At 47.2% G+C, this 144,179-nt stretch overlaps 1 protein-coding gene across 7 annotated transcripts; it reads right to left on the bottom strand.

The window, feature by feature from the left end:
* Window positions 1-27,259: 27,259 nt before the first annotated feature.
* LOC119452894 (collagen alpha-1(IV) chain-like) lies at window positions 27,260-108,276 on the bottom strand. Of its 7 annotated transcripts, none has more exons than XM_049667362.1 (6): window positions 107,951-108,276; window positions 45,431-45,523; window positions 41,408-41,735; window positions 35,820-37,312; window positions 33,354-35,774; window positions 27,260-30,278 (listed from the first exon to the last, which is right to left on the bottom strand). In XM_049667362.1, exons 2-6 carry the CDS (start codon window positions 45,510-45,512, stop codon window positions 28,096-28,098), a joined length of 6,507 nt encoding a protein of 2,168 aa, XP_049523319.1. In that variant the 5' UTR covers window positions 45,513-45,523; window positions 107,951-108,276; the 3' UTR covers window positions 27,260-28,095. The 7 variants fall into 7 exon arrangements, with proteins under 7 accessions (XP_049523319.1, XP_049523321.1, XP_049523324.1 ...); XM_049667364.1 differs by having other exon boundaries at window positions 35,865-37,312; XM_049667367.1 differs by having other exon boundaries at window positions 33,354-35,729; window positions 35,865-37,312.
* Window positions 108,277-144,179: the final 35,903 nt, after the last annotated feature.

Raw genomic sequence — 144,179 nt, 5'->3', positions numbered from 1 at the left:
CGGTGCATACATCACTCCCCATGCTAATGCACGTGCTCACGAGTTACGCGATGAATAAACGGTTTTGCGGAAATTGGCTTTTGTAGAAAAAAGGTAAGCCTATAGTCCAGTACAATTTCGGCCCAGCCAAGACAAGACAATTCTGAAAAAGCACTGGTTTGGTGCATACATCACTGCCCATGCTAATGCACGTGCTCACGAGTTAAGCGATGAATAAACGGTTTTGCCGAAATTGGCTTTTGTACAGAAAAGGTAAGCCTATAGTCCAGTACATTTTCGGCCCCGCCAAGACAATTCTGAAAAAGCACTGGTTCGGTGCATACATCACTCCCCATGCTAATGCACGTGCTCACGAGTTACGCGATGAATAAACGGTTTTGCGGAAATTGCCTTTTGTACAAAAAAGGTAAGCCTATAGTCCAGTACAATTTCGGCCCAGCCAAGACATGACAATTCTGAAAAAGCACTGGTTCGGTGCATACATCACTCCCCATGCTAATGCACGTGCTCACGAGTTACGCGATGAATAAACGGTTTTGCGGAAATTGGCTTTTGTAGAAAAAAGGTAAGCCTATAGTCCAGTACAATTTCGGCCCAGCCAAGACAAGACAATTCTGAAAAAGCACTGGTTTGGTGCATACATCACTGCCCATGCTAATGCACGTGCTCACGAGTTAAGCGATGAATAAACGGTTTTGCCGAAATTGGCTTTTGTACAGAAAAGGTAAGCCTATAGTCCAGTACATTTTCGGCCCCGCCAAGACAATTCTGAAAAAGCACTGGTTCGGTGCATACATCACTCCCCATGCTAATGCACGTGCTCACGAGTTACGCGATGAATAAACGGTTTTGCGGAAATTGCCTTTTGTACAAAAAAGGTAAGCCTATAGTCCAGTACAATTTCGGCCCAGCCAAGACATGACAATTCTGAAAAAGCACTGGTTCGGTGCATACATCACTCCCCATGCTAATGCACGTGCTCACGAGTTACGCGATGAATAAACGGTTTTGCGGAAATTGGCTTTTGTAGAAAAAAGGTAAGCCTATAGTCCAGTACATTTTCGGCCCAGTCAAGACAAGACAATTCTGAAAAAGCACTGGTTCAGTGCATACATCACTCCCCATGCTAATGCACGTGCTCACGAGTTACGCGATGAATAAACGATTTTGCGGAAATTGCATTTTGTACAAAAAAGGTAAGCCTATAGTCCAGTACAATTTCGGCCCAGCCAAGACATGACAATTCTGAAAAAGCACTGGTTCGGTGCATACATCCCCATGCTAATGCACGTGCTCACGAGTTATGCGATGAATAAACGGTTTTGCGGAAATTGGCTTTTGTAGAAAAAAGGTAAGCCTATAGTCCAGTACATTTTCGGCCCAGTCAAGACGAGACAATTATGAATAAGCACTGGTTCGGTGCATACATCACTCCCCATGCTAATGCACGTGCTCACGAATTACGCGATGAATAAACAGTTTTCGGCAAATTTCTTTTGTAGAAAAAAGGTAAGCCTATAGTCCAGTACATTTTCGGCCCAGCCAAGACAAGACAATTCTGAAAAAGCACTGGTTCGGTGCATACATCACTCCCCATGCTAATGCACGTGCTCACGAGTTACGCGATGAATAAACGGTTTTGTGGAAATTGCCATTTGTACAAAAAAGGTAAGCCTATAGGCCAGTACAATTTCGGCCCAGCCAGGACAATTCTGAAAAAGCACTGGTTTGGTGCATACATCACTCCCCATGCTAACGCACGTGCTCACGAGTTACGCGATGAATAAACGGTTTTGCGGAAATTGCCATTTGTACAATAGTCCAGTACAATTTCGGCCCAGCCAAGACAAGACAATTCTGAAAAAGCACCGGTTCGGTGCATACATCACTCCCCATGCTAATGCACGTGCTCACGAGTTACGCGATGAATAAACGGTTTTGCGGAAATTGGCTTTTGTAGAAAAAAGGTAAGCTTATAGTCCAGTACAATTTCGGCCCAGCCAAGACAAGACAATTCTGAAAAAGCACTGGTTCGGTGCATACATCACTCCCCATGCTGGTGCACGTGCTCACGAGTTACGCGATGAATAAACGGTTTTGCGGAAATTGGCTTTTGTAGAAAAAAGGTAAGCCTATAGTCCAGTACATTTTCGGCCCAGTCAAGACAAGACAATTTTGAAAAAGGACTGGTTTGGTGCATACATCACTCCCCATGCTAATGCACGTGCTCACGAGTTACGCGATGAATAAACGGTTTTGCGGAAATTGCCTTTTGTACAAAAAAGGTAAGCCTATACACCTTTTCACTGTAGCCTTCCTGGACGCCGCCATAGCGCCAGATAGCTCACCGCTAGCGACATCTTGCGGCGGACCCATCTTGGGCTGTTTGCTCTCCGGTCTTTCCGTCGATACGCGTACATTCGTCTCATCGTACGTCCTCAAGTTCTCGTGTTCGTTTTGTGTAAGCTTTGCGGAGACGTTAGTTCGGTTTGTTTGTCAACCTCTGAGCTTACCTCACTAACAGGACGGTCGGCATCGAGTGCTTTGCAAGTTGTGGTGTCTGTGCATGAGTGGTGCGCGCTCCACGGCCGCGGTTACGTTCCGATGGCCGGTGTTTCGTCTAAGGAGCCCGTGGACTTGGGAGGTAAGTTCACTCAACATGTTTCTGATTTCATTCACCGCGTTAATGTTCACAACAACGCTATAGTGACAATTCTCACAGCGAGCACGATGAAGTAGCACTTTTTGCTCGTCAAATGCCACTACAACGCTGCCGTGCCGCTGTCGGAAAATTGTTCACCTAGCTGCAGTAAATGTGGCACCGCACTAGCGCTGCACTTGAAAGCTATCGCTCGCAGTTTCTTCGTGCCAGCAGTTCGCTGTAGCGGTACTGAATTGACGTCGTGCTTGTCCTGTATTTCAACGTGGTAAATGTCGGTGGTCCGTTGAAGCTAATCGAGAAACCTCGCTATTGACTCGTCGCGATATGCTGTCGCATGAGGCCGATATGCGCCTACATATTTTTTGTTGACATCAAAAATGATTAATTGCGTGGGCGCCAACAATCTGGGTCGAACTACTTAAGCTCAGTCATCACCACCTAGACTTTCCTGGGTGGTGTTGGCTCGGTGCCAAGGGAAGGCATGCGACTGCCTGCAGTCTCGATTGACGGATCGTGAATGCATAGATCCGGATGGAGCAAAATCGCTGTCGGTGTGTCCGTGCGAGAATTATGCAGTAATTGATGGCATATTGTGGACTTATCGTTGTGAGCAGCCGTAGTATCTTAGAAGGCTTAGAAGGTAGGCTGTCGCGCTGCTGAGATCGTACACGCGGGTTCAATTATCGGCCACGCCTACCGCAAGTTGAAGTGGGCGAAATGCGAGAACACACGCGTATCCACAGTTTGGTGGTTAAAATTAATCTGGTGTTCCCCACTAGGTTGTGCCACATATCATGGTTTTCTCGAATACAATCTCATAATTACATCAGGTGTCATTGCTCTCCTTGACTTAATTATTTTCCACTTTCGGTAAAAAATAATTTATTCACGCTAATTGTTACCCATCCGAGGAAACCAATAACCCTTTAGCTAACTTTTTTTTAGGCGGCCGCAGTTATGACCATCCTTGCATGGTGAAGAGATGGCTGGACGACATGCGAGAGTGGCCTGCTGTGAGAGCCCCCGACATAATTTTTTACTTGTTGAATTCCAAGGCATGCGACCTGCAGGCTGTGAAGAATTACAGGTCGCTGGAATCCTACAACTATCTCCAGAGCGGTTGGGTCGGCAAGTTGTTGGTCCACCGCATTGACCAGGCGAATCATCGGCACGGGGTTTAGATCGGTGCGCTTGCCGTCAACAAAATGCGCAGAACATACACGTGATGAAGGCAACAGCACAAAATCTTTTCTGTTGACTGCGGCGACCCACTGTCTTTTAAAATCGGCGTCAGCGGGAAACCGATGCAGCAAATCCACGTTGCATCCGCACACCTCTTGCAACGCGTTGTGCGTGCCGCAGAGCTCTTTTCTTGCAGCGTTCCTCTTCTTCTGGTTATAACTGCAGCCGTAAACAACGCAGTGATGCCCTGTTGATAGACTGTTCTTGAACGACATTTCAATGTTTCACAAAAACAGCAAAACAGCGCACGCATTGAAGAGCCACCACATAACGTGAACGGGGAACACGCTCCAGCAACAGCCCAGAGGAAGGAGGCGTTGCCCACAAGCCTGCTACTCTCGTCACCAGGCGGCAAAAATCGGCTTGCGGCTCGCTCGTTCGAGAGTGCCGCTGGAAAAGTGTATAGTCCAGTACATTTTCGGCCCAGTAAAGACAAGACAATTCTGAAAAAGCACTGGTTCGGTGCATACATCACTCCCCATGCTAATGCAGGTGCTCACGAATTACGCGATGAATAAACGGTTTTCGGGAAATTTCTTTTGTAGAAAAAAGGTAAGCCTATAGTCCAGTACATTTTCGGCCCAGTCAAGACAAGACAATTCTGAAAAAGCACAGGTTTGGTGCATACATCACTCCCCATGCTAATGCACGTGCTCACGAGTTACGCGATGAATAAACGGTTTTGCGGAAATTGGGTTTCGTAGAAAAAAGGTAAGCCTATAGTCCAGTACAATTTCGGCCCAGCCAAGACAAGACAATTCGGAAAAAGCACTGGTTCGGTGCATTCATCACTCCTCATGCTAATGCACGTGCTCACGAGTTACGCGATGAATAAACGGTTTTGCGGAAATTGGCTTTTGTAGAAAAAAGGTAAGCCTATAGTCCAGTACAATTTCGGCCCAGCCAAGACAAGACAATTCGGAAAAAGCACTGGTTCGGTGCATACATCACTCCTCATGCTAATGCACGTGCTCACGAGTTACGCGATGAATAAACGGTTTTGCGGAAATTGGCTTTTGTAGAAAAAAGGTAAGCCTATAGTCCAGTACATTTTCGGCCCAGTCAAGACAAGACAATTTTGAAAAAGGACTGGTTTGGTGCATACATCACTCCCCATGCTAATGCACGTGCTCACGAGTTACGCGATGAATAAACGGTTTTGCGGAAATTGCCTTTTGTACAAAAAAGGTAAGCCTATAGTCCAGTACATTTTCGGCCCAGTAAAGACAAGACAATTCTGAAAAAGCACTGGTTCGGTGCATACATCACTCCCCATGCTAATGCAGGTGCTCACGAATTACGCGATGAATAAACGGTTTTCGGGAAATTTCTTTTGTAGAAAAAAGGTAAGCCTATAGTCCAGTACATTTTCGGCCCAGTCAAGACAAGACAATTCTGAAAAAGCACAGGTTTGGTGCATACATCACTCCCCATGCTAATGCACGTGCTCACGAGTTACGCGATGAATAAACGGTTTTGCGGAAATTGGCTTTCGTAGAAAAAAGGTAAGCCTATAGTCCAGTACAATTTCGGCCCAGCCAAGACAAGACAATTCGGAAAAGCACTGGTTCGGTGCATTCATCACTCCTCATGCTAATGCACGTGCTCACGAGTTACGCGATGAATAAACGGTTTTGCGGAAATTGGCTTTTGTAGAAAAAAGGTAAGCCTATAGTCCAGTACAATTTCGGCCCAGCCAAGACAAGACAATTCGGAAAAAGCACTGGTTCGGTGCATACATCACTCCTCATGCTAATGCACGTGCTCACGAGTTACGCGATGAATAAACGGTTTTGCGGAAATTGCCATTTGTACAAAAAAGGTAAGCCTATAGTCCAGTACAATTTCGGCCCAGCCAGGACAATTCTGAAAAAGCACTGGTTTGGTGCATACATCACTCCCCATGCTAACGCACGTGCTCACGAGTTACGCGATGAATAAACGGTTTTGCGGAAATTGCCATTGATACAAAAAAGGTAAGCCTATAGTCCAGTACAATTTCGGCCCAGCCAAGACAAGACAATTCTGAAAAAGCACCGGTTCGGTGCATACATCACTCCCCATGCTAATGCACGTGCTCACGAGTTACGCGATGAATAAACGGTTTTGCGGAAATTGGCTTTTGTAGAAAAAAGGTAAGCCTATAGTCCAGTACAATTTCGGCCCAGCCAAGACAATTCTGAAAAGCACTGGTTCGGTGCATGCATCACTCCCCATGCTAGTGCACGTGCTCACGAGTTGCGCGATGAATAAACGGTTTTGCGGAAATTGGCTTTTGTAGAAAAAAGGTAAGCCTATAGTCCAGTACATTTTCGGCCCAGTCAAGACAAGACAATTCTGAAAAAGGACTGGTTTGGTGCATACATCACTCCCCATGCTAATGCACGTGCTCACGAATTACGCGATGAATAAACGGTTTTCGGGAAATTTCTTTTGTAGAAAAAAGGTAAGCCTATAGTCCAGTACATTTTCGGCCCAGTCAAGACAAGACAATTCTGAAAAAGCACTGGTTCGGTGCATACATCACTCCCCATGCTAATGCACGTGCTCACGAGTTACGCGATGAATAAACGGTTTTGCGGAAATTGGCTTTTGTAGAAAAAAGGTAAGCCTTATAGTCCAGTACAATTTCGGCCCAGCCAAGACAAGACAATTCTGAAAAAGCACTGGTTCGGTGCATACATCACTCCCCATGCTAATGCACGTGCTCACGAGTTACGCGATGAATAAACGGTTTTGCGGAAATTGGTTTTTGTAGAAAAAGGGTAAGCCTATAGTCCAGTACAATTTCGGCCCAGCCAAGACAAGACAATTCTGAAAAAGCACTGGTTCGGTGCATACATCACTCCCCATGCTAATGCACATGCTCACGAGTTACGCGATGAATAAACGGTTTTGCGCAAATTGCCATTTGTAAAAAAAGGTAAGCCTATAGTCCAGTACAATTTCGGCCCAGCCAAGACAAGACAATTCGGAAAAAGCACTGGTTCGGTGCATACATTACTCCCCATGCTAGTGCACGTGCTCACGAGTTACCCGATGAATAAATGGTTTTGCGGAAATTGGCTTTTGTAGAAAAAAGGTAAGCCTATAGTCCAGTACAATTTCGGCCCAACCAAGACAAGGCAATTCTGAAAAAGCACTGGTTCGGTGCATACATCACTCCCCATGCTAATGCACGTGCTCGCGAGTTACGCGATAAATAAACGGTTTTGCGGAAATGGGCTTTTGTACAAAAAAGGTAAGCCTATAGTCCAGTACAATTTCGGCCCAGCCAAGACAAGACAATTCGGAAAAAGCACTGGTTCGGTGCATACATCACCCCCCATGCTAGTGCACGTGCTCACGAGTTACGCGATGAATAAATGGTTTTGCGGAAATTGGCTTTTGTAGAAAAAAGGTAAGCCTATAGTCCAGTACAATTTCGGCCCAGCCAAGACAAGACAATTCAGAAAAAGCACTGGTTTGGTGCATACAACACTCCCCATGCTAATGCACGTGCTCTCGAGTTAAGCGATGAATAAACTGTTTTGCGGAAATTGCCTTTTGTACAAAAAAGGTAAGCCTATAGTCCAGTACAATTTCGGCCCAGCCAAGACAAGACAATTCTGAAAAAGCACTGGTTTGGTGCATACATCACTGCCCATGCTAATGCACGTGCTCACGAGTTAAGCGATGAATAAACGGTTTTGCGGAAAGTGGCTTTTGTAGAAAAAGTAAGCCTATAGTCCAGTATAATTTCGGCCCAGCCAAGACATGACAATTCTGAAAAAGCACTGGTTCGGTGCATACATCACTCCCCATGCTAATACACGTGCTCGCGAGTTACGCGATGAATAAACGGTTTTGCGTAAATTGCCATTTGTACAAAAAAGGTAAGCCTATAGTCCAGTACAATTTCGGCCCAGACAAGACAAGACAATTCTGAAAAGCACTGGTTCGGTGCATACATCACTCCCCATGCTAATACACGTGCTCTCGAGTTAAGCGATGAATAAACGGTTTTGCGGAAAGTGGCTTTTGTAGAAAAAAATGTCACAGTTTCGCCCTAAGGGCGAAGCAATGAATGCGATAGCAACACAGCAATGTCATTCGAAGTAAGGTGAGCGGCTTTGGTAGTAATATGAATTGTAGTAAACATGAGCTGATTAAGTAAGCAGGTGTGCTGCGGCGTAAGTAGACCGACATGAAGAGAGACTCGATGACCACGAGAAGGCGCGTGTGAAACGGTGGTGTTGATGAGAAACGCTTCCCGTGGGCAGCGCGTGTGAAGGGACACACCTGTAGCGCTGCACTGCCGATCCGGGCAGCATTGCATGTGTAGCGTGCGTTGGATAATGTGGCCCGACTATTACTAACTGAATGAACAAGTGTGGTGTGAGCGCGCACTACAAACATGAATAGATCACACTGAATGACTGCAGACAACAACTATCAAAACGCTGGCAGCAAGCGCATACGCCGCAGCGGGCGAAGGTACGTGCGGTCTATCGCCTCAACGGAAACTGAGCGGCGAATGCACAGCGCATACAATGGTCAGAGCCGTGTGGAGATAAGACACGGTGCGGGCGAGCGACGAGCGCGGTTGTTGGCAGAGTAGAAGTGACCCCCCCGCTCCCTCCGGCTCTGGCTTCCCGCTTCCTTGCTTGCTCGTGGGAGATTGAGTGGAAAGTTCCCCTTGCGCCCGGTTGCAAGATAGGCCTTTGGTGCCGGAGCGCAGCGTCGCCCCGCCTCCCTCCCTCTCTCCGCCCCTCCCTTCCATACCCCAACGGCCTTTCGCGTGCCGGTCGCGTTTGCTTTCCGCCGTGCGTTCGCTCTCCGTGATAGCGCGCGTCCCCCGCACGCTTCCGCTCGGGCATACGGCGCACGGCGAAGATTTTATCTATACGGAACCTCACGGCGACGGCGACGCCGACGGCATAAATCCGGTTGAAGTGTCCATATAATTGCTATCGCAATAAAATAAAAAAGTTGTCGCAGTTTCACCTTAAAGGCGAAGCATCAATTGCGATAGCAAATTTGTAGAGAGCTATACGGAGTAATGATAGTAGCTTAATCAGCTGTATAAACTTGGACATGCAGCAGCACCGGCAACACGCAGAACTGTTGTCGACGCCGTCGGCGTTTTGACCCCGTTCGCACAAAATGCGTGCGGCGTTGGTGACTGTTGCCGGAGCCTCTGATATAAATAGGCACTTGGTGCCGCAGCTAAACGTCGCCCCCTCCCCCCCCCTCCCCCCGGATATCGCGCGTCGGAAGAGGGCGCGTTTGCTCTACATATATGGTGATTGTAAAGGAGGAAAGAGACAGAGACGCCTACTTTTGCAGCTCTTACGGGAGCATGGCGCAGAACGCGTGTTTGTTCTCCGCCGTGCGTTCACACCCCGTGAAAGCGCGCGTCCCTCGCGCCCTTTCACTCGCACATACAGCGTTCGGCGGCGCGCGGCGACGATTTCATCTCCATTGACGTCATACGGAACCTCACGGCGACGGCGACGGCAGAAATCTGCTTTGGAGTGTCCATATAATTGCTATCGCAATAAAAGGTAAGCATATATAGTCCAGTACATTTTCGGCCCAGTCAAGATAATTCTGAAAAAGCACTGGTTCGGTGCATACATCACTCCCCATGCTTATGCACGTGCTCACGAGTTACGCGATGAATAAACGGTTTTGCGGAAATTCCCTTTTGTACAAAAAAGGTAAGCCTATAGTCCTGCACAATTTCGGCCCGGCCAAGAGAAGAGAATTCTGAAAAGCACTGGTTCGGTGCATACATCACTCCTCATGCTAATGCACGTGCTCACGAGTTACGCGATGAATAAACGGTTTTGCGGAAATGGGCTTTTGTACAAAAAAGGTAAGCCTATAGTCCAGTAGAATTTCGGCCCAGCCAAGACAAGACAATTCTGAAAAAGCACTGGTTTGGTGCATACATCACTGCCCATGCTAATGCACGTGCTCACGAGTTAAGCGATGAATAAACGGTTTTGCGGAAAGTGGCTTTTGTAGAAAAAAGGTAAGCCTATAGTCCAGTACAATTTTGGCCCAGCCAAGACAAGACAATTCTGAAAAAGCACTGGTTCAGTGCATACATCACTCCCCATGCTAATGCACGTGCTCGCGAGTTACGCGATGAAAAATTGTCACAGTTTCGCCCTAAGGGCGAAGCAATGAATGCGATAGCAACACAGCAATCTCATACGAAGTAAGGTGAGCGGCTTTGGTAGCAACAACACGCAGAACTGTTGTCGACGCCATCGGCGTTTTGCCCGCGTTAGCTCTAAATGCGTGCGGCGTTGGTGACTGTTGCTGGAGCCTCTCATATAAATAGGCACTTGGTGCCGCAGCTAAACGTCGCGTCCCTTCCTTCCCCCTCCCCGACGGCCTCTCGCGCGTCTGAAGAAGGCGCGTTTGCTCTACATATATGGTGATTGTAAAGGAGAAACTAGACGCCTAATTCTGCAGCCCTTAAGCGAGCACGGCGCAGAACGCGCGTTTGTTCTCCGCCGTGCGTTCACTCCCCGTGAAAGACGCGCCCCTCGCGCCCTTTCACTCGCACATACAGCGTTCGGCGCGCGGCGACGATTTCATCTCCAAATGACGTCATACGGAACCTCACGGCGACGGCGACGGCGACGGCGACGCCGACGGCGACGGCGACGCCGACGGCAGAAATCTGCTTTTGAGTGTCCATATAATTGCTATCGCAATAATAAACGGTTTTGCGGAAATTGGCTTTTGTAGAAAAAGGGTAAGCCTATAGTCCAGTACAATTTCGGCCCAGCCAAGACAAGACAATTCGGAAAAAGCACGTGTTCGGTTCATGCATCACTCCTCATGCTAATGCACGTGCTCACGAGTTACGCGATGAATAAACGGTTTTGCGGAAATGGGCTTTTGTACAAAAAAGGTAAGCCTATAGTCCAGTACAATTTCGGCCCAGCCAAGACAATTCTGAAAAAGCACTGGTTTGGTGCATACATCACTGCCCATGCTAATGCACGTGCTCACGAGTTACGCGATGAATAAACGGTTTTGCGGAAATTGGCTTTTGTAGAAAAAGGGTAAGCCTATAGTCCAGTACAATTTCGGCCCAGCCAAGACAAGACAATTCGAAAAAAGCACTGGTTCGGTGCATACATCACTCCCCATGCTTATGCACGTGCTCACGAGTTACGCGATGAATAAACGGTTTTGCGGAAATTCCCTTTTGTACAAAAAAGGTAAGCCTATAGTCCTGCACAATTTCGGCCCGGCCAAGAGAAGAGAATTCTGAAAAGCACTGGTTCGGTGCATACATCACTCCTCATGCTAATGCACGTGCTCACGAGTTACGCGATGAATAAACGGTTTTGCGGAAATGGGCTTTTGTACAAAAAAGGTAAGCCTATAGTCCAGTAGAATTTCGGCCCAGCCAAGACAAGACAATTCTGAAAAAGCACTGGTTTGGTGCATACATCACTGCCCATGCTAATGCACGTGCTCACGAGTTAAGCGATGAATAAACGGTTTTGCGGAAAGTGGCTTTTGTAGAAAAAAGGTAAGCCTATAGTCCAGTACAATTTTGGCCCAGCCAAGACAAGACAATTCTGAAAAAGCACTGGTTCAGTGCATACATCACTCCCCATGCTAATGCACGTGCTCGCGAGTTACGCGATGAAAAATTGTCACAGTTTCGCCCTAAGGGCGAAGCAATGAATGCGATAGCAACACAGCAATCTCATACGAAGTAAGGTGAGCGGCTTTGGTAGCAACAACACGCAGAACTGTTGTCGACGCCATCGGCGTTTTGCCCGCGTTAGCTCTAAATGCGTGCGGCGTTGGTGACTGTTGCTGGAGCCTCTCATATAAATAGGCACTTGGTGCCGCAGCTAAACGTCGCGTCCCTTCCTTCCCCCTCCCCGACGGCCTCTCGCGCGTCTGAAGAAGGCGCGTTTGCTCTACATATATGGTGATTGTAAAGGAGAAACGAGACGCCTAATTCTGCAGCCCTTAAGCGAGCACGGCGCAGAACGCGCGTTTGTTCTCCGCCGTGCGTTCACTCCCCGTGAAAGACGCGCCCCTCGCGCCCTTTCACTCGCACATACAGCGTTCGGCGCGCGGCGACGATTTCATCTCCAAATGACGTCATACGGAACCTCACGGCGACGGCGACGGCGACGGCGACGCCGACGGCAGAAATCTGCTTTTGAGTGTCCATATAATTGCTATCGCAATAATAAACGGTTTTGCGGAAATTGGCTTTTGTAGAAAAAGGGTAAGCCTATAGTCCAGTACAATTTCGGCCCAGCCAAGACAAGACAATTCGGAAAAAGCACGTGTTCGGTTCATGCATCACTCCTCATGCTAATGCACGTGCTCACGAGTTACGCGATGAATAAACGGTTTTGCGGAAATGGGCTTTTGTACAAAAAAGGTAAGCCTATAGTCCAGTACAATTTCGGCCCAGCCAAGACAATTCTGAAAAAGCACTGGTTTGGTGCATACATCACTGCCCATGCTAATGCACGTGCTCACGAGTTACGCGATGAATAAACGGTTTTGCGGAAATTGGCTTTTGTAGAAAAAGGGTAAGCCTATAGTCCAGTACAATTTCGGCCCAGCCAAGACAAGACAATTCGAAAAAAGTACTGGTTCGGTGCATACATCACTCCTCATGCTAATGCACGTGCTCACGAGTTACGCGATGAATAAACGGTTTTACGGAAATTGGCTTTTGTAGAAAAAAGGTAAGCCTATAGTCCAGTACAATTTCGGCCCAGCCAAGACAATTCTGAAAAAGCACTGGTTCAGTGCATACATCACTCCCCATGCTAATGCACGTGCTCACGAGTTACGCGATGAATAAACGGTTTTGCGGAAATTGGCTTTTGTAGAAAAAGGGTAAGCCTATAGTCCAGTACAATTTCGGCCCAGCCAAGACAAGACAATTCAGAAAAAGCACTGGTTTGGTGCATACAACACTCCCCATGCTAATGCACGTGCTCTCGAGTTAAGCGATGCATAAACTGTTTTGCGGAAATTGCCTTTTGTACAAAAAAGGTAAGCCTATAATCCAGTACAATTTCGGCCCAGCCAAGACAAGACAATTCTGAAAAAGCACTGGTTTGGTGCATACATCACTGCCCATGCTAATGCACGTGCTCACGAGTTAAGCGATGAATAAACGGTTTTGCGGAAAGTGGCTTTTGTAGGGGGTGGTGGTGGTGGTGATGATGTTGAAGCAGGCGGGGTTAGCCTGGCATACATAGCCGGCAATTGTTCCGCCTGATCCTCCTTCGAGTTGATATCAGGGGTGTGTCACCAAGTGTCTATGAGCCCCGTGTCTCGCAGGAAGGCCAGCAGCAGTCGTTGCGCTCTCTTCCTGGTTGTCGCAGGTCCTCCGGGGAAAACGACGTCTTCAAATGTCCTGTGCGTAAGACCGCTCTTTTGTAGGCTGTCGATCATCGCTTTTCTTTCTTTGTCAAACTGCGGGCATATCCAAATGTAATGTTCGATGTCGCCAATGTCACCACAGAAAGCACAGAATGGGGAAGCGCGAAGCCCAGTCTTGAATAACCAAGCTGTGGTGTACGCAGAGTCGGTCCTGATGCGGTATAAAAGCGTCGCTTCTTCGCGGGTAAATCCATGAGTCACGCAGGCTTCGTGGGGATTCTTGTGGATCTCCCTAAAGTGAAGGCGGATTACACCCTTAGAGTTCTGAAGAGCTTTTGGAGCTTTCACTTTTGGGACACATGTCAGCGCTAGGCGTGCAAGGGCGTCAGCTTTCTCGTTTCCATCAATTCCTACGTGTGATGGTATCCACTGGAATCTTATATTAAATCCTTTGCTTGTTAGATCGTTAATCAGTGCCAGAGATTGCCTTGTAAATTTCTCTAGAGGTAGGCCACGATGCAATCTCTGTAACGCTGACTTGGAATCCGTCAGCACCACGACATCTCGTGCAGAGAAGGCCCGTAGTTTCCGCAAAGCCGCGGTGATTGCGGCGCTTTCTACTGTTGTAGAGGAAACTACGCGATCCAGTCGGCCAGACCATGACACATCAAGGGATGGTATGCAGAATGCCGCTGCACAGCTATCTGTTTGTGCGCACACCGAGCCGTCTGTGTAAACTTGTAAGTGGCGTTGAAATGCTGTGCTCAAGTGTTCCAGCACAATAAACTTTGCTTCTGCAGATGAAATGGTGCGTTTCTCCGGTAGGTGGGGTACACTGAGGCTGCAGGTAACGTCCGAAAAAGACCATGGCGGGTCAAGGCGACTGCGTTTAGGCCATTCCAATCCTAAACATTGGAAAGTGTTCAGCGCCGCATGGAAATGTGAGCGAGTTCTTGCTCTTAGCCGCCGGAGAAGCGCCGTGCCTGCGCGGGACTCGCCCAGCCCTAATAGCTGCGTCAACAATGCCTGAGATGCCAAGAGACGGAGTGGAAGAGATTCTGCCTCATTAGTGACTTTCTTGTTTGAAGCCGTCTGTGGAACTCCCATCGCCAAGCGAAGTCCCTTTCTGTGCACAGCCTCCAAGCGCTCGAATTGACTCGATGACGGGGATATCAGAGGGAGCTGATAGAGAATGCGGCTTGTTATCAGTGCCGCATTCAGTTTAAGCATGGACATAGGATTGTTTCCCCAACGTACACCTGCCAATCGACGAAGTGCGTTGACTCTTTGCACTGATGCAGCCACAACACTTTCGACCGCACGACGCCATAGTAGCTTGCTGTCGATGGTGACGCCCAGGAATCGAACATGAGTTGCACGAAGAATTGAATGCCCTCTGATATTCAGCGTCAGGCGTGTTGACTTGCGTCTCACTCCCGGGAAAAGCATGAAGGCAGATTTTTCCGCTGATAAAGATAGGCCAAGCATCGATAAGTGGCGTTCGATGGCGGAGATTGCGCCCTGGGCGATCCGGGCCAACCGTTTGTGTTGGTACCCCGAGATCCAAATGCAGATATCATCTGCGTAGATGGACATTTTAACTGCCGTCCGACCTACTTTCAGTGCATCTGGAAGGCTGGCCATGGCAACGTTAAAAAGCAAGAGAGATAGGACGCTTCCTTGTGGGACACCGAGGGAAATTCGTCGCTTATCACTCATTATACTTCCGAGCTTAACTTGGGCATGCCGATCTCTGAGAAATTCATGGATGAATCGAAGAGCATTTCCTGAGACGCCCATGTTTTGGAGTCCGTTGATGATGCCTGTATGAAGCACGCAGTCGTATGCCTTGGCAACGTCCATAAAGATGGCGAGTGTGGAAAGGCCGTCCGCGCGATGGTGCTCGATATGGCTTATTAAATCCAAGACACTGTCCTGGGCACTCAACCGTGGACGAAAGCCGGTCATGCACGATGGCAGTCTATTTCCTTGCTCAAGATACCATGTTAACCTCGCACATACTAGTCTTTCCATCAACTTTGATACGCATGATGTTAGCGATACTGGCCGATATGAGGCGAGGTTCGCAGGATCCTTTCCGGACTTGAGTACTGGCACCACCCATGCTATCTTCCACGTTTCTGGGATCTCTCCCGTGCTCCAGACGTGATTAAATATGTCCAGAAGGGCTCGTCTTCGTTCGTACGGCAGATTTGTCAGCATCTGATTGCTGATCGAATCGGGACCCACAGCACAGCGTCTTCTTAATTTGCTGAGCGCCATATCCAACTCACGGAAAGTGAATGGCGTATCCATGGTATGGAATGCTTGAGACAACAGAGGGTTCGATACTCCTGCTGATCTGCCAGATGTGAATCCATCTGCAAAGTCTTCTGCAAGGGTTTGCAAATCTTTTCCTTGCTTCAAAGCAAGTGCTTCAAATGGCCTGTGCGGGCGAATCTTTCCGGATAGGCTATTCATTACTCCCCATATTCTTGTCATGGGAGTAAACGCCGATAAGCTCTCACAGAAAGCAGCCCACTGAACTCGTCTTAACCTTTTTGTGTGACGACGGATGACAGCGTTTATCCTGTTGTATTCAGTTTTTGCACAGGGATTTCCCGTTTTTCTCATTAGTTTCCGCTCCGCTCTCCTACGCGCTGCGCAGAGGTTCTTTAGTTTCAAATCAGGAGTAGGAAAATGATCTGGAAGTTTCAACATTGAGGTAGCCACTCTCTTGCTCCGCAGCATATCTGCGAATAGCTCACCAGGGGATTCATCCAACGCTTCTCTGTATGTGTCCCAGCGTGTCACAGCACAGAATTGTCGACCAGCAGTGTGAAATCCGGTGATGTTGGTGAAGATCGGAAAATGGTCGCTGCCCATCCTGTCTGGGGCCGTTGTCGACGATACGTAAAGGTCTGTAGAATGGATCACGAGGTCTATGGCACTCCATGAATCTGGTGGTCTGAAGAAAGTTGGTTTACCATCGTTCGCGATACATAAGTCAGCAGCATCCGCGGCTGCGACAAGTTCCTTGCCTCGGAAATCTGCAATCTTATCTCCCCAAAGCGAATGATGTGCGTTAAAATCGCCACAGATTATTCTAGGAGAGGGGCAACGAATGCATAGGTCCTTTATAAACGCCTCCATAGAGACCTTCCTGCGTGGACTTATATACACCGACACCACACTGAGTTTTCGGTTTCCTAGGCACACTTGCACAGCGGTGACTTCCAAGTAGGTAGAACAAAGGTCCTGCACTGGTAAGGCGACGTGAGGTATTTCTCGCCTGATGTATATCATCGCACTTCCATTAGCAAATGACGGTATACTCGGATTTCCATGTCTGATGTACCCTGGGATCGTCCTTCCATTAGGGAGACCAGCCTCCGAGAGGGCTAGAATTGGTATAGGTATGTCTCGAAGGAAAAGGCTGAGTTCACACAGACGCTGTTGAATACCGGCGCAGTTCCATTGCATTATTAAGGGCACTTTTGGGCGACGGAATGGACCAAGTGGGCGAGAAATTGCCATTATGCTACTGAGGGTATGTGGAAGTAGAGCAGAGTATTACTGACTCAAGAGCCAGCACTGCTTCCAGCATATCCTTCGTTGAGCTCGCAGGCATCTTCGCGACGTGGGAACGTAGTGCCGTGAACAGAGCGCGTATCACATGCTGGCAGTTTTCCAGCTGACTGCTTCCAAGTGGTGCTTGAGGTCGGTTCACTGCGGCCGCATAGGTGCGCTTTTCGGACTCTTTAGGAACAGGTTTCTCAGCGGCGGTGACCGTTTGCGTTGGCTCAATAACTTCGTTTATCGGTGTGAGACGCGGGAAATCAGAAGCGTAGTCTCTTTCCAAAGCAGTTAGTTGTGGCGCGCTGAGTGTCTTCTTCGTGTTCGATGGTGCGCTTGCATTCTTTGGACCCAAAACAAACATCTTATTCCTTCGTTGAGCAGCTGTCCGCGCAGGACATCGACCGTAGCTAGCAGGATGGTCGCCGCCGCAGTTTGCACACACAGAGTTTTCTTTGCTTGCACACGTCTTAAAATCATGAGGTCCCCCACAGCGCTTGCACCTCTGTTCCCCACGACAGTACTTGGCGATATGTCCGAAGCGCTGGCACTTAAAACAGCGTGGTGGTGTCTCCACGTAGTCGACAAGCTCGTGTCTGGTGAAACCAAGGTTGATCTTCTCGGGGCGTTCAGAATTTGGAGCAAATGTGAGAACCACCGAGTTAGTGCGCCTTGACTCCCATTCAGATGACGAGGTGTGGACCCGACGGATGATTCTTTTTGCATGAAATACTCCCTGAGGTCTCAGGAAGGTGAGCAGCTCCTCATCCGAGTACCATTTTGGGACTCCTCTAACAATGCACGTGTTTTTCATATAACTGTGCGGGACACGGGAAGATATGGCTATGCCACCGATATTCTTGGTCTCTAGAAGGATGTTGGCTTGTCCTTCTGTCTCCACATCTAAGAGCAAAGCTCCCTGTGCTGTGAAGCGGCTCTTCACTGGTGCTCCACCGAGAATCTTACTTTTTCTGGCTTTTGTAGAAAAAGTAAGCCTATAGTCCAGTATAATTTCGGCCCAGCCAAGACATGACAATTCTGAAAAAGCACTGGTTCGGTGCATACATCACTCCCCATGCTAATACACGTGCACACGAGTTACGCGATGAATAAAGGGTTTTGCGTAAATTGCCATTTGTACAAAAAAGGTAAGCCTATAGTCCAGTACATTTTCGGCCCAGTCAAGACAATTCTGAAAAAGCACTGGTTCGGTGCATACATCACTCCCCATGCTAATGCACGTGCTCACGAGTTACGCGATGAATAAACGGTTTTGCGGAAATTCCCTTTTGTACAAAAAAGGTAAGCCTATAGTCCTGCACAATTTCGGCCCGGCCAAGAGAAGAGAATTCTGAAAAGCACTGGTTCGGTGCATACATCACTCCTCATGCTAATGCACGTGCTCACGAGTTACGCGATGAATAAACGGTTTTGCGGAAATGGGCTTTTGTACAAAAAAGGTAAGCCTATAGTCCAGTAGAATTTCGGCCCAGCCAAGACAAGACAATTCTGAAAAAGCACTGGTTTGGTGCATACATCACTGCCCATGCTAATGCACGTGCTCACGAGTTAAGCGATGAATAAACGGTTTTGCGGAAAGTGGCTTTTGTAGAAAAAAGGTAAGCCTATAGTCCAGTACAATTTTGGCCCAGCCAAGACAAGACAATTCTGAAAAAGCACTGGTTCAGTGCATACATCACTCCCCATGCTAATGCACGTGCTCACGAGTTACGCGATGAATAAACGGTTTTGCGGAAATTGGCTTTTGTAGAAAAAGGGTAAGCCTATAGTCCAGTACAATTTCGGCCCAGCCAAGACAAGACAATTCAGAAAAAGCACTGGTTTGGTGCATACATCACTCCCCATGCTAATGCACGTGCTCTCGAGTTAAGCGATGAATAAACGGTTTTGCGGAAATTGCCTTTTGTACAAAAAAGGTAAGCCTATAGTCCAGTACAATTTCGGCCCAGCCAAGACAAGACAATTCTGAAAAAGCACTGGTTTGGTGCATACATCACTGCCCATGCTAATGCACGTGCTCACGAGTTACGCGATGAATAAACGGTTTTGCGGAAAGTGGCTTTTGTAGAAAAAGTAAGCCTATAGTCCAGTATAATTTCGGCCCAGCCAAGACATGACAATTCTGAAAAAGCACTGGTTCGGTGCATACATCACTCCCCATGCTAATACACGTGCTCACGAGTTACGCGATGAATAAACGGTTTTGCGTAAATTGCCATTTGTACAAAAAAGGTAAGCCTATAGTCCAGTACAATTTCGGCCCAGCCAAGACAAGACAATTCTGAAAAGCACTGGTTCGGTGCATACATCACTCCCCATGCTAATACACGTGCTCTCGAGTTAAGCGATGAATAAACGGTTTTGCGGAAAGTGGCTTTTGTAGAAAAAATGTCACAGTTTCGCCCTAAGGGCGAAGCAATGAATGCGATAGCAACACAGCAATGTCATTCGAAGTAAGGTGAGCGGCTTTGGTAGTAATATGAATTGTAGTAAACATGAGCTGATTAAGTAAGCAGGTGTGCTGCGGCGTAAGTAGACCGACATGAAGAGAGACTCGATGACCACGAGAAGGCGCGTGTGAAACGGTGGTGTTGATGAGAAACGCTTCCCGTGGGCAGCGCGTGTGAAGGGACACACCTGTAGCGCTGCACTGCCGATCCGGGCAGCATTGCATGTGTAGCGTGCGTTGGATAATGTGGCCCGACTATTACTAACTGAATGAACAAGTGTGGTGTGAGCGCGCACTACAAACATGAATAGATCACACTGAATGACTGCAGACAACAACTATCAAAACGCTGGCAGCAAGCGCATACGCCGCAGCGGGCGAAGGTACGTGCGGTCTATCGCCTCAACGGAAACTGAGCGGCGAATGCACAGCGCATACAATGGTCAGAGCCGTGTGGAGATAAGACACGGTGCGGGCGAGCGACGAGCGCGGTTGTTGGCAGAGTAGAAGTGACCCCCCCGCTCCCTCCGGCTCTGGCTTCCCGCTTCCTTGCTTGCTCGTGGGAGATTGAGTGGAAAGTTCCCCTTGCGCCCGGTTGCAAGATAGGCCTTTGGTGCCGGAGCGCAGCGTCGCCCCGCCTCCCTCCCTCTCTCCGCCCCTCCCTTCCATACCCCAACGGCCTTTCGCGTGCCGGTCGCGTTTGCTTTCCGCCGTGCGTTCGCTCTCCGTGATAGCGCGCGTCCCCCGCACGCTTCCGCTCGGGCATACGGCGCACGGCGAAGATTTTATCTATACGGAACCTCACGGCGACGGCGACGCCGACGGCATAAATCCGGTTGAAGTGTCCATATAATTGCTATCGCAATAAAATAAAAAGTTGTCGCAGTTTCACCTTAAAGGCGAAGCATCAATTGCGATAGCAAATTTGTAGAGAGCTATACGGAGTAATGATAGTAGCTTAATCAGCTGTATAAACTTGGACATGCAGCAGCACCGGCAACACGCAGAACTGTTGTCGACGCCGTCGGCGTTTTGACCCCGTTCGCACAAAATGCGTGCGGCGTTGGTGACTGTTGCCGGAGCCTCTGATATAAATAGGCACTTGGTGCCGCAGCTAAACGTCGCCCCCTCCCCCCCCCCTCCCCCCGGATATCGCGCGTCGGAAGAGGGCGCGTTTGCTCTACATATATGGTGATTGTAAAGGAGGAAAGAGACAGAGACGCCTACTTTTGCAGCTCTTACGGGAGCATGGCGCAGAACGCGTGTTTGTTCTCCGCCGTGCGTTCACACCCCGTGAAAGCGCGCGTCCCTCGCGCCCTTTCACTCGCACATACAGCGTTCGGCGGCGCGCGGCGACGATTTCATCTCCATTGACGTCATTCGGAACCTCACGGCGACGGCGACGGCAGAAATCTGCTTTGGAGTGTCCATATAATTGCTATCGCAATAAAAGGTAAGCATATATAGTCCAGTACATTTTCGGCCCAGTCAAGATAATTCTGAAAAAGCACTGGTTCGGTGCATACATCACTCCCCATGCTAATGCACGTGCTCACGAGTTACGCGATGAATAAACGGTTTTGCGGAAATTCCCTTTTGTACAAAAAAGGTAAGCCTATAGTCCTGCACAATTTCGGCCCGGCCAAGAGAAGAGAATTCTGAAAAGCACTGGTTCGGTGCATACATCATTCCCCATGCTAATGCACGTGCTCACGAGTTACTCGATGAATAAACGGTTTTGCAGAAATCGGCTTTTGTAGAAAAAAGGTAAGCCTATAGTCCAGTAAAATTTCGGACCTGCCAAGGCAAGACAACTCTGGAAAAGCACTGGTTAGGTGCATACATCACTCCCCATGCTAATGCACGTACTCACGAGTTACTCGATGAATAAACGGTTTTGCGGAAGTTGGCTTTTGTAGAAAAAAGGTAAGCCTATAGTCCAGTACAACTTCGGCCCAGCCAAGACAAAAGAATTCTGGAAAGTACTGGTTAGGCGCATACGTCACTCCCCATGCTAATGCACGTGCTCACGAGTTACGCGATGAATAAACGGTTTTGCGGAAATTGGCTTTTGTAGAAAAAAAGTAAGCCTATAGTCCAGTACAATTTCGGCCCAGCCAAGACAAGACAATTCTGGAAATGCACTGGTTTAGTGCATACATCACTCCCCATGCTAATGCACGTGCTCACGAGTTACGCGATGATTAAATGGTTTTGCGGAAATTGCATTTTGTACAAAAAAGGTAAGCCTATAGTCCAGTAAAATTTCGGACCTGCCAAGGCAAGACAACTCTGGAAAAGCACTGGTTAGGCGCATACATCGTTCCCCACGTGCTCACGAGTTACGCGATGAATAAACGGTCTTGCGGATTTGCCTTTTGTACAAAAAAGGTAGTGCAGTATAAAGTCGGCCCAGCCAAGACAATTTTGAAAAAGCACTGGTTCGGTGCATACATCACTTCCCATGCTAATGCACGTGCTCACGAGTTACGCGATGAGTAAACGGTTTTGCGGGAATTGCCTTTTCTGCAAAAATGTAAGCCTATTGTCCAGTACGAAGTCGGCCCAGACAAGACAATTCTGAAAAAAAAAAGCACTGGTTCGGTGCATACATCACTCGTGATGCTAATGCACGCTCGGCTTGCCGGTCCCTACGTGGGACTAGCCGGGTGGCGCGGGGTGTCCCCTGCGTCTTCTCTGGACCTCAATAAAGTTATTTCACTCACTCACTAATGCACGTGCTGGCGTCGAGTTTCGCAATTAATAAACGGTTTTTCTTAAATTGCCTTCCCTGAAAAAAAGGTAAGCCTTTAGTCCAGTACAATGTTGGCCTAGACAATGCAATTCTGAAAAATCGCGATTTATGTCTACCTTACTGCGGCCTTAAATGTTAATCTTCCATTTCGCTTCTTTCAAAGTGTGAACGCAGTAGCAGTGATCCAGCGAAATGCGTTGACATTACAGTGGCGTGAATATAATGGGCACCCTTCATCACTACTTCTGTGCATTAGCTCGATCACTCATCACTACCTCTGAGCATTAGCTCGATCGGCTTATCACTTTGAGCACACTAAAGTAAGTGAAAATTGAGAGCTCGAAAGAGCGTCGAAGCAGTGCCACTATAGAGAGCGAGCCACTCGAATACCGAGCGGAGTCGTGTTCGCAGACTCTATTGAATTGCTGTGTCAAAGCATACCTTCATATACGACGTGGCGGCGTCCGAAGGCCCTGTTGTGTGTGTTTCCATCGCTTCGAATGTTGCTACTCCAGCCCACAAAAAAGAGACCTTCTTTCACCCCCGAGAATGTGTCCAGTGGCACAACATTTGTCGTCGCTTGAAGCGAATGGTTTTGGGATTGGCTTGAATTCAAAATTCAAAATTTGCGCCATATCTATTGCTCTAAGTAAGAGCGTGCATGAAGTTTCGATGCTAACACAACGTGGGCAGACGGGTCATTGCGCGTGCCACTGTTGACCAGTCCCTTACAGGCTGGTCCAAGCGTACCTCCTGTCCCTCCATAGCCAAATAAATGTTTTCGCCACCACCACTCTACATGTTAATGCACGTGCTGACGATGATTCAAGCGATGATTAATGGACTCGTGTAGATTGGCTTCCCCCCCCCCCCCCCCCAAAAAAAAAAAAAAAAGAGGCGCAGAAATAGTCCAATACAATGGTAGCGCAGCCAGATCCAATCCCTTATGTGTGCCAAATTGTGGAAATTTTCATCGTAACACGCGGGCACGCTTCTTCGGCGCTCCCCCGTTCTGGGTAGGTATGTGCTTTAATAAGGACAATGTCATCAATGCTTGGTAATTATATCACAGAGATTGTTATGGGCAGGATGTGAACCGCCCGTTTCTTTGCCAATCCCCGTTTGGGCTGATGTGCCTTGGCATGAAAATAACCTTGATCGCCACGCGGACACGTTCCTTGGCCAACTGTGGGTACGTTATGGAAGTCATCGTCATAATCATCGTCATAATTGTGGAAGCCATCGTCATACTCAATACATGGCGATCACCTGAAAGAGATAGTTGGTTTTGGCATGAGTGAAGTATACGTGTGATATTGGCCAAATTCTTTGTAATCAAAGGTGACCCTGAAGTGACGAATAACCTGAGCATTCGTAAATATCGGCGAAACAATAAGCTATATGTAGTCCAATTAGGAAAACAACGTATCAAATGGCACGTCTCCTTCGCGGGGTGTCATCAAATAGCGCATGGTGTGCTGGTTGAAATAAAAGTATTTCTCAAGAGTGCTTCGAAACACATCCCAAAAGAATATTTCATCTTCACACTTATGAAGCAACGCTCTATAGTATCAGGTACATCACAAATGCATCACAAAAATCTCCTTTCAGCGGGACTGTTGGCCTTTCCTGATAAGTTGCCTGTCGTTGCCACTATTTTAAGTGTGAAGCTTCTTGTAGCTTTTCTTTGTTGCATGGTGTGCATATCGTGCATATCGTGCATATCGTATAGGTCACTTCTAAGCTATCCATATGTGATGTGCTGGCTACAGCTGGCAGGTTTCTCGCATATGGTGATATACATGATGCAATAAAGACCACGCAAGGAAAACAAAGTGATTTTGGCTAAGTGATTAGAGCATCGGGTTGCTGCGCTAGGGGGCTGAGGTTCGAATCCAGTTGCGGGATGTCCTAGCTCTTTTCCTTCTTCTTAAGAGGAAGCTTTACCTTGGGACCAACTCCGACGCCGCCTATTCAAACACATGTAAACGCAGAAACGCTTTTCTGAGATAACCCCTGGACCGATTTCAATTAAATTTGTTGCATTTGAGAGAGAAAGTTGAAGTCCAGTCACTGTTGGAAGTCGAATTTCGATTTAGGGCCTGAATTTCTTTTTAACAGGATTTTCCAAAATTTGTAAGTCTGAAAAAAAAATAGAAGCACGAAGTTTACAAATTCGTAGCTCTGCACCAGGAACAGATATCGCAGTTTTGTAAACTGCGTCCGTTACAGCATCCAAAGCGGACAAAGTTGATGTATCATTTTATATCTTACGTGAATTTGTTACAACGTTTACAAGGGCTTTGCACAAGTGCTACTCACATATTAGTGATAAATTTGAAAGTCATGTGTAATACATCTAATGTTACCGCTTTAGATGTACATTAAATGCAATTTACATACTTGTTATGTTTATTTCGTTGCTGAGTTACACAGTAATAGTTTTGTCTTCTGAAAATTTAAACATTTTAAACAATTTTTATTAAACCAATGATGCCCTAAATCAAAATTCTGTACAAACAGGCACTAGACTTTAACTTTTTCTTTTAAATGCAACAAACCTCATCAAATTTGGTGCAGTGGTTGCGGAGAAAAACGATTTCTCCTTTTCCATGCATTTAGGTAGGAGCCCCTGAGCTAAAGCTTCCCCTTAAGAGTGAATAGGAATCTACTCAGCGAGAACCCGACCAGTGGCCGACCGACCGACCGACCCAGGCATGGGGTGGCAGGCGGAGAAATCTTCGCTTTAAAGCTGTTGTGCAACAAGCCTGCTACTAGCAAAGAGAGCAGGCATCTGGCAGCACCCTCTGCGATGAAAACCGGCATGCGAGTCCTACCGCGTAACTTGAATCGAATTGTCTTTAGTACAAAAAAAAGAGAGAGAGAGAGAGAGAGAGAGAGAGAAACAGCACGAAAAGACGGAGACGGGCAGCAGGCACTCATGTTCATGCTCACGTCTAGTCACGTGAATCGGAACTCCCTCACGTTTATACTAACGCCTACTCACGCTCACCGGAACTCACTCACGTTCATGCTCACACCCTTCGTGACTTACACTCACGCTTTTGAAACGAGTATGAGCGGGTGTAATCACTCATGAGTGATTATGCCGATATTCCTGGTATGAAGCGCCTTCACAGTCGCGTATGCCTTGCGATCTTTGTGTCTTGTAATCAGACTCACCCCACATGTGCGCTCAAAGGAAGACTTAACCGAAATTGTTATGTATTTTACGAGTAACATTGAAGATTTCTTCACAAATTGTATGACTAATAAGGCTGTCTTTGGACAGCCCATTTGTTTTAGGTAAAGCACTATTGCGATATGTTTTTATAGCGGAGTTCACTTATGGGCCTGATGACCTTTTCTGTTTTTTTTTTTTGCTTCCAAAATTTTCAGTTATTATATTTCACGTCAAAAAATGAAATTCTATATAGATATTCTGGGTTTCCTTTGTAGTTATTGCTACGATTGGGTGGATGTCTAATTTTCCCATAGATAAATATTCTGCTCCAAAAAAAAAGCTGTCGATTTTCGGTTTCAATTTCAAATCCAACTAATCTTATGAAAATTAGTGGGCGTCCCGTATATTTAGCTTGAGCTGCCGAGGTGACACTCTCCCCAGTTTCTTCAGGAATCGTCGAGCGAGTGAAAAAGGCCATATTTCCCGCAATAAATAGACCTATAATGAAATAACAGACACCGGTGTTTCGACGAACAGGTGTTCGCACTTTATTCAGTCAGTCGCTTGTAAGCCACCACGCCTCCCTGTAAGATAAGCATTGTAGAAGATACTGGTCCTTGTAAAAAAAATGGTGCTTATTCCTCTAAATGGTTTATTCTTGGCCATAGATCTCTGCCCGTTTCTTACCAGGTGCCTGTTCTCAAAAATCATGGCGTTTATGGCAGTTTCTCACAACAATTTTCTTTCTTTTCGTTGATATGTTAGCACAAGCTATTCGAGAAGATGTGCTACGTATAGGGAGAAAAAAACGACAAATAATTTTGAACTTCAGAAAGTTAAAAGCCTGCGGTAACCTCAGCAGGCAACTTTGGCTCAACAGCAGATAGTAATACCCCTTTTTTTTTTATTGGAAACAGTCACAAGCAAGCGAGGGCTACAAAATAAATACTAAGTAAGCAGACCTCGACGTCGCAGAAAGGTATACTGCGGTGCGAGGCTCATGCCTTACTTGCAGTCTTTGTTTCGATATGCTTCGGAAGACAAGAATTACCTTGAAGACAAACATCATCCAGAGATTCCTATTTTGTACCTCGAAGATAGTGTACGTCAATATGAGGAAGCACTGTCTGCGTATGAGCCAGAAGAACAGGAGATGTACCGAAAGATTTCTTAAAGTACAATAGCGGTAAGCTGCAATAGCTGCATGGTGAGGAATATTTGCAGAGACAGTGAAAATAACGCCGCTTTTTTATTGATTCTGAGTACTCTGAGACTCAGTAATTACAATCGTGCCCCATGCTTTATAGAAAAAAGGTTAGCGCAAAGTGTATACGACACGTCATTCTTGCTTCGATGCTAAACGTCTGTCCTTCCAATTAAATATATCACACGCAATATATTCGCGGAATGCACTACTTTTCAAGAAAATGAATGAATCAATTCATTTTGGTGCTAAATTCTCATCTGTTCTGAATGAAATTTGTCACGGAAAGTCACATTTAACATATAAGGTCGATTGCAGAGCTCACCCTCATTTTGAACAGACCATAAAAAATGTGGCGTCTTAATTTGAAGGCCACTTCTTTGCTAACAGCACCGCCTTTTCTAACCAGAAATGTGAGCATAAAAAAAATGTGAATGCTAAATCTAAGCAACTTTCATCATTTGCTCAGAACGAGTGTGAGAAAAAAAACAATCAAGGCGCATAGAATTGTGCAAGCACGCCATTCTCGTTGGCCGCAATGGCGGTTAAGCACGTTGAAGCTACCGCCTCGAAGACTAGCTCTTATAAACCTGAAAACACTCTACGTTGCGTAACAGAGCAGAGAAGCTGGTGTCTTCTGCAGACAAGATATATGTAACGAAGCACAGAGAAGGGAGACACTCATCCACAGAAAGCAGTTTGTTTTTAAGTCGAAGACGATGTCCAGTCTAAAAAAGAGAAAAAGGCCATCCAGCCCAAAATCAATGACAAGCAAGGAAGCAACAAAGTGGCATGAAATATTCCTTTAATGTCAGACAATGATAAGCCTAACCATTCGACAAACCCCTGTTCCGCTTGTCATCAGAACGATGAGCCGATGGACACGTCGCACTCTCGACGGACATGTCAACGTCATCCGAGGCTGGGCTGGCGTCCAATACTGCTACTGTTCCTTTTATAGCCGTTCTTAAATAGTGAGAGACCATAAGGGAACCACGTGCTGAGAACCTACTCACGACACAAGAAAAAAAAAAAAAAACAGAGAATGCGTATTTGCTTTGCGTGTTGTCCTGGAATGCCCCCAGAGTATCTACACGTGTTTTTTGTCTTCTTTCTGTCCGTGGAATGCATTACACAGCAAATGTAGTGATACAGCCGGCAAGCAAAGTGGCGTCGCAAACAGCGCGGGTGACGGAGCTATGTGGCCACGCATGGTTATGCGGGAAAGATAGCCAAGAGCGCATATGGCGAGCGCGTCCACATTGCCGTGATGGGGCTGCCATTACTTTCCCGTTGACGACACCGAACTTCTGGCGGTTCTAAAGCGCAGCGGAGGAAGGCGTTTGTGGCACGCGGCTTTCCTTCCATTTTCCTCTCTCCACACCAGCTTTGTGCTTTTAATAGAACCAGGTGATTAAGTATGACCCGAGCAGCCGTGGTGCCAAAAGGGACCTGTCGACAAATGAGAGTGAGAAGTAGGAATGGCAATGGGTGAGGAACACTGTGATGGAAGACTGGGCACTTTAAGCTTTAAGAGGAAACGGCTAGCACTTCGCGAATCGCCAAGTGTTCGGCTACCCTTGCATATCTTGCACCTGCGCACGTGTTCTAAATGTCCTATTAATCAGTCCCACAAGAAACCAGGTCCAGCCACTATGGCGGACTGCATAAAGTCCGGAGGAAGACGGGCCATCATGTCTGGTGATGGCGTCTTGTCGCACTTGAAGTTCTTCCTCTTTCGGCGACAGAAGCCGATCTTGGTGTCGAAGTAATACTTGTCGGGGCACTTGAACAGCTCGGCCTTCTCGGATTTCCCGCCAGTGCAGCGGTAGAAATGGACGCAGTCACCGTCGAATGCGAAGTTGCCGTCCTTGTCGCACAGGATGAGGTCGTCGAGCTTTTTGGCCTGGCGACTGGAAGGCGTCGTCGTGGGCTCCATCGTGCTGGCCGCTGGAGTTGTCGGCGCTTCGGTCGTGGCGGCCGGAGTGGTCGCGGCCGTCGTCGGTGCCATCGTGGTCTCCGGGGTCGTGGCTTCAGGTGACGTCATCGCTTCAGAGGGTGTTGTTGCTTCGGACGGCGTCGTCGCCTCGGAAGGTGTTGTTGCTTCGGACGGCGTCGTGGCCTCGGAAGGTGTTGTAGCTTCCGAGGGCGTCGTGACTTCAGGTGTCATTTCATATCGTGGAGCAGTCGTCTTGTCGCAAGGCGCTGTGGTTGCTTCAATTGGTTCTGGTCGAGGCGGGGGCTGTGGCTGCGGTTGCGGCTGAGGCTGTGGTTGTGGCTGCGGTTGTGGCTGCGGTTGCGGCTGAGGCTGTGGTTGAGGCTGCGGTTGAGGCGGTGGCTGTGGTTGGGGCTGGTCATCACATGGTGGGGCGTCGTGAGGCCAGTTGCAAACACTGTATCGCTCATCGAACACGAGTCCCGCAGGGCAGTCAAAGTGGACAGCTTTCAACTTTCCATCCTGGTAGGGGTCTACGCACCGGTAGAATTTGTGGCAGTCCGCAGGATCCCGTATGAACCCCTCCCTGCTGCATACCGAAGAGTCGGCTGGTCGGGGCGGAGGCATGGGGTGTGACGGAGGTGGTCGTGGCGGCGGCTGTTGAGGTGGCCCAGGCTGCGGCTGTTGCGGTGGGCTGGGCTGCTGTGGCGGGGAGGGTCCAGGAGATGGTGCGCAGCTGCCGGCGGCACTTGGGTCTGAAGAGCCATCGCAGGCCGGTGCATCGTGGGGCCAGTTGCAGACGCTGTAACGCTCGTCGAACACGAGACCCTCGGGACAGTCAAAGTTAAACACTACGTATGTGGCGTTCTGGTAGAAGTCCACACACCGGTAGAATTTGGTACAATCACTTGGGTTACGGAAGAAGCCGGTCCTGCTGCACTGTGGCCTGCAGCTCTCTCCTTGCGGTGGCTGGCTTGGCGGCTGGCTTGGTGGCTGGCTCGGCGGTTGGCTCGGCGGTTGGCTCGGCGGTTGGCTCGGCGGTTGGCTCGGCGGTTGGCTCGGCGGTTGGCTCGGCGGTTGGCTCGGCGGTTGGCTCGGCGGTTGGCTCGGCGGTTGGCTCGGCGGTTGGCTCGGCGGTTGGCTCGGTGGTTGGCTCGGTGGTTGGCTCGGTGGTTGGCTCGGTGGTTGGCTCGGTGGTTGGCTCGGTGGTTGGCTCGGTGGTTGGCTCGGTGGTTGGCTTGGTGGTTGGCTGGGAGGTTGGCTTGGCGGTTGGCTCGGAGGTTGGCTCGGAGGTTGGCTTGGCGGTTGGCTCGGAGGTTGGCTCGGAGGTTGGCTCGGAGGTTGGCTCGGAGGTTGGCTCGGAGGTTGGCTTGGTGGCTGGCTTGGCGGTCGGATGGGTGGTTGGCTTGGTGGCTGACTAGGTGGCTGGATTGGTGGTTGGCTCGGTGGCTGGCTTGGAGGGTGGCTAGGTGGTTGGCTGGGTGGCCGACTAGGCGGACGACTGGGTGGTTGGCCTGGTGGCCTGCTTGGTGGTACAGGTGCAGCACCTACAGTAGGCCCCTGTCCTTGTCCACCATCACACGGAGGCGCATCCTGTGGCCAGTTGCACACACTAATCCTCTCGTCAAAGACCAAACCCGCTGGGCAGTTGAATTCGTAGACAACAAAACCTCCTCCACTTTCAGACTGGTCGACGCACCGGTAGAATCGATGACAATCTTGAGGATTCCTGAAGAATCCAGCATCGGGGCATGAGAGACCCGATGCTTCGGGGGTCGTGGGCTCTCTAGGCGACGTCACGTCAGTGGCGGGTGGCGCGGGACCTGGCCCTTGCGGACCACCACCTGGAGGACCTTGTGGTGGCTGAGGACCTACAGCATAATCAAAGAAAAGTTGAGGTGAAGCGCGACCGAATTAAAAGGCCACACTTAAAGGTAAACATTGGTGACATGAAATTTGGAAGAGAAGTTTCTAATCACCAAAAGTGTAATTGCGGTTCGGTTATGAGGTCTAATTGTCCTACGACACACGATTCATTGCTCTTTGCAGGGGAAAATTCATGGAGGCTTTTGTAAACTATACCTATCGTCAACTTGCATTTTTGTAGCTTTTGAAAAAAAAAACACAGTCTGAAGAGCGGCTATAGTTTCGCCTTTTAAATCATACCCATTAAATAAAAACGTTTTACACGTGGTTCATGAATTTATATCATGACATTGGCAGAGCGTTTGAGAGAATAAGAACAAAATTCATTTATTTGCGTTATCCTCCTTTGAAGAGTTGTGGCTGTGCCCCTGACTTCGACAAATGTGCTTTGTCGGGTGACAGTCATAATCAGCTTGCACGTGAGATTAAAGAAATAGAAGTCATAGGAAGATTTAGAGTGATGTATGTGAGCTTGCGTCTATATCTCTGTCATGCAAGGAATGTGCATTTATGGGTCTGCCCGCACATGTCACATAAGCAGTGTTGTTTGTTTCGTTCACTTTGTATAAAACCAATTCAATAACGTCATGTAATAAACAGTTGGAAGTTAAGCACCTTGTGTCTCCTGTTTCTTGTTTTTATTTTTCCTCCATACGTTCTGAGTTACGCTAATCTCAAGAATATGTCAGGTACAAATCGGCTTCATCTCCTATATTGCTGAGTGATTGTTTTCACTGTGCCGATGTGTAATTTTGCTTGACCTATAAGGGCGATATTTATGTAGAATTATCTACAAAGACAAGGCAAATAATTCGAAACTCGTAGGTGCGTTCTGAAGACTAATTACCACTCTTTTTAAAGCCTTTCTTTCCTCTTTCCTCCCCTTCTTCCTATCTTCCATTTCTACATTTCTGTCTCGTCCTTTCTAAAGAGTAGGCAGGCATTGTGCCCCTTCCGGTGGCAGTTGCCAGTTTGCTCTTCGCTTTCCCTTTACTGTTAAATGTATGTATGTTTTCAAATCAAATAATAATAACATTAACACAGATAAAAGCAATCACCTTCCTAACAAACCATGAGAGCAAGGCTTCGAAATAGTTTGTATAAGCATAAAATCACACAATATTTCAGGAGCGTCGCAGATGGACACGTCTATTTGGCTGCTATATCTATAGCTTAGTCTGTTAGGTCATAACGCGTCGTAACTTGTTACAATATCTGGCATAATCACTTTTGCTCCTGGCTTTATCATGCACTGATTGCTTCCTCAATATTTAAAAAAAACCTGAGGACAAGTCCTCTAGTAATATGGTTAACGTTTACTTACGCGAGTGAAATAAAAGCTTTGTCTCGCGTCTACGTCAGTGACAAGCCGTTGTATTTATCTGAGATTGTCTCGAGCACTCTCCACCCCTTCATTAGCACGTGCACATCGAGAAACTGGCGATATGTTGGAAATTGATATGCTTCAATTGCAAATAGCTTGGTCTGATATTACTGCATAATAGTGAAAATTATTACTTGCATACTTAAGAGCACTTAGTTCACTATTATAATACATGCTAAATATAGAAATGTTTTTGTGAGGCAACCACTGGACGGTTTGAACGAAATTTGTCTTATTTGAATGATAAAGTTAAATCCCAGTGATGCTAGGAATCGAAATGGTGATTTAGTGCCTCAGAATTCCTGCAAAATTTGTCGGAAATCAGTAAGCTGGAGAAAAAAAATAGAAGCACGAAGGTTACAAATTTGTAACTCTGCGCAAGTAATACAGCTATCCGCAGTTCTGCAAGCTTAGTCTGTTAGAGCATCTCAAACGCTATCATGTGCGCCAAAATTTAACGCTCCAAAGAATTTGCAGAAAACTAAGGACGCAATCCACCATCATTTTCAGGTGCTCCGCAAATCTTCCCATGAAGCCTGTGTGCTCGAGGGACTTAGTACGACGATACCCTGCTGTATCGCATTAGACCCAACTCCGCTTGCACACAGGCTTGGTTGTTTAAGACAAGACGATCTGCTTCAACGCTTTGTGCTTTATTTGGCGAGATCGGTTAAGTGGGAACACTTTATCTGGTTATACCCGCAGTTTGACAAGGAGCGAAAGGCGTTGCAGTACAGTCTGAAAAAGAAAGGCCTTACACACGCGAGCTATGAAGATTTAGTGTTCCCTGAAAGGTCTGCAGTAATCAGGAAGAGAATGCTACGACTGTTTATGCCTTTCTTCGAGACATGGAGTTGGGCACAGTCTGGTGAGACAGATTTCCTAAAAATGTACGAAATGCTCAGGCGGGACGATTGCTGGCTTAGCATGCTAGGCTAATCCCTCCTGCTACTACACCAGCTCTATCACTACCATTTCAAGCTGACAAATTTGGTATATTAGTTAACAGCTTACGTGAAGTCTTTACAAAGATTACGACGGTTTTGCAAAAGAGTGCCTGGTCCCAATTTAGCGGTATGTTTCAGAGCGGTGTATAATACATAGATTTTGCCCCCTTTATATTTATCATTCGGTGCTGTTTACAGATTCTTTTCGGTTGAGAGAATCTTTTCTCACTGCTGAGTTAGAGTAGTAAATCGATACTTGAGTTTTTCTTCTTTAAAATTATCAATTTTCAAGGAATTCTAATATAATTTGGGGTATAAGTTGAAAATTTACGTCCTACATGCAGGTACGGTTATTAAGCCTTTTCTTTTAAATGCAAGAAACCTCCTTAAAATGATTGCAGTGGTTGCAATCATTTTAAGAAAAACGATTTCTTCGTTCGTGTGTCTTTGGAAGCTTATTCAGCAAATGGAAGCAAATGCTTTGGAAGCAAATGCTTTAACGTATGCAGTACATTCAACAGCAACAAGCCTGATTTTCACTAAAAAGCGAAACGATTTCCTTAGTGTCAATCACGGGCCACTCAGTAAAACAAGATTTCTCTTCATATTCACTTTTTTGGGGGGTTGAGTTCCTGTGTGCGTTTCCTCGTATATTCGCATACGAACCTCAACAAGAAATGTAAATATACCTGGTGGTGCTGGTTGTCCTTGAGGTGGCTGGCCCTGTCCTGGTTGGCCCTGTCCTGGTTGACCTGGTTCTGGTTGGCCTTGTCCTGGCTGGCCCTGTCCTGGTTGTGAACCGGGCGTCTGATCGCAAGGCGCGGCTTGGTCAGGCCAATTGCATACGCTGTATCTTTCGTCGAAGACAGTTCCCTCGGGACAATCGAAGCGATATACTACATAATTTCGGCCTGTCATGTAAAAGTCGACGCAGCGGTAAAACTTTGTGCAGTCACTCGGATCCCTGAAGAAGCCTGTTCGGGGGCAGCTATAACCCGATGGCTGTCCATTGGGATCTCTCACGTTGGGCGTGCCTCCAGGAAAAGAACCAGGCTGTGGAGGGGCTTGCGTCGGGCCGCCTTCGCCGGTACCTGGCGTGCCAGCGCCAGCGCTACCAGTACCTGTCGGCATCGGTTCAGGTGAAGGTGGCATGGTAGGAATGCTTCCTGGTGAAGTTGGCATTGTGCCAGTTGCGCCTGTCTCAGTGCTTACAGAAGGAGTTGTTCCTGTGCTATCTGTTGGAGTGCCAGCAGTTCCTGTTGGAGTAGCTCCTGTGCCTGTTGGAGTGCCTGCTGTTCCTGCTGGCGTAGTTCCTGTACTGTCGGTAGGAGTACCTGCTGTTCCTGTTGGAGTAGTCCCTGTGCTCTCGGTGGGAGTGCTGCCAGCACCCGGTGTAGTAGGAGTGCTTTCTGTCATGGGGCCTGTAGTTCCCGGAGGGGTGGTGCCTGTTGGCACACCTGGTGTTTGAGGTCTGCTTGGTGGCGATGCAGGCGGTGGGGTCTGCGGAGGTCTGGGAGGACGCGGCGTGGGCTGTCCGGGACTGGGCTGTCCGGGACTGGGCTGTCCGGGACTGGGCTGTCCGGGACTGGGCTGTCCGGGACTGGGCTGTCCGGGACTGGGCTGTCCGGGACTAGGCTGTCCGGGACTAGGCTGTCCGGGACTGGGATGTCCGGGACTAGGCTGAGGCCTTCCACCTCCACCAGGCGCAGGCATGCCGAGCGGTGGCCTTTCGTCGCAAGGAGGCGCGGCATCAGCCCAGTTGCAAGTGCTGTACCGTTCATCAAACACAAGGCCTTCAGGACAGTTAAATTCGTATGCCACAAAACCGTTGCCAGTGTCAACACAGCGGTAGAACCGATGGCAGTTGTAAGGATGACGGAAGAAGCCTTCTTGCGGACATGGAAGCCTGCTCGGTCCTCCTGTCTGGCTTGGGCCAGGTGGGCCTTGTCCTGGCTGGCCCGGTTGTCCTTGTCCCGGTTGTGCTGGTCCTGGCTGGCCTGGTGGTCCTTGCCCTGGTCGCGGTGGTGGTTGTCCTTGCCCTGGTGGCGGTGGTGGTGGTTGTCCTTGTCCTGGTGGCGGTGGTGGCCCTGGTCTCCCTGGCTGTCCCGGTTGCCCTTGACCCGGCCGCCCTGGTCTTGGCTGGCCTGGCAGTCGGTCCGGTCGACCAGGTTGTCCTGGCTGACCTGGTTGCCCCTGTCCTGGTTGCATTGGACCTTGCTGGCCTGGTTGACCCTGTCCTGGTTGTCCTGGAGCTCCAGGTTGTCCTGGTCCCACAGGAGGACCACCTGGCTGACTAGGTGCAGGTGGTGCTTGGCCTACAGGTGGGGGTGCTGCGCCGTCACAAGGTGGCGCATCGGATGGCCAGTTGCATGTGCTGTAACGTTCATCGAATACAAGTCCCTCTGGACAATTAAATTCATAGATCACAAAATTGCCTTGGCTATTACCGCTCACGCAGCGATAAAATCGGTAGCAGCTTTGAGGATGTCTGAAGAAACCTTCCTGTGGGCACGATGGTCTTTGTTCGCGGCCGCTCTCGTCTCCCGATGGATGACTTGGACTGGAGCCACTGGGCTGCCCTCCTTGTCCGGGTAGTGGACCTTGTCCTGGGCTGCCTCCCTGTCCTGGCTGACTTGGTCGTCCTCCAGGTTGCGCTGGCACTGGCTGACCCGGCAGAGGAGGTTGCCCTGGTTGTCCGGGACCACCTGGCTGTCCAGGATGACCTGGCCTTCCTCCCTGTCCTGGTTGAACTGGTAGACCTCCTTGTCCTGGCTGCCCTGGAGTGCCTGGTTGACTAGGTGTACCGCCTTGTCCTGGTTGACCTGGCCTACCAGGCTGACCGGGTATGCCACCTTGTCCTGGACTTCCTGACTGCCCAGGCGTGCCTTCTTGGGGAGGCAGCCCTGGCCTACCTGGCTGACCCGGTGTTCCCCCTGTTCCTGGTCGTCCCGGACTACCTGGCTGACCCGGTGTACCTGTTCCTGGGCTTCCTGGTCTTCCTGGCTGTCCTGGAGTACCACCCGTCCCTGGTGTTCCTGGACTACCTGGCCGTCCTGGAGTACCATCTGTCCCCGGTGTTCCTGGACTGCCTGGCTGTCCCGGTGTACCATCTGTCCCTGGTGTTCCTGGCCTGCCTGGCCGTCCCGGTGTACCACCCACTCCTGGTGTTCCTGGCCTGCCTGGCCGTCCCGGTGTACCACCCGTCCCCGGTGTTCCTGGACTGCCTGGTCGTCCCGGTGTACCAACCGTCCCCGGTGTTCCTGGCCTGCCTGGCCGTCCTGGTGTACCACCTGTTCCTGGTCGTCCTGGACTACCTGGCTGACCCGGTCTACCACCCGTTCCCGGTTGTCCTGGCCTTCCTGGCTGACCTGGTGTGCCTCCCTGGCCTGGCCGACCTCCTTGTCCTGGCTGACCCGGTCTACCGCCCGTTCCCGGTTGTCCTGGCCTTCCTGGCTGACCTGGTGTGCCTCCCTGGCCTGGCCGACCTCCTTGTCCTGGCGATCCCCCTTGCCCTTGACCACCTTGCTCGGGTTGTGCGATTTGGGCCGAGTGGCTTTCTTCGCAGGGCGGTGCTTGATAAGGCCAGTTACATACGCTGTACCTCTCGTCGAAGACTAGTCCCTCGGGACAGTTGAATTCGTAGACGGCAAAGCCGCTTCCGCCTTCGCGCCTCACGCACCGATAAAACCTGTAGCAATTTTGAGGGTTACGGTAGAAACCTTCCCTGGGACATGGTAAGTTTTGATTTGAAGGAGTTCCTTGTCCGGATGCTGGACCACCTTGTTGCCCCGTGGTAGTTTGATTGTCGCACGGTCGTGTGTCGCCTGGTCTCGTGTCACCGGGTCTAATGTCACCAGGCCTTGTGTCACCAGGTCTTGTGTCACCAGGTCTTGTGTCACCTGGTAGCGGTCCGCCTCCTCCGCTGCCTCCTGGCTGCTGGCTACCTTCAGTGCCCTGCTGTGGCCACCCCTGTGGTTGTTGCGGGAACGTTCCCCCGGGTCGACCCCCTCCAGTACCCTGTTGCGGCCATCCCTGGGGTTGTTCAGGGAATGTTGGCTGTTGGGAGGGGCCAGGCGCTGCGTTCTTGCACCGCCCTTCTACGGCGTACGGGTAATTACACGTGCTCTGCGCTTCGTCCCACACTAGGGATTCTCCGCAGCTGAAGACGTACACAACAAAGGAGTCAGCGCCACCCGAAACACACCTGTAGAACTTGTTGCAATCATCCGGGTGTCCGAAGAAACCTTCCCTGGTACAACGAGGTTCTTCCTGGCTGCCTCCTTGACTATTCCACGAACCTTGTGGCTGGCGTTGTGTGTGACCGTGATTAACTGGCTCCTGACCCTGGACTTGGGACCAAGCGCTGCTCTCCTGCTGACCCTGTTCAATGTTCTGGTGAGTGTCTCCCCATTGACCGTCCCCGGGAACAGCTACGGCCTGTGACCAGCTCGAAGAGTCTGAAGCAGGGTTACTCTGGCTCCAGCTACTGCTGTTGTTAGGCTGCCGTTGATTCGCGACACACTCCGATTCACTGAGTTCGGCGTAGTTGCAGGTTCCGGTGGCTTGGTCGTAGACGAGCGTTTCAGGGCAATTGAACTCGTAGATGCTGTAGAACGAGTCCTGCTCGTACCGCACGCATCGGTAGAACCTGCAAGAACGATGACAGTAAATAAATACGGCAGGATGAAAAAATAACACACGCACGAATATTCGGTCTTAAGAAAAAACATTGCTTTTTGTTTTACTTATTTTCCTGATTATACTCGTTCTAAACAATATGCATACAGTAAAATATTACGTAAAATTGGTGGCTAAATCATGGCAGGCCAATCGTAAAAGAACAAGGCTCCCGTGCGTGATCTGAAACGACTTAGTATATATATTTTTAAACTTTCGTTGTCGGTGTCCGTTTTAATTGTTGTCATGCATATTCCCGACCAGACGGGTTTCCGTCCAACTTTTGACTTCACTGAAGTTCAATATTTATTCTGCGCGGTTGCTTTCTAGACAGCACAACATTTTCGGACACAGTTAGCGGTGTTTAAAGTTCACCCCTCCCCCCCCCCTTTTCTTCTCGAGTGAACAATGAACAAGTCTTTCTTCACAAGAGCAGATTCTTGGGCATTGCAGGAGTGCAGAGATGCTTCGCTACGCCTGTGTTGGCGCGTTCTAATTTACGTGCCAAAGAAATTTTTCCGCGTAGGCAAGGGTATAGCGGATGCCTGTAAAATGACGCTGTTTCGCCCGAAAGGTGAAGCATCAATTGCGATACCAAATTAGTAGAGAGCTCTACGGAGTAATGATAGTAGATTTATCGGCTGCATAAACTTGGACACATTCGCTTACCAATTGAATTAACAAGCGTGGTGTCAGCGCGCACAAGCAAACATCGATAGATTACATTCGATGACCGCAGACAACCACTGTCAAAACGCTGGCGTGAGCAAGCGCGGCGGCCGCAGCGAGCGAAGGTTCGTGTGGTCTATCGCTTCAACGGAAACTGAACGGCCGAAATCACAGCGAATACAAAGGTCAGAGTCGTGTGGAGATCCCTTTCAAGATACGGTGCGCGCGACAGCCCGTACCAGCGCAAAAAGTGCGCAGTTGTTGGCATAGTAGAAGCCGCCCCCCCCCTCCCTCCCGCGCTGCTTTCCCGCTTTCCTCCTTTCGCGTGGGAGATTGAGTCACCAGTTGCCCTTGCGCCCGGTTGCAAGATACGCATTTGGTGCCGCAGCACAGCGTCACCCCCCCCTTCATCCCTCCCTCCCTTCCTGCCATATGCGCGCTTTCACTCGCACACACGGCGCGCGGCGACGATTTTATCGCCCTTGGATTTTATACGGAACCTCACGGTGACGACGACGGCGACGGCAAAAATCCGCTTGAAGTGTCTATATAATTGAATAAAAAATGCGCTTAGACCTGCCGCGGTGGCTTAGCGGCTAAGGTGATGCGTTGCTAAGCAGGAGGTCACGGGATCAAATCCCGGCCGCGGCAGCCGCATTTCGGTGGGGGCCAAATGCAAACACACCCGAGACGCGTGCATTGGGGGCACGTTAAAGATCCCCTGGTGGTCAAAATTATTCGGAGTTCCCCACTATGGCATTCCTCATTATCGAATCGTGGTTTGGGCACGTAAAACCCCAGGATTAATTTATTCATTTAAAAAAGGTGCTTCCCACAGTTTATTCAAATTTTCTTTTTAATGCAAGAAACGTCAGCAAATTTGGCGCATTGGATGCCGAGGAAGACTAGTTCTGTGTCACCACGTCTTTAGATAACAGATCCCGAGCTAAATCTTCCTCTTAACGACGGAGCGAATACGTCAAGTGGCCATGAAGTCGCTGAATTCGAACTAGTCAATTTCACAAGAACGAAGGATTGAAACGAGTGGTGCCCAACAGAAACCACTTTAGAGTGTGACGCTAATTTTCAGCGAATCACTAACGAAGCTCTCAAAGACGTTCTGATACACCTTCTGACCTTTGCTTCAACAAGTCGACTGGATAAAACTTGTGTTTCTTTGTTGCCGATCACACCTTATGGGCGTCATTCTTTTCTCACATGTTGCGCACACTGTGGTCTTAATTTATCCTTGGACCAAGAAATAAAACACCTTTCCAATATTGTAGCGCGGCGTATTGCGGCGACGAACAGCTAATTTCTACTCCAGCCTGGGGTCGGTCTTCAGCGCCCCCGCGTCTGTTGCGGCGAAGGACAGCAAACGCGGCGATAGAACAGGCAGTAAAGGTGCTAGAGTTTCAGCGGGGCCGCGGTTGCTCGCACTAGCCGCCATCCAGCAAGGGTACGACAGCTTGGGGTCCTAATTCACAAAGCTTTTTGGGAATATGGCCTCCAATTGAGTCATTAGCAGGGCACCCTCACTAAAAATTGACAGTCACTTATAAGTATCCTTATGTGATTTGAATGCAAAAGCATTATGACTTCTCTAATTAATTGGTCACAACCATGATACGTGACGTCATACATTGTCGCGTGTCCTTCACAACTCTACCTTAATCCACCTTAATCCACTTGCTCTAATTTGTGCCAACCTTAATTCACCATAATCCGCCTCATTCTACTTTAGTCCACCTTGACCCAGTTTATACCACCTTAATCCACCTTGGTCTCATCTGTACCAACCTTAAACCACCCTAATCCACTTGAGTCCACCTTAATCCACCTTGCTCTAATTTGTGCCAACCTTAATTCACCATAATCCGCCTCATTCTACTTTAGTCCACCTTGACCCAGTTTATACCACCTTAATCCACTTTATTCCAACTTGCTCTAATTTGTACCAACCTTGTTCCACCTTAACCCATTTAATTCACTTTAATCCACCTTGATCTAATTGTACCGACCTTACTCCACCTTAATGCACGCTGATGATTTTTGGTCGCACTCGTTGAGGACAACGCAGGCTTTTCTAAAAGCCTCATGGGGCATATAATGCTTTCGCATTAATATCTTCGCTGGAGCGAACAATTCTAGCTTAAAAGCTTTTTGCGGATACGGGCCCAGATCAGTCATCTCTTCGACGCCCCCCGCGGTGTACCAAATGCCACGTCTTCCACGAATCCCCTGCTGTATGATTGATGAATGAAAATTTTACACCTCCGGTCAAGCCGTAACACGTGCCGTGCTTACGAGTATTCTAAGAGTTTCACCGATTGCTTCAGAGCTTTCTCAAGAAGTACGCAAGAAAAACGAGATGGCTATCTCGTTTTTCGAGCACGGACTCAAATTGTTCCTGTTTGATGGACTCGGGAGCGGGTACACTGTAACGCTGACCATGTCCAACGTCTTGCATAAGTAGTGAAAAGAGTTGAAGCTAAAAAAAGACGCGTACACAGGAACAGTGGACGGGTACAAGTTCTCTTTAGCACTAATTTTTCTCGCCAGTTATGTAAGACCAACTAATCCAACAAGTTTGTCCTTCATACAGGTGTTTCACGTAACTTGGGCCAAACTTAAAATGTGCAAATGCTACGTATTCGGACAGAACCAAGGTAATGTTGTTTGCCGTCGCTGGGAGATGTGTGCGTGTGAAAACTTTTATTTACAAAAGTCCTGAGGCTTGACTACATCAAGCTAGGCGGGCCGCACCCACGGTCGCTGGGAGATAACCAGATTACTTTTCGCATTCCGCCTAATTAGATAATTAGATAAAAAGTGCCTCGAGCGGCCAGTCGCGCGCCAATTTTGCGTCTATCCGCAGGCTTATTTCACGCTCGACAAAAACACTTTTATGCAGCACGTATTGAGCAACAGAAAGCTGTATCGGGAATTTCTCATGTTGCTCTACATTCATGTTGCCCTACATTCATGTTGCTCTAATTTTCGCATTGACAATTTTCTTCTAATTACATTAATTAATTAATTAATTAATTAATTAATTAATTAATTAATTAAGAATAATGATGTCATTCAGGGGAATGCAAAAAAAGTAATCTTAGTATCTGCAAGCGACGGCAAACATTACCTTGGTTGTGCCCAGCTACGTGGAATTTGCATATTTTTAAAAGTTTGGCCCATGTTAAGTGAAACACCCAGTATGTACGTACAAGGTCGCTTCCTCTGACCCCGTACAATAAGTTACACTTTTCGCTTTAATAATTAATCCGGCGTAAAAGTATGCTCCTCCTCTTTTTGAGCGAGGCATACTGCGCCACGTGCGTAGGCTAATCAAACTCGACGCCGGCACGTTTCTGCTCCGGTGTCACCCTGGTGCCCCCACCTGTTGCAGTCGTAGGGGTGCGCGTGAAAGCCGTCCCGTCGGCAGGGCAGCTGCTGGCCGTCCCTGAAGCTAGACCGAACGGGAGCCCTGAACGGGTGCATGGAGCTATGCGGCACGTAGGCCGGTCCCCGGGACACCTGGTTGAAGCACGGGTCGTCGTAGTGCGGCTCCACGCACATCCGGTGGTACTCGTCGAACGACGTCCCGTCGGGGCAGCCGAACGTGTAGAGGGTGAAGACGCCCGGCCGGTTCCGCACCGGGGCGCACCGGTAGAAGCGGCCGCAGTGGTTCGGGTCCCGGTAGAAGCCCTCCTGGTAGCATGGGAAGCCTGCGTTGGCGACAACACGGCGACACTGTCGTTATTTGCACGAGAGAGAGAGAGAGAGAGAAATAATAAATGTCTCTATTTGGTTTCAGAACCAAACTATGTTTGGTTGAGAAGCTAACCTAACCTAACGTAACATAGCCTAACCTAACCTAACCTACCTAACCTAACTGCAGACGCTGCGGCCGCTGAGTGGCCATAGGAACAGTGAAAGGTGTCACTAGTGATTTTTTAGGGCACTGCATGGGACAGAAGTGGAAACGCGAAACGAGCCGCGAAGGCCTTGTTATACTTACGCCAATCAATCTTAAGTACATTATTTGATATTTTGTTAGTCATTTGGGCTTGAGGTCCCGGGCTCGATTCCGGCAGCGGCGGCCGCATTTCAATGACGGTGGTCTCATTTCCCATGTACCGTGCCTTGGGAGCACGTTAACCCTTTCGGACGCTAACTGCTTCGGTTAATTTAAAACTTACCTTAACCGCATTTCTTGCGTTTTCATAATCATAAAAAGTGTACTGCTGCAAAATAGATTACCAATTTTCGATCCTTTAGTATGTTTTGTCATGTTTAGAGAATGTGGACTCCACGCAAAAACCCATGCAGGAACATCAGACATGAGAACATCAACTATTTCATGTCTATCAGGCTTGAAAAACACTTAACCATTCAATCGAAAATTGTGCCTGGTGCGTGACATTGTGAAAAATAATGACAGAAGTGAACCCGCTGCATAAAGGGTTAAAGAACCTCAAGTGGTCAAAATTAACCCGCAGTCTCCCCTCTACGGCGTGCCTCATAATCACATGGAGTTTTGGCAAGTAAATCCCCACACTATATATTTTTTAAATGTTCCTTGACGTACAGAGGAAAGTAAATCGTGGAACAGGTCATTCTATGCGATGACGTCACAGGGACGCGCGCGACGTTTCGTTCCGTGTAGCAGGCGGTGTTCCTTCTGACTGGAGAGAGAGGGGTAACGTGAGCTCGAAGCGGCGACAGGCCGTGACACTATGACAGAGGCGGCACCGTGAAAGGCACAGGAAAGATGACGCGCACGCACGCGCATCAGCCGCCCGGTATAGAAAGCGCTCGACGCCGGTAAGTCTCGCGTTTAGTGCGCCGACGTCGTCGTCGTCGGCCCAAGGTTGCGCCTCCTCGGGACAGCGAACGCGAGTCGAGTGTAGTCGCGGAACTGTCCGACGTGTATAGCGACGACGTGTAGGCGACGATGCCGCCTGAGAAAAGTATAAAGAAGAAAGAAAAAGGCAGCATACTTGCGCGGCCTAAGCTGTTTCTTTCGAGCAGTTGCAGTAAGAAGTTACGTAGCCTGTCTAATTACATCACATACTTTAAAACGTTGCCCATGTATGACTGGTCCGTTTGAAACCTTGCCATCATATAACGTTTCGTAGCAGTTGAGGAATTTTTACAAAGGCAGTAATTCATCTATAAAAATTTTCCTTCGCCAGATCAGCGTCTACGGGAACTGCAAGTATAAGGCTAATCAAGCATGCGAAGTGTATGGTTAGTGCATGGATTCGCCTTAACTTCGTCTCTGTGGCTTGAAATTGCTTTGTGACTTTAAAATTTTATAATTTGCAAGAAAATCGTTGCGTTTTAAATGCAACAATTCGTTCCGATTGTGAATGTGCCCAGAGATTCGTTACCTTCGTGCGTGTGGAAAATTCCAACTAAATAATGAGAGTTCGAAAGAAATAAGTCGTAGTGAGTAACGCCGCAAGAACTGCTGAAGCCACAAGCATAGAGGTTTGACATGTCCAGGAATTTAGGACATTGCCTCTTCCGCTATCTGTCGAACTTCACCGCAATGTACAAGCGTAATTCAATGGGCAACAGTTTCAAAATATGACACTTCAAAAGGCCATCCGAATTAAAAAAAAAAACTTTCAGTAATCAGCGTCGAGAGGGTACTTCCTTCTAATAACATGCGTATTTACGGCACTTAGTCGTAACTTCCCCGCTGCGTTATAGCAGTGTTTTGATTAGGATGGTCAGAACGCCCGGTGCACTACTCTGGTGTATTGCGGTGAAGTTCGACAGATGGCCGAAGGCGGGGCAATGCAAATTCCGTGTACTCGTTCTCGTGGTTGATCAACGATTGCAGCGCCAGATTTCCCCCTAGTAATTTTTTAGGAAGCAATGCGAAACACCGCGGTGAAACACCACGGAAGGGACGATGACTGCGCGCAGCCATTGAAGAAAGAGCAGCGCCCGGCGCGCTATAATCGGCCCCGGCGAGCCCCTTAACGGTGCCGCTGGCGTCATTATTATGCAACGGACAGCATCGCTTGTCGACGTCGTCGACGCATAGTTGGGCGTGTTGCGCTCGCTTGACCTCCTAGCACCGCGCGGGATGAGAGAGTGAGCCACTTTGGCGTGACCTCCAGAGTGATGTCGTCGTGTATCATCAACTCGTAAGCGATGGGGTTTGACGTGGTTTCGCACCCCTATAAGGCACGTTACGGAGCTGGCTTTGAAGACGAGCCAACATGTGTTGCGAGGATACGTGGTTTGGGGGCGTAGTCGGCAAAAAACGCCACGTTTTCAAAGCCGGCCTTCGTGACGAGCCAAGTTTTGACGTGAGGCGGTTTGGGAAGGCAGACCACGTTCTTTGATTACATACGTGTAGGCATGATTGTGCAATTCTGTTGACTGTGATCACGTGCTCAAGAATGTGTAGTCATTGGCTTGCGCGTTAATTAGGGCCGCTTAATAATCTCATCGGTAGTGAGACAGGTGGCTGCAGTGAACAGTCATTACATGCTTCTCGCCCAATCGCCCGGTCCAGACTTTCTTTCGATCATCTTTTACAGGTCCAGGAATTTCGGACATTACTCCTTCGGCTATCTGTCGAACTTCAACGCAATGAACCAGCGTAACTCAATGGGCAGCAACTTAAAAAAATTACATTTCAAAAGATCGGCTGAATTTCAATTTCGACAACATTCAGTTAGCGAAGTCGGGAGGTCACTCCCTTCTAATAACATAAGCATTTAGAGCACTTAGACGCAATTGCGTATGCTATTAGAAAAAAGTAAATTCTCGAAGTTGCTAACTGAAAATTGTCGAAATTCGGCAGATCTTTGGAAACATCCTTCTTCCTATGTGCTGCCCATTGAGCTACGCTGGTGCATTGTAGCGATGTTCGACAGATAGCCGAAGGGGCAACTCCGAGTTAAATTTTGTGCGATCAGACATCTCGGAGGTGCATACGACACACGGAAGGCCTCAGATGAGAGTCTCCGTGAACCAGTTCGAGCACCAAGTTCAACTTGCTCTCGCAAGTAATACTTTGCGTGCGTGTGAAAATTATACCGGAAGGCTTTGTGAGGATCCGCGGGCAGAGTAACTTATTCCTCGTGGTAAGCCGAAACCAGGGAGGGAGTTTAAATCGCTTAAACGGAATGCTGCGCATGAAGGAAGCGTGGCCGTGAGCGTTGTTGCTGGTGTTGTAAACGGACCCGAATACCGTTGAGCTTGGTTATTCGAAGAGGCGGACATTAGAAGCACCAGCAATCAAAACACATATTCAACTGATTAACAAAAATTGACTAATGAACTTCTTAGTTAATTACTTTACGACACATATTGCAATTTACGAAATGCGGCCGGTGAGTTTTAAAAGACGCATCCACTTGAAATGAATTTCCAGGATCCGTGCGATCTAACTCACCCTGCGATCTTGCGCTGGCTAAGGAAACCACAAGGACTGCGGCGGCAAGCAGCGCCCCCTGCGTCGGCCGCTGTAGCCGCATCGTGCAGCAGCCTGCGAGGAACAAGAGAGGGCGTTAGTGGGCACCGACATCGCGCGCACTCTAGGTTGCCTGCACAACGGGGTTGAAAAATGGGTACTACGAAGAGAGAGACCGAAGAAAGGGGAAAGGCAGGGAGGTTAACCAGAGGGGAAGGTTCGGTTTGCTACCCTAGGCTGGGGAGAGGGAGGTAAAGTGACAGCAAAGTAGAGATAGGGAAAGAAAGGGAGCGCAGATGCACAATCACAGTTGGACACTGTCACCGCAAACACTCACAGCACAGCACAAGCTCGTGATTGACCCTATAGTGAAACCTTCAATGACGAAACACACTCAAGCGCTGACTTCTAACTAAATTTTATTGCGTCGAGCCATGGGAAAGAGAAGGCTAAGAACCGCAAGAAACCGCAGAAGCGCAGAAGATTAAGAGCTAATAACAAAAGTGAAATCAAATCCAAACGACTATGCAAGGCAGTTTTTTTTTATTCAGAATAAATATAAGTGCTTAAGTCACCCACTAATTAATCTCAATGAAATTGAATATCTAGATGAAACTTTTCCTTAGCCGCTCGCCAGGTGAACGTGTCAGACGGTGTGATGTTCGCGCCCCGGAACTTTCCGTGTTTGCTTTGAGTTAATTTAACTTTCGTCATTATCTTTGTGTCGCACACGCTTTCGTGATCCCTTGGCGTTATTTTCCGCTTTTCCTAGTAACGTATAAAACCATCTACTGTCAGAAAAAATTTAGTTACAAGTCAGTGCTTATCCGTTTACCTAGTTTCGTCGTTGTTTAGGCTTGTTTCACATATTCTGGAACAGTACTGAGGATGCTGTTGGCCAAACAAAGGTCACCGAAAGGTCACGGAAAGGTCACGGAAAGGTCACCGATAGGTCACCGCCAACATAGACACCTAAGGCTTTCGCCTTAATAACCACAATTTAGGCTCTCGAGTGTTCCTTCCTGCGTTGCACACCAAGAAGCATTGAAAACGAGCAGGGCTAGCAGCGCAGGCATTATGTTGCAATGCTGAGTTTGAGAGCTCATTATGCCCAGTTCTAACCTTGTGCCATCGGCGTTAATTGAAGCGCGAGCAGGAGCACTCTGCTTAGGACGTCCGCTACGTGCACTTACATGGCAGCGCGAGGAGAAATAACTCTGTAGGCAGTTCCTGAGCATGTTGTAGTTCGAAACATATGTTTTGGAGCCCAAATAAAGCCACTGGTACGAATTCATGCAAATGTGGAAACGATACCGTTTAATAAACGATCGTCATTGTACAGGGTGTATATGGGTGGTAAAGAGAGAGAGAAGAGAGAGGAAGGAAGGAAGGAAGGATAGAAAGGTAGGGACGTCAACCAGACAAGAGTACGGTTTGCTACCCTACACTGGCGGTAAAGAAAAGAGGGGATAGAAAGAGGGAGAGAGCGTGCACGCAGGAAGATGCACAGGAGGATCATAAATGGTCACTCGGGCCGGTGCACTTCAAGAACGGCACTATAGTGTGAGAACAGCCTATTGCGGCAGCGACGAATACTGAAACCATGGCTCGGCCACGCTCCGAGTATTTTTTGGCTCAGAAAATTGTCCGGAGTCCAGCCGCTTTAAAGTTGTCCAGAGCAATAGAGAGTCATTGGACATCGCATTAAGGACAGGTACACAGCAAGTATAGAAACGAGCACGAAAATAGCGGCGACGAGGAAGTGCACCAGACAGGGTGCTCCATCCAAATATGTACCGACTCGGCCAACGACGAACTTGCTAACGGTCTGCATGTGCTTATTTAATCCTTACATTGTTTACATATGTGCACAATGTGTGCCGAAAACATGGCCCCGTTACGACCCTCTTATCCCGAGAGCCCTTGTAGTACACGGAGAGCGTGGCTCACTTCGTGACCCCTTCGGACGTTATAGAACAAAGTAGTACTCAACTTTCTCTCCGCTCTTCCATCGAACGACGTCGTCGCGTGTAAACGCAACGGACGCTCAGGACAGAGACGCGCACGGTATTTAAGAGCGTGACACAAGCGGTGACGTGCAGCCGCCGAAGTCGAGTCTGTGGACGCGCAAGGATGCCGCGGCCTTGCCATTAAGCGTCGCCCCCGGTGAACTCTCGTTACACGCGATGCGCGCCGACGACGACGAATCGGACAGCCACGGCAACATCGGCCTGTGTACGCGAGCTTAGCCGGGTCTCGCTTGTTGCGTGCAGTGGCTCGTGGGGTGCCTTCACGGAAGTGTTAAACCCAGACAACAAAAAACATCCCGTGGATGTCCCGGAAAGATCCTCACGTCTTAGCTCTTTATGGGACATACTGAGGACGTCCACAACACCATGCCCACGACGAATTTTAAACACATCATCTACTGCTGGACTTATAGCGAATCCGAGCAACCTACACAGCAAGATATTCTCAGGATGGTTCTTCCAGGTGTGTTTATTTGGGAGCTTCATGCTTGCCCGAACTAAATTTAGTAAAACCAAAAACTAAATACAAATACCTTTCGTACGTGTATTCCCTACGTGTATCGCACGTAGGAAATACTGAGGTGGCTCTGCGGTGATATACGGAGCGATTATCAAAGCACACCACAAGTTCTCCGCTACATCTTTAATCTGACACTTTTTTACAGCAAAGCTGTTATAGGCTAGGTTCCAGGAGATTGCGTCCGTAGAAAACCGGAAGTGTAGTGTACAACAATCTCAGACACGTCGCGCCACCTTGTGGCGTCTCGTACACTTGGCATATACCAAGACTGGCATGGAAGGGTGCTAATTCAAGAATAGCATGACTGATAGGTCATGACATCAATAAAATCACATGCTCGTCAGTTATGTCACGAATAATGATAAGAAAATCACGAGATTTGCATACCCGCATTGGATATGCGGGTATCAGCCAGGGAAAGGAAAGAAAGAAAGAAAGGAAGGAAGGACGGAAGGAAGGAAGGAAGGAAGGAAGGAAGGAAGGAAGTAAGTAAGGAAGGAAGAGAGAAGGACAACAACAAAGTTATGTACGTGTATGTGTCCTTATTCAATCAATATAGCAATTAACCATGTATAACTCAATATAGTTATCAACAGGTACGACTTTACTGGTCTTCCATCTTCACATAGTGAAAGGGCTCTGATTTTTTTCAGTGGAGCTTTAACGGTTTCGCCTGAGTCGGTTGATATCTAGCATGACAAGACAAGGCACAACAGTTTTGCAGTTGAAACGTTTGGTAGACGATGTTTACAATTAACAAAGAAACAGGGCTAAAAACGAGATAATAGCGTTGATTTGGCTCTCTTTCTTGCATCGTTTGCTGCGTGGTTCTTGGTCTAAACAGGTGTATAAAGCACGGATTCGACCCACAAAATAGTGCCAATGTGAGATTACGCGTCGCACTGAATGAAAATAACCGGTATGCATAACATTTAGTAATGCAGCGTGCACAGTGAAAAGCACGGGACACAGCTAACAACTTGCACACTTGCAGTACGGCGTCATTAATAAGCGACAGGAACAATGGGCAAATTCAGTTTGTTTAGTCCCACACGACGTATCACCTATTACCCGCGAATAAAGAGATTAAAAAAGCAAGAAAGAAGTAAAACAACAAAGTAAATTGTCGTAGACGGATTGGCATCATTGCGTCAGCAATTTCACACGCGCTGCACCCAACTGCGCGTAGATGGCGAACTCACGCGTTGACCCTGGCCTTCGACGCGTGCGCAATGGTTGTCCGTTGTGGCAACACAAAAGGCGCGTCGCCGTCGTCTTTCAAAAAAACGAACACTCGTGTTGATTGCGCGCTGCCAGGCGCCTTAGAACAAAAGACGGCAGGGGTGTCAGCGTGAGAGAAGAGCGGAACCGGCAGCCTTCCACACAAGCTCCGATGCGTTGCAGCCTTCGCGGTGTCTCGCCAGTTTCGATGCGAGGCTTGGCGCGTTGGGGGAGTTTCGCTTTCGTCTCTTTGTTTTTCGCCTCGTCATTCCGAGAAGAACACGTGTTTCGTTTCCTGTTTCCAGTGGATGGAAGCGATCGAAGTCCAGTCGTGCTTTAAGGGTCATGTTCTTCGACGATCCCTTTCCGGCGATACTATCGCCTCGGCCGTCAAGCGCGCGCTGATTGGCTGGTTGATCAAAGCCGAATGAGATAATTGGCTGGTTGAGCACTACGTCACGTGAAAGTGAGAGTATCGCTGAAAGTGATTCTAATCACTTTCAGCGATACTATCGCCGCTCGATACTTCCCAATAGACGACTTGCAAAATAGCGCCAAGTCTTTTTCCCGTGCAGCGGCCGAATTGCGAAATCTGGTGGGAAAACAAGGCATATATCAGCGCAATAGCTATCGATGATATTTTACCACTTATCGGCCAGATGAGTCGGGCTGATGAACCACTTACGTCTCGCGAGATAGCGACAACGCGGCCTAGCTACACGCGGTCTTTATAAACCTGAGCTGGTCAGTCGCTAACATGGCGGAGAAATGCAAAAACGCCCGTGCCCCGTGCATAGAGGGTACGTTAAAGATCCCCTGGTGGTCAAAATTAATCCGGAGTCCCCCACTACTGCGTGCTTCATAAGCAAATCGTGGTCTTGGCACGTGAAACACACGAATCCCAATTCAATTCAGTAGCTAATACTGTCTCAAGGTTTTAATATACGATGATTCATTCCATTTCTTAGACACTGAAATGGCGGAACGTCCAGAATAGCACCTTCTGTTGGAAAATATATCCATCGTACATTCTCGGCAGCGTTTAAATGAACAAACAACAATGATATGAACTTTACACAGCGTGCACCGCTAAGGTACTACCAGCCTGAGGTAAACGATGCAGTTATCTGAAACTGCGAAACTCCTGTAATATATAGCTAATGTCGCATGATACCGCATTGAAACAACTTCATTGCAGTAGACTTATAGAGCATATGTTTTATACAGCGCACTTCGTTTCTATTTCATTCTCTGTTAATTATATACTTCCTCAAGCGGGCCCGGCAAGGTGTCTAACTTGACAAAAGCGTGCTTGTGTAAGCGCAGGTGCTGAAACCACAGGCCTTAGTGCACTGGTTTGCGTATTGTAGTACTGCAATCGGCCATTACACCGCTTAAATTTCTACGGTACTGAGCACACAGTCCGAGTTTCTAAGCGACAAAGAGTGACCGGAACACCAACCCCCGAACGCCTGTACACACCGACTCATCCGGAAAATACTGACGAAAAAAACAAACAGAAAAAATAAAATGTTACAAGAAAGGGACGAGGGCAATGTCCCGTTTACTAAAGGAGAAAGCGAAATATTAGTCCAGGTGACAGAGACTACCATGCTCGTTCAAGTAAGCGACGCGGGGTCATAATACGACGAAAGGAAACGCCAAAGCCTCTCTCCCTCAAAACACGGCCGCCGCCCAAGAAGCCAGGAACGGGTAGCTTTGCACTGTAGCTTCCACCACTGTTCCTCGGGGAGTGAACGCTGCAGTGGTTCGGAGAATCAGTGGCAGCGACAAGGCGCCGTGCCTTTCTTGCGGTGCGAATCGCTTCTTTAACCGCTCGCGAGGGACAGAGAATGGGCCCGCGGGGGGACGTTGTCCTTCTGCGAACGAGCGAGCGGAGAAGAAGACCGAACATGTTCGCCCGCCAAGTCGACGACGAGAGACAACCTTGAACCCCGCAAAAAAAAAAAAACGATGTGACCCTCCCGTTCTACACGGCTTCGACCGACCCATTCGAACAGTTTCTCTTTGCCTGAGAGCGAAAAGATGGAGATGGAAGAGAAAAAAGAAAGCAAAGATAACAAAGCTTCCAGAGCGAGCAGTGCTTTCGCGTACGTAAAAAATAATGTATTCATCAAAATACTGCGCAAAACCCAAAGCAAACTTGAAGAATGCCGACAAGTGGGCCAGAAAAAGAAAAATAATAATAACGGCGTCAGCGAAACTTGGAAATCTTGACCCGGCGTGGAAGGGTCAACTGTTCGGTCGGACCGGTCAGTTCTGGAAAGTAGCCAGCGCTAATGCAAGCATTTGCATGCAGCAGCAAACGGCTCTTTGTGCCCCCGTGTGGATGTGGTATAACCGTATCAGCGCGGGCCAAGGAGAAACAGTTTTGATGGTCGCGCGGCTTCGGGCACACCGCGATTATATGCGGTGCGTCGATTGGCCGTGCGTCTCTATTTATAACTCGAGAAAGAGGGTTGGCTTTACTCTTACAACCGTTGCGGTAATTCGAGCCTGCCTGTATAGCGGGCTAATAAGAGATTGCATGGCTTCCGCGTGCTGTACGACCTTCCGGTGCTTCAGAAGTAATTGCAGGTGCAATAATGTAGGTTGCGATGGAGCGGCAGTGTTTGTAAATACAACGTGGCTACGTGCCGTTCAACAACTGTCCCCTCCCCCATCCTCCCTTCTGCCTCTCAATACTTTTTGCAGATCAATGCAAGGCGGGAGTCCGAACCACTTGTCGTTTGGGGGCGAAGTGCGAAAACAGCCGTGTACAGCCGCCCTCAGAATATTTCGGAGGACGGAAAATGAGAATAAGTGAAATTTTCTGGCGACTTCACCACAGAGTGTGAAATGTATGTCGTGAATGTGATTGCACGAAGAAGTATCAACTCTACCTTCGGTCGAAGGATCTGTGCCTAGGCTGCGAAGAAATTTCGATTTTACTAGGATCCCGTGTTCCGAATTAAAAGTTTTGTGGGAGGGGGTACTTAGATTCAGGTGCACGTTAAAGAACCCCAGGTGGTCCAAATTATTCCGGAGTCCTCCATTATACGGCGTGCCTCATAATCAGATCGTGGTTTTGCCACGTAAAACCACATAATTTCCTTTCGTGGTCTATCCCCCCCCCCCCCCCCCCCCTGTGGTTTTCTGTCATTGTAAAAGGAATCATCATCATTTCGTCCGCCCCTATGCTGCTGATTTTAATCGATAGCTTTTACCTTTTCAACCTTATCAGGCGAACCGGTAATCTTGTCTGTCTTACTCCATTGTCGGTGTAAAGACAAAAAAGATCGAGTCCCGACATAGTTTAAACGGAACTATGTGTTAATCCTTGTTTTGCTTTACTGTACAAGCACGTGACATGAGACTCGGAGCAGTCTTGTTCCTCATCGCTAGGCAGGGGCCGTGGAAGCACAGAAATTGAAACGCTGGTCGCGGTAGCTTCAGCGTGATCTCAGATAGCGAGCGAGGCTCGTGCGCGCCCTCGATCAATCATTCCCGGCTATGCGCTGGCCGTGTTTAGCTTGCCGCAATACGTGAAGGCTTCCGTGTAGCGGTGCTCGTTAAGCGAGCGTAACTGCCTGTTAGTTTAACTCTCGCTCTACTGGCAATATGTCTCTTTGCGAAGTACCTCCTGTCGTTAATCTGATATAAACGCTATTTCTGAGTGACATAATTGCCGCAAAAGGCACACACACAAAATGCAAAAGAAACACACACACAATGACGACACAAGTGTTTCTTTTGACTTTTTGTGTTTCTTTTGTGTGTGTGTCCCTTTTGCGGCAATTGTGTCGCTCAGCAAGAAGTAACTAGGCCAAGAGCAACACTATTTAATGCTATTTCGTTTGCTTGTTTGCCACAAAAGACACCTTCTCAGTTTCTCAGATGGTGGTACAGATCACAAATGGCGCCATCGCAAAGCCTTTCTCCATGTCACGAGATCATGTCTGCCTTGCACAAAGCGGACAATTTTAACGCGAAAGCATTACATTCCCCATGAAGCGGAAAATGTGACACTATAGGGACCAGTGGCACTAGGGAGCGGGGTTTGACCACCCTTGTTTAAAGGGCATAGGTCGGGCTACAATCTCTGTAGGAAGTGGTTGTGATGCAGATACAGTCATCAAGAGAGCAGGTGGATGTTTTCGTTTAAACCTTTCAATCGTTGTCCATAGAAGGAAAAAAAAGCGCGCCAGATTCACCCCGGGCGTTTGGAGCAATATGTAGCGCAACTGTTTGCAAGCTGCTAGAGACACGCGATGAACGATAAAAAAAGTATCTTCCAAAGAAACTAAGCGAGACCTTTGAACGCTTCCCTTGAATGTGTACACTTTCACTCGAACGAGTACGCCCTTCCAATTCACGCCCTTCAAGTCACTTCAATTTATGGTTCGTGTGATGATTTCACACGAACTGCATCAGGCAATGGGCGACACCAACAAGTTGAATAGAGCCGAGCGCAGTCTGCTTGCGCTAATTTACCCAAACACGACTAAAAGGACAGCTCGCTTATCGCCTCAACAATATCTCAGGAACGGTTGATAAACAAGGCAGAGCGGAAATGTTATCTACGCCCTGCGATCGTATTTGAAGCTCCGGGAAGAACCTATGGCACGAAGCAGGGCTATACCTCGAAGGCACAACGAATATAACGGGGGAATACCACAGTACACTAACAACGTCTAACGTACCACGGGATTGAAAGACATATAGCCTGGTATAGGTGACGTTATAAATAACGAATAAGGTGCAATCAACCCGAGAATTAGAAGTAACAATCGCGAGAAAAGGGGAGGTGTAATGTGTGCTGGCGTCTGGAGGGCGTAAGTCTCGGGCACCCGTCCTCCGCCTAAACCACGTACGTTCCGCACCCCTCTTTCCTCTAGGACGCCGAGCGGCACGATCGTTAATTGACGCTTTTAATTAGGCGCGGTGCGGCGCAGGAGGTGTCGGTGCCTGACACAACACCCTCTCATCCATCAGCAGCTGCAGCAGCGTCAGCAGAGGTGTGCGGTGTTCGAAAATGAGAAGAGATGCCGTGTGAAGATGGCGCGTGAACGCACCAGCTACGGCCGGCTGTTGCTCCAGTGAAGGACCACCGCGTGGGATGACGGAAGACAGTTGGGCGTGATACTCCATGGAACGCCCCCCCCCCCCCCCCCCCCTCCCTTCTTCGAATAACACCCAGTGCGTTTTGCACCGCGATGTACGCTAGAGACCACACTGTCAGCTCAGTAAACTAAGGGGCGTAGGATACTGTAACATCGTGACCTATAGCTTCGCCTGCATACTAATCAAGCTCGCGCATAATAGACTGCGTAGATTAGCCAAGTCAAGCGTAGTATACTGTCTTCGCGACCAGGTAAACAAGGCGGCGGGCAGAAAGGAACCGAGAATCGCCACTGTCCATATTGGTCAATAAATAACCGGCGGGGTTTCACGTCCCGAATGTTCCCGCACCGGGGGCTATGAGAGACGCCGCGGCTGGGGGCTACGAATTAGTTTAGACCACCTGCGGCTCTGTGAAGTGCGCACAAATCTAACTAGATGGGCGTGTTCGCATTTAAGACCCGTCGGAATGTGGACTCCGCAGCCGCGTGGGATCGAAACCGTGACCTGCCGCTTATCGGGATGCAGTGGTATACGCCGCAGTCACCGAACCAAACCATAGATCGAAGTGGCGCTCCATACAAACGACACCGGTGCATTGATCCGCCTTTCTGGAGACGCCCCCGGTAAATCTTCTGGGAATTTCTTGTTGCGGTCTCGCAGGAATCTCGCCGAAGGTATCCGAAGAAGCATAAAGAAAAGAAGATTGGCAGAAATCTTGCAGGAATCTTGTGAGCACAAGACTCATACAGTTTATAGGCTTGCACGGGGGTATTATACAAAAAAAAAAAAAAAGGGAACTGCAGCAACACACAGTGACAGCAACTTGGACAGACTGCAATACACGTATACACGCAATGATCTTACGGCAGAGGCGCACTGCATACTTTGTTTTAATTCAATACAGACCCGCAGCTTGCCGCCAGATTCTTTCGTTAAAGAAAATTCTCGATATGAGTTTAAATGCGCGATTCAGAAAGGTGGAAACTGGACGCCACGATTACGGCACCCGAGCTGCCATATTGATTTTCTCTATTTCGGCGAGCGACTCGAGAGGCAGCCGCGGAGCCCAATAACAGCGCAGCAAGGTTGTTCATATCTACCTCATGTCATCGTCTTTGATTGATTGCCCGCCGTGGTAGTTCTGCACCTGTAGCGTTATGCTACTGAGAAAGAGGTCACCGCGGTTCGATACCCGGTTGAGGCGCACGCATTTCGATAGGGGGCAAAATGCAAAAAATGTTCGCGTACATTAGTGCAAGCTAAAGTGCACCTTAAAGAACCCCAGGTGGTAAAAATCAACCCGGAACCCTACACAAACGATATCCCTCGTGACCCAGTGTGCAGTTTCGAGGCATTAAACGCCACACACAAAAATTGACCGTCACTTAAGTATCCTAACGTGATTTGAATGCGAAAGCATGAGTACTTATCTAAGTTATCACCTTAAATGAAACTCCACCTTAATCGCCTTAGCCCACCTTGATCTAATTTGTACAAACCTTAATCCACCTTAATTCACTTTATTGCGTCTTAATACAATTTGGGGAGTGGGCCAGGTCCGACGCCGTGGCTGTTCACCATGGGATTTCACAGTGCGAGCCGTAGCAGGCCCAACGCCGGGAAGGTTACGTCATCACATGGTCACGTGGATTTTTGGTACCATCGGATGATAACAACGGACGGGGGATTTTCGCTTCATGGGGCATATAATGCTCTCGCATTAAAAAAAATAACAACAATAATAATTTATGCTTGTGGAGAATCTGGGGAGCTAAAAACAGTTTCAAAATTCATCCGAGTAAATCATTCGAGTGCGGCGGAGGTGTTTCGTGTAATTCCGCGATCACGGCAGCCTGACAGAGACGGCGTCTAACGGTGACTTCGTTCTTTTTGAGGTTATACGCGCTCGCGCTCTGTCGATGCCCGACTGACGCACACACCTTCCTTCCACGCGGGCACCGAAACAAATTGAATATGTTCCCTGCAAGATGCATGCGGATCAATTGATTAGCGCCGAATCGTTCGGAGCTCCATAGGACAAAGACTATAGCTGTAGTTGACGCTGAACGACACAGTTCGTCCTTGGTCGCGGTTCCTTCGCGTACAGCTATAGACATTCGATCGAGCGGTGGTAACACCTCTGGTTTTCGGGCTGCCTCGATTGTGCCCCGATCCCGCGTCGCTGTGTCTCCGAGTGACTCTAGCAAAAAGAAGCCTACGGGGCCTCCTCGTCGCCCTGTACTGAATCGACGGCGTTGCCTTCGAGCAGCACCAATCTGTACATCCTCCAGTCGAGGTCACTCTATCCGTCGGGACGCAGTAAAGCGCCGCGGAGATGCGCCGAGGGCGACGAAGGCTTGCTGTTGTGCGCGCGGCAGCCTGCATCAACGGGCAACGCATGTAAGTACACACGCACACACAAGCAAGGTCCAACGCGACGCGTCGTCTCCTTTTGTCTCCGCTCGATAGCGCGTCGCGACGCGCGCCTCCGCTGCTTTGCGCTCGATTCGTCATCTGGGCGTGTTTGTAGCTTGCCTTGGCTACATACAAGCCTGTGGACGCGCGCGCGCGCAAGCCGCTCGTTCGAACGCTGATGGTTGCCTCGTCACCCCCGCTGCCTCGACCGCGGAGCGCCGTGTTTATTCGAAGCCGGCGCAACGCACGCCGGCGACGGCGAACTGAAGGCCACCGCAGTCTTCTTCGTCTTCTTCGTACAGCCCTTCCTTCTTCTTCGCCGCGCTGCCGCGACAGCCGGGAGGAGCTCCTGAGGTTGTCGGGTTCTTCATTTTTCTTGCTACGCGGCTAGCGGGTCAGAAGCGCGTGGCGGGAAACGCCGCGTTTTTTTTTCGCGCGTTTCAACGAGGTGGAGAAGAAGGAGGAGGAGGTTGGTACGGCGCGATTGAGCCTGTATATATACCGTAACGCACCACGGTACCTGCGAACGCTATCAAGCGCGCGTCAAGGATGCCAGCGTCGTTGACAAACACACCTCTGTCGACGGGGGTGTAGATCGATGTGCTCGTCACAGACAAGCGTGTTTTTGGCCCCGGAACGAAAAAGGCCCGCGGTGACGAGATGAAGACATTCCACGCGAAAACGAAACGCTCGTAGTTAAGCCGACGACTCGTCGCAGTTCTGACGATTGTAGAGAGAGAGAGAGAGAAGAAGACAAAAGCAAAGGAAAGAGAGACAGGGAGATTAGGCATAGGACTGTATACAATCCGAAACCTCGTCGGGGGCTTGATGCGCGCTTGCGTTGCGCGCATGCGCACTAACGAGCTACGGCTCGGGTGTAGTAGTCAAATGCGCGACGACGTATAGTTGGGTAACTTGGCGCGAGGCAAGTGCATGACGGTGACGAACGGTCGTAACGATAATAGCCATAATGGCGAGTCATATCCGTATTCGACAGAGGGAGGGCAATTGCTGCATGGCATATTGGCCCGTGACGCTCTTGACAGCTCGTTTCTATTTTGATGAATGCTTGACTAGCAGCGGTGACAGGCGGGTTTTCTCCCGATAGTTAGGCCCACAGAAACTGAGACGCAGAAGTATGGCGTCAACGCTCGATAACTAGGTTACCGGATGTAACTAATTGCTGCGCACACCAACTTCTCGCATTAAGCTTTTAAGGCTCATTCACACTATAGGCCGACACGACACCGATTTTGGACTGCCGACTGTTGGCGACACCATTTTCCTTCCTTTAAACCGTTGGCCACAGCGTTTTCCGTCCAGTAAACTGCTGTCGCCAACAGTCGGCAGACCAAAATTGGTGTCGTGTCGGCCTAGTGTGAATAAGCCTTTATGCATGGTCTCTCTTTGTTTTCAACTAGGACATACGTGTATGATGATTGCGGGAGATGGAGATATATGCTGACTGCCACTGATAATGACTGTATCAGTGAATATATTTCGCTGTGCGACTTTAGTCCAGCCACATTCGAGAAGTGCAATTACCGTATCATGAAAAACACTTGGAATTTGTCACTTCCCGTCCCTTCTGATCACCGTAGACTTTTCTTTATGACCCACATAAAAGTGCAAGTCACAGCTTCAAATTTTAAGTCGTCAATGTATAAGTTCCCTGCGTGTAGGAAGTGATGCGCGATTTACATTTGAAGCAAATCCGCAAAAGTTAGGACGCTCAAATCACTCGCTCCCCCGCCGGATATCCATGTACGGTAAGTCAGATCCAAACTCGCGCACTGCATCAGTCAGGCCAAAATAAAGCACCCTCTAAAAATGTTTACACCCTTAAGGGTGTTTGCTTGTGACACGGGTAACACCCCTACCGTTAGGGCCTTTAAAAAACTCGTAAGAGGACAACAACGGAGCTGTCACTAGACGTGCGATGACAAAAGACGTAGTTGAAAACTATGTAGTCATTCAGACAGCCTTGGTCGCACAGAAATATCCGACAGGAGAATTTCACAGTTATAGATATAGAACCTTATTTAATGGACTTTTTTATATCGCCGGTCACAGCTGTCATCATTTTTACTTGCAAGAAAAAGTCGGCAAACAAGATGCCGTCATTGGTTGCCACCAACGTTATGATCTTACGCCTTAAACGTGAGGGTGTTAGCCATGCGACAACCGAACACCCTGTATACAAGCATAAAGGGGTAAAAATCTTTAGAGTGCACCGAAAATTCCAGTTGCCCACTTTCGTGCGTTCTTTTTTGTATTACATACGCACTTTTGGCACGTGAAACAAAAATATGTACACGCGCTTCGCACAAGCATTAACACACCCACAGACACTACATCTGGCTATACTCAAAGAAAACCACTTGTTTGGAGAAGGAGGCTTGAGGTCGTTCGCGTGATATATACGAGTTTTATGCACGGTATTATTCATCGACGGGTTTTTCTACCTACATGCAAGCACAGATAAGTAATATTAAACGGATAATACAAAACTAACGTATAAACAGGAAAGGGGTTGGAATTTTGATAACTCCGTCGCCGCCTGAAACGACGCGGCTTTTGATTCGAACCAGGAGTAACCTTGGCGTCTACCATACGCAGCGACGTGTTGGGCCACTGCGGTGAACGAGCAGTTCGCTGTTTGCACACTATACGCGCACATTTTTTCTTAGCTCGCTCATTCGGAATCGGCACGCAATCCAATCTTTCATCCGGGAGTGTGTACGCGTATTCTCCGACAAATGCGTCGTGTATAGTCTTGACTCGGAACGTCCGAGCCAATGACTGACGTGCCGTACAGGGTCTATGTTAACGATGTCACGTGACTTTGGGATAGGAAAATAAGGAAGCCTTATTGGATGACTTCACTGCTCAGCCACGCGGCGTCGTCTGCGATTATTTTTTCTCTTTCGTGCTTTTTTTTTCTCGTTTATCTTGCTGTTCGCCAAAGCACTTGACGGCTTGTGTTTGCCCTGTTCGCTTCAACGTTCGGGAAGCAGGTCTATGCTTGTTGGTATAGTTAGATGTTTTAAGCCCCACAGGCAATTTCTGTTACCTATAAGAGATGTTATCTTTGTAAATCAGGCTGAATACATTTTATTATCATTGTGTCTACATTGCTGATAATCGAAATATATAGGCAACATTTTTCTTGCAGTGTTATTGCCTAATAATAATTGCTGATTTCATTCCTGAACGTTGCTTTACAACTACATATATTACATTTTTAATGCACACATATCTACATGTAAACCTTATAGACTTACACTAGTATAGCATCTGCTATTTTCTCAGCAGTTCCTCATGCAGAAAATGTGTAGGTTAAAAGATCGAGGGAACAAAATATTAGTGCATAAAGAAAGTTTTCAACTAAGTGCGTCTTGTACTCGATGAGCGTTTTAGATCTGCGAAATGTAGTGCGCGGAGTTTTCGTCAGCGAATTTCACCGCGATTGTGTCGTTGGCTGCGGTTAACAGCCAATGCTCCTTCGAATAGACTTCAGTTGGTCGTAGGCGCTAGTCTTGTGTTCGTTCTCGTCTCCATCTGTCCTGCGTCTCTCGGAAATAACCTGATATTGGACTGATTGATTTCCCACAGTTTGCTGTCGCAGACGAGATTACGGACTATACCTTGATATAGTCATGTTCGTAGTCACGTCGCATCATTGCGATCACAGCAGGTTTAACTTACAACGTTACATTACTTGGATTTGTTCCTTGTTATTAAGCAAGATGTTGTTGCTGCAGCGTTGTTGTTTATTTCTTTTAATCGAGGCAAGACAAGTGCGATGCCTCTGCCTTATCCATGTACCAAACAAATCATTGCTAGTCGTTCATCTGGACTATAGGTAGCGTGCCAGGCTATTCGCTAGGCTAACATCACCAGCTCACAACAAAGTGTTTATGTATTCTTCACTCGAAGCTGTATTGGGTCAATAGTATTTTAAGCGTGAGACTGACGTAACCACGCAGCGACAAACAATTTCGGACATTAAACGTTTCTTTTCGACCAATGCCTGCGAAACCTTTGGTGCAAGAAACAGCTTCACCGTCTGTCCTCCACGACCAATGCTCGCTTTGTTGCGCAAGACCCATTAGGTCGCTTCCTCCTCGCCAATCGAGAAACGCCAGGAGCTTTCATCGCAAAGCTCTCTCTCTACAGATTCCGTCTTTCCGCTCGACGCCTGCCAAAAAGGCCGCCACACAGAGAAGACGACGACCTCCCCGAGGCTGTTGCATTGGCACAGAGATTCCTCATGGTGAGGTCGGCCCTTTCCGATCGGCCCTTTTAATCTTCGAGCGAGCGCACAGAACGCCTCATCTGACTACTGCGTTGATCGAACACTTCCAAAGAAGATGGAAGGACACGCTGAAGCCGTATTCTCGAAGCCGCGAACGGTGTGACGCAACGACGGGCACTTGTGAGTCTTCTGGTTGCGAAGTGCGTATCATGTGGTCAATCGACTGGTCTGGTCGTCGGCCAACGCGTGGTCGTCTGCACGTGGTTATGCAAGCTCACAAGCAGTACAAATCTAGATATAAGTGCATGCGCAGTGTCCCACTTGTGTAGCCTGGATTGACTAGAGTTAGCGTTGGCCTGCTCAGAAGCCGACGAATTCGCTGAAGAATCCGCAGCTATGAAACGTTTTCTGTTGACCACTAAATATGTGCAGGAAACTGGACGAAATCTAAGGTATTGGTTCATGTGGGATGATTAGCACACATAACTGGAATCATCGTCAAAAGCGAAAGTGAATCTGAGGGGAACAAAACGGTATACAGTAGAATCTCGTTGATGCGATTCTGCATATTACATTTTTCGGGATAATACGATTTGGTTAGATAATACGATTTTCGGATGATACGCTTTATTTCTCGGTTCGCGTGAAGATCGTATCAATGAGATTCCACTGGGTTAGCGGACGGCAAGGAATCGTATGGAGTCATGAGAGCCAAGTTCGATGCACCGATAGCTTTGGTGATCTGGGCTCAGAGCAGACAACAATAGATCGGGCTTCGGGAGAGGCTTGCGTAAAGCGACATAGCAGTCTTAAGACGATGAGGCGTCTAAAGATAAGTTACCTGCCGACATAATCCAATCAGGAGCGCGATCCTAAGAACTAATGTATTCTTGTAGCACCTGTGCCACCACCGCGTCGCAGTTCGTCGTCTGCTCATTCTTGAGCAGACGACGACCCTCGTTTTATAGCCTCGGCTCCAGCGCCAGGTTATTGTGAAACGAAGCGTAATTAGGGCTGAAGATGAAGCAGATGATGGTGGAGGTGATGATGACGAATGCACTGGGCAATTACAAAACCGCATTTTCTTCCGGCGCACTCACTTCTATCAATCCGACACTCTGTCAGATAACGCCGGTTATAGCTCGCAGGAGTCTGCGTGGTTTAGCTCGCAGCGAGAAAAATACCATAGCTCGGCAACATCCGTGTCTTTCGTCTGGTCGTCGCCCCGCGGCCTCGGCCACTTTCCGTATGTGAAAAGCGAAATGCGGCTCCTCTCAGCCCCTCTGCCCCCGCCAAGATCGAGCCTGCATCACAGCACCGCCTTCAACGGTATGGACGCTGCTCGCAACTGCGTCTGCGCTTTCTTCTCGTCAAGAACGTCTGGGGCGGTGCCACCGTGCTGAACTCCATCAGACTCGGCTACCGGACGCAAAGCCACTCTTTTTCTCCATCGTCTCTCTTAGTTCTTTATTTGTTCTCATTTTTTCAATGCTCCGTACCTGCACTAGCTAAACTAAACTCTTTCTCTATTTCTCCCCTCTCTCTCTCTCTTCTCTACCTTTTCCTTTCTTTCGTTCTTTTTCGTGAAATGGCAGCACACGTCTTTCGTCTGTCTCGCGCAAGTATCCGCCCCACCAGACTGTGTCGTACTCTTTCAAAGCCACGCCGTGTTCGCCTTGTCATTTCCTTTATCGAACACTAGTAGCTGAGTAGGCGGGGACTTGTGCCTGTCAAACATTTCACGTGTCTTACGTTGCTACTGTCTTTTCTTTTTCTTTTGGTCCCCAGTTGACTCTCACTGTGTTACCATGCACACTGCCTCTGAAGGACGAGCTGTGTCTGGGACTGAAATGTGCGGAAGCTAGCTCTTCGTACAGCAACGTCCATTGTCATTCAGCGCGCTGTCTGTACATGTAGCAGCATAGAACGCATCAAATGCACCAAATGCAACAACGATGCGAATGAAACATTTTGAATGAGGAATAGTATGGAAGAAGGACGCAATGAGCCTAAGAAACCAAGACTTAGACAAAAAAAAAAAAAAGGATAGAACACGTACTTGATCAGAACTGATTCCTGACATATAGTTGGTATTTACTAAACCACATAATTGCCGCTGAAAGGTTACACTCAAAAGGATAGACACATTGACGACGACACGGTCATTGTAAGATAAGTAATGGAATGATAGGAAGAAAAATAAAATTCAGAAAGAATGATTCAATATAAAAGATAAATATAAACACCCTGTTGTAGAAAGAACAGGAATAGAGTGTCGAACATCACAGCTAAGTTTTGTTAGTGGTTAATTGATACACTTTTGAGGCAGCAGTCGCGCTAGCAAATCTGTTGCAAGTCAATAAGAGAGCTTGTTGTAGAAAAGCATCATTGTCCTCAGAGAAAATGAAATATCAGTCGGCGACAATACATCTTTCTGCACGTGAGCTTGGAGCTGCGTAATATGAGTGCGCCTCAAATGTTTCTTACGCTGCATTTTATAAATAATATTATTATTTCCTAACCCGAAATATATAGCACTGCGTGCAGTTTTCTTCACTTATTTGCGTTTGGCACTCAGTGCATTTAAACTTTCATGTTCATTAGTTGCATAACTATCGAGGTACGGAAACAGAAAGCTTTCGGAAAACAATTGTCAAAGTGTCCCGAGAAAGCATAACGTGCAGCCAACGTATTAATTGACAGCGGGGAACAAAGCTGTCGCACTGTTGCTAATAAACACGATATCACAAACGCAGAAGCAAAGTATGATCGAGCGACAAATCGTGGAAAATAAGAACTAATAGTAATTAATGGCTGTACGTTTGCAACTGTTTCGGAAGATACATACAGGAGGCGCGTATTAAGAGAAAGGTTGTGCTGTTGCGTCTTTCAATCTGTTCCGTGGGCTCATATTCTTATTTGCAATGCTGCGAGCCTTTCCGGTCACTTACAAGGTCGGTATTTCAACAAAGCAAATGCTCTAAACCAACAACAGTTCAAGCAATGAGCAAACATATAGCATACAAAGGGAATAATTACGGAGCAAACGTTCCATCGATCACTACAGACAGCGCTCACACACGATTATTACTTCGCTATTTCTTTTCTAAGACGCATAGAAATTAAGCTTCTCACTACAAAAACGAAATTTGGACCAAAAACTTGGAGGACGCTTAAGCTTCACCTTTAAGAGTGGAACGCGATAGCATTGAAAGATCCCTGGCTGCTCATCAGGCTTTTTCCTGGTATATTCAAATTACAATCCGACGCTATCACGTCTGTATCTATAGCTTGTGGTTAAGTGGTACTTTGCGATTTTCCTGACAAGTTTTACTTTGAGAAATAAATTTTTTTTCACTAGCGCCTTACGCCACGCGAAGGGCCTGCCCGGTCGGGGTGGTTCGGGATGATGTGGTTCCGCATGATTATTTCCGCCAACGACGCCGGTGTTTACGCCGACGCCGGATTTTCTTCGACACGGGGCCCTTAACGTTATCGCGTGAAAATTGGTTAGCTTCGTTACTTTTTATGCATTATAGCTGCTTCTGCTTCTAAGCAGCTGTATCCGCTACCTGAAGTCAACGCGATAGATGCACAAAGAGAAGGCAAAAGGCGCAGTCCGTGATAGAATCGGGAAAAAAAAAGAAATAAAACGTGGACGAAGTGCGCCGTTCGTGATGAGCACTACGCGTCTTACCGAGACAGCCTTTGATTCCGAATGACAGCACGCCGAGCGACAGGGCAATTAAAATCGTTAGCACCCCCACAAGGTCACGTGGGGAAGCCTTGACACGCACTGCACCTTGCCTGGAGAGATAAGTCGGGACATAGCGTCTAATGCCCTGTAGCCGGCACACCTTCGCTGAGAAGAAAGAAAGAAAGAAAGAAAGAAAGAAAGAAAGAAAGAAAGAAAGAAAGAAAGAAAGAAAGAAAGAAAGAAAGAAAGAAAGAAAGAAAGAAAGAAAGAAAGAAAGAAAGAAAGAAAGAGTAGCTTGTTGTAAGGATCGTTGAAAAACAATGAAAAAGCGTTGCTCAGCAAGAGACCATACGAAGGCAAGAGACTTCACACAATTTCGTACGTATTGCTGCTCTTTTCTTTCACTGATTTTTCTTTCTCTGAAGTTTTTGCGCTACAAAAGTTATGTCTTACCCTACGTACAGTCGGCGCATAACGTTTAAGGACTGCGGGATGTGAACATATTGTTATGTGGAAGCACAGTAGCAAAACTATTTACGAGGGGTAGCAAGCACTGGCCAACATGGAAGCCAGCCGACATCAAGTCTGAACATTTACGCAGCCTCGGCACGCCATTACTGTTCCGAGCTTGTACATGAACAACTATGTTGCAGAATTCGACTTGGCTGTGGTCACAGTACTCTGACAAAAAGCAAAAAAAAAAAAAAAAAAAAAAGAATTTTCTTTATTTATTTCCTTATTTTTATGTGTTTTTTTTTGCATTGAGTGGTTCGTAATTTTTTGACGCTGACTGTACGTGTCGTTTCGTAACTGTACAAGTGATTTTATCTTTGTGTATGAATACTTGCAGCGAAACTATTTTGCTAGAGAAAGGACGATGTTCAGGGTTATGCAGATTCTCGGCGTAAGCCCCGCTTAACCGCAGATTTCCAATAAAGTGTAGGAGTGTTCTGACGCAAAGATCTGGAAGAAAAGATCCTTGGGCCAAGGCATATGCACTGTTGCATGCAAAAGGCCACCAAATCCCTTCTGCAGCTGGTGAAGGATACTGGATTATACGAACACTTGTGACGGCGGAGATTCCTCTGTGACTGACTCTGCGAATGACTGACTGTATTATTTGGCTTTTCTCTCCTTATCTGTTCTTCCCCTTTCCCCATCCGCAAGTGTAGGGTAGCCAACCGAGCGCGTCCTTGGTTAACCTCCCTATGTTGCCCTCTTCCGTTTCTCTGTCTTATCACGTTCTTCAATTACAATCATTTCCTTCTGATCTTCGTGTTACAAAATGCGAAATTGTTTTCTTTTTTCTTTTCTTCTTCAGCTGTCCCCCTGAGTCAATGTCTAACTTGCAAGTATGGGATTTACCGGACGCTTTCAAATAAACAAGAATCAAGCGATTTTACATAGAGTACTAACTGCCACGAAACCTTCGTGTTGGAGGCAGCAAGGGCGATGACCTTTCCGGCGGGCCCGGCTTGTATCCGCTCGAACGGTCCCCGCCGCGTATCCCCGTAACAATAAATTCACTACGACAAAAACCTATTCGGCAAACACGCAAGGAATGTGACACAGCAAAACTCCAAAAAAAAAAAAAAAAAACGATGACACGATGAACAGGATGGAAATCCCAGACTAAGTATTTCAACAAACTAGCCCGCCAGCTTAGAACTGGCGCGTAGAGATGATAACTGTCGCGCCGAAGACTAATTTATGCGATCCCTGTCGGAAGCAAGCATGAAGGGCAACAGACCGACAGCGCCGCCTAGTGCCGCTTAACGTTCCCCGCGACTATCATCTGTTACCATCTCGTTTCCAGCTGAGTGACCATGGAATACCGTTAGAAGAGCAGGCAAATAACGAGCAAGAAATAAGCAATAAACGTAAAACTAAATTCACCTCCCCCCCCCCCCCCCCAAGTGGGGAGGGAACGCGGAAGTGAGTCTGCAGCTGGAATGACGACTTAGGATCGACAAGTTCGAGGTTACTTAAGCTATCGCTGCGGAATCTGGAAACGCACGCTGGAAAGGGACAGTCGCAAGGGATAAAATGCGACGAGGAAAAAAAAAAGGAGAAAGGAAAGACTAGGAAAACGGACGATTACGACTCAGTCCACGCAAGTTCAGTGCAGTGGATCAGAATCGGGACACGCCGTAAAGCGTGACTTGAAATACCTCGCTTCTCTGCGAACGAGCGGGAAGATGTGCTGCGCTTCGTCTGATCGCGTCGTATCGTGAAGACTGCGCGTGACACTGGACACAGTAATAGCACATCTGCTATGCCTTCTTTTGCGAGTCATCTGAATGATACTGTACTGTTCTACTGTCTGCTGCTCGAAGACAAGGACCATAGATGGTACGCAGGGGCTCCGGAAGTGTATTTTGAATGAGGGGCCACGAGCCGAGGCTTATTTCGCCTATCACACACTTATTTGTTTGTTATTGTGAAACCTAGGCTTAATTTTCTACAGTCGAACCCGGATATATCGAACCTACATATAACGAATTATTGTGTATAACGAACAGCAGTAAAATCCCCCTGAAGAGGTTTTGTATAAAATTTTTATTTGATATATCGAATTACCTATATTTCGAACTTTCTTGTGATCCCCTTCAGATTCGACATATCCGGGTTTGACTGTATAATATAAGGGGCAGTGCCTCCCTGCAATGAAGCCTGTGGAGAGGGGCGCTCATCCCACCCCCCTGCTCCCCTCAGCAGCGTGGTATTAATTTCAGGAGGTGTTTCCTGCCTTGCCAGTAAACTGTTACTCGTTGGTCTCAAAGCAGCAGTTCAAATTTCGGACAAGTGTTCTTGGAAACACGAACCAAATAACGCTTTTAATACTTACTGTTTCGTATGACCTGCGAAGCACGTTGCGTGGACAAATCACGCGATCCGACCCGCAACTAGTAATAACGACCGTGTACAATTTTCCGGCTGAATTGAAAAGCTTCCAACTGCTGCAAGCGGCATCTTGCAGATGCATCGTTGGACGGGTCGGGTAGCCTTAACGCATGACATCCAAGTACCCACGAGGAAGTCGGCCAGAAATAGCTCTACAATATGACTCTACGTTGGCGACTTGTTCGATATTTACGTCCTTTGTTTGCATTTAACCTAAGCTAACCTAAACCATCGTAACTTTTCTGCCCCTTCTTTATTCTCAGTCTTCGGACTAGATGCCGTATTGTATTTAAGTAACAACGAGACTACGCCAAATATATGTCTGCTTAGTTAACCTTAACTGAATTAGCCCAAACGCGACCCGTTGCTCGTAACTCACAGCTAAGCACATTCGTATTTCTGCATGTCATGCGAGATCTAGCAGCAGTGGTACATCGTGCCTGGGGGGATCTGTGGCTGAATGCGCAAGGTCTCTTGCTCGTAAATGCTGTTTGCCAATTGTCAGCCACTTTCGTTAATAGTACGCCAAACATCAAAATTGGCCGGATCTATAATACGAATAGTTCTATAGCGTAACAACTTTATTGCTTAAGTTCTCGCGATAGAACTGTTTGTATGATCATATGCCGGCCAATCGTGACACCATGCATATTTGTAGAGAAGGCGGCCGGCCGAGGCAAATAGCGTTTACGAGCAAAAAAAGCTTTGTAACTTCGGGCCCTGAAGTTTCGATGCACAGTCAACCGCAAAAGTTTACGGACCACGGGATCTCAGAAAAGATTCTATTCCAGAGCAGCCCGTAGCAGTAGCCAGTAAAACTGCATACTAGAATGTCGTTAGCAAATTCTAGTCGAAGCCCGAAATGCAAATACCGGGCTGCGTTGTGGGGCTGCGGAGATGTTCAGCTTTTTTCTCAGGTTTCATCGTCCGTAATTATTTGCGGTTAACTGTATACATGTGTTTCCGCTATGTTTCTCTCGTGCACAGTATTACTCCGGTGCACAGTACTATAGTGCTGAGTGACGGTGGCAGGTGTACTCAGCTGATCGCTCGGAACGGAGCGGAGTGCCCAGCTTCGACGAGAGCCAGAGGAACGATCAGAGAGGAGGAAAGAGGCCCGGGAGGAAGAGGAGGAGGAAGATCTTGTCCAGCGAGAGGAGAGAGGGGGGGAGGGGGGGGGGCGATTGACTCGCGAGCGGCGAAAGTGGATCGGCCGCAACACCAGACATGTTGGGGGAGAGAAGAAGAAGAACGCAAGACGGCGACGACGTCGTGGACGTGACCCGAATGCCGAGTTTGAGCGAGTCGACTCGTCGTCGATTATGTCAACAGCGCTTGGCTTGCCGGAGGGGCTCCCTTCCTCCGACGTACAACGCCTATTATATACCCACTGTACGCGCGAAGAAGGCGGCAAGCCGCGCCGGTCGTCGACCCAGTGCACTATCTTGGACGACGACGACGACGCCGCTGGCGTTGTTGCAAGCAGATACTTTCTCCGCATTGCGCGAGTGTTTACAAACGCCCAAACCGGGAACCGCGAAGACGTAATTCCATCAGGGACTTCCTGTTTTTGCGGTGCACCTCTAGTTTGAAGGACGGCTGCGTGGGACCGGAGGAATGCGTGGATCCTTTCGAAAGCGTTAGTTGGCGGAGGAAACGAATCACGGGGTATCGCGAATACAGAGAGATCACGAGACTTCGATAGTAGATGTTACCTTGTACGTGTTACCTGTGTACGCGTTAGCTCATCTTTGGAACATCGCGGTGAGACGGTACTTCAAGAGATGCAACAGCGCTAACTATCAATTGAAGTTCATAATCGAAAAGAGAATATTTAAGGCTGGTTGCTAGTAGTATACATAACGTTTGCAAAGCAACGACATCAAAAACGAGCCAAACGCAACAAACCACTGCAGCCTCAACATCTTGAGCCTCCTATATGTCTTGACATATCTAGAAGTAATATTTCTCTTCTCGACACAGCAATACTGGGTTCGCTTTTATACAATCATCTCATTGTTCTCTAAGGTGTATGTCTTAATTATTTCGCGTATTTGCTGTTGTCGACGCTTTCGCAAGATGACAGCCTTTGCTTTTTTTCAAGAGCGTACGCATTCCCATTTACGGCTATAAATGTGATTATGTAATATTTTTGACCGGTTTCCTGTGTTCATCAAGGTGCACATTCATAGTGTTAACCTCCAGTTTGCCCCCAATCGCCTGTTGCATGCGTTGAAGAAACAACCCATACCACCGTTTTGTATACGGTTCATCAATTCAATCAAGCCAACTCAGCGTAATTAAGAGGCTGTTTATCAAGCTGGGCACATCAAGTGTAAGCCAAGAGATAAGAATAAATACAAGGGCGCTACTTGCAAAGTCTTTTTACCATTATCTTCATCTTGTTTTGCGAAGCTTCTTCAAAAGTGAATTCGTATTAAGCTATCCATTATACCGGCGTATAATTAAGAGGCACGGGCTTAAAAGATGGTTCAGACTTACAGAGAGCTGGTTCATAAGGTGGCTGATTAGCCAAGGGTTATTGAGATAGCACTGAAGAACTCTGTATCAGCGATTTGAGTTCCGCGGAAATTCGTAATGAGGGGCTTCCATGGAACATTTTGACATTCTATCTAATCATAGCAGATATCTGGAAACGAGCCTGCGTGGTTATTGGAATCGAAGACATCGTAGTTTGGCAACTTTTCAAAACAAAAATTGCCTTCGTGGAAGGCAGGGGCTTAGAACAAAACAGAAAATATCATGTACGGGCGTCAACTACAAACTTACTTTTTTTAGGTAATTACAATATATGAAAACTGAGGGAACTACAAAAATATGAAACTGAGAGAAACGTTTTAGAATGCAAAGTAAGATACTGCTGCTTGTAGATAGCCCTCCTCGAGTGCGAAGGGTTTTATTATCAAGTAACAAATTCTAACTTGCTTTCAAGAATATGCGCCAACTTTATTCCCTGAATTTTTATTTAGCTATGTTTGTTTTAGTTATGCGAAAATGTGGCTTACAAAATGAGCTAGACAACAAAGAAAAATAAAGCTAGTTTCCGGGAAATATTGCCGAAAACTCTGAAGTTTGACGATAAATACTTAGGTGTGGCGCCACTGATCGCTACAGCAACAGCGTCAGACATGACCATGGTGCAGAACAATTTTCTTGTGGACGCATTTACCATCGAAGTCGAAATTTTACCGTCGCATGGTTGTCGAGCGTATTGACATACTCCACGAAGGAGGGGGGGGGGGGGGGGGGTTCATTGAAATATTCAAACTTCATGCGAATTGCCCCACGGGGGTTCGCCATGAACGACGTTTCAAATTGCTACAGCCTCTGACACGCCCGCCACTTTGTCGATAATTTCCAGATCGAGAGCGAAGCCTCGGCGTGTTGAGCTGAATGCACCCGGGCACGCCGAGATTGACGGAATGCGACAACAGAGACGCGGTGAAGACAGTGGTCGCCCTTTGCGACACGGCGATGAACTACGCCGCATTTTGGTGTCATTTGGTGGTCGATCGGTTGCGTCAATTTGACTCTGAAAGTAAGTCCGGAATCTGCCACGGACTTCAGAAATCTGGGACTAGATTCACAAAGCTTTTCTTTCGAAAGTGATCTTTAGAATTGGCCAGCTGCCTTAGATAATAAGATGTTTTGCATCCGAATTGGCAGAAATTATTTCTTACGAACAATTCTAGCATCAGAAGGTTTTGCGAATTTGGGTCCAGAACCGGTAAGCCAAACGTGGCAACATGCGCCATACCAGAGTCCGTGGGAAACCGCCCGGATCTTGAGGCATTTGCTTTGCCGTTAGAAGCCTCGCTAGGCTTCGCCATCGGTACAGGCTAGAGCGCTGCACGGGCTCGGGCTTACCCGAAAGCCCGGGCCCGGTCCGGCCCGTGGGCCGGGTCGGGCCGGGTAGAGCAGTTTTTTCACGGGCTCGGGCCGGGCTCGGGCACGGCGTGTGCTTTTTGACCCGGGCCCGGGCCGGGCTCGGGTTTTTTGACACGGGCCCGGGCCGGGCTCGGGCTTTCTGGCGGTGCCCATGTAACGTGCAGCGAGTTATTCTCGGACCGCTCAACTCTGAAAAACATGTATGTTTCGGTCTCGGGCCGGGTTCGGGCCGGTTTCGAGCCGGGCTCGGGCCTGAGGTAAAGGGGTGGCGGGTCGGGCCGGGCGGGTAACGTAGAATATTTCCGGGCCCGGGCCCGGGTCTCGCCATAAAAGTTTTGATCGGGCTCGGGCGGGCCGGCCAATGTAAAAACGGGCCCGGGCCGGGCTCGGGCTGCAAAAATCGGCCCGTGCAGTGCTCTAGTACAGGCCGAATAAAGAAAGTGCAGGTTCTTTATGACAACGCGCACAAGGACTCTGATAGCGCTGTGCAACTGTCGTCGAAGCAGGCCTGTGGAGACAATAGTTACCTTCATGTGTCCTTAATTTGTTCTTCCCACTAATGCCTCGCCATATCCTACACGATTAAGATTCATTGATTGATTGATTGATTCCATCATGTATTCATTCATTCATTCATTCATTCATTCATTCATTGATACTAGAGCACGGTGGAGCAGGCCAGTTCGCGATGGTCCCGCATTTTGCCACGCACGGGATATTGACTTTATATAAGCTTGTTAACTATGCTTCCGTCATGTCGAATGTATATTGAATAATCGTAAAAATACATTTGTACTAGTTGATGCAGACTCATCGTTATTTTAATTCAGCACGACACTGGAAGGAGATTGGACAGAAAAGGAGGGACGGCGCAGAAAAGGCACCGACTGTTCTATCAACGTTCGTTTCTATCCATCCTTGCTGTATTGCGCAGCGATACCGAATATTGCGAAACATTTCTGCGAAACATCTTTTTCACAAAATCTATTATTATAACAACGATTTAAAGGACATCCTGTTTCATCCACCTCATTATATTTCTTCAAGGACCGATCATCGCTTCAAGGTTGGTCTACCGTCTTGTCGCACAAAATTGTGTAATGACTCTTTTGTTCCTAGGACAAGCGTCGCATGGAACCACCTTCCCTCCACAATGGTAAGCATAACTGATGATCATGAGTTCAAGATCGCTTTACAAAATGCCTTGTATTATTTTTGTTAGTTGCACGTCTTGTCATTTTCTCCCGACTCCTTTCTGTAGTGCCTTCGGGCCCTGAAAGTATTTTCAATAAATAAATAAATAAATCGATCAGTGGAATTCGCCACAGGCTAACTCCCCTAAACGCACTCCCTTAGCCATACAGCGTTCCTATAAAGAAGAGCATGACTGAGGTCCAATGACCCATTGGGCTTTGAGCTCGAGCTTCTCAGCAGCGATACTAATTTGCTGCCTCAAAGAACAGAGCTAGGCGCGACCAGGTCGAGGTCAATTTACCGGGGGTGTCAGATGGCCGATATTTATCGCGACACGATCGACGCCTCCGTAATTGCGCCGCGCAGTCGCAGATTACATGCCCTCCGGTTGTGATTAGCGCCCGTATTAGTCGGGTGGCGAGTCACGGTCGCGTTTATCAGAAAGGGAGCGACGTTCATTTCACAGAAGTAGTGTAATGTTTATTGCACATTGATATATAATGTCTATTGGTGTTTTGTGGCTAAAGCGCCCTTAGGCGTTGATGCACCCACGCTGACGCCTGGTGGCACGTCTCCTCCATCACGACTACCAACGTCGATGAACATGAGCAACCGTCGTGCATATGGAAGCTGCACTACGCTGCACACGCTAGCACAACGCGAAAGACGAAGCACGTAACTGACACACTAATACAACGCGCAAGACAAAGCACGTAACTGAATCGTCACCGAGTCAAATCAGCGCGTACAGCGCGTCGTAATTGCAGCCTCCGCGATCAACTTCAGAAACATTTTCAGAGCTAATTGCGGAGGCCACGCTCCGCTGTGCTGAGTACGGTGAACGCCACTACCAACGCCACCTAGGTGGCGTTGGTAGTGCTTCTTGATGCCAGCGTCCCTTCGAATGCTGGCATCGAGGCGTCGTAGTGCTGAGACGACCGAAGCGTTCACTGTCGGCGCAAAAAAAAAAAAAGTGGAGTCATCAAGCCGGCGTGTGGACGCATGAATCATGTCGTGCGGGGAGCTAGACACCGTGTAGGCCCGGCTCAAGAAGTATGAGGGCAGAAGCATTCAGAATCATTCAGATTACTTATTCTCTGCAGATACATAAATGGGTATTAATGTAGTTTTCGCATGGCAAAGCGATTCCCGCGTAATGAACTTACTCTGCTCTGTCTTTTACATTTATATGTATATATACATGCTCACGGTGTTGTTTACGCCGTAGATAACTTGAGGGTGCCAGCCGATCGAGACAGCTATAAAAGGCAGGAATCGATCTGAGATAAATTTGGAATGGAATACTTGCTCCGTAGGAGAGCTACAGAATGGATACCAAGAGAAGGCAAGCGCAGACGAGGACGGCAGAAAGCTATGTGGGGTGATGAAGTTAGAAAATTTGCAGGCGCAAATTGGAATCAGCTAGTGCAAGACAGGGGTAATTGGAGACCGCAGGGAGAGGCCTTCGTCCTGCAGTGGACATAAATATAGGTTGATGATGATGATGGCTTAGACCATGTCTGTACCCATGGCCTAAGTATCTTCCTTTCGGAAGAGCCATGATGTCTATTGAAGGCATGCAAATACCATCGATGCAGGGCGTCTTGTACAAGTAAGGCTCTTCGAACTGACGGTGTCCGTAGCTTAGTAAAAAGAAAATAAATTCGAAGTGCACCAACTAGTGACTGTAGTGTACGAAGACGACCTGCCGGTCTTGATATGGCAATTCCTTAGGAGCTGATGGAAGATTCCATGCCGTTGTAGCACCTCGCAAGTCAGATGATGGATGGCGCGCCTTGCGAATGTAGGCCAATAATCACAAGTCGCGTTCACCGCAGCTTCCTTGTCCTTGACATCGTTGTCCACGAACGAAGTAAACCACGTTCGATCCAGCGTGAGTAACGCTTTATCCTTCGTTAAGTGTTTTCTTTCTCATACGAATGATCGAATGAGTAGCCGTTGACGTGCCATCTTCTTACGTATATTGAATAGAAAGAAAGAAAAAATATTGTATACCGTTTTTGAGTCAGTTGGTGGTACTGCTCTCATAAGCCATGAGCTTAGATGAGAGTGACCGGTTTTCGGTTATCCTATCAGACTTGCTGTTTCATCCAAGCCGGTTAGGGAAGTTCAAGCAAGCACTGTGGCAGAACTGAAAACCGGGATAGTTGGTAATGCTTCATCACGGGGACTGTAGCTCTGCAGAGGGCGCTGCGTTTTTATCCGAGAAAAGGGACCATGCAGAATTACAAGAATGATAAGAAAGAAATTAGAAGGGAAAATCTGCACGGTAGCAGAGTACAAAGGGCAGTGCCTTGCTGTTTGAGGCTCGAGCCGGTTGTCTAAGGACCAAAACATACCGGAGCAAATACTCAGAACTAGATGAGGCATGTGCATGCTGCAGCAAAGATCCGGAGACCACTCAGCACATCCTAATAGAATGTGAAGGGATTCACCCAGTGAGAACATGTAGGTAACGTACACCTTCCAGAAGCGCCTGGGTTTAAAGTGAACGGAAGCATCAACCGCTCAGCAGTCGAGATAAGCAAGAGGCCTTTAGAGTATTGGTGAAAAAAAAAAGCAGGGAAGATATTGATAGGACCTGATCTCTTACCGTCATAGGTAGCGGTACAAGGTAGATTTTGAGGGGGAAAAAGATTAATGTTATGTATACAGAAATGCTAGATAAAAACATGTACAAGTATAGCATACCTGATTAAATCAAGCAGGCTATGTGGTCAATTGTCACCGCCCCGTTTCAGAGGGGATGCCATTAAATCATCATCATCATCGTCATCATCAACTGCCGACTGAGTCTGTGAGTCAGTGGACACTTGCACGGGACGAGCGGAGACAGCCGTTTGTCGTATTCCGCCACTACGGTCAGCAGGGGAGCTGAATGTCCCGCCGGGCGATACCCCCGCGTCGAAGAAAGAAAGGAAGAAAGAAATGGCGAATGTCGACGCGACGTACCCCGCTGCGCGTCGGACCGGAGCCCTTTCCAAATGCGGGCCATCTCGCGTCGTGAATACGCAGGTGACGGCATATGCACGAATCGTCGTGAGACGCAAACTGCACTGCGAGGCTCGGCGTCACTGCCGACAAGCTCTAACCAAGGTCACAGAACACGGCGACGTCCGGAGTCGTCACGATATTTCTTCTGTTCCGTTCTTTGATCGATCTAACGTCTCAAAGCAACATTAGGGCTGTGAGAGACACCGTCGCGAAGGGCTTCAGATTAATTTCGCCCACCTGGGGTTCGTTCACGTGACCTAAACATAAGGGCACGAGCGTTTTAAGGCGATAATATTCTTTGCCTTTTCCCCCCAACTTTGCGGCTTGTATACTTGGTCAATTACGTGACAGTGACACTTGCACTTATATACGAAAGAAACTAAACATTCGATGGTTGGTTTCGAATCCGGTTTCCACAGCGCCAGAAACCCGATGCTCTCACCACTAAACCACGGATGCACGCATAAAAGGGCGGAATCAATTGCCTCTGCGAATTTCCCTCGTATCGAGGACAGACGCTGCGAGGTGCCTTGTTTACTCGCTCAAACCAAGACACAAGCTTCATGGAACACCCCGATTATCTCTAACTGTTGTCTACACCAGCTGGATCCTACACTGAAGCTGCAGATTCCATCAAACTTCCCCCGCCGTGATGCAACTTTACTTTGCCGCCTCTGGTTAGGGGTGGCTTTTATGAAAGCCTATACTCATTCCTTATATGCATGTCCAACACACCGATCTGTGACTCGTGCAACTGTGATGAGGCGATCGAGCACGCGTTGTGTTTTTTGTCATTTTGGTGACATCGAACGCGACGTTCTTCGGAGTGTGGTAAACCGTCTAGACAGCCAGACCGTTTTCAGAGACAAAGATTCTTGGACCATGGCCCCACGCGTCGCAGGCGTACGAATCGACGCGGGCATTGCTACAGTTGGTGAAATCGACTGACCTCAGTGACCGATCGTGAAGTGCGGGACGACCACACGTGTTCACACTGATAGTACCTTCTTCGCCCTCTCTCTCCTTTCTTTCTTTTCATCCCTTAAAGCCCCTTCCCCCGTGTAGGGTAGCAAACCTACCATTTTGCTTCTCCTCCTTTCTCGTGCAAGTCAGCGCTTTGAGGTGCGAGGGGACTCACCTAGCAACAGTTTACTTCTAAAAAGTGAGCGCGCTTCTTCTTGCTGACGAGGCAGATAGAAATTACTGGACGTCCTCGTCGCCGAAATTCACTGCGCGTCTCTTAGTGTCTATGTCGCTGTGGCCCGTTTCTACAAGGTCGTGCGAGTCGTGCTTTGTTATTAAACACGTTTTAGTGCAGAACAAAAAAAAAAATGGCTTGCTCTGCAACGTCGTTGTAGGTCCCCCATGGTCACTGAGGGACCCGTTCGTCATTGAAATCTACAGAGCGTACGGCGCTTGTAGTAATACGCCATTTCGCCACACTGCCTCATGAAAGCTTTGGTACATCGATTCCCACAGTGCATGATATCTGCAATTGACTCTCGAGGCGTTTGCGATCCTCCGTGGTTGCTTGGTGGCTATGGTGTCGCGCTGCTAAGCACGAGGTCGCGGGATCAAAACCCGGCCTAGGCGGCCGCATTTCCCAACGGGGGCGAAATGCAAAAAAATCACAGCATATCCACGGGGTGAATGATGATGAGTGGGCGAAGCTCCGGAGGGAATCATCGGATCTCCCGCTTAAGGGGACGCTAGCACAAACGCGTTAGAAACGTGCAGTACTCTCTAGTAAGGGGGAGCGGCCACAGCGTCTTACGCAGCCATTTACACATGCCGGAACGTGGACCGCGTTTGCCGACGCCATCACATGACTGCTGAGAGAGTATACCCCCCGTATTCATAAACGCTCCTCGACTTGAACTTGACTTGCCACCGCTTTGGGCAGCGCGTTCGAAACGCGTTGAAGGTAAGGCGGAGAGGCCACAGCGTCTTACACCAGCTTCTTACACGGGCCGTAACGCGCTAGCACAAACGCGTTAGAAACGCGCTAGAAACGCGGCCTTTCGTTAATGTTGGGTATTTATTGCCATCGTGGTGCGTGTGTCTATGTGCGCTTCGTGGCGTAGTGGGCTAACGCCGCGCGCTCGGAAGCGAGGGGTCCCTGGTTCGATTCCGCGCTACGGACACAACTTCGGATTTTTTTTTTTCTCATTTTTCTCAGACTGGTTACACACTACTACTACTACGACGGGGACGGAACGGGTGCCGCTATAAGGAGCTTCGCTCCTAAAAACGGCCTTCCACGTAGATTTAGGCACACGTTAAAGAACCCCAGGTGGTTCAAATTAGTCCGGAGTTCCTCACTACGGCGTGCCTCATAATGAGATCGTGGTTTTGGCATCTAAAAACCCAAACCTTTATTTTTTGAGGCGTGTCCGCGCCGTCGGCGTTGTCGTGCGCTTCCTATCAACGGCGCATGCGCGCGGAGGTTTAAAGAGCTTTCTTAGACACGAAGTGCATCTGGCTGCAAAACCGACTAACCGAAGTGGACACACCCGTCAACGCTATACGCTCAATCGCTGCGGTGGCCAAAGCAGCATTCCGCCTTCCGCTCCTCGCATGAACGCACGCTGCATAAGTACACTGGCGCTCCTGCTGAGCTCCTGTGTGTATGCAGTTGAACCCGGATATATCGAATCTGAAGGGGATCACAGAAAAGTTCTATATATATATAGGTAATTCGATATATATAAAATAAAAATTTTGCCCAAAATTTTACGAGAGAATTTAACTGCTGTTCGTTAAACAAAATAATTCGTTATATGTGGGTTTGATATATCCGAGTTCGGCTGTACACACTGGTCTGAGCTTAAAGGGGAGTCAAACGTCAAGGTATAACGTGATATAATGTTCCGCTGGGAGCTGATTATCGCCGACGGTTTGTCGACGGTCTCCCTCTCGAGGTGCGATCCCTGCATGCAACTCCATCTGCCCCGCGCTCTTCTTCACGCCAACGTTGTCAGACGCAAGGTTGCTGGGAGGGCGCTGTTCCTTCTGCAAAGCCGGTGTTGTTTTGCTCGCTGCGTCACGCCAACATGGCGTCTGACGAGCTCAAGCTCAACGCTAAACCTTGTTATCGCTGTCAATGCTCGCTTTTACCACTTTATTTCGGTATCAATCAGTAGCAAATAGTTAAGTTTCAGTGGCCCAGTTACAGATATATTTGCATTCGGGGAACTTTACCTTAAAGGACGTGTAGAAAGCGTGAAGAAAATTACCATTAGTTATTTATGTTCCGGTTTCACAAAGTATTATTGAGATATGCAGAAGAAATGTAAAGATTAACCAGAGCAATCACGGAGGCTTTTCAGGATAACCTATGTTAACAGGCTTCGTTGATTTGCTCCATTATCAATAAAGCGCAGATGGGTCAGGGATAGTCTATGCGGCGCCTAGTCGCCTTTTGCAGTTGTCCTATGGTCGGAGTCATGTTAAATAAGACGTTAATTACGATGGCAATTTATTCAATTGTACGGGCTCTTACCATAATGGAAGAGAATTCTGGGCGCAGGGCAATCGCAAATTGCCGGTCTGGCTATGTCATTCTCAAACTAGCAGTCAGTCAGAGCATCGTAAAACTTTTATCAGGTCTAGCTTTGTCACGCTCTCGCTGTAAGTCACGATAGATAGGCTCAACGCAAAGTAGACAAGAACAGTAACTACAGAAACGTCTTAGTAGGACTTGTGAGATAGCACGTAAGCATTCTTTCCAGTTGCTCATATATATATAGTCATAAATCTCAGCAGTCATCAGGCATTCACATATATAATCCGTAGCACACCATGGATAGCTATGAAGCTCTCATATACCTATGAATATGTCACGCGTAACAGACGGACGGACAGATGGACAGATAAGTAGCCTAGAATGCTCACGCACTAAAACGTAAGGGCGACGATGTTATTATACACTGGTGACACACCTTTACGTTTTAAATCTATTATACGCAGAAGGGGGGCGGAGGGTTAGCTACTTGGGCCTGCTGGTATGCCATAAGTATGTATAAGTGTTGCGCATAAAGAACACGGACACAAGAAATAACGATGGGACATACAAGGCGCATTGTGTGCCCCGTCGCTCTTTCTTGTGTCCGTGTTCTTTATGCGCAGCATTGCACATATTTACCCTGCAGCCATCACGTCGTACGATTCGCCAAAACGTTTGAATTAGAAGCAATAAAGCTAGATAAAGCATAGGGGAAATGAACCGTTATATTTATTTGAAATGTGAAGATAACAAAAAAAACAAATAGAAGTGTAAGGTGACAGAGAGAGAAATAGAGAGAAATAACTTTATTTAGGAAAAATAGGGTTAAGGGGGCCGGAGGGTGGGTCCTTAGTCCAGGACTCCAGTGGCCACCGCCACGCGCCGTGCCTGGTCGAGGAGGCTCAATTGAGTCTCCAGGTCAGTTCGGGCGAGGATGGCTGCCCAAGGCTCCCTAAAGGAATTTTGTGCTAAACGGGGTGAATTTGAATTTTGGGGTCGTGATTGGCACTCCCATGTCACATGGGGCAAGGATGGCCTCCCCCTACACCAGGGGCATTGACTGGCATATCTGGTTGGCCAGATGGCATGCCATCGCCCCAGATGTGGGTAGGTGTTTGTCTGTTTTGTTCCGATTGAGCCTTTTGTCGCCCAAAGAGTAATGTCATCCGCATAAAGGGCAAAATGCAGAAGATGTAAGGTGACAAAAACATGACTTGTCGCAGGTGGGTGTCGAACCCATAACTTCCGCATTACGCTTGCGGGTATTAACGTGTGCGATGCGGATTCACCTCAGACCTGTGGGTATCTTTTCGTACATTTTTTAATTTCACTTTAGCGCATTATTTCTACAATTCGTTCAAGGTGACAGTTAGTTTCCCTTATGATTTCTCTAGCTTCACTATCTATCTGATTCAGGTGCATGTAACGGACAAAAAATCGCCCCTCCCCTCCCTCCCTCCCTCCCTTCCTTCTTTCTAGGGTTTTAGGTGCCAACCTCCTTTCCTTCTCGGTTTGCACTAGTTTTTCTCCCCCAAAACGTGTGCTATTGAACGCTGGCGTCAACGTGACCTTTGTAACAGAGCAACCAGCAGCTGTGATGCTCTCCTCACGCCTACCGGAAAGCTCTGAAGTGACCAGAGCTCCTCACCCCCCTACCCCCACCCCCCTTGTCCTTATTTGGTGGTGAAGATGAGGGGGGGGGGGGGGGGGGGTTGACTTGAACGGACGCAAAGTTGTACACAAGCTGCAGTGCTGCCGTCTTTCAGATCAAAAGAGGCAGAATGACGGAGTGCTTCCTTCATGGTGATGCGCGCCAAGCAAACCCGTATCTCACGTGTTCCCAATAGAAAGTGGATGAAATTGATCGAAGAGCACGATCGTATTGACGCGCCCCCTTTTGTTAAAATACACGTGCTCACGCGCCTAGCAAAAAATGTGCATTGTTTTTTTTTTTTTTGCTTTTCCCCTGTGCCTTCGCTGGCATTCTCAAATTTCCGGGCAGAGCGCGTTTTTATTTCTCTTTTCTTTCTTTTGTTAGGTGCGAATTCTCCGTATTGTACCGCTTACTGTGCTTCCCTGCATTGCAGCGGTATCCTGCGGAGCGGCCCACCGCTGCGCGCATTGCCGAGCAAGTCGACTATGGATGGATGGATGCTATGAGCGTCCCCATTGAAACGGGGTGGTGGGTTGCACCGCCGTGTATTCACACGCACGCCCACGCCCCCTTTTGGGCGTGGCCTCCTACCGAGCGTAAGAGCACCGCGGGCCAAGCCTTTGCGACGCCGAAACGGCGGCTGCAGCGCGGAATAACGAGAAGGCAAGAAACGCGCGCATGTGCGCAGCGGGATTTCATGGCATCGGCTTCCTTTCTTTCTGGGAAAACTCGTGGGGAACGAATGCCGCTTAACCATCGTCGTTGTCACTCGGGAAAGGATGAGAGGTCCAGTCAGGTGCGAGCGAAACCTTGTGACAGCGGCTGCGACCGTTCGCAGTGTGGGATGAATAGGAAATACACACACAAAAAAAAAGCAGGGTAGAGCTCGATTTTGAATACTCGTGCGAGACCTAATGCGTGAGCCGAGGCTGCGAGACAGACAGAAGCTTCGCCACAAAAGCGACTTCGTTTCAAACCTGTCAACTGCAGGAGTCTTGAATTTTTTTGTGTTTTGTGTATGTTTATGTTTTTTTACGACAAAGTCTTCCCTAGCTAGCTACATGCACTTTTCCGTATCGGGTATCTAGGTTTCTAGCCTTGTTCGTGGAAAGATCCCGAAGATCACTAGTGTAGTCAAAAAAGTAGGCCATTTCCGAAGATAATGCAGAAAACAAAATTAAGCAGTGCCCCATTTTCACCCCAACTGGCTCAGAAAGACATTATCTAACTGGACCCTTTCTTTTTTCGATGTGAACACTCGTGTGTGCACTATCACCAATTCATAAGAGACTTCGTACGCTAAGGCACTTTGTAAACAAATGCACTGGCCAATCATGGTTAAGAACGTCTTGCTTCAATCGTTGTTAAGTGTCAATAAAACTACAATAATATATACAATAGGAAAGTGGAGAACAGCACTAATCTTTTCGGGGTCTGGCTGGATGCCATCTTTTGAGACGACGTGGCCCAATACTTCTATAGTCTTGCTTGCAAATTTGCATTTTTTGTATTGGTCTGGAGACCAGCATTTGCAAGGCACTTGAGAACTTCGTCTAATCGATGAAGATGTTGGCTGAAGTTAGACGAAAAGAAGACAATATCGTCCAGATAACAGAGGCAGGTCTTCCATTTTAGTCCACGAAACACGTTATCTATCATGCGTTCCATATATATATATATATATATATATATATATATATATATATATATATATATATATATATATATATTTCGAGAGTGAAATGCCACGCTTGTGACTAATGCGAAGTAATTGCGCTCTGCAGTGAAGAAGTTCTGGTGCCGTTGTCGGGTCGTTACTTCTTTTTTTTTTTTTCTTTTTAGCCATCACGTGTTCGTATAGTATGCTACATCTGCTCAAAATTGCTTCAACAACGCATGTAGGTCTACGTTGCCTCGAGAACTACAAAAATGCGGGTATTTCGAGGCGCTTTCGTGAGAAATTGCATGCTTGAGAAACAAGCGATTCCTTTCCATTTTCGTCGCTGAATAAGCGAGGGTTCGCTATCGCGCGCCAGTTCCTGCGTGACTCATCACTTTTGCACGCGCGTCTCTCTGCCGGACGTATGGAGCGAGCGCGCGAAAAAGGCGTAAATAAAAAAGAAGTCCTCAAAAGCGCGCGGCGCGTGGAGACAGCGAAAGTGAAAGGTTAATTACTTCGTCGCTCTTTGCATAAGGAAAGAAGAAAAGAAAAAGCGAGAATTGATTGAAAAGCCGGAAACTCGAATTTATATTTTCTCCCAAGGACCCGGAGCTGGAATTGGTGAATCACAGCGCGGCGGAGTAAACAAAGCAGCTATGTTTTACAGAAATAGACAAAACACAAAGGAGGAAAAAAAAAAAAAAGCCTATTTCTAAAGGCGTTGGCATGTTTGTGAGCGAAACGACCGGAGCCGGCTACAGGCCATTCCAGTTGTTGCACTGTTAAAGGTTTCGAGAGAATCTTACGATTGGCGTGCATTTTTTTCCCCCAACAGAACCAACGGCGTCAAGCGACGCAAGGTCATCGTTTAGAACGAGCTGTATCGCAGAAGAAAGAAGTTCCAAAGCGGGCATGCACATGCAAACACAATATAGCGCAACTAGTACGTGGACGCACATGACGAAAAAGGCGCTCAAACACAGCGCTACACGGAAAAGCCTTCGAGGTATAACGAACCAACAAGCCCAAATCTCAACACAACCACGAAGTCATCGCGAGGTCTCCAAGCCAGCACTCAAAACATCCAAAGACACGCCAATCGAGAAAAAAAGAAAAAGCAGTTCCATCTTCGTTGAAAACGCCGCACGTTAAATACTTCCCCTCAAAAAATAAAGTTCTGGCGCGTATATATGAAACAGGCTTGCGACAGCAACAGCCACATGGCAGGCCCGCATTCTCTCTTTGGCTTTCTTTTTCTCGAGGTTACACGTAAAGTTGCGCTGCAATTTGCCACATTTTTCCGGCTAATGCGCGCCCAGCCGATCATGTCGCGGTCGCCGCCTAACATTGGCCTCTATACAGAGAGAGAGAGAGAGAGAGGGCGAGAAGGGTGAAGGATCGGGGAGGAGAGTGCGACACGCGCTAATCACACGCTGCGAAGACGCAAATTACGCACGCGAGCAGGGCGTCGCGCGAGAATTAGGAGGCGACGCGCCAGGTCCACCCCGCAGACGAAGACGAGGCCCGCGGGTTGTCGGCTGTGACGTCACGCTGGCGGAAGCCTACTGAGCAGCTCTATGGGAGTACGTAGCTGCGGTTGTTGCTATACAGGGGGCAGGTGTGAGCGTGCACGTACAAGCAGTGGTTTGATTGAATACCTCTATGTGTATACATTCGAACCAGTATATATAGAACCCCCTTATAACGAATTATTTTGTATAACAGAATAATTCGTTATAAAGGGGGTTCTATAAAACCCTTCTGTAAAATCCTCTGGAAATTTTTTGCATAAAATTTGTATTTTATATATCGAATTACTTATATATCGAAATTTTTGTCATCACCTTCAGATTCGATATAATCCGGGTTCGACTGTGTTCGTGCAGAATTTCACGCAGTAACTGTAGCCCCAAACTGACGACAGTGCAGCTGCCAGATCTATGTGAGCGTGTCTCTAAGAGCCGATCACCAGCAGTTCGGGATAGACTGATACTTTTGCCATCCTGGAACTCAGGCATTAGTTGGGAGGAGAAATGTTTACTTTGCTAGCGGAGAAACAAATCGCAATGTCTGACCCACAAACAGCGATATCATGGATAAGAAACTCCTAAAAGAAACAAAAGAAATAATTACGTGAGAAAAGCATCCATGGAACGTAACGGAACCGTATCGTATAAAAGTACCCTAAATCTAAGTACCCGTGTACTTAGATTTAGGCCAAAATTAATACGGCGTGCCTCATATACAGATGGTGGTTTTGGCACGTAAAACCCCAGTAATTTTTTTTCGGTCGTGCACTAACTGACTAACTAACACACTCGCAAACTCATTCTTTTCACTCACTCATCACGCCATCTTTACGCGTTACTGTTAACACGTCGGCCCCGGAACGACAAAACTTTCACACTGTTGGCAGCCTTTCTATCGCCAACGCGCTACACCGCTCAGGGGGCGTGTACTACGTGTGGAAAGGCGACAGATGTGTCCGCCAGTCGGTCATCGCTGCCCACGGGGACTTGGTGGGTTACTCATTATCACATCGCCGGAATCCAAGCTGCGTCCGTTCGATCCCGTGTTGTTTCCCAGCCCGTATAGCGTGCAACATTTAGCGAGGCGGTGGAACGCGGAAAAGCCTCGGGTATCACTCATAACAAAACGCGTAGCAAATTTTGCAGTGGGTCTTTGTTTCTTTCTTCTTTCTTTCTTTCTTTCTTTCTTTCTTTCTTTCTTTCTTTCTTTCTTTCTTTCTTTCTTTTCTTTCTTGCGCGAAAGAGCACGCAGAATGACAGAAGACATGTCTTCGTCTGTCTTCGAGGGAAAACGTGTCTTCGACGAAGACGTGTCTTCATGTGCGAAGACGTGTCTTCATGGCGAAGACGTGTCTTCGTCTCATTCTGTCGTCCTGCGTGTTCGTCTTGCAGCACTTTATGTCCGCTGTATGCACATTGCATGCATGTGCAAAGTGCCATCCCTTTTCATGTTTAGTACATGAAAGGTCACTGTAAGCTGACATAGACGGGCGTGTCCTAGCAATGTGCAGGATGTACATACATATCGACGACACTCATACGCTATAAACATAAACAAGCTTAACTGATGTGCTGCAAGTGTTTCACCTGCTCTGTTTGTGCTTAGTGTTTGATGCCGTGGTTTTACACTTGACAGATGGCTACTCGCATTTCCTGATTTTACATTTTATGGTCACTTTTTTTTTCGCTTAACCACCCCTGTCTATTTCTCGTCTTTGTAGGACAGCCAGCTCTTATTACGTGGCCTGTTTTTTTCCCAGGTTCGCCACACCTCATAATAACGAGCAACAACTTCATTACAAGAAAGCATGCCGTCTTCTCTTGCTTAAACCACCGCCGTACAGCATTGCCCGAGTATCCTTTCACAGATTTCAAAGTCTGGGGTTCGTCTCCCTGCTGCCTGCCGATGAAGAGGCGTATTGCAACAGGTACGCGCCGGCAGGCGCACTTCCGCGTTAACCAATCGACGCCGCGACATCCTTAACTATATATACACGAACGACCTGCTACACAGAATGTAGACGAATAGACGAACGCTATTTTAAGAGTGACGTAATCCTCGCATCTGTCCTCGCGTGTAATTTTGGTAATGCGTCACATGCGGCTACGTTCATTTATGCGGTTTTCACGCCTCGGCATACATTCGCAATGCCTACATGTTCTCGGAAGAGAGATAGCGATGGATGTAGGACGCCCCACGGACAGAGACCGTCTTCGAGATTTCTAACCGCGCAGCTAATTTTCTTTTTATGCGTCAAAGGGACGGCGAATGACGCCGTTTGCGGCAATGACGCTTTTTTCGTGATTCGAATAAAAAAAGAACTTGGTTTTTTTTGCCGGCAGTGTAACAATTACCAGAGCATTATAGTGCCGCTCATTTTGGTGCTTCTTTTCTAACAGCCATGTGTGCGACCTGTACTATGTGCCCTACTTTATTCTTTTGCGATTTGTCATCTTGCTCTTTCTTTCCTCTTTCCTCCCCTTCTTCCTATCTTCCATCTCCAAGTTTCTGTCTCCTCCCCTCGGAAAAGTAGGCAGGCGTTGTGCCCCTTCCGATGGCAGTCGCTTTCCCTTTCCTGTCATGTGCATATATGTTTTCAAAACAAATAATAATAATAATAATAATAATAATAATAATAATAATAATAATAATAATAATAATAATAATAATAATAATAATAATAATAATAATAATAATAATCGCTCGATGTCGCCCGTTCAAACCCGGCAGCGGCTGCTGCATTTCGACGGAGGCGAATTACAAGAACGCTCGGTGTACTTAGATTTAGGTACACGTATATATTTAAGAGCCTTATACTCATAAGTCTAAGAACACGAGCGTTCTTTGGTTGGTTGGTTTTTTTTCGCTGCCATGGAAATTCGGCCACTGCTGCCGGTCGGGACTCGCACTCGCGACCACTGCAGCAGAACGCCACGGCCACCTAACCGTCCACGAAGACTCCGCCAAGTGAATGAAAGTAATGCTTTTGAAAGTATACTTTACCCATCCGAATAGTTACTCATTCTAAACTAATTCCAGCTAAACTGAAGTAGTTTACGGCTGGCCTCAAAAGTTTACGGGATGCGGGATTTGTAATAAGGCTATCATTTCCCGCGAAGCGGGGGCACACATGCAGTCTCGAATTGAAAGTTTGAATCTGTAGTATTTTGGGGGCATCTACATAGCGATTCATTGAATTAGCAGCGCCATGCATTAAAGAGCAGAAAAATAACATTTGACGTGGAACCTAAAACTCTTGCCACGCTTTCTTTAAATCCGTAAGCATTTCCATGCCTTGCTCAACGAGAAACCTGTCCGTCACTTAAGACGAATGCAATGGCTCGTACTCCCGCAAGCAAGCAAAACAATGCAATGGCTCATACCCCCGTAAGGCTGAGGCTACAAGCGCTCAGCAAAGTGAAAGTAACCGTGCATACATTCATTGAAATCACCCATTACAACCCACAGAACAACATACGTTTCAATAAAGGACATGGTCAAAACAAGCATCCGAACCATATCAATAAAGCATTACATACCCCCTCAACAAGTGTAGTGGTGGTTTTGCAACAGCTTCACTGGGCATCCACTTTCGCAGGTTGATAACGACTGATAAGGGTTGATAAGGGACGGATCGAGTCCGATAAGGTTGGTAGCGAGCGATAAAGCTTGATAAGTGTATCAAGTTTGATAAGATCGATAATGACACCCCGCTGCGTGGAGATGAGCAAGCGGCACAATGCTTACGCACACTTAGACAACTCCAGTGGAGTTTCTGCGGGAACTTTTTTTTTTTCTCTTCTCTCTTCTTTTTCGGTAAATTTTATACTGTACATGTTCTTCCCCGGTGTTGGTTCTTGTCCGCAACCCACGGAAACGAGGTCTCGTCAGGCGACGCATCGCCTCAATTCTCCGGCAGAGAAGTATTGTGCTGAGAATGCCGAATGCGCCGCGAACTTCACGTAATCTTCCCGTCTGAAATAAATATTATTATAATAAGCGTGGTTCCCGTAAACGCGCGCGGCCGGATTGCACTTTCAAAAGCCAGCGGGCAAAGTGGTGGTGGCCTTGCCTGCGTGAACCGCCGCATCGACGCGGCCCGAGATGCGGCGACAGTTGAGAGGAGGAGGAGGAGGATGATTCTCGTTTTCTTTCATTCCGTGCGGGAGCTTTCCTCGTGAGTGAGTGGCGGGCGGCAGCGGAGAAGCCAAGGCCGTTAGCATCTGTCCTTTCACCGTGGCGGCCTTCCAAGGATTCCCCCCCCCCCCCCCCTTTCGGCGCTGTGCCCCCCTTTCACCCCTTCTACCGGGTCAGGTTGGCGGCGTTTGCGGGCTTGGCGGGGAATACGACTGGTGAGAGGCGCCGCTTTCCATTCTCTACATTCTCGATCGGTTCGCGCGTTTACTAATGCACTCACTGAGCTGCCGGCTGATTGATTTTGCCTCGTTATGGTATTATACATGTCGGAAACAGTTATGTTGCTGCCGCTTCTCCACAACGTTAACGAGAGAGAGAGAGAGAGTTATACAGTCGAACCCGGATACATCGAACCCGCATATAACGAATTGTCGTGTATATGGAACAGCTGTAAAATCCCCTTGAAAATTTCTGTATAAAATTTTTATTTTACATATCGAATTACCTATCTATCGAACTTTTTTCTGATCCGCTTGAGATTCGATATATCCGGGTTCGACTGGATCGGGACTCATTTTAATGATATGCTGGAGATGTTGTGAGATATATGTGGCGTATACAAATTCTGATGACTTAGTGTTGGTTTTAGTTTGCTGGCTTGATAAATAATCTTCGGAGGCTTGTTAACATTTCACATAAAAGGATGATGGTTTGATTCAATGAACTATAAGCTGGCCGACCCGCCGTGCAGCCGTAACCGGTATACAGGCATGAGTCTAGATCAATCGCACGCGCTATGAAAGGTGCAGCGCATCTACAGTGGGCCAAGTCTGTCGCATTCACGTGCTGTAGAAGAGTCCGTGCGGCTTTCCCGGCTGATGAGCTGTGAGGCCAGGCTCCCAGGACCTTTGCTTCGGGAAAAGGCCAATGAAATCAGGAAATTTGCCGGTGCAAGGTGGAGTCTACTTCATTTGATAAGTGGCACTCGGACAGAGCATTCGCCAGCGCAATTAGCAAGGTTATAGCTCCGCCTGCATCAAGCAATACTGCTCCTCCTTGACTTACAGCATTGGAAATGTCATCAAAAGCACTGCTGCTATTCCCGAAGGCAAGCGGACTGTGCCACCTGTCGGAAATACAGTGCTTAGAATTTTCACTACGTCGACGGCCATGGACACTGGATTGTCTCTCGTTCTCTTATTTCTTTCCTGCCCTTCTCACAGTGCAGGGTAGCCGACCGGCCTCAGTCCTGGTTTACGTCCCTGTGTTTCATTTGCCCTTTTCTCTCTCTCGGGAATTTCACGTCACTGGGAGAAGCTTTCGTCTTGCAGCCGACATAAAATAGCAAGGCAATGATGACAATGATGAAGTCAATATAACAGGATGAGCTATGAGATTCATTTTCAAGATAGCGCATGCTCGGAACGGGCCCGTCCTAGAATTTTCGATGTTTTTGTTAACTGTAGTCCAACATGATGACCCCAGGGTGTCCCGGTTAGTTTTACTAACGCCCGAATATTCGGTGACGCCGCCGCGCACGCGGAAATCGGTAAGTTCACGGACGTGGCTTTGGCACATCTCCTGAATCCATTTCGTTTTCTTCGCCGGCGCGGGAATCGAATCCGTGACCTGCGCTGCGCGCCATCACGGCAGATGCTCGATCAAGCGTGCGCAAGCCGACAGCTGCGCCAACCAGAGTTGCCCCCTCTGAACGTCCCTGCACGTTTCGAGCGCAAACAAGCCCGTTCGCGACCCACGTTTTCTTTCGACAGTCTCCCAATGCAAATGAAGAAAAACAAAACAAAAAAGAAACACCAAACAGCCGTATACCAGCACGAACCCTCCATATAAGAGCAGTCCAGCCCACCTTGCAAGCGCCCTGCCTTCGTCCCACGTTTGTATATTTGCCCCCAAGATGCCGTAACTGCTCGTTTTGGCACCTATACCCTCATTTTACTATTACTTCCGGCCGGCCAATCAGACGGTGCCGAGCGAGGGGTTCGCTAAGAAAAACTCGGTCACGAAGTCCGGTCCTCGAGAGCTGCTTCTAAAGAGCCGGCCTGACAACGTCGTCCCAACAGCTTCCCCGACATTCGTGCCGACGCAACTCGGCAAGTGTGAATTACGGTTGGTATTTGATGCTGCGCGAAGGATTTTGATCACACTGCTTCCGGGATAAAACACAATAGTGCGAGGTGTCGGGGATGATCGAGACAGATATCAATGACGAACATAGCGGAGGCAACGTGTGCGCGTGAGGTCAGCGGTGTCGGCGCGGGATCATCGACACCATCTTTTCAATTGTACACCTCTGCAAGTTGGCGCGTGCCGGCTAGTAGTTTGAAGTATACTGCGCTCGCGTGATTCGGCTTGTGATTGGCTTTTTTGGCTGTGTGAGAGACGAGCAATCGGCAACAGCAGAAGTCAAAGCGTTGGCATCTTGAAGCGCACGAAGCTGCCACGGCGTTAATTGAGACATCTTTATCGATGGAGACGTCCCCATACCTTTCTCCCTTTGACGCTAATAAGCGGGAGTGAGGTAGCGCATGATCGCAATTTTCCGAGTTTGAGTCAACTCGCCAGCCGTGCGCAGACACTCCCGTATGAAAGATACAAGCACCCGAACACGAAAGCTTTTGGTACACGGAAGTCACGAAAAAGGGGCACATCCTCGCAGATTCGCCATTAGAATTTCTAGAATTTACAGCTATCAAAATTTTGAATAAATTACCAGAGGAAATGATTAATTCCTCAAACTTCCAAAGTACGCTCAAACAATACTACTGAACATTGTTAACGTCGCAATAAAACATCCAGATGCCAGAATCATTTTCAATACAGCTAAGCCAATAATCATTTTTTTTAAATTTATACTGTGGTCATGTGGAGATACACTATGTTGTGCTAATATTGTAAAAATGAATTTTGCATTATGGTATGTTTTTTAAGAACATTCTACGTTAGAACTATAAACTACTTTTTCTACTGTTCACATCATAAAAACGTCAATCTCTTTTCTCATGTGGTAAGTAATCGCAACAGCTACTATTCTGTATAGCATTCTTATCTCATCCATAGTTATCATGACGTAAGTTGCTTCGAACTTGGTTTGTTTTTTGCTCTTTTGGTAAATTTGGCCTAATCATTGTGATACCTATTATCTTGATGCTATGCTAGGTTTTGCCTGTATTAAATGTGAAGCATTTCTTTGCAAATATTTGTTACTTTGACAGTATCTATCTATCTATCTATCTATCTATCTATCTATCTATCTATCTATCTATCTATCTATCTATCTATCTATCTATCTATCTATCTATCTATCTATCTATCTATCTATCTATCTATCTATCTATCTATCTATCTATCTATCTATCTATCTATCTATCTATCTATCTATCTATCTATCTATCTATCTATGTCTGTGTACTCATGGTCGTTTTGTTAACTTGATATGTGCGTTTGTTTACCTGTGTTTTGTAGTATGGAAAGAAAATACATTCATTATTCTTCTTCACTCTCCCCGTTTTCCATGTGTACAGTGGGATGATCGTAAAGAATAACGAGATCCATGGGGCTTGATATTTTGTTAGTTGAAACCACATAAAGAAATAAGCCAACAGACAATAAAGCCTGTGGTTTTAAAGTATGAAAGTTTTAGGCCGCGTGAATAACGCGGGATGAGACTGCCAGGGCTCGACGTGTAGTGCACATACACAAATACCGCCAAAAGTGTACACGAGGACGCACCCGCCGCGGTAGCTCAGTGGTAGGGCATCGCTGACTACTTCGGTCATAATGACAGCGTAGAAACGCTTATTGGAACGACTTCAGGGGACTCGACGGGACGTTGCAAATGCGTCGGAGATACGCTCCATGTGGGTGCATGCGGCTTAAGATTGCGTGTCTGGCTCCAGCGAAAAGACCGGCATGCCTGCGGGGTACTCGTAAATACTCAAACGAGTATTAGCTCTCAGACTCTCGCTTCTCTGTATCCTTCTCTCCCTTCCGTGATAAGTATGTACGCAGGGCTTAAAGTCTCCCTTCAGTGCAGAAGGGGCGCTCCTAGGGCGGTGACTCACATCCGCTCATACATACATACGTATATACACACATACATACGTATTTATATATGCGGCGGCGTTCAGTCGGGCGTCACCAATCCTTCCACTCAGCCATCGCTTGACTAACTAGTCTAACGTTTCCACTGCTCCTGAAAGTGACCTGCCGTTCGGATGACGTGTGCTTTCTCTGGACTCGGATGTGGAGCGCTTTGCAATTCGACTCCGGGACTGAATCGACCACCATAATTCACCATTCTTAAGTTGGTAAGAAGAAAAATGCTGCCATCGTTGAACGGAACATATGACGGGAGCTTTCCGCAAAGAAACTGCCGGAAAGCGGCAATCAAGGAGAAGTCTTCAGACTCTGAAGAAGACTAAACTGGGAGTCGAAAGCGATAGCGATATTACGGACAAAGAAAAATATGAAAAGAAGGAAACGCATACGCATTGTGAAGACTGGAATGGCACTTCTGATATTGGGTTTGATGCGTGTCGTACTAGGGCCTTTCTATATGACCAAATGTGATTCTATATTCTCATAGGCCCCAGAAGTTGTGCTTGGGACGTTCACTTTTACAGCTGAACTGTTAGAACCTCGCTATAATGATCATTCCGTCGTCCGCAGCTTCGCCGTGCTGCGGCAGCGCGGAAGAGAAGCAGCGGGGGAGAAGGAGTGGCAGGGGAGAAGGAGAGGCGCGGCGGGCACAGGTGGCGTGACGTCATTACTCTCCGCTAAAACCCGCGCGCACGCTTCGCGGTCCTCTTTCTCGCAGTCACAAAGAAGTGACGTGGCGTTTGTTTAGCAATGGCGAAGACTACCGTCCGGCCTCCCGAGGTAGAAGCCGCTCGACTCGAGAAGCTGATCGTGAACGCAAGCGTGGACAAAGATCCGAGACTGAAGCGAGAGCTAGGGAAGCTGAAACCAAGCGTCGCAGAAGAGAAGATGCCGAGTTTAGGTTGAGGGAAGCCGACAGAAACCGACCGTAGGTGAAGAAATCTTAGCATTCTCAATCTGCACTGGCATGTAAAAAATTATGCGTGGCTCTGCTATCACAAACACCAGAGACCAGCGGAGATCGCGGAAGCGCAGCAAAAGTTAGATTAAGTGTATGGTTTGCCACTACTTTACTAGGCTGCCTCCAGCTCGGCCTGGTCTCTGGTGTTTGCGATAGCAGAGCCACGCATAATTTTTTGTTTACATTTTGGCTCTGAAAAAGCCAGCTTCAAGCAGTGTAGTAAGGCCAACTTTCCCTAGAATTAAACAAATTTGTATGGGTGCTTCTGCAAATAAATATATTCTTCCGAATGTATTTCGAGCATTTATTAATGTGCCGATTGAATGTGCCGAAGGTAAAGGGTTAACGATATGTGAAGTCAAAGCAAGTAAGTCTAGCTGCAACACAGAACATTAGTTGCCTTGCGCCATTGACAACCTCAGGCAGTACAACAATATATTTTATGGTTTCACACTACTTACCTACAAAAGTGAACAAAATGAATGCATCTGTGGTATAACAAAGCGCTTATAGTGCACAACTAATCGAATGAAAATGAACTGGCAACCTAGCAAAATAAACCAAGGTGACTCTTCACTAATTCACGAGCAGGTATCATGCTCAGGTGGCTCATGAAACAGTATGCTGTACCAAGAATCTTAGACGCGAACAAGGGTGGTATCATCATGTGCAGTTTCTGAGGTAAATGCGTGCAGCAGTATGACATTCATGAGCTGCTGTCATGTTTTTTTCTTTTTTTTTTTGCTTATGCCGAATCAACGGAATAATCGCGATTACATCATTAATCGAAAAATTGGAGAGTTAGAATTTCCCCGCACAAGGCGCTGCGGGTGATAAAATCAACTCCAGCGCTTGCAGAATGGGTGCCGCAGTTCTACAGTTGACCTGCCAGCTTAAAAATGGAGCGGGGAGGAGGCTGCAGCCCCTCCTGACTTTAAGCACTGTAGGTACGCACTTACGAGCATAAAGGGGAGAGCGCGTGTCTCCATCCCTTTCCGTATAAGTCGAACGCCTTTAATAACGAAGTGCTTGGAGCCTCCGAAATCATTCGTTATACAGGTCACTTCGTTAACAAGGGTCGCGCACCTGCACACCTCACAATAGAACCGGGACAGAATTATTCCTTCGTCAGACAGGTTATACAGGTTAAAGGCGTTCGTTGTAGAGCCGCTCGACTGCATATACCATTTCGCGCACACCTACAGTCAACCACAAAAGTTTACGGACCACGGGATCTCAGAAAACGTTTAATTTCCGAGCAGCCTGTAGCCGTCGTCAATAAAACCGAACATCACAATTGTGTGTTAACATATACTGGTAAAGACTGTAAAAATGCGAATACTAGGTTGCGTTGCGAGGCTTCGCCGATATTCAGCTCTCTCTCAGATATCGCGTTCCGTAAAATTTTGTGGTTGACTGTACACGGAGTCTTGTGTCTCATCTCAGTGTGTTGCTGCGGTAAGCGCACGTACGTACGTCACAACGAAACCTACGCGGGACAGCGCTGCGACTCTTTTTTAACCCTCTCCTGCTGTGTCTGTACGTGCGTATGTGTACAGGGGTTCGTGACATCTCCCGCCCATCATATGCGTTGCTGTAGCTACCGAGCAAGTGCACGCATGCATTGATTGGGCAACGTCGTCCGAGCGTTTCCCCGGAACGAGCCGTGACAGACCGGCTGTCGCACGCGTGCGATTCTGAAGACGCGAGGCGGATCTCAGTGGCATCGGACACAACTGTGGGAGGCAGACCCGTAATCGAGACAAAAACCCGTACACACGACGCGTGCAAGCAGCGATTCCGGGCGCGCACGCTCCCGTATTCCTTTCTTTTTTGCTCTTTACCGTTTCTTTTTGGACCTCAGCTTGGCGAGAGGGGGTCCAGGAGCATCCGGGCAAGGTATGGAATTGGCCAGGCATTTCGAGGAGGAGGAAGAGAAGGTTGTATACGGTGAAATTGGCGGCGCTTCTTTCGGGCTTTAGTCACGCGTAACAGGCCGGCGTCGCCGTCGTCTGAAAGGTTAAAAACGGGGTCTGGCAGAGTCCGGTACAGCTTGTTGAAGCGGGTGACTCCCATGACGTTCGTGAGGCAACGACACCTTTCCGCGGCTACCACCCTTCCCCCCCCCCTCCCTCCCCCATCTCCCTGCAATTATCCTGGTCCCCGCCACATTTAGTTTCCATGAACGCATAAGGCAAACCTTGCCCCTACGGGATGAAAGAGAAAAGACGGGTTCCGTCATGTTTCGACCGTGATTCATACTTGTTACATTGCAACCCGACGGTGGTATGTAAACTGTTCCGCTTCACATCACCAGGATGAAGCAGTCGGTTGTGCCTAGAAAGTTTCCTATTAAAGTGACCAGAGGGAAATCTGGCGCTACCGTCGATCTGCTACCACAGGAACGATGGTAGTGCAAATGAATTTGTGTAATCTTCATGCCTGCAGCTTCAGAGGCTCCTGTGCTTTTACTTATTACGCTTTATGATCTCTTCTGGGGCCGTTTACAAGCAAGCATTCTTATAAGGCATGAAGGCAACAAGACTCTCGTCGCAGACTCTCAACGTTATTGCATTAATAACGCAATAATTTGATGAAAGTTATCAATTTACGAAGTCACAAAGCCGTTTGAAGCTACAAGGACGAAGTTTGGGCCAATCCATGTACTAACCATCATTTACATGCTCGCTGAACTGTCATACTTGCTGCTTCCGCAGGCATTAGCTTCATACAGTTGAACCCGGACATATCGAATCTGAAGGGGATAACAAAAAAGTTCGATATAGCTATAATTCGACACATAAAATAAAAATTTTATACAAAAAATTTCAAGGGATTTTACGGCTGTTCGTTAAAGACAGTAATTCGTTATATGTGCGTTCGACATATCCGCGTTCTCCTAATTCTGTCTGGAAACGCTATGGAAACGCTCTTTGGGGTGACGGCAACTTCCCGAGTCTAGAGGTCACAGTTCAAGGATATTCCGGATGCAGCTTCTGGCAGGGCGACGAACATTAAAAAAAAATGAAAAATGAAAAATAAAAAAAAAAACGTAAGAAAGAAGACGTGTTCAACAATGCTTCAGCATTGGGCATCAAAGTGCCCCAGGGTTGGATTTTCACGTGGCTGACAAAATCGTCGCCGGTGAGCAACCTACAAACCGCAACACTGCAGTCAGCGCTAACAAAATCTTTAAGACAGACAAAAGCAGTAGCATCATCTGCTAAATTTGTTGTGTTTTCAATATTTTAATGACAGCTACGCGGACCAGGGGTCGTCGGTGAGGGTCGAATTAACCGAAGCAGCACTGAGAAGCCGATATTTATAACGCCAGCCACAGCGTGAGTGGCCCTACGAATTAAGAGTGCACCGCGAAGGTGAAAACATGGCTGATTGACGCAGCGAAGGCGAACGGAAATATGCCTCCCGCGCAATATTAAAGTTCGAAATTGCTCTAAACTCCTTCAACTTTTTTTAAACCACTTTCTCTCACTGACGCTGCAGTGTGACGTGCAACCAAACGCTTTTACGGGCCCGGGTCATTTCGTTGTTTACAAACATGGGCCTCAATTGGATGGCTTCTGGTTTTGCACACTGACCTAACTCCGTTAAATTGAGCGGGCAAGAAAAGCAACGGCGAGTAGCAGGAGTGAGTTAAAACAGAAACCCGCGGATTTTTCAACACTTTGCCCCTGCACATAACCACGATTTTACAAGTTAAGTCATGCCGTAAGTTATAAGAAAATTATACGTATTAGTCTTGAGTCATTATGCACGTAAAAGGGGACTCTCTGTGCATAGAAATAATTTAAGAACGCGCTTTTTCTCCCGTGTAGAAGACTGATAAGCCACGTGACCGAAATTTTGTTGAGGCAGCACGCTCGCTGCTATTATCACACTCGAAACCGTCTATAATAGAAACCGGATATATAGAATCTGAGGGAGATCACGAAAAAGTTCGGTACACCGGTAAGCGGATATGTAAAATAACAACTGCATGCAAAAAATTTCAAGGGGATTTTACTGCTGTTCGTTATACGCAATAATTCGTTATATGTGGCTTCGATACATCCGGATTCGACTGTATAGGGCAGTGAAGCGTGACCTTTCATCATTGTTATAGAAAGAGGAAAAAAAAAGATTGGAAAAGTGGCGATGTTAACCAGTAGATATATATCTAGCTTGCCATCTTACACCGGGGGAGTGTTAAAGAGCAAATGAAATATGAAAAGACAAAAAACAAAATTGGTGTCAATAATTCGGTTCAATGCCACACATTTATTCGCCTATATGTTGGGCTTGTGACGTTAGATCCAAGGCCTTTATCATTGTTCCCTTCCAAAAGAAACAAGACGCGATCAAACCCGGCGAAATGAAGCACCGTTATAACTGCCGACGCGGAAGGCCTTCCGCATAACCCGCACACATGCAGGTGCCATCTCTCATTTATGAAAGAAACGCGCGGTAGCGCACCGATCAGCCAGCAAAACGAGGAAGACCCAAACGGAGTCAAGGAGGAGATTTGTACGTCATACCCCCCGATATATAGGCAGCAAGGAGGTAACAGTTTGCCGGTAGTCGCGCGATTTATGGCCATTTGCAAGGCTCTCAATCAAGTGTGCGGAGCGATTATTTCTTGTTATTATTTTACTTGTCCTTCACTGAGCCCGATTTCCCATTTTTCGAGGCTGTTAGTCATTCATAGGGCCTCAGTGCTTACGTTTCCAAAGTCGCGCGTTGCGTCAGCTTAGGCCTTGTACGAGTAATTACGTGTCCGTTGAGAGGTGAGACGTATATAGTACCGGGAAGCAAGCGTTTCAAACATTTCCACCAGCTCGCTCCTTCTTATCTATTCTTCCCCTTTCCCTCTCCACAAGCGTAGGGTAGCCAACCGGGTCATGTCCTTGGTTAACCTCCCTACCTTTCCCTTCTCGTTTCTCTCATCAACTCTGCCTACCTGAGGAAGATTTCAGCCAACGTATCTGAAGGTAAACTGCGTTGGCAGCAGTTGAAATTCTTGCTCCTAAATATAGGAGGTTAAAGAAGAGGAGAGAGAAAAAAAAACGTGGTTCCTACCAGGTATAAATGAAATAAAAACATCCACAGAATAACTAACGAAGAAGGTTTTTTTTTTCGTTTGGCACTGTAATTAACTGATAGACCTTAGTGTCTCATAGACTCATAGTAACTCAGTAACTCATAGAGACCACATGACGTCACCTGCTACAATTGCTGCTGGAGTCCTTCTTGCCAGACGCCGTGTTTAACGGGTAATAATGCTTGTTCGTATCATATTGCCTCCACGTACGTACATGCATATCAAACATCTCAAAAGTGTCAAGAAAAGCGTTAGCGAACGCAGAGGCGACGTAACTTGTGAAGTTCAGTCAAAATCAGCCCCGCAATTTGCATACCGCCGTAGTGGCATCTGAACAGGAAAGTCTCCTCCACCATCTGCTGGCAAGAAAAAATTCCGCTAAGCAAAGAATGTTACGCGATTTAGACGGCTGCAGTAGCGTTACCGACGCGTGGAAATGGCCTAAAGATTGTCAAAGAGTCGCGCTCTTTTGTTTAGCCAAGTCGTAAGGGTTATTAAGAGCCACTGAGTGTCTCTGTGGGTGTTTACTACGCTACCAGTGTCACTTGCTACTGAAGTTTCCTTTCACTTTGCCCCCCCCCCCCCCTTTTTTTTTTCTTTTTTTTTTTTCTTGGTGAGTCGTCTTAAGCGATAGCGCGGTAGTACTCCCCCCTCTAATTCCAGTGGAGTCATTACCCGAAACTGCAGAGAGAGAGAGAGAGAGAGGGAAAAAAACAAGAAACAAATAAGATGACGTTTCCGAGGAAAAAAGAAGTGCGCGCAAGAAGCAGACGGATGCAACGACGACGATGTCCCAGACCCTCCTGACACACAAGCGCGCTTGGCCGATGCAAACGACAGCGACCACGAAAAGGATGACACAGGGTGAAGGAGAACAGAAAATAGGTAGAATAGCAAATAGATAGAGAGAACGTAGGGGAAACGCCTGAATCCCTCTCTCCCCCTTCTCTTTCCTTCCGCCACACCACACACAGCACGGCAGGAGTACCCGTTCGCATAGCGGCAGACAAGATGACAGGAATAATCGTAGCGTAATAGGCGGCATCAAGCCGAGCCAAGCCTGGCTCGCGCCTCGGGGATTACTGGCCGCGCGCGCGCGTCGTCTGCTGCTTTCGACGTCCCCGTCGTCTGTTTTCTTTTCGCTCGTCAGAGGAGGGGGAAGACGGACAGCACACCGACGAACGTCGGCTCCTGCGGATCTGTTTCTTTTCTTTTTCATTTCGCGTATTTTCTTCGGCCGAGAAGGAAGACGCGACTTTCACTTTCTCCGTACGGCTTCTTTCGCCGCCAAAGACGGAGAGGGGGGAGATGCCTACCGGCCAGCAAGCAAGAAGCGAGGCAGGGTCGCTGAGCGCAGCGCCAAGAATATGAGAAAGAAAAACGCCGTGGTCTGCGGAATCGAAGTTTTGATGCTGCCGCGTGTCCCTTTTGTGTGTAGTACGTGTTTTCTCGATGTTGTTCCCGTCTCGCAAATGGACCTCGACGTCCAACCGCACAATTCAGCGGCTCAGTTGTCGAAAAGGGTCCCTTTCTCTCTACCGCTTTCTTTCTTTCGTTTTTTTTTTTCTTTACAGTTTCGTGGACCCGACGGGATTCCCGTCACAGAGCTTGTAGCACGGCGTAATTTACAATCAGAAACACTCTCTCAAGCGCGAAGAGCGCGAGAAAACATGCATTCCCGCTGGCTTTTTTGATATCTCCCGCTATGCAAGAGCTTTATTTTATCTTTTTTTTTCTTGTTTTTACCTTTCTTTCGCGCTATTCCGGATTGTGCGCTAACTCGTCGCCTATTTCCTGTCTCAGTTTCATCGTATTTCCACCAATGACGTACGCCGCCGGACGTAAGCTTCCATACTACGCTTGGCCCGCTGATTATGCATTCGGTGGCAGTTGGGTATCAACAAGTAGCTTGGAGTACGTGTGGGGCTAGTTGTGACGCTGATATCATGAATGCAAATGTCAGGCTTGAAGAGAACGTTCCAGAAAGAGCGGGAGGACATGTTTACCAAACAAGGTTGGTATGGCCAATCACGAAAATGCAGATTGTAAACGCAGGGGGCGACGTCCGAAAATGATGGTTGTTTTGTTTTATTCACTGTATCTTTTCGCACATGCGTTGATATAAAAATAAAAAAAGAAAAAGACAAGCTGCTTCTGCTGTACCCTCCACAGGTTTTATAAAACCGATGTCTGGACAAGGGATTCACGCTGGGTTAGAGATGTTTACTCTGGTTGTCAGCGTTTATAAACACCACTGACGGGTGTCAGTCGCGCGATGCAGGTTGATGCGCGTGAAAGTAAATCCGTAATCCATGCATGATGACGTTTGAGTCATTCGTACTCGCGGCTAAGTCGTGACGTCATCGTTTCCGTCGCGGATATTCGGAGTAAGAAAAGACGCTGGAAAAAGAGGGAATGATTTCACCACGTGACCTTCCGGCTGAAGGGGAAAGGGAAGCAAGCGATTCCGGCTGAGGGGCAAGAAGCGATAGACCAGCCAATTAGACAGCTCCCAGAAACCTAAGAAGCTGCTGGACATACACATCGCTGTATGCGTGTCACATTAACACTTAACGCTTATCAGGAACTGGTACACTGAAGTGCCTTTTACTAAGTTTCTGCTATAAGGTTGGAGCTGTTCCTTTGCCAGTGATTTCTACTCCTGCTGCGCTGCTTAAACGGGATTAGAGTTTAGGGAATTAGAGGGGAATGAGAGTGTCGTGGCCGTACAGTCAAGGTCCGGGAAATATTCCGTCGTACTGATTTCTAGGTCTTTTTCATATTAACTACCAGTACGAATAAGAGCTTTGTTCCATAATAAATGACGTTGTTTAACTGCTGTTATACATATATTTTGTTTATCCCAAGACATCACAGCGGAGGGCGACGAGTGCTCTGTTGCAGTTTTTAGAGACTACAGAATTGGACAAGCAGCTGTAGCCTGAACTGATGTTTACAGGGCTACAATAGCTACTGTGCTGTGCACTGATTGCATGCGGTGACAATGACGGACTGTGATTGTGTATCTGTGCTCTCTTTCTTTCTCTCAATCTCTACTTTCCTATCACTTTACCTTCCCCTCCCTTCTTTCCCTAGCGTAGGGTAGCAAACCGGACCTTCCCCTCTGGTTAACCTCCCTACTTTCCCCTTTCTTCTATCTCATCTCTCTCTCTCCCCCTTGTAAGTGTGCTGTTTTTTTTTTGCACACATGAATTTTGTTCTGATGCCACTGATGCGATGTCTGCAGTAACAAACAAATAAACAAGCAAACTGGGGCGCGATATAAGACCAACGGAACAATAACTACAAGTGGGTTAAAACAAGCGATGACTGCTATAATTACACCCTTCGAGCTTCCACCAAGAGAATTATAACCCATGGCAACGCCAACTAATATTCACAGGGAAAACGCGACCTGGTTATTCTTTTGTATGTTTCATAGAACAGCTATAAGAGGTGTTCGAGGTCAAAGACAACCTGGCGCTTAGTAGACACCGACACCCAGTTACACGTGCTTGCAACAGCAATTTTCACTAGTCACAATTTGACAGACGGCAGTTTATCACTCTATAAACGTGTATAATAGAAAAGGGCAATAAAAAATCACGACAAGAATGAATAACTGATAAGAAAGAACATAGGCTTAACTCAAGCGATCCTCGCATTACCATAAAAAGCGAAAAAGATCTCGTAACGCATTTTCTTGTGACACCGGGAAATCAAAACAATGAAAAATCGTAGCCGAATTAAATTTGAAAACAAACAAACGGAAGCATGCAGGTCATTACGAAAAATGCGAACAGCTTTCCCAAACAGAACGTACGTGGTGCGAGGTCAAAGTTTATCCTCTAAATCCTCGTACTGACTCGCAAAAAAGACCTTCGTTTACAGAGAAACACGTTAGTCAACTGTCAAAGGAACGGACGCCGTTGGCGTAAATGACTCTCCCACCGGTCGAGATAGACTGCGCTATATGGCCCAATCTATCTTGGCGCTGTCGACAGCCTTTACCAAGCAAGCCAGCGGAGAAGCGGAACTTGGGCGGCAGTCCAAGTCAGCGAGAGTAGGGGACACGACGTAAGGACCGGACTCTCGTGCGGTTTCGAGCACAAAGGGAATTCGAAGCGGTGGCCAGAAAGGGAGAGTCAAGGTGTATCGGTGCACAAGAGATACAGGAAGTTGCGGCAGTCAGGCACCGGCTGCAGCTCTCTCTCTCTCCTTTCGTTTCTTATTGAAATGAAAATAAAAAGAAAGATATGTAGTGACCCTATAACGGCAACGGCTACTTCTTTTCGCATACCAGAAGCAACAATATAATAAAGTCACAAGCACGTACGAGCGGCCGTGATGCATAGACTGTGATGAGCATGTAAGCAAATGAGACTGCACATAGAAAAAAAAAGAGTATAACACGTGATATACAAGCGCTATTACTTACAAATAATAGAAGCAAATTGTGGTTACGCTGTGTGACTATTCAGTGCGATATCTAGTAATTGTTAAGGATGTCTGTGCCTTCGAAAAAATGTTAGTCCTCTCGAGATCCATGCAATCATCTTCACAAATAACAATCGAAAGATGTTTAGTAAAATATTCATCCCATATGTGAAGCCCGATACGTGCGAAAGTGTATTTGACTAAAAGACATACATATGAATACTTTGCCCGGGAGGCTGGTTGTCTGATAAAAATAATCTTTTTTGATAACGACAAAATAACATCATGGCGACGGCATACCTCTGACAATTGAAAGTCAAGCTACTTGGTTTCTGAAACAAATTAGGTCAGCGCAAGTTCTGGAGTCGGTGAACCATTGCAGGACAGCTCGAAAGAGAGAGAGAAACTTTAATGATATCTGGAAATGTTGTCCTAGACAAATGGCTTATCATGCTACTCCAGAGTCCTTACTCGCAAAAAAGAAAAAAAAATACGTTTTTACGCTAGAATTGCTCGTAAGAGCAAATTCAGGTCATTCCTGATACCACATATGTTATTAGCAAAGGCAGCCGGCCAATAGCATGCAACACTCACGAACGAACAGATTTGTCTATTCGGCCCCAGACGATCAGGGTGAAACACGAAGCGAGAATAAGTAGGTAATGAAAATAATAATGAAAGTACAAGAGATCGTGCTATAGTGAGCCAAGGTCAAGTAATACTGCGATTCAAACGCATGCCTGTAGCGACGTCAGTTCAGTTACGAACGCTTCAGGAGGAAGAACATTGCCTCGTACACTTAGGCATTAAGCACTTTCCGAGTTAGGAAATAATTGTGGCGCCAGCCGAGGAGTTTCAATATATAAGCAAGCCGCGACCACATCTAACTGCGCCGCGGGAGCTATAAAAGCGTTGCGCGATTTTCAAGAAACCAAGAAAGAAAGGTGACGCGGCAGTAAGAACCACGCGCAAACATCCTGCTACTGCATAATCCTGATACCGCGCGCAAACTTTCTTCTCATTGCTCCTACGTGAATTCCGCGGCGCTTTCTGGCTTCGTATGTGCGCGCCGACCCTGCCAGCGTCGCCATGTTGCTTTCGCGTACATAGTAGCTGCGATAGAGCTCAGACGGGAAGTGATTACGTTAGCGGTGTTTATACGGATGAGGCGGCCGGCCGAGCGCGCCTGAGAGTTCCTCAAGGCAGCAGCCCTTCCTCTCTCGTGTGTAAGTCTAAGGTCGGGCACAGCGGAGGAGCATTCTACGGTGAGAACAATCACGCGACCTGGGCGAGAGATTGCGCTAACAATGAAGCAAAATAACAGACTGCTATGAAGAAAAGCACGTGGTGCGCTGGGCAACGGAATTGCGCCCGGTATTTTTATTATTTTTTTTTTTTCATTATTCTCTCGCGCTTTGACACCCGTTTTTTTAACGATGGTCTCTGACGATCTCTCTCAGCTAAACGATGTACAGATGATGTGCGGGTGTCGCCTCACAATTGTCACGTAATCACAACTGACAGGCGCGCCATTAACCGTGGCAAATTGAAGATAAACCGACGACAACAACCCGTTAACATAGACTAACTAGGTAATAAATCTAATCTTGTGTAACTCGTTCATCAAAGGGGACGAACGTTTTTCAGCGTCGTGACCAAATTGTGGTCAGTTGGAAATTGATGCATCGGCTTACCACTTATTCTAGTCAAGAAGTACGCGGTTGTACTTGTGCGGTCAAAGTCAGATTTTGTTTTCATTTTTTGTTTATTTAGCTGCTGTGATTGCTGCTGGTATGATTTAATCGCTGTCGACAATGACTAATATAAGGCATTAGCCGGGGATTTTACACACATCTAGGTTTTCAGCTGACCAGTACTGCTTCTGAAGAATACTTGAGCCGTCAGCCAAAACCGACGTTCACCACAGTTCCCATAAAACATTTTTTTTTTGTGCGTACAACGCGATGTCACTGCCCTCAAAAAACTGCACAAAGCAATGTTGACCTACTTGCTAGTTTTATCACTGTCGTTTATGATGCCCAGCTTTACGAATAACGCGCGTTATACTTCATGTGTTAGCAGTAAAGGAGCGATTTAAACATAGGTGCGCACGTTAAAACGATTCGACACGCTACAACTTTAATTTCTAGTCGGTCACGAAGACCAAAAGTTTTTAAGCATAGGAGCAATCCGTTTAATTTCCTTTAGCCCTTTCTCCAGCACAGCCGGTATTTACACTGGCTAACCTCCCTGTCTCTCCCTCTCTTTTTCCTCCTCTCCCTCATCTATTTGTTTCCCTCGAGGACGAACACCTGACAAAATTCAATACTCCGTAGGCGGAGTTGAATTACGCTATCAAGGTTGAAATTAATTAGCGTGCACAAAGTTTTGTGGTCATAAGTGAACTTGTACAATTACAATTTGTGAGGAAAATTTTCACCGCAGTCATTGTCCAGAAGTTCGACACACTGAATTAGAGGAGAGAAAGTGAAGTGATGACGGAGGTGATGGAGAGGTCGAGGAAGGGAAGGTGATGACCCGCGTTTTGAAGGTCGAAGATGCTATTGAGGCGAATTACGGATTAAAAAAAAAAAGCCAACACACAACACAACAAGAAATTCCAGCATCCAGAACTGGGAACAGGCACAGTAAACATGCGTACAAGTAAGCCCAAAAACGAACCGGAAAAATAAACAGCATTACTGTCAACTGTAAAACTGTGCATATACGCCCATCTCCGGGCGCTGGCCGCGTTAATAAGGCGATGATGTCAGCCTTGGTCTGCACAAAGTTCACAAGAAAGCTAAAAACTGCCATATACGTACCATATATATGTCTGAGGTCACAGCACATAGTTTTCCAGATTCGTTCGTTGTTTCTTAATAGCTCAGCGATTGCAGAATTATAGACATAAATGCGAATATCCCCCGCTCGTCGCGAAAACCGTGGTTGCCGGGGATTACAGAGTCGTGCAGAGGTTTCGCAAGTCCTTCGAGAATCGCCATCAAAGACGGGTTATCTCAATTTCCTCGAACGTCCATTTGTCTCGGCCATATGACAGATACGTGACTCGTTCTTTGCAACACGGTAGCAAGTCATGCGGCAAAAATCAACGTCACTGGAATATGTCTTCATGTCAAAAGGAAATGAAAGAAAGAAAGAGAGAGCGGTATCAGTAGAAGTATAATCGAGTGTAAGCGTGATCGTTGCGCTTTTGAGAGGCGATGAGGGTTTCTTAGAACGTCTCTACCCGCTAAAAGTTAAATAATGACAGCCACTTAAGCATCCTTACATGGCTTGAATGCGAAAGCATTACTACTTCAATAATTAATTGGTTACGTCCAATACGTGACGTCATACATACTCACGTGTACTTCACAATTAACTCTACCTTAATCCACTCTACTCCACCTTAATTCCCTTTACTCCACCTTAATTCCCTTTACTCCACCTTAATTCACTTTACTCCACCTTAATTCACTTTACTCCACCTTAATTCACTTTACTCCACCTTAATTCACTTTACTCCACCTTGCTTTAATTCTGCATTACTACTGACGTCATACAAGACACTGATGACGATTTTTGGTACCACTCGTTGCCTACAACTCCAGCTTTTCTGCCTCATGGGACATATAATGATTGCGCATTAATAAATTCTGGGGTTTTACGTGCCAAAAGCACTCTCCGATTATTAGCAACGCCCTAGTGGGAGGTACTCTGGATTAATTTTGACCAGCTGGAGTTATTTAACGTGCATCTAAATGTAAGTACACGAGAGTTCTTGCATTCCGCCCCCATTGGAATGAGGCCGCCGCAGCCGCCGGGATCGAACCCAATACCTTGAGCTCAGCAGCGCAAAGCCGTATAGCAACTGGGCTACCGGTATAGCCGGATGTCCCTGCCGGCTATACCGTCTCGCACAAAGGAATGAAAGGATCACCCGAACCCATTCCGTTACTGCACATCGCGTCCTTGAGAAAAACAAGGAAGCTGTTCTTTTATTGAGGGGTCCTCATCCTGACACTCCACTGAGCTCGTCATTTGCCTCAATTGAAGATGGCGCGCGGCTGGAGAATTCTGGGCAATTAATTTTCTGTCTTTTCACCTTTCTAATAAATAACCAGAGAACAAGGTAACAAGTAAATTAACAAAAAATAATCACCTGACATCGAAATATTGAGAGAGGAGCGTATAGATTAGATTATAAGAAGAAGCTGATACTGTCGAATGTAAATTGTGAAGGAGCGGACTAAGCTAGGACAGGTGATGAGAAGCTAACCGGCGGTCGAGTATGGTGCGAAATTATTTATTAAGAAAAAAAAATAAAAGGAAACATGGTCCGGTTATATAACGCCATGAGGTTACAAAATTCACGAGTGCGAGACTGGATCGTGAATGAAAGTACAGGCGTGATTGGACAATACTGATAAAGGTTCTTGTCCTGCAATTCACCCGGCTCCAAATCACTGCATAAACCCAATGCATCGTTGCTACATTTACCTCGAGCTTCAAGATCGTGCAGTGGGAACAGACCCTCTTCCGCCCCCCTATAACAATTATGAGGTAATGTAGCTACAGGAGTAAGCTCTATTTAAAATGAAATCACTTCATCCCAGACATCGCAGCATTCAATCTCCCCTCATTTCCATAAGTGGATGACACTCACATTTAACGAAATATCTCTTATAACAAATTTCCCCCATCTCGCTGATTTTTCTTGCTTTTTTGAGACGAACGTTCACTACCCAGAGCAGCCCGTCCGAAAGTCGCTGTCTGAACACAGACCCACGTTCCTCCCTTAAGTCCTGTGGGCTCTTCGCCACCAATTTCTTTGTGAATCACCTGTATTAAGCACGAAGCTTGGGTGGTGTTTTCAATTGCGCGAATATTCAAGTGCTACGCGAAAACATCCACATGACCATTCTTTCGTTTTCCCTACACCATACCAGACAAAGACACTTGACCTCTGGTACACAAGGCACTTAAATTATTCCAAAATACGGGAACAATAACCGTCTTCGGCAAATCGCCTGCACTGAGAATCGGTCGACAAGCACTCGACGATAACGGGAAAGGAAATAACGGCAACGTATTAACAGGTGCCAACCAACCTTTGACGACGCTTCGCCGATGATGGCGTTTCGGCTGGCCTGCCTCGCTTCTTGTCACGTGTCGCCGAAGACTGTGGCCGTTCCTCCGCACTCTGAAGAAGGAGCTCTACTCGCTTCCGCCGACACTCACACTCACGCGCACTCACACACGTCAAAAGCGGGTCGCACCGGCTAAAGTCATGGCCACCTTTAAAAATCGGTGGTGCTTCTTCCTTTTTCGATCGCGGCGACGGTGTGTGTGTTGTGTGTGTTTCGGGTGGACTCCCCTTTCCGCCTGCCTGTTCCGGTGGCAGAGCGCGTGAGCGTGTGTGTGTTTTTTCCGCACGACCAAGGCGGCGACGCGGTGCACGTTTTATAAAAAGCCGCCGCCGCGCGCGCTCCCTCTCCGCCAGGTGGCTCCCTCCTCGCCCTCGGCTCCGAGCGGGCGACGCCATTGGCCGGCCAGCGCGTCCCGGCGCCGCTTCTGATTGGCCAGCGTAACCTGGACCGGTAACTTCCTGAGCGAGTGCGACGCAGCGGCGAGTTTGAAAGCGAGCGCGTTGCGGCGACGGCGTCACGCGGTTGACGGTCAATGCCTTCGGTTAAGCGCCGGCGGCGCGACCCAGACCTTCCTTCCTTCCTTCTCGCGTGTGATGCGGGGAAGCCGACTTGCGCAACCGGTCCCTCAGTGGACGACGGGTGTACGCGAGGTTTTGAAACAAAAAGCGGAAGCTGAGAACGTGGCCGGAAGAAGAAAAAGTACATGCGGCATTCAAGAGGGACCTAATTCGCAAGTGCCCAACATCTTCTGCGTGAACATCCTTGGTTTTGGGAACATTTATGATGTGTGAACTCATGTTTTGCGTGTGAACACTTCGGTTTGGCGAGTATTTATGCTATGTGAACTCTTCTGTAGCGTGAACATTTATTTATGTTGCAGTGCTGAGACTTAGCACGTGAACGTTCGTCCGTGTGTTTATTAGTCCAGTTTAGTGATTGTTGGGCAACTTTCCGACGACAACTATCATGTAAGAGAAGAGGAGTAGTTAACGCCACACATAGGCACCAACCTCTCCTTAAATACATTTAATAATAAAAAAGGACAGCAAGGAACAAACAATACGCTAATAACTCGACGTGTAAACGACGTCGTTTATGGGCATCTTAGAACTGTGGTCGTTGTCCAAATGTGGACGCATTGAAGATGGCTATACAAAAAAAAAAAAAAAGCACAGCCGCACCCGGATATATCGAATCCGAAGGAGATCAGCAGAAAGTTCGATATATAGGTAATTCGATATATAAAATACAGATTTTATACAAAAACTTTCAAGGAAATTTTACAGCTGTTCGTTATACACAATAATTCGTTATATGTAGGTTCGATATATCTGGGTTCGACAGAATTATCTCATTTTCTTTAAAAAAGTAAGCCAAGCGGCAACCCCCTCACCAGAACTTGTACCTCTTACATCATGGAGTCTATCCTGTACTCGGTGACGTAGGAGATCAACTCCGGAGCCAGGAACAGAGGCCAACGTTTCAATAAAGAAGTGTTTACCAACACCACCTTCGATCCTTTCAGCAAATGATTGAACAGAAGCGGTTCACACCGCGGCTGCGCACTTTTCCCACTGTCCTTGGCCACCCAGGTGACGATTCGGCAAATGTTCCGATCCCCATGTGACTCGCTGACTTTGACCAGGTGCTTGAAATCAACGGTTGAAATCAGGAGGTCGAAAACCCACCGCGGCGCAACTCACGGCCATAGTGTAGTTTTGGGATATAAATACTCATCAATTATAACGATGACCTATTTCTTGAACGTTACTAAAATGTTTTTCACTGGGACAGTTTCTAGTTTCGAATGCATATGCACTTTGTATGTTTGACATTCTGTTAAACGTTTGACATTTCTGTTCTGTTTAGTACACATATCCCAGCATTTTATTTTGCAGTAACTTGATTTGTATTTGTCTTGATGGTGATTTGTATTTTTAATGTTGTTGTAAAGCTGCATTGTTGTCATGTTTATGCATGCTATGTATAACCTAATCATTACAGCTGTGCTCTTTAACCTGGCTTACATAAACATGCGTATTAAATTGGACCGATAGCTAACCATATACGTAACGGTCCATATACCTCTGTTAATATTTATCATTTCGTTTTTTTTTTACAATAAACTCCAATTTTATTAGATGTTCCAATCCAGCATCCGCTTAATGCTACTGGAGAATTCTTTTCTGTATTTTACGCGAGAACTTTTAGTGGGCTACAGCCTGCAGGTTAATTGTTCCTTCTGCTATTACTATTGCCCCGCACTTATCATTACCATACTCTTACGCCCACTACACGATGAATGCTTCTTCTCCTATTGATCTTCAATTGCTCCTCTCTGTTGCCAGCCAGCCCCACCTACGCCTGCAAATTTCGTAATCTCATCATATCTAATCCTCTTCCTTTACCGACAATGCTCTCCTTCCTATTGGCCTCTATTCTGCTACTATATCTTGTTAGTCTGTCACATGACCTGTCCTACTCTTCTACCTCTTAACCTCAACGCGGCTACACGAACTGGTTGGTTGTTCCTTAGTGAAATGTCGCAACCAACTCTGGGCGATCGGCCATGAATGATGCGGTATGGGGGTTCATGAAAATGAAAACGTTTGAGAAAAGAAATTGAAACGAAGTTAATAACCGGAAATTGTGAAATTAAAGCATAACTGATACAGATAATAAAGGAATGACAACTAAATGCTACACTAAATAAATATGACAGCACGAAAAAAAGGACATTTTAGCGTGCCTTGTCCCGCACAGAGAACTGCAGAGGGCATCACAAACGATCCTTTGACTAAAACTGTAGAACGGTAGCACCAATTGAAAAAAAAAATCATATGGAAGAGCGAAGTTCAAGCCAAGACTTCGAAAGAGTTCTCCCAGAAGATCCTGTCCTTTGAAGAGTAAAACGTCGACATGATATATTCGTTCTCTCTAATCCATCCTGTTGTCTTCCTCTTTCGTAACCTCACGCCTTATCATTTTCCGTTCCGCAAGTTAAACTTGTCACTGTTATCAGATTTCTTATCAAATTTATTTTTTACCCTTCAAGTTTCAGCAACGTAGGTATAATAGTGATTCTGCGCTGATACTTTTCTTACGTAATGTCTTTTCTTTTACTACATCGACTACTTTTTTCGCAGAGCGTATGCTTAGACTCATTTTCTAAAAATTCCACTCGATCACTTAATGCTACGGACGGCGAGTCAGAACACCTGCCCAGCAATCACAATCTAATGTTGAAACCTTCAACAATTTTGTTTGTTACTGTGCGCGTTGTGTTATTCCGTGCTTGCTGCTTCTACGTTAGGACATAGGCTTCTACGTTAGGCTACGTTAGGACATAGCAAGTCAGAGGACAAAAGGTGGCGTTGTAGTCGGCATTGCCGAACTTCTGCTGTTGTCTGTCGCACTTGTGTCACACCACCATTTAGATGTCGAAACGGACCTGCAACGCAGCTAATTTCATTGTGACGTCACTGCGGTTTATTCTCGTGCGCGTTACTCGACCACGGAAGTATGTGGCGATAGCCAAGGTAAACACTTGAATTCTTTGCGTATATTCTCCTCCCGATCTCACATCCGTCTAAGCGCTGTACTAAGTATAATCATGCTTATAACCAACTCCCTCTGTCCTCCTGATAAACGCATCGTGTGCCCGGATTCCGTCGAAAAATAAGATGCAACAGCTTAAGCCGCTTTGAAAAACAACCGTGGGCGTTTGCGAGTGTGAGAAGTCGTAAGTAGGCTTAAACGTTTACTCCATGTAAGTATTATAATAACTCTGTCCAGGTCTTGAAACAGGTGCGTCTTCGTATAAGAGGGGGGGGGGGGGGGGGGGGGTTGTGAATAAATTCTTGAGTCCGAAATTGTCCACTTATCTTGGTCTTCACGTTCGCTAACGTATGACCTGATGGTATTGTTGTTCTTGATGAGTCGTTTCTGTTCCAGCCCATCACTTCATTCACAGCACCTCCGACTGCCCTTTTTAAGATAGATGCGTCACAGTACTGCTGTAATTTGGCAAAAACCACTGCTATGCATTGAATTAGATTTGCTGGGTTTCAAAGAGATAATCATAAATACTAACTTACAGGAGCATAAGATTGAGCCCTCGCGTTTGTAGGAAAATATGAAGCAATAAAGAACGTTCCGGAAAATTGAAGCATTAAGCAAGTAACATTGTAAATGCGCAACAACCACTGATATAAAAATTATGTAGAGTGCAACAGTTGCACACATTAAAGCCGACACAAATGTTGCGTCACACGTGACAATGTCAGATGCCACAATTTTGTGATCAAGATTTCGGCAAATGTCAGGCAAACAAATTAAGACTTCGACCTAAACGTTAAAATTAATGAACCAATTTTGTTCGCTTTAGGCATACCAATAAATTCAGCTTGCAAAATTGTGGTATCCTTCTTTTTAATAAATGTGAGTATTGGAGAGATTGGCATTATGAAGGACACCGAGTACTCCTTATTGCTTAGTCGAGCAATACATATAATATAAATAAGTATTGAAACAAGACAGAAGATTAAAATGTAAGAAGTTGAAGCATGCTTACGGATACTTCACAAAAGTACAAATAGATAGAAGTACATGCAAATATACAAAAACTACAATAAAGTACTTCTAGACATGTACCTAGACGCCAACAAAAAAAAAATACAATAAAAATTGCGATGGTGTGAACCTGGTACTTAAGAATTTATTCAACTTAGCGATTGGAACAATTTTCGCAGTAAAACAGAGTAAAGAAAACGCTGATTCAAAGAGTGAATAGAGCGTAACTTTTTTTTTTCTTTTAAATGTTACAAATTTAATTCTGACGGCTTTTTTGTTGCGTTAAGGTAAAGGAATAGGAGTTGCAGGCCCAAACTAGATTTTTATAGCGTTTTTAGTTTTGTATAATTTATTTTTTTATTCATTTATTATTAAATATTTTTTTTGTATTTCTCACTTTCTTTCTTTACCCTCTCCTGGCTGCTGTTTAAGTATCAACCTCTAAGTCATAAAAAATTTTCAAACAAAAATTGCTACGCCTGAAAGCAATGTTTCGACAAGGGTGAACTTGCCTTCATCACTGGGTGGACTTGTATTCACCCTGACGAAGACATCTGTTCGCCCTTGTCAAAACATTGACTCGACGCGTATGATTCCCTTGTTCGTTCAAGCCTATTGACTTCATCTCCATCTTCGTGTGAACCCTTTGTCTTGTGCGACCATCACTGTTAGTTAAGCTGCAGACAACCAGTCCACTAGTTGAGTTCAATGTCGAGTGCATGCAGCATGTCTAAAAAAACAAAACAACAACAACAAAACTTGTATGTCGTAATGTCAGGTCCGCCTGTTTCAGAAAATTTTAGCGGTACTATTTGCGAAGTTTGCGATTTCGTGGATTTCTGAACAACTCACTGCCCAACTGCCACAATATTTGGTCAAAGTGGTCCTGCGTCATGGAAGAAAACGAATCGCAAATTTTAACTCACTAGAAAGTGTGCTTGCGAAAGTTAACTAATTGTATCGATTTTCGAAGCTGCACAACTCTTATCTGGTGACTACGTATCTCACTTCTTTTTTTCCAGTCATAGATTTTGAATAAGACCTTAAAGGGAATAATTGTATAAGCTGTATATCATCGAAGCGGAATCGATTGACACGTTTGGTGACACCTGTGTGTCAAAACCGTTTATCGCCCTTTCTAGGCCACCTTTCTTGCGTAAAGATAGAAATTTTCTGCGGGCGGCGCACACATGTGACACAGATTTTGCTATATATGTGGTTGCTTGCTTCGAAATAAAACACTGTTGTAAGTCTGCGCTCGTGTGTCTCAGCCTCTTCTCATTCCTCGTCTTGTGCGCGTCAAGTTCTTTCATGTCTTACCAACATGTGCAAACAGTCACCTTAGTATATCCCGATTTGTGAATGAAGCGAAGCAGCGTAGAAGCCTACCAGCTGTGGAGTAATCACTTACGTTAAAAATGTGAGTACTTTCTCGAAAAAAAAAAGATGACAGCGAAAGTAATCCTTGCATCGAACAAAGGTAATATTTCATCTCGGCACCAGCGACCGGTGAATGCCAATCCACAAGTCCTCGGTTTGCAGTGTGTACTGTGAATAGATGTTAAAACCAGCAACAAGAACTACAACAACGAACGCGATCTTTCTCGGCAATCCCCTCTCAGCCATGACGATGACTTTGTCACCGTCCAGTTTAAATTCTGTACTCGCAACACATGCCATAAACTGAATTCTAACATTCCGTCAGAAACCATCTCAGTATGAATGCCGATGTCAATGCAATTAGCATCGAATCAATGTAGCGACCCACCGTATTGCCGTCGCTTAAACGAGTCATGTATGCGGTGTGCACAGCAGCCGGGGTTGCTCTCTCGTGCTTTCCTCTGGCCGCGTTGCGTCATCTAACGGTGCTGCCGTGCAGTTCGCGCGTATTCCAAGTCGGTGACAAAGAGGTTCATCGAAGAGCGGCACACGCCCCGTGACCCAAGTTGGTCCGACGGTTTTGTTTCGAACCCGGTTGCGTCAGCACAACAACCTGGTCTTCTACCCATTCGACCACGGACTAGCCAGTGACCACAAATTGGCCGGAAAGAGGTTAGATACAGCCAAGCATGCCGCAAGCTCGGTGACGCTAGCAAAAAAAAAAATATAGTCGCATTGAAAGTATATATACGGGGTGTCCCAACTATCATGCACCATGATTATAAAATATGCAAATGCCACGTAGCTAGACAGAACCAAGGTAATGTTGTCTGTCGTCGCTTGGGGATACTCAGATTATTTTTTGCATTCCGCCTAATTAGATAGTTAGTCTTAATTAATTATTCCCCTTCTCGAATACTATATAATTAGATGAAAAGTGTGAATGAGAAAATTGTAGAGCGACGTGAAAAGCTCCCGATACAGCTTACTGTTGCTCAATATTGTCACGGAGCGATCCATACATGAATCAACGCGATGCTTGGCAACAATATGTTCTATAAAAGTGTTTTTCCGAGCGTGAAGGAAGAAGTCCGCGAATACACGCAAAATTGCCGCGCGACTGGCCGTTCGAGGCACTTTGCGTGTATTCGCGGACATATTTCACGCTCGGAAAAACACTTATGTAGCCCGAATTGAGCAACAGAAAGCTCATGTTGCTCTACAATTTTCTCATTGACACTTTTCATCTAACTCTAATAGTTGAGAAGTTGATTCGTTAATTAGGACTAATTATATAATTAGTCGGGATGCAAAAAAGATAATCAGAGTATCTCCAAGCGACGGCAAGCAACATTACCTTGGTTCTGTCCGGCTACGTGGCATTTGCATATCTTTAAATCTTGGTGCATGATAGATGGGCGTGGTATGAAAAAGGAGGAGCTAACAAGGTGCAAACACAGCAAGAAGTGTATGGGACCGAGCTGTAAGTCCTGCGTGTGTCGAGAGCACATATTCATTCTTGTCTTTGTGAATGATTGACTGGTTCCACTTCAGTTATCTGCGCGCAGCGAAGGCCCTAATAGTGTTCCTCTGGAACACTGGCCTAAACCAGGCGTTCCAAATGCTTGTCACTGTGTATGTTTGTGCTTGTTGCCTGTGTATGTTGTGTACGTGTGTACTATTTATAAGCGGGTAACTTCATGCATTGCTGATGTCATCAGGAGTAGCACGCCTAGGCGTGTAGCCAGGCAGACATCTCCAGCCCCCAATAAAGAATGCCTCTCTCTCTTCCGTTACCTGCTTCAGCTACGACAAAGAATACAACTCTAATATACGTTGCCTCAAGCTTCCACGAACAGGGTTTCTTTTTGTTAGACGCGTAAAACAGAGGCCACTAACAGTCTACCCGCGCAATGAATCGTGACCGTATACACGAAGCATCTTGTAGAGGGCTCACCTAACGCAACTCTTCCTCGGCAGAGTTCGGCTGTCGGTGGGAAGTTCACAGGTCCGTTACTCCCGTCGAAGCCCAAGGTGGGCCTCCCATCACGTTTTATTTTTTTCCGGCAGTGAGGTCGGTCGCGGTCACCTTCTCCCAAAGTGTCGCCCGGACGCCAGGCACGCTTGTCACTCCAATCATGACGTCACGTCTCCGTCCAGCGCGCGGGCGTCGCACCTCGGAAGAGTGGAAATTCTTGCGGCTCTCCTTTGACTCCGGCGTCTCCGAGACAAAAAAAAAAAAAAATGATAATACTAAAAGAAAGAAAGAAAAAAGGAAAACAAGAACAACAGTGTTGGCGCCAGCGGCGGTCTCGCCTTCCGAGCGAAGCGCAGTAACACGCTTCGTTTCGCTAAAGTATCGGCATTCGACAAGTATTCCGTGCGACATCCACCAAGGGTCAGCTGCATGCAATCAGCGACAACCCGTTTCAGGCTTCTGTGCTCTCATAGGTAAGGTGTAAGAACGGGCTAGTTGCTATTCCATTTTGATACGACCAGCTTAAACACAGACACGAAACACAAGAAGAGGCGACGAGGACAAGCGCTCACTTCCAACTGGCGTTTGTTACGAAGAAACATGAATATGTAACCTCGCGCACGTTATCACAACCACACATACTCGCGCAAGTAATGAAGACTTCCACACATCCCCAAGAAAAAACAAACATAGCCCAAGGCGGCTCCCCACGTTCAAATGACTTTAAGTAAGCAAATTCTTTATCCGTCAACGCTATATGGAAGGTTTACTGATACTGTTGACTCTAAGAATGTTGACTCTAAGACTGCCACACATTCGCAAGAAAAAAAAAAAACATTGCCTTAGGCGGCTCCCCACGTTCAAATGACTTTAAGTAAGCAAATTCTTTATCCGTCAACGCTATATGGAAGGTTTACTGATACTGTTGACTCTAAGAATTTGCTTACTTTAGAGTCATTTGAACGTGGGGAGCCGCCTAAGGCAATGTTTTTTTTTTCTTGCGAATGTGTGGCAGTCTTGATTACTTGCACAAGTATGTGTGGTTGTGATCACGTGCGCGAGGTTATATATTCGTTTCTCTGTAACAAACGCCAGTTGGAAGTCAGCGCTTGTCCGCATCGCCTCTTTTTCGCCTCTATTGATACGCGCTGGTCGTATCAATATGGCTCTCATAGGGTACCGAAGAAAATGAAGGGACTGCATGGACACTGTCGCAACACTGCTGTGATACTGGCGGGCTACGCTGCGCCAGTTATTTCCTTCAGGCGCCAATTAATTATATCCATTTAAAGTTTAGTTTTGCCACTTTTTCTTTTGCATCTTCATTATCACGAAAATCGTACTGCTCAAGAACGGATTAACAATTTTCCATTTGTTCAGCGTCAAGTTCACAGAATGGGGACTTCATACATGCGAGAACTCTCGACAGGAACACCAGCTATTTCGTGTCTGGCATACTTGCGAAGCACCCCGTCCGATCACTTGAATTGCATGCTCGATGGAAAGCATTATGAAAGAGAATGAAAGAATTGAACCCGCTAAATGATCACATACTGCTGTATCGAGAGCAATCACCCAGAGGTCTACCTTGCAACTCGTTTCAATAAAACACCCAGCACGTGTTATTCAATGTTCCAGTACAGGTCCAATTAGAAGTGTTGGAAGATCCTTGCTCCAAATTTAAAAAAAAAATCATTATATGTATCACTGTTTTTGCCTTTGAAGCACTGCATTGGCGTGAACATACAATTGTGAACACAATGCCTGAAGGGGTTATATTTCCTTGAGGCCTCGTCATTTGGCAACAGACCTTTGAGTTATTAAGAACTTTCAGTTATTATACCTCGTATCTTAAACGCTAATTCAGAAATCGATTTTCTAATTGGGAACATTGAAACGGTAACCTTCCTTCAAATCTTTTAAACAGTTTGCTACAAGCCTGAGTACTAAAATAGATGTAAACCAGAATCACAACCTTTGTCTTGTTTTCTTCTTCGGTGACCTAGTTGCGATTTCCATATCTACAATGCATACTTTGCAACTACCAATGACGGATTTTTTAAACTACTGCTTCGCATGCTATACAATGACTTGCTTTTCTGACATGTATTCTAGCTTCGTGCACGTTATTTTTGTATTTTGTTGTTATTATTACGTTTGACATGTTCCACATTTGAATTCCGCTTAGCGACTTTGTAAACATGGTGTAACGTTTTCTAAAGCTTATGCTGCAACCTCATGTGCTTGAACTACCGACGGGAGGCTGGGCCTTGGTCAAGTGTTGCAAAACACCTTTAGCCCAACCTTCCTCAGTCCGCAGTGTATACTGTGAACCGAAAGTGACTGTGTGAACCGAAGTGTGGACCGAAGTGTGACTGGGCGCTTGGCCGGACATCATATCAGTGAGGCTAGCTAACAAGAATTTCATAGGATTATCTTTATTAACACAGGCATAGATTCAAAGTTGTGAACGGGCCCTTCGGACGCGAACGTGTATATAATCGCATCATACTTATATATTATTATCATCACTCCTGATAACCCTCTTTTTCTCCACTGTTACGTAAGGCTGACCTGTTTGCGTTTCCTCAAAGACATTATTCTCTCTGTGATCTTTAGGAACATGGTTTTCTCTGTTGCTTAATTTGATTTCTTAAGACACAAAGCAATTACTGGGCTATATCCTTCCCCATTTCCCATCACCTCTTACATCCCATTTCAATAATTTATGCTCACAAATATTCAACAAGGAACCGTTTTCTTTTTAATATATCTTATCTACTGCACATTGTAGTGGGCGTACTATTCAACTATGCTTCAGGAGAACTGACTGTTCGGCTATCTGGTCTCAAAGGCTAGTTGATAAAGGCTAGTTGACTCAACGAACAAAGTAGACAAGGACGGGCGCTATGCTAGCAACTGTTTATTCTCATGCCACCCACCAATATTTGTATTTTTGTCGCATGCGAGCCTTCACATCATATTCAATTATGCTTCGATATTTATACTCAATGATTACATTTAAAAATTTTGTCATCTTTGTCTATTTTTCTAACTGCATTTATTTCTACCGCCCGATTCTCGGTGGCAGTCGTGTAGAAGATACGATCCATAATTAAAATCCAACAACAGCTGGTTGAGCGCCACCGGTTGCACGAATTCTGGCTTCCACAGGAATCTCATTTCACATAGGTGCGCCTAGGTGCCTTCCCGACAACTATAAAAAATAGACAACGCTAATCAAAAACAACAATCACAATAGACATTCCAGCCAGTAAAAGGGAGTGCTGTTCACAATGAACTTTTGCGTGACAACATTCATTTTTTCCCTTTAATCATCAAAAGTCGCCGTCTCAATCCGGCATCCCCATAAAAATTAAATGTCAACCGTGCCAAAAGGACATCTATGGGCGAGGCATACGCTCGCGCTATACCAAAATGCATACACATACACATACGCACATGCACATGTGCGTATGTGCTTATATGTTCTAGGCTTAGGCCAACGAATTACGCAGTCGAGAGCGTATAGCACCCGCCCAGTGATTCTTTGTGTTTGTCCCAGTTTCAGCTAATATATTCTTTCTATTCGCGCCAGTACCTAAACATTTTCATGGGCGCCACTTGTAAACCCTCCTCCGCCCAATTTGCCGAGGATCAAGGGAACGCAACCATAACAAGATTCTTATCTCCGTCTGCGACAAAATCAAAGGCAGATGCCACACGTACACAAGGACTCCTCCTTTCCAAGAGCTGCAGAATAAGGACCGTAACAGGAAGCTGTCCTTGAGTGCGGTTACAAGCTTGCACACAGTCCCTGCAGTAGCTTCCATTTTCCTTACTGCCTTCTTCCATTGCCTTCTTTGTGAGTATTACAGTAACAGAATCTTAACCGGAGGACGCATGGTGGCTCAACTATTCATAACGCTTGCAGCGACAACCTGTCCTTGCCGACCAACAAGAGCACAATACGCGGTCAAACAACTTCCGGCAACATTCTCGCCAGGCCAGAACCACCCGTATTCTCAAAACAACAAGAACAACGGCCTTTCTTACGGCTTACTACACGTGCGTGGACAGTGCGCGCATTCCGGCAAACGACAGCGCAACATTAGGAAGGCGCCATTTTGTAAAGAACGCTTATAATAAGCATCAACCTCCGAAGCAGCCATTAACGTTACCACGTGCCTCTAGCAGACGACGTCGGTGCAGACGGCCGCCGTCTGGATCGAGCTTTGGGGCAGACCCCTGGCAGCCCTCAACAGCAAATTCGGGCCCGCTTTCAGCACTCAAGCTTCGTGAGCGCCTATAACGCTGTGCATAGCCTGCAGCAGTGGCGGACAGCAGTAGCCAGAGCGCATCCGAAGATCGAGGTGAAGACTAGTGAAGACCCCATCAACGGTAAACGTCTCCGCAGCGCCCTCCCGCGGCGTCACAGAGGGCGCGCGCGACGTGCCCGGAATCCGGCCGAAATGCGGAAGCGTCCGTCGTCTTCGTCGCAGCGCTGCCCACCTCGAAGACGGTGGCAGTACGTGCAAGCGGACCCGCCTCCCGAATTTACAGCGCACTTCAGGAGGAACACACGAGAGGGCCCCCGACACGGTGTTACATGCAAATGGAAGCCGCTTACAAGCGGCTGCAGGGAGAACCCGCTCCCTGCAGGCGTCGCTCGTCTGTCGGTCGGTCATAGTGGCGGCCGCAGCGTTGGCCGTGAACTCCGCCATTATGTCCTTGACGTCGTTGCTTTTTTACAAGTGGACATATCTTTCTCTCGGGGTACGCGCGCGCGCATTCACGGTACGCAGTGAGACACCGTTGGGTTTGGTTGGCAGTGTTTGTAGTCGCTGTTGTGGTTGTGGGTTTGCGTGGCGCTTTAACCACTGCCGAGAGGCCCGGAAGCTTGCCAGTCTGCACGGTCGTGAACCTCCCTTCCGTGACCTCGCTGCTACACCTCGGGGCAGAAAGAACCAGAATACTAAAGGCAATGAGGACCCCCGAGCGTTCCCTTTTTTTATCTCTTCGAGTCATATATAAGCGAGGACAACCTGAAACTAACGGTTTGTCAAAACATCGGGCTCTTCCTAGAGCGAAGAAGCGTTCGATAATCGTCCACTGTGAGTGGAGGGAAGGGATGAAGAAACGAAAGCATAGAGGGAAAAAAAAGAAGACAAATGAAACAAGAGGAAGCGAATGGTGTCAAGAACGAGAATACGAAAGCAATAAAAGCCTCAAACGATCCATCCCTTCTCTCCAGAATTAGGGCGAGGGCTAACGGTCCCGCCCGACCATGGGCCCTCTCCAACTTCAGCAGTCTTCAGATTGCTTCTGCTCAAAGGAAGGGTTAAAGAAACCCAAGACTGGCTAGCAATCAAAACGAGGCAACCTCAAGACAAGTCTACGTGCGGCGACAGCCTGGCTCACCGGTCCGGTCGTAGGGACGGGACCGTTCGTATCTCGGCGCGGCGATGCGCGACCTCCCGGAGTGGTGTGAAAGTAACCGAGGAAGGCGGAGCGCGATTTGAGGAAGAGCGCCGCATACTCAGCGTGGCGGAGGACAGCCGCGAGGTGACGCGCTTGTCGTTTGCCCTTGTCATGGTCAACGGACTCGTCCGAAGGAATCCGCGGGGAGTTTCGGAAACCGATACGTATCAGCGGGTAATAAAAGTTTTAGGCAGTCGTACCATTAATCATGGCGCAGATGCGGAAGGGGTGAGCGGTTTGAGAAACTACTTCCTGTAGGTTCTATAGATGGCTGATGAGATATAGTGGAGTGGACGTAGCTTGGCTGCTAGATGATGAAGATGATGATGAAATATCATCCCTTGATGCCAAACTCGACACAACGACTTCTAAGAACTAAGGATTGATTGATGGATGGATTGATTGATTGATTGATTGATTGATTGATTGATTGATTGGTCGGATTTAACGTCCCGGGGTAACACTGGAGCTATGAGAGCAGCCGTTGTGGAGTGCTCTGGATAAATATTGGCCACCTGGTGTTCTTGCACGTGCACCCAGTGCTCCGTTCAAGATCGTTTTTCGCATTCCGCCACCTGGATGGATGGATGCTATGAGCGTCCCATTTGAAACGGGGTGGTGAATTGCGCTACCAAGCGCTTATTATTTTGCCTAATGTCCTTCGGAATGTGTCCGCTGCCACCTGGTGTCGAGCCTGCGACCTAGCGGTCAGCGCCAGAGCAAATGTGCCACCGCGCCACTCGAATGTGGTCCCTGCGTTCGGGATTCAATTGCGTGACCTCGGCAGTGACGCCGTTACCCCTGAGCCGTCATATCATCAGCTTTGTCATCAACTAATTTTAATGCGAAAGCATTGTTGGCTCATAAGGCAGAAAATCCAGCGTAGTTGTCGGCGTGACCACCTATAGTACAAAAAGTAATCGAACCCTCGATATTTGGTGGTAGTCGAACCACGACCTTTGGTGTTACTGAGGGTGAAGTTAATTAAGGCACTGTTAATTAAGATATAGTTAATTAAAACACTCGAACGCAGCACATTTGCCCCGTCCAACCGTCGACCTTTGGTGGGAGTCGAACCCACGACCTGTCGTTGTGGCATAATGTCTAAGCATCGTGCGGTGGTCGCGATGCGTTTGCGTTCATCTACGTAGGGATGACTAAGTGCCCCTTAACTGTTTCCAACATGCACATGCGCCTGATGCATGATACCCTAGGAGGATAGCAATTTTTTATATCCTCCTAGATGATACCATACAATGCGAAACATTTTTTAAAGATTGTATAAAGCTTCTGCGACATGGTTTTCCCCTCTCTTTTAAAACAGAGTAACTTTTTTTTCTTTTTTTTTCACTCAAATCACCGCTAGTTGGTTCGTAGTACCTGCGCCTGTCTTTGCCGCCTCCCTCTGCCCTGCTCCCCTTACCGGCCCATAAAAATCGAAAAAACAAACACGAATGTCCACTTTCCGCTAAATAACCCCTACGGCAGACAGGTAAGTACTTTCCGCGACTGCAGTACAACCTCGGCTCCTTGACATTGGACACCGCACAAAGCAGGCAGCGCGTCGCATAAAACGAGATAACGGAGCTCGTTTTATAGGTTTTCTCACTTTGGCGATTGCATAAGGAGCGGGTAAGCATATATAGCCGACAACTCTTATCTTCGCTTCCCTCTCACTTCAATCTCTCCCCACCTAAAGAGTGTATATATACTGGGCCGGCAGGCGATAGGCAAATGAAGCTGAGAGAGTGCACGGTCTTCTATACTTCCATGTCGGGCCTCGAAGCACTTCCTGCTCAAACGAGACAACGCCGCAAGCGATCCTTCCAATGTATCTTCCGGACGCCTAGCCCACGCCAGCCAGGACCGTGCGCAGGGAACGGTTCAAACGTGCGTGTCGGCTTCCCCCTCTTCACACAGCTGCACTGCATTCCCCAAACATCGCCATGTTTATCGTACTATAAAAGATAGCGTGCGAGCATCTTCTTGACAAAAAAAACGATGCAGCATAAGGAAAGTTACAGCCAAGGTCAAGCTACAGAGTCAGGGAGGAGGGGGGGGGGGGGTTATACTGTAAGTGTCCACCTAGTGGACAGATATGTACATTTTGTCTGCTGCTGAAGTGCTGATTGGCTGGAGGATTCTGTCCCCTTCTGACGCCTACCCCAGCCCAGCCAATCTCAGAACTTCAGCAGCAGACGAAATGGACATGTCCACTAGCTGGACACTTGCAGAACGACATCCTTGATCACGTGGATGCAATTGAGCGGGATATTTTGGGCTATGTATTGCATTACACGCTGTGTGCCGCAACGACTTGGTCCTAGGCACTGCAGTATGCGTTTGACATTAAACTGTCGTCCTATTAGATCAACAGAATGGGCGTCTTCGGAAGGGAAACACTGTCGGGTCCCGAAGGCAGCGCATGATCCGATGGAACGGCGGGGTTACGACATGCGGGCTTGGGGCCATTATCGCAGATCAGGGGTTATTGGAGAGCGTTTAGAAAGGCATTTGCATCGCAGTGGTTCTAAATAGGCCACGCATGAATGAGACGGTCAGGATAAGAATCATACGCACGAAATGGTTAGTGACTGTTCAGCATCTGGTACACATCACGGTAGGCGTAGCGATTGACTGACTCATTGGAGCAGGTCGACCACTACACGCAGCTACGCAATCACTAACAATTTCCTAGAATTCACACCGCTGTTCACACGTAATAAAGCGGTCGGCGATTGTGCATGGCCTTCTGGCCACATAACGATGGTCATCAGACCGACGACTCCACTGTGGCTGGCGAAAAGAACGAATCGGTATTCTAAACTGCCAAAAGAGCTGTGCATTAGCGCCTTTGATTGTTGGAGACCGGCTATATATACCGAGCTTTCGCAAACACTGTACCGATTTAACGAGGCATCCTTCAGGTTTGAGGTTTGCAGTGTATTCTGCTAACCGTAAAAAAAAAGAAAAAAAAAAGAGTCTGCATAACATGTGCGCGTGTGTCTGATGCAGTGACCAGGCAACAGGCCAGTTTCAATCGTCGCCCCCCCCCCCCCCCTCAAAAAAAAGAAAAAAAAAGTAACGGATAAGCGAGGTGACGCTCTCGCGTTACACGCAGCCCGTATATATGCACGCCAAGAGGATCGCAAATGCGTCGCCCTCGCGCGGCCGATAAGAATCGAAGAGGAAACGGAGTCTTAAAAACAAACCGCCCCCTTTTTTTTTCATACCATTTCAATCCGATCCGCAGCTTTCTGCGTACGCCGTTTGTGTGTGAGTAACTTTCCGACTACGCCTTGGTATCGGAGAAGCCGCTCGAGTCAATGCACCGGCGACCTCCGCGAATCCCTACCCTTACTTCCGAGCGGCCACTTAACATGCATTCCGCTCAAGTTTGAGAGTTTGTTGCCCCGCGAAGCAATGTCGATACGCTTTTGTTTTGGGCCGGCGTGGATTTCGGCAACCCTTCCGGGCGTATGATACCAGAACTCATCCGAGGGCAAAAAAAAGAGAGAGAGAGAGAGAGAGAGATGACGGCCATGCCACCTGCAGGTCCTACCAGAGAGGGCTCGGTGGCCTTTTCAATATCGAAGAAACTCGCAGGCCATTTCGAGCAGAAGTATATGAGTCGCGGCACTCGAAAGTAATGGAGCCGCCTGATGTGATATGACGCTGTATGTGCCGCTCGGAGGAATTCCTGATCCTGTCGACACGATTTCTGAGCACGTGTTTCCCACCAATTCTATCTGGGAGTAAGGGGGCTCTTTTTTCATTTCCGGATCAGGCCGATAGAGACAGCACTGTGCTCAAAGGGGACCCGCGCAAACGTAGCGAGCAGTGCGTTGCTCGCCATCGCCCTGTATCTTCAAGTACGCACTTTGCGAGACCGCATGCTTGTTGCCACGGCTATCCAAAGCGCTCAGAGACAACGACGACCTGATGCCGAGGCCAACATTTCAGGGTACATCTCGCGTCGCATATCGATGAGGGCGGAATACAAAGACGACCGTGCCCTTTAAACTTAGGCGCAGGGTAAATAGACCAGGGGTGGCAGAAATTAATTAGCATCGCTAGACTGTGCGGTGCGTCTCATAGATTATGCGCGTTGCTTTGGAACGTGGATCCCATCAATTACAATTATTAGCCAAAAAAACTAAAAGGACCTTGAAGACTGTCACCGCGCCCATATATAATCAACGCGCCGAGCATTACCCTGTGTCCGCTACCTCTGAAAACGTGGCATACAGTGAGTACGCCGATAACAAAGAGGTTAGAGAGATAAAAAAAAGAACTGTAGGAAAGTTGGTGATACGTTTGGTCTGTGTGGCGTACTCCGTAGATAGCCCAAAGCGGGCTTAAATTGCAACCTGCTCATCTGCACACGCTTACACACTTATCTAACTTAGCCTATCAACGCCTATAGAGGGCAAATACGAGATTTTTATTTTCTCGTCCTTTTCCAGGATAGTACGCGAGAACAACAAGAACCGGGGTCATTTCAATTGGTGACCGCGTTTGACACCTCGCCGAGCTCAGGGAAATGCAAGCGGATGCTGGTGACAAGGCGTGAAATATCGATAGTTTCCCCTACCAGCGTTTCGAGCGACATACAGCTGCATTCGATACTCCCTTAATCTTCTGTTTCATTGACCTCAAAGTGTGCAAGCACCGATACTGACACCTGCGTGATCGATTTCCACGTGGCCAGCTGTAACGTAGACCTGGAGCCACATTTACAAAACATTTCGTGCGTAAGAGTTGCTTGTCAATTGTCGAATATAGTTATTTGCCGCCGGTTTTGCGTATGCGAACAACATTTTCGACTCGACCGTAGCAGGGTATCAGGGGGAAAAAATGCTGCGCATCTTTAGACAACATCGGCAACGACTAGGATAAGGTTATGATAAGTTACGATAGTTTAAGACAGGTTATGTTATGTTAGGTCAGGTTAAGCAGATCAGGGAAGCATTACATAGGTGGGTGTACAATCATGCTGAAACACTCAAATAGTTCTGAAGCAAACATTGAAAAAAAAGAAGAAAAAAAAAACCGGTAACGTGCAGAATGAGAAAGAAAGAAAAACTCATTCAGCTTTGCAAATGTAATCGGATATCAAAAAAAAAAATTAACAAATCGCTTGAATAACCCTGCGCACACCTCTGGTCACACACTTTGCGGTGCAGACTCATCCATGCTATAGCCGCACCTCTTCCACACGGCTTTGTGTTCAGCCGCGCGCGGATTCGCGTATCCGTAAACAAACTGAATGAACGAAGAAAGAGCGCGTGGTCAACGCCTGGGCTCACAGGTCAGTTCCCACCCGACTCGATACCGGCGCAGCAATAGCCTGTCTTTTGAAAGAAAGAAAGAACAAAAGAAAGAAAGCCTATAATGCCCTCCTTTCATGGGAGAGGTCATTTTCGTTCGGGCGGCCGACCTTCGCTCCTCGCCCCATCTCGTCCGCCGCGCATGACTTGCGCATTCGTCCTGGCTGGGCCCAACGGTGCGTGATGGGACGGCGAAGACGCCGCCGCAGCCGCACGCTTGGTCTGAACGAGCGAGAGGCATTCGTACACGCTCGAATGAGGTGCGGAAAGCCACGGACCTGCCGACAGTCCGGTTTCTCTTGACTCTTGTGCGTTATGCTATGTACACCGGTTCGTTAACTCGAGCCTAATTCGGCTCCCACCGAAGAAAGTTCGCGCCTACAGTTACCCGCTCCACTCTCGCAGAACCAGCCCCTGCAAAAATAATGCACACTATTCAACATAATCTCAACAGGCTTTCTATCGAAATCAACATAAAGTCAACAGAAACAGAATAGAAGGTTCATAATAGTTTCTGTAAGGGAGGAGTGTAGCAATGTCGAGATCACTTTCGGAAAACATCACTTTTCCTTAAAAAAAAGAAAAAAAAGATTGAGACAGGGAGAAAGAGAGATAAAAGCAAGGCAAAGGCAAGGAGGCTAACCAGATGATTTGCTTTAATTGCTTATTTATGTACCTCAAATTAGTATTCAGTAAGCCTATTAATTTGGTGCACATTAAAGGAAAAGAAAAAGACAAAAAGAGATCGTGAACGAAATGAATATAACTTAAAGAATAATGCAATGGTATTTTAAAAACACAGGTATCATTTATGAAAATATCAGCGTTGTCATTGTTGTCCATGGTGTTAAATAAACAGGATATATCCGACACGGTCTGTTCGAAGAACAATTAGGGAAACCGAGGGGCTCGATGCACGTTTTTTTTTTTCTTTGTATATTATTAAAGCGAAGCTTTATATGCCTAGGCGAAATCGTATATGGCTAGGCGAAATCGCCTGTGTACAGAAAACTATTATCATCAGCATTGGCTCGAGCGTCGTCGTCTTCTTCTGTAGCTGGCTCGTTGGCGCCCCTCGAGTTGCGATTGTGCTCGTGCTCGGCACGCGCTCGTGCCCCTGCTCCAGCGCTCGTCGTCGTCGTCTTCTTCCACAGCTGGCTGCGTTGCCGCTCATCATTCCGGCGTAGAATTTCACTTCTCTTCTGTCGTCGTAATGGTGAGGCCGCGTTTACGGGGGTATATGAGCCATTTCTTAAGTGCGTATGAGCCATTCATTGTCTTGTGTAACGGAAAAATTTAATTTTGAAGCAATTTAATTTCGAAGAATCGCAAGCGGCAATGGCGGGTGGTTGTTGCTAACCACGCCGCCGAGCAAACTCGAGACATTGAACGCAAGCGACAGCGGCGGACTGCAGGCATACCGTCAGTGACGTCGTTCTCTCCTTCGCAGCCAAGCGTTTGCGTAACCTCACCATTGAGAAATGCTTTTAAGAACCTTCGGGATTCACCCAGTGATAATGACCTCGGGGCCGCACGTTTCAGCTTGGCAGTTTAACCATCTTCACGGAGTGGAAGGGCCGGCGAAGTTTTGCTACCATACGAAGTAAACAGACAAAGAAACCTGTGAACGCATAATAGAATTTAATTCTTATGTCTAATTAAACTGCATAAACAATTTAACAAAAACTTTCACCGCCCATGCACCCCGTACAGATGGTAAACCAGCGAAGCCGAAATGTGCGGCCCCGGTATGAGCCACACCTGATTTCTTTCTTTTTTCTTTCTTCCTTTTTTCTTTCTTTCTTTTTCCTTTCTTTTTTCTTTCTTTCTTTTCTCTTTCTTCCTTTTCTCTTTCTTTCTTTTCTCTTTCTTTCTTTTTTCCTTTCTTTTCTCTTTCTTTCTTCTTTCTTTCTTTTTTCTTCCTTCCTTTCTTTCTTTCTTCCTTTCTTTCTTTCTTTCTTTCTTTCTTTCTTGTCCCTGGCTCATACCCGCATAACCGATGCGGGTATGCGCCACACGGGATTTTATTATCGTTCATCGTGACATAACTGACGAGCATGCGATGTTATTGATGTCGTGACCTATCAGTCATGTTAGTCATGCATTCGTACCCTTCCATGCCAATTTTGGTATATATATGTATATATCAAGTGTACGAGACGCGAGTTATCGACAGGTTTTCGATAGGTTTATTTCCGCCAGAGCACTTATGTGGTCGGAGCACGAGTGTTCCAAGGCATACGCAGATTCGCTGTAAAAAAGGATAACGAATTTGGACAAAAAGCCAACTGGCCGACCGTGGGAGCCGCACCCGCATATTTTGCATTGCGCGTACGATGCTTTAGCAATTGAGCTATACCGCGCCATATGGTCTCCCTCTCGTCCACTTTCTTGGGTATTTGTGTATGTGCATTTGTGAGTCTTCCGAGTCTTCTGACCACGTGAGTCTTAAATTATGGTGTTTTGCGTGCCGAAACCACGATCTGATTATGAGGCCGCCGTAGTGGGGGACTCCGGAAATTTCGACCACCTGGGGTTCTTTAACGTGCACCTAAATCTAAGTACACGGGTGTTTTCGCATTTTGCCCTCTGAGCCTTTTGACCACGTGAGTCTTCTGAGTCTCGGAGCACGAATACGCAGCAGCGAGTTGGAATCTTCACCGGAGTTACCGTATTACCACTCAAATCAAAAATACAAAATCGCCCATCCCATTTATCTCTTCTAATTGGGATAACCGCCGCAGTGTTACTATCATCAAATACTCCCTATAGTTTATGATCCAGACGCAAAATTGGGCAACTCTGTATATTACGCAGGACGCATTATGATTTTCAAAATTTACATGTTACTCTTTTTAGCCTACCGGTGCGCAGTTCTCGGCGCCTTTTCAATTTCCTGAGCATCCAGCATCTCCATTACTTTCAATGCCTTTAACAGTTCATCCTTGCCCAATATCACAAAGCAGAATGTAATGTATGCTACCTTAATTAATCGTCACTTAACGCAATCCTTCAATATTTAATGAGTTACTAACGGCACACTTCGGGTGTTAAGTGTCCCCAGTTGCGTTTCCTAGTTGTTTGCTTAGAGTGGTTCTTGCTTTTGGCTCGTTAAATTTAATGCTATTTATACTTTCTTTTTGAGGGCTAACTAATGTCATTGTTATCCCCTTTCTGTTTGCTTACGAGGGTCCAATACATTGCTGATAAATTTTTCAATCTTATTGTACCATGCTGCTTTCGAGTTGCCTTTTTTTTTTATTGCGATAGCAATTACTATATGGGCACTCCTAGCGAATTTTCGCCGTCGCCGTGAGGCTCCGCATATATTTAGGTATGTGTATACTATATGCCATGCCATGCTATATGACATGCGGTATGTGCGGGTTATATTGTCCACTGTTCTACCACTAAAGTTACTCCGAATTATTATTACTCATTAAAATTATTAAAATTATTACTCAGAATTTGGAGAATGGCAGCCCACAAACAGATGTCATAAAACATCACACTGACAGTGCATGCAATATTTATCTCATTTGCAACCAGTTACACCAAATTAGCGATATTTTGCTAATTTCTCAGGAATTTAATGTCCGCCTTTTCTAGCAACTTAGCTTGAGGACTATAATTGTGGTATATGTCCACTGTACGTGCCCTAAGTGCTCTGCAATAATTTCAACCACCTGGGGTTTTTTTAGTGTGCACACAAACCTACGCATGCCGAGCGTCTTTTTCTATATTTTTTTTTCGTATTCCATGCACAAGTTGTTACCGCCGCGGCCGAGATTCGAACCCAAGACCTCGTGCTTAGGTTATTGCAAATAATGTGCCGATAAATACACTTGGCGCTTGTGCCGTGTTTTGACTAGCTAAGACAAGTGACTTCTCAACTGTGGGAACGGCACGGCGGCGCCAATTGCAAGGTCTGTATAAACGACCGCTGCAAAAACAAACTAAATGCTTCGCACGGGGGAGATTGTGGAAACGACGGTGAAGTCGACGGAATTTGCGTCTCTTTCTTCAGAAACATACCAGGGAGGCTGCCCGTACGTTTAGAAACAAGTCACGCGAAAAAAAATGTACAAATAAACAAATGCGCAGCGTTTTCGACACTCGTGCGAATAATGCATTTAGCCAAGCAGCACAGGTTTAGCAATGGTGCAAGGCGGGGAAGCTTGTCACCAAGAATAAAAGAAGCTCTTGGTTCGATAGATAACGTTGTTTGTGCCCCGCCGGTTTGCCTAATGCTTTGCCCCGGTCCATGGGGCCGGCATGGTGACTTGTGCGATCAGAGACCGCGCTGGATAGGGGGTTGTACGCCACGTGTCTGACCCTGCACGTGGGGAGATTTTAGAAATAATAGAGAAATGACCAGAGTGACGTTCGCGTTCGTCAACTCTGCATATAGCTATGTAAACGCTTCATTACGGTTCGCTCTCGCTCTGGCTATTTTACCAGCCGGCTTTGTGTATGCTGGGGGACTATTCTGCGACGATCGCCTCAGCGATACAATCACCATCGCGTGACGTGGTGCTCAACCAGCCTATCGGCGCATCCGATTTTGCTCAACTAGCCAATCAGCGCGCGCCTGACGCTGATACTATCGCCGAAAGTGATCGTTGCAGAATACGTCCCCAGGTTATCACCCAACGAGGAATATCCATTCGTTCACTCAATGACCCCGTCTGATCACTCGCCTTCTCACTCACTCACCCTCTGCTACTCCCTCACTCACGCATCCACCCAGTCACCCGCACATTAACTCATTTTAACTCATTCCTTAACGGATTCTGCACACTGCATTAGAGTTTGTGTACTTGAAACTAAAAAAAAAAAAAAAGGGGGGGGGGTGGTATTCTTGATAACGTAATAGAGATAAATGAAGAGGTGTCGACAAAAAAGCTGTGGTGTTGTCTGGTATGGTTTAAAGACTACCAGAAAATTTAAGAGATGAGGCGTTACCTTGAGCCTACCGTCAACGACGCTTAAGATTTACCTGCCGTAGCCATAGCTTTTTGTGTTCTTTTCTAATCGCTGGATAAACTCCTGGATAAAAGCGGTTTCCTCCTAGGTGTTGGATCAACTTGAACTTGAAATACTGCTATCTAGGCAGTCACTTCATGCTGTCTGCCGGCCTGTCCAGTGTCCATCCATCTGTCTTGGCCCACTATAGTCAAGATGAATGGAGGTAGAACTAAACTTGGTTAGCTGTGTACGAACTCGGGAAAAATGAGCTTGCTAATATAAACTAGCCGTCCGGTATGGCTAATCAGTTCGCAAAACAGATGACAAGGTAGCAACCAAGGCGAATGATAAAAAAAAATGTAGTCGAATGGAATCAAAAAGAAAAGAGGACGTCATGGGCGACGACAGACTTAGGGAACGAGTGCTATACAGTGTAACAACCGGCCGGTGGGGACGTCGGCGAGCGAAGCGGTGTGTCTTTCATACTTTCCGCGCTAATGACCCGCGAGGTGGCCACTGCGGTGCCGGTCAGCCATCCCGTCTACCGACAATGACAGCAGATATTTCTTTTTTTTTTTTTCTTGCGCCTGTTTCGACTGCGATGCAGAGACTCCTCACAGAGAAGCGCCGACACTCGCAAAATGGACAACCCCAAACGCAAGAGGACGCATGGGTGACGAATACAAGTGTCGTCACATTTCACAGACATCGCACCGCGAGCCATTCGCGATGGTCCGCGGAAACGTGAATTCACGTTTGTTTACACGCGTCGCGCGGGATGAAGAAAAAGTGTTGAGTCACGTCTGGGTGGGCCAGCTGAGAGAATCAGCCTCAATCAGGGTGGTGCGTCCTTAATATTTGCTGTAATCGATGCATCGGGGAGTTAACTCTCTCTCTCTCTCTCTCTTTCTATGCGTTGTTCTATAGAAAACAGTTTTCGTGGAAACCCCTATGGGTTTCCTTTGGTCTATAGAAACCAGTCTCTGTAGAAACCCGTATGGGTTTCCTGTGTAGCTTCGTGCCACAGTCGGGTGGTTGACAATTTTCCTTCTCGTTTGTCCACGTTTCGGGCTTGCGCGGAGCAGAATTTCCGTACGTTTTTGAGCGAACAGTCGCTCGCAGCATCGGGTGAAATCATCCGGGACGTAATTCCCACCCTTATCAGTGAGCAACCGCTTCTTCCGCATTCAACTCCATGTTAGTGCGTTTTCGTGCTCCCCTATATGCGGAGCACGTTTACTCTGCTTGCGCCCAGTCAGAGCTATCGTACTTAACAGCGGTGTACAAAGACTCTCGAAAATGAAGTTGAATGTGGGAGAACCAGTCGCTCCCGCATGATGACGATGCTTTCTTGTGGCATCCCCTTCGAAATGGAGCGGCGAAAAGTAGTCACCTAGCCTGCTCGAGCTAATCAGGCTTAACTATATGAGTCTGTTGTAGTCTAGCATTTTCACTGTCTCTTCTTACTCTTTTATTTCTTCATTAAAACCGCTATCTCTCGATTGTACAGTTATGGATACCTGTAATGACTGCGGCTCTATCAATCTCTTCCATGCTTTTTTTTTTTTTCACCAATAATCTAAACGTCTCTTTCTTATCCCGACCTATCTCGACCTTATCTTTCTTATCTGCTTCCCGGTAATGTTGTCATCAGCTTTGAACAACAGTGCTTCTGGTACGTGGGCGTTCCCTACAATCCTTGCTGGATGAATACCTTGACATAAGAAAGTAACAGCGCGCCCTCGATCGAGCGGCAACGACAACTGACAGCGGTTGACCAACCGCGAACGAAACGTTGAACCTACAGGACATAGTCTATGTTTACCTTAGCCCACGGCTATTTGATCGGATGGTGTGCTGCTAGGCGTGCCGATTAGCTCAGCGGAGTCCAAAACAAGAAGAATGACTCGGCAACGTGGCATCGTCAGGTGGTGGAAGTCGAATGTGACATAAATAGCCACCCCATCCTGTCGGGGTGGCTATGTTAGCCCCTTCAGTCCCGAATTATGATCGACTGTCAATGAATGTATGAAATTTACATAATTGCATGCCAAGGTGCTGCAGACTCCATTAAGAGCAAGTCAAGGTGGTAGAATGAATATTTCTGCATTTTATGATGAGTGATCATAATTACAGAGTGATTAAGTATGTAATTATTGTGCAATCTGTAATGATACATTTCTTCATTAAAAATAATTGAATCACTAGCGCGAATTACCTGCACAAGTTTATTATTGGTCGCAAGCTTTACTAGAAAAAAATATATATTTCGCAATTGCTACAGAAACGTCGCACGTCACACCTCCCGTCAAACACTGTATAGTGCCTTCTCTAAAGCGATCTTCGGTAGCGATAGATTTCCCTCAGAAGTAAAATGAAGGTACTAGAGGTAAGCGGAACGTTTATTTACCCTATGATTAGTTTTTGTGGACTATTCCTTGCCGCAACTGCACAGAAATGGCAAAAATAAGTCGCGTAAACTGCGACTAAAGGGGTTCGAACAAATTCGAGCCAACAGAACACTTCTAACTGTTGGTGTCCCATCCCCCTTCGACCGGACACACCCCGCATCTATCCGGCCGCAATGGGCACACAGCACTTACTGCCCAGGCGCCTCTGATTCATACCGGCAGGACGTTTATACGGCGAGATTGCCAGAGACGCGCCGTCTGGGACCCACCGGAGGCTTGTCAAGGTCGTCGACCAAGGGCGTTCGATCGCGCTGGATGCGCGGCGAATGCAGAGAGGACGCGGCGCGTCTTGCAAGTTCCGTGTTTATAAGGCTCCCAGTGAGCCGGTTGCGGTCATAAACGGCTGCTCATTTATGGTAGCTGCGCAGCTAATGCCTGCAGCGTCGCTGAGCAGTAATGCCCAACGTATCACACATGCTACGCTGCTTTGATACCTGAAAATTCTGATTTAGGCACGGGGAACTTAATGCATCGTCATTTTACGATTTGATGAAGCACAGTGCGAAATCCATTATTCTCTTGACTGGCATATTTGCGATGACGCTCTCCGAAATTCAGTCTTACTGATCAAGGTAACTAAAAAACAGCGTCTGTATACGTTTCAACCGAATGCATTTCGTGCAGGTAACAGCTGAGAATACATTTTAGTGCGCCCTGAACATGGCAGTCGCAGATGAAAGGCCATACCACTGATCCGTAATTCGACGTCATACTAGTTGTTCGCACAAGAAAACATCATCTTATGAACGTAGAGTCTGTGCTGGACAGACTTCACGACGGCATGCAGGTTGAGAACAAATGTCCAGAAATGCAACTTTAGGCTCACCACCATCTCGTATATTGGTTATACCACTTGACAGGATTGAGTGCAGCCCCTTCCCGAAACGATAAGCGCAACAACCATCTCACTCCAACCTAATACTGAATAGGCGTGAACGTCTTGGGTAATTTCATCGTACCTAAGTAAGTCTTTCGCGAAATTCACGCCAACAGTGGCTTCGCTAATGTGCGGAATTAAAAAATTAAAGAGTTTTAATGTTAGTTATTACAAGAAAGCATCTTCACGCGTCTCCGAGCATAAGTTACCATAAAATGATGTTCGCAGTGACTTTATTCAAGAGTTGGTCGCTGACGTACACACGATACAAGCCACATATACAGTTCTAAACCGACAGCGGAGAGTCACCTACTGCAGCCAAGAACTCTCGTGAGCGAAGCGTCACAACATTAGTAAAAAACTGAAGTGTCTGGCCATATAGCCCGGACCATCGACGCGAAACTCGAAAAGGACATGCTTGGAGGCAAGCTCACGCTTATGAAGGAGAAATCGTGCAAATATGATTGAGAGCGAATACAACAGGGAAACATCAACGAGGTAATAGTTTTTTTTTTTTTTTGGAGAGGCCATCATATACAGCTCAGCAAAACAATTTGCTTGCAATGCACAGATGCACAGAACGTCGTATTATGGAAACCAGCGCACAAACACCAGGACCGAGAAAAGAGGACGCCACTTCGCTGAACTCGCAACTAAGTTTAATTGCAAAAATCAAAGAATATATATATACGTGAAAACTCGTCAGGTGCGCGCCGACTTGTGCGCAATCCACAAGTAAAAGTAACAGCATTCATAAAACCCGAGACAAGATAAGCCCGCCGGCAAAACTAAAAGGATACAATAACTGCACCCATAGAACATCATAACTGCGCAATTCAATTGAACCGGCTTCATTTAAGGTACATAAATTATTTTCGTGTATGCTGGACGAGGGCCTGTTAGAGAATTTATTCCTCGGTCTTTTATTATGAAAAGTCTCAATAACTTCGCAAGTACCTTTATTTATTATTATTATTTTTTTGACAACATCCAAGGTTCTCGAAACCCCGCATCACAACCGCATTTGACACAATGCTGGGCAAGATTAGACTATTTCTCTTTTGTTTTCACATTCCGCGCATCCTCTTTTAGCCTTTCGTTGATGCAGCGCCCACTCTGGCCAATATAAACATTGCTACACGTGAAAGAGAGTAAATAAACCACCCCGACAATGCAAGAAATAAACTGAAACTTGTGGTTAATCTTGTCGGGCTATTTTGCTTCACCACAGCTTCTAGATGCTTTCTCTTCAATTAGGCTGCAGATTCATTCATTCATTCATACTTGATATAACTTCATGCAGGAGTGAACATACAAAACGTATTTCTCAGTAAAAAGCCACAGTGTGTAGTGCGCACACTCACTGTAGTTCGTGTAACAATGCATTAGCATACTGTCTCAGCGGTCCCCAGGCAAATAGGCTAGACCTCCCTAGAGTTTCTTCAACTTCGAGAATAGCGTTAACACAGACACCGCGTAATTTTTGTACATAGTCTCCCACCGCTACTTCGTTAGCGTAATACCCCGTCACACGGGCATACCAAAGGTCCTTTGAAGTTAAGGAGCATGGAGCTTTCAAAGGAACATTAGTTGAAGGGATATGTGTCAATGCTACACTTGCTAAACTTGGTTTTAACAGGTAAGCACTGAACACCCGTATTTACACTTTTTTTTTATTGCATCGGACGCCCTCTAGGCTGAAAAGTATTCCCTTGAGATTTCAAAGGACAAACGCGAACTCCCTTGACTCAAAGCTTCCTTCAACTAGGCCTCCTTTTATGCGTCCATGCGATTACGCGCGACTTCCCTTGAAGTAAGGGATCCTTGTTTCAAAGGACTTTGAGCGTACCCGTGTGACTGGGGTATAATTGGAGCCTCACCAACTATCCCAATGTCATTGACTTCTTACGTGTAGTGGTATAGTATAAGCGAGCTGGGCCAGGACATCGAACCCTAAGAGCCAAGCCATTCTGTGTAGCGCCGCTCTGCTCGTAGTCAGCACTCAATCAGGTGCAGGCCGGCGCTTCCGTGTAAGCGTGAGTGCCTGCTTCGAAGCTGACGCGCGCGTCCGTCGACGGCCAAATAAAAGGGGGGCGCGAGCAGTCATATCGGCTCGCGGCACGCGCCGCGAGTCAGTCTTCCCTTTCGCGAAGGGGACCGGTTACGTCATGACCCGCCAGTGCTCGCGTCAGGCAATGGGCGCGGCCCCGAAAGGCGGCAGTTGAACGTGGAGGGACTCGGGACGCATGTATAATGGAGCAGTTTCAATTCCAAGGGTGAGCAAACACTGCTCTCTCTCTCTCGCTTTCAACCTGATCACGTCCGAAGATTTTGTTAGGCGGACCATTTCCTTTGCCATTTCTCGACGCTTTGCAATTTGGGCGACGAAAGAAGTGCGCATGGCGCACGGTTGCTTCGCTTGCAGCGAGAAGAGAGCAGCCACCCAGCTGTATACGCAGACAGCTGTACTGAAGGACTGTACTGAAGTCTTCTAGAATTGCGCTGGAGGCCTTCTTTATCAAGAAGAACAGAGATCGGTGTATAAGTGAGCCTCTATCTCATTACTTGATTCTGAATTTGACGTCTTGCGCAACCGCCTTTGATCTACTGTACATGTGCTCGTTTTTATTGTTCGGTATGCAGCATGCGCGATAAGAGGATGTATATGTAGAATCCTTCCTTTCCATTAAAGAGTTGTGAGTAGCGCTTGTCTTTGTTAACCTTCTTGTGTCTGTGTCTTTTTATTGCGTTAAGTTACTTGTTCAGTTAAGGTACCGAAGGACCTCAAGCAGAACCAGCTTTGGAACGATTGTACCTTGTAAACTTTGTAAACTCTAAAAAAAATGTCACAGTTTCGCCCTAAGGGCGAAGCAATTTGAATGCGATAGCAACACAGCAATGTCATACGAAGTAAGGTGAGCGGCTTTGGTAGCAATATGAATTGTAGTAAACATGAGCTGATTAAGTAAGCAGGTGTGCTGCGGCGTAAGTAGACCGACATGAAGAGAGACTCGATGACCACGAGAAGGCGCGTGTGAAACGGTGGTGTTGATGAGAAGCGCTTCCCGTGGGCAGCGCGTGCGAAGGGACACACCTGTAGCGCTGCACTGCCGATCCGGGCAGCATTGCATGTGTAGCGTGCATCGGAAAATGTAGCCCGACTGAAACAAACATGAATAGATCACACTGAAGGACTGCAGACAACGACTGTCAAAACGCTGGCAGCAAGCGCATACGCCGCAGCGGCGAAGGTACGTGCGGTCTATCGCTTCAACGGAAACTGAGCGGCGAATGCACGGCGCATAAAGGTCAGAGCCGCGGGGAGATAAGAGACGGTGCGGGCGGAGCGACGAGCGCGGTTGTTGGCAGAGTAGAAGTGCGCCCCCCCCCCCCTCCGCTCCCTCCGGCGCTGGCTTCCCGCTTCCTTGCTTGCGCGTGGGAGATTGAGTGCGTTCGCTCTCCGTTATAGCGCGCGTCCCCGCACGCTTCCGCTCGGGCATACGGCGCGCGGCGAAGATTTTATCTATAGAGAACCTCACGGCGACGGCGACGGCGACGGCAGAAATCCGGTTGAAGTGTCCATATAATTGCTATCGCAATAAAATACTTTGCACCCTTTGGGGTGTATATGGTTCCATGACGATAATCGTCTCTACCTTGCTCGTGTTTCCTTTTTTGATAACTCTGCGCTCACTACTTTCCTGTCGAGAATGCTACGTCGCGCTGATAACGTGCATGCCGTTTGTGACCTAGAAGTACCGGGCTCGCAGCGTTAACGGAAGGAAATGCGGGCAAGATAGACGACGATTATCGTTGTGGGACAAGATAAGCCCCAAAGGGTGAAAACATTTTAAGAGTGTACGCCTACAAAATAAATTGAATGGCATAACACGCTTAAATAGCCCACCACTTCGCAAGTGGCAGTCAAGACAACCATTATTCGAATAGCCCCAGACCCGCTACCCACCACAGCACAACATGAACCGCAAACGTGAAACCCCCTCCTGTAGCTACTGCGGACAATATCCAGACAAGCATGCACTGTGCAAAGTGCCCGGATGCATAAGATTGATTAAGCTAGGCCCTATTAAGCATGCTGCTGGTGACTCTTCAACCGTAAAGCTATAACAGAGGAGTTGGGGGCTAGGGTGATGAAGCGCTTCGCGCTGCCAAGGGCGAAAGAACTGATCCTATATGGCTGCTCCTCCTAAAACACGGTTGAGATGTTTCAGTCGAGGAGAAGCCGAAAACAAATAAAATAAGCATAATAATATCAACAATAACCTTTAAATAAAAAGAACGAGCGTTCCCCACAGGCAGCTTCTAAAAATAACCTTCTCTTACTCTCTTCAGAAAGCTTTCCTCCGTGTTCAGACTTCCGCATGCAAGAAACAACTAGATGATTCAGCAGCGTCATTATAGCGGAAGTGATGTTCCTGCTTGCTTCATAATTATTGCGTGCAGCTGTTTCGGCATGTAAGGAGTGACGACTTATTCATCGGTTTTTCTCCGGTGATCGCTCTCATTTTCATCCAATCCTTTCATAGGTATAGTAAGGCTCAAGTAAGATAAAGTCAGAAGTAAGTTTAATGCGGCACTGAGCTCCACTCAACAGCAACGAAGACAGATTTGTTTAATGACCCCGAAATAGACGGATTTTCTACTCCAGCAATCAATGTTTACCGTTGACAGAGTAAAGAACTGTTACACCGCAGAAAATATTAAAGAAAGATAAGAGCAAATGACGTGCGAAGTAGCAGTGAAGACTGACGACATGGAAGGTCATTGGCCAGTACGGCATTTTTTTTTTTTTTGCTTTTTTCATGAAAGCAACGGCATTTGCACGCGTGAAAAGTTTCGCCGCTATTAAAACCGACAACGTCTGAGAGTGCAAAGAAATGTGACGATGATAAAGTCGTCATCATTAACTCTACTGGAGTGCGGAACCAAGAGACCTTATCAGGCTCACACAGTCTACAGCAGAGACTTCAAGGAAAAAAAAAGGAGTGGTTGTTTAAGATCCGATTAGCCGGTGGCATTCACTGGTGATGCCACTCCCACAAGGAAACTGAGAGGGAAGCACAGAGCACATTTATCATTCAAATAATGATGGATAACGAAAGGGTTGACAGCGGTTCTCAGTACTTCCTGGAGGGAGAAAAATGAAGATTTCGGTGGGAAAAGAAAGCCGTTCACTTAAATGTTGTGGGGCGAGAGTTTGTGCGAGGGTGATATAACGGAAAATAAAGACATTCGCTGCCAGTTCCTCTCTTTTTATTTCTTTTATTTATTGAAACCTTGCAGGCATTCCGGCTAGCTTATGCAAGCGTGATGGCAAAGGAAAGGGCGACCCTCGAGAGCGAGCGTCTGAAACAATATTTCATTATTAAACACGGCTGCGGACAATTTGTCAGCTAACCGTTCGTTGTGCTTACGAGTAGAAGCTCCTATAGCGACACATGAACTTTGGAGCAAAATGAGCTTGCAGTGGTGTGTCGCATGCTTGACATATTGTAAACTTGCACTATTCTTTCGAATGAATGAAAAGTTGTCAGCCCCCAAAACTCATCAAAATCACCGCCCAAGCACTCCGTACAGGTAGTTAACCAGCGAAGCTGAAACATGCGGCCCGGTGTTTATCACTGGGTTAATCCCGGCGGTATATTCAGTCTTTCTCAATTATTGGTTACGTCTTCGTGTTTCTTAATGAGGTTACGCACACGTTCGGCTGCGACGGAAAAACGACGTCAGTGACGGTATGCCCGCAGTACGCCGTTGTCACACTGCCGCATGCGATTCTTCAAAATTAAATTGCGTCAAAATTAAATCTGTCCGTCACGGTAAGACAATGAATGGCTCATACCCCCATAAGCAATGGCTCATACCCCCTTAAGCAATGGCTCATACCCCCTTAAGCAATGGCTCATATACCCCCGTAAACGCGGGCTCCCCATTACGACGACAGAAAAGTGAAATTCTACGCTGGAATGATTAGTACCTCAAAGTACCGCAAAGTACCTCGAGCGACAGTCACTCGAGGTACTTTGCGTGTATTCGCGGGCTTCTTTCGCGCTCGGAAAAACACTTTTATGTAGTACGTGTTGAGCAACAGAAAGTTGTATCGGGAGTTTTTCATGTTGCTCTACAATTTTCTCATTGACACTTTGATAATTAGGGCAGTAATTCTCAAGTTAGATAATTAATTACAATGAGCTAATTAAACCTCAGTAACGAAAAAATTAGAGGCGGCTACTCCACTGTACTGGAAACAATGCGCACTAGTTTCGCTTCGCGTAACTCGGTTACTCTTTTTTTAATCGTGCTGCGTGATAGCTGGGACACCCTGCATATAGTATGCAGGATCAAAATACAGGAAGAAACGAAGAAGAGCTCCCCAAGAACTTGTACATATAAACAAGGTACGCTAACGCTGTCAACAGCCGTGAAGTTTGAGAAAGATTGGATAAACGATGTTGAGTAAATGCACCATGAAAAGCGAACCCGCTTTAAGAAGCGGCTGCATCCATCAAAAGACGAAGAGTGTAACCACTCGTCCACACTTTCTTCCAGAGCCAGCCTCCTCTGGTCGCTGACAGCCATCGACTGGTATCATTCATAGCTTCATTTTCCCATCCTGCTCACCCTCTCTCCCGCCACTATAAGCGCACAAAAGCGCAACATAAGAGCTTGGGCTCATCACATTCCTAATTTGCTCAAGGAACGGAGTCTCGCGAGATTCGCTTTAAATTAAAAGCATTGCGTTTAACGAAAAGCGATCGCGATGTTCCGGGTCAACGTTCCCGTCAGAACGCCCCCTGACGACCACATTGGTAACTACTCGAAGGGTAATGGTGCTTGTACAAAAAGAAAGGAGGGGGGGGGGGGGGTATCTTCAGAGGTTTGCCGATGGAAAACAAAACCAAAATTAGACAACAAGAAATGGCGACAAGCTAGGGGAGGCTTCCAGTGTGAAAGGCGTTGAATGCGTTGCAGCAGCGTGTCGAGCCCGAACCTTCGTTAAGAGAAAAGCCCGTCGAAAACCCTTTTGCCGCCGCTTATTATGGTAAACAGTGCATGCGCCAACTCGCCGGTGATCGCTCACTCCGAGATGACGTAGAAGGAGGGAACGCCGCTGATGCGAATGCATATAACCGACGGTCGCGGTCTTCGTCGATCTGCCGGCCACGCGGGTTTCTTATTTTATGTTATTTCTATGCGTACCAAGAACACCGGAAGCCGCCGCTTTCTAGGAAACCTCAGAGGAAGATGAAGTTGTAGATTCAGGGGACCATGTCGAGGGAGATAGAGAAAGATTTATCAGCCGAAAACTACACCACCTACCTTCGGAGGTTCCCTGCACGCGATGCTATCGCCTGCTTGAAATTCGGGATGGCATCGCTCGTTTTGTATGCCTGCCTCTGAGTGTTATCCGTGTTATGTCACACCCTCACTTGGGCGTGAAACACGCAAGCTCTATCAAGATTGCCCTTACGCCCCGAATGTGTAATTAGAATTATAGCGCCGTGATGCATGTGAGTATAGATTATTTGTGAATTGTCACTGTGGCGTCAGGTTGTGTGCGCATATGCGTGCGTGTGTGCGTACATGTGTGCGCATATGCGTGCGTGTGTGCGTACATGTGTGCGTGTGTGCGTGCGTGTACGTGCATGCGTGTACGTGCATGCGTGTGTGCATGCGTGTGTGCATGCGTGTTTGCATGCGTGTTTGCATGCATGTGTGCATGCATGTGTGCATGCGTGTCCAGATAGTTGTTTTATTTTCATGTCTTCCCTGCAAATCGGTATTTCAATTTTAACAGATCTACCACCCATTTGTGTAACGTATGCATGTCACTGTGCATGTGCTTATCCGTATGTATGCTTTTTTGTAGTTTCGTTTTGTGAGCATCCGAGGGAAAACAGGCTGGCTTCAGGAAGAGATATTCCACGATGGATCACATCCACATAATCAATCAGGTAATCGAGAAATCTGCGGAGTACAATCAACCTCTCTATATGGCTCTCATAGATTGTGAAAAGGAATTTGATTCAGTAGAGATACCAGCAATCATACAGGCGTCGCGTAATCAAGGAGTACAGGAGGCATACGTGAATATCTTGGCAAATATCTAATGGATTGCACAGCAACCTTAGTTCTCCACAAGAAAAGTAGAAAGTTACCCATCAAGAAAGGGGTCAGGCCAGGAGACACAATCTCTCCAATGGTAGTCACTACATGCTTAGAAGAAGTATTCCCGCTCTTAGACTGGGAAGGCTAGGGAATGAGGATCAACGGCGAATATCTGAGTAACCTTCGGTTTGCAGATGACACTCTAATATTCAGCAACAATGGGGACGATTTACAAATGATTTACAACAAATGATTGAGGACCTTAACCGAGAAGGTGTAAGACTGGGCTTGAAGATTAATATACAGAAGACAAAGATAATGTTGAATAGCCTGGCAAGAGAACAAGAATTCAGGATCGCCAGTCAGCCTCTAGAGTATGTAAAGGAGTACATTTATCTAGGTCAGTTACTTACAGCGGACCCCGATCATGAGAAGGACATCTACAGAAGAATAAAATTGGGTTGGAGTGCATACGGCAGGCATTGCGAAATCCAGACTGGGAAATTACCTCTGTCGTTGAAAAGAAAAGTGTACAACCATTGCATTCTACCGATGCTAACATATGGGGCAGAAACTTGGAGGTTAACAAAGAAGCTCGAGAACAAGTTAAGGACCGCACAAAGAGCGATGGAACGGAAAGTGTTAGGACTAACGTTAAAAGAGAGCAAGAGAGCGGTGTGGATCAGAAAACAAACGGGGATAGCCAATATTCTAATGGACATTAAAAGAAAAAAAATGGAGCTGGGTGGCCATGGAATGCGTAGGATGGATATCCGGTGGACTACTAGAGTTACAGAATCGTTACCGAGAATGGAAGCACAGTCGAGGACGGCAGAAAACTAGGTGGGGTGATGAAGTTAGGAAATTTGCAGGTGCAAGTTGGAATCAGCTAGCGCGAGACAGGCAATTAGAGATCGCAGGGAGAGGCCTTCGCCCTGTAGTGGACATAAATATAGGCTGATGATGATGATGATGATGATGAGGAGGAGGAGGAGGAGGATGA

This window comes from Dermacentor silvarum, chromosome 5, assembly GCF_013339745.2.
Source record: "Dermacentor silvarum isolate Dsil-2018 chromosome 5, BIME_Dsil_1.4, whole genome shotgun sequence".
NCBI classification, from domain to species: Eukaryota; Metazoa; Arthropoda; class Arachnida; order Ixodida; family Ixodidae; genus Dermacentor; species Dermacentor silvarum.
This window is presented reverse-complemented; position numbering and strand designations above follow the sequence as displayed.

What these genes read in the sequence shown, in the direction of transcription:
- LOC119452894 (XM_049667361.1), bottom strand. Translation starts at nt 45,512, where the DNA reads ATGCGGCTACAGCGGCCGACGCAGGGGGCGCTGCTTGCCGCCGCAGTC. An exon ending in AGCCAGCGCAAGATCGCAGG is followed by an intron (nt 41,736 to 45,430) that starts GTGAGTTAGATC and finishes TCGCCAACGCAG; the next exon opens with GCTTCCCATGCTACCAGGAG. An exon ending in AGGACAACCAGCACCACCAG is followed by an intron (nt 30,279 to 33,353) that starts GTATATTTACAT and finishes ATTATGCTGTAG; the next exon opens with GTCCTCAGCCACCACAAGGT.